The sequence below is a fragment of the Sciurus carolinensis genome, chromosome 5, assembly GCF_902686445.1.
Source record: "Sciurus carolinensis chromosome 5, mSciCar1.2, whole genome shotgun sequence".
NCBI classification, from domain to species: Eukaryota; Metazoa; Chordata; class Mammalia; order Rodentia; family Sciuridae; genus Sciurus; species Sciurus carolinensis.
In genome coordinates, this window is record NC_062217.1 from 138,963,374 (window position 1) to 139,080,261 (window position 116,888).

General features: G+C 38.3%; 1 protein-coding gene across 3 annotated transcripts; it reads right to left on the reverse strand.

The window, feature by feature from the left end:
• Positions 1 to 13,513: 13,513 nt before the first annotated feature.
• Htr7 (5-hydroxytryptamine receptor 7) lies at positions 13,514 to 109,270 on the reverse strand. 3 transcript variants are annotated; one of them, XM_047553490.1, is made up of 4 exons: positions 108,416 to 109,270; positions 23,306 to 24,061; positions 17,675 to 17,771; positions 13,514 to 15,083 (listed from the first exon to the last, which is right to left on the reverse strand). In XM_047553490.1, exons 1-4 carry the CDS (start codon positions 108,961 to 108,963, stop codon positions 15,072 to 15,074), a joined length of 1,413 nt encoding a protein of 470 aa, XP_047409446.1. In that variant the 5' UTR covers positions 108,964 to 109,270; the 3' UTR covers positions 13,514 to 15,071. The 3 variants fall into 3 exon arrangements, with proteins under 3 accessions (XP_047409446.1, XP_047409444.1, XP_047409445.1); XM_047553488.1 differs by lacking the exon at positions 17,675 to 17,771; XM_047553489.1 differs by lacking the exon at positions 17,675 to 17,771 and having other exon boundaries at positions 23,301 to 24,061.
• Positions 109,271 to 116,888: the final 7,618 nt, after the last annotated feature.

Genomic DNA, 116,888 nt, shown 5'->3' on the forward strand with positions numbered 1-116,888 from the left:
CAACAATAGTCCTCAAATGCAAACAACCCCATCATCCTTCAACAATAAATTGGATATATTATAGTATGCCGATACACTGGAATATAGAATTTTTTTGGAAAAAAAAAACCATACCTAGTGCTACAAACAGCAACGTGGGTGAATCTCATAAATAGAACCCTGAGTGAAATAAAACAGAGAGAAAAAATCACACATTACATCATTCCATTTATGTGAAGTCAAAGTTAACCTATGGTAATCAAGGTCAAAATATGGTCACCTTTAGGGGTTTGGAGTGATGGAGGTATAAGTGATCTGTTGGAAAATGCTGAATAATGAAGGGAGTGGCTGTCTTGTGGGTATGTACATACGGAAAACTTTGAGCTTTCTGAAAGATGTATGCACTTTATTTAATATAAAATATCCCTCACTAAAAAGTTTTTAAAAGAAAAGGTACCTGAAGGAAAGAGAGGGTGGGGGAGTAAGAGAGGGAATATCTATTCTTGTTAAGGAATTGTCTTCTGACCATAAATGCACTAGTCCAAAGAAAGAATATCTGCCCAATGGAAAAAATAAAAATTTCCTCAGAAGCAACATTTAATGTATCTTGCTTTAAAAATATCTGACTTTGTATGCTTAATAAATGTTTGAAATTTCATGTATTTTACTTTTTCACTTCATAATTTGATTTCCTCCTTATACTTTGATTTGAATGTCATTATTGAAGTTTTTAGTCTGTATTTTTATTATCAGTTTTTACTTCTGGCTCTTATTTTCTTACATGTTTACTTATTCATTGGGTGCAGCTCATTTTCCTTGAAAAAATACTAATGGGAATCCTTTGAAGACTAGACTTAACATGTCTTTCTCCAGAGAGGATTTGCGTGTGATATTTCTAGGGCCCTGGAAGCATTATCAACTCACACTGAACCACCTTAAACCAAATTAAAATTAAACACCTAGACAATGTGAACCAGGGTTCCAAATCTGCATTAGGAACAGCCACAGCCCTAACTTTTCAGGAAAGTTTCTCCCATTATCTCACCTACCACCAGCTCATGGCAACCTTATCTGAAGACACATAGTGGTGGGAATGGGAACTGAGGTAGGGCTGAGGTTGAAAATAACGTGGATTTAATTATAGTTCTGAGGATATCTTAGCCCTTTGAAAGGTCTGAGTTTAAAGTGGGGACGTCTCCTATTAGACTCCCCATCTTGGGAGATCACCTAATTTCTGAACCTTTGATCCAAGAGAATTGAACTCCAGGTCTGCCCTAAGGCAATTCCCTCAATTCCCCCTAAGAGCTTTGGGCTCTTCCTGTTTCTCTATCCAGTTAAATGCTCTCAATATGTTTTTGTATTTAATTTTATCCAGCTATTTCATTTCTTGTTACTAGACAAGTCAATCTGAAAAACACAGACTGCAAGTAATACTTAAATCTTTCATTTATTATCAACTTTGGTATTTTCAGGATATGGAAAGAATTTCCAAAATTAGAACACATTTTATAATGTTATAAAATATAAGGATACTCCTTACTATGACAGGAAGAATATAACCTCTCCTATTATCATAGAATTTCGGAATAAATTCCCAAACCTATGACAAGACATGATTATTGTCTCTAGTCTGAAGAGAGGAACTGTGGATCCCACCAGACACCTTCCTTCCAGCCATGGTAAGAAGGGACAACTGGTCCTTTGATCCTCCAACCCTCTCCACCCCTACCCTTCCCTAGTTCTTTTAGGCAAAAGACTGGAGTTGGTTGAGAGACTTCATGATCTTAGGGGAGAGGATTTTGGATTTTGACCTCTTTATGCATGGAGAGAAAAAAAAAGTACTCCCACTCCAGACCAAAACAACAGAGGCTCCAAAAAGTCTCACAGAAACTGAAGGTTTCCAATAAGGTTCCCCAGCTAGATGATAGTGAGCTGCGGAAACCTGGGATGGATCCAACTAGAGTGTGAGAGTACTTGAGAGACTTACATGAGTCCCCTGGAGTTAGGGGATCTATTATAGAGACTAAAGCTTGCCTCTAGGTCTGGGTTTCTCAAATGTTAATGTGCACATGAATCATTTGATGATCATTGTAGAAAGCTGATTCCAATTCTGTTGGTCAGGAGTGGAGCCTGGGGTTCTACATTTCTCACCAGGTCTACCTGGTCCCTGAACCACACTTTGAGGAACCAGGTTCTAAAGAATTCTAAAGGTAGAAATCTAGCTAGAACAAACCTCCATGGCATGGCAAGAGGAAAAAACAATTGTGTTGGGTGAGGAACCCACACTACTGACATGTGACGTTGCTGAGATATATGAGATTGTTCTTGAATGAAGTAGAAGTAGCTGGGCTTGGGCTGGCTTAAAAGCAACACCAGGACTGTCTGCTAGAACCAGAGGAATACAACAGCAAGAGGCTGTGGAGCAGCCCCTAGGAGAGAACCAAAGGGGGTCTTGGAAAAAGTTCTCTAGAGAGCACAGAACACATTTCAAGATGGATTTGCATCCAAAGAATCTGTAACATGAGACACAAAACAGCCATTTCATTTCAGAGAATCTCAAATAACACCAGAAAAGTCAAAAGACTTGTGTCCCTTTCCCTCATGTCTTCCTTCCTGTTCCTCTAATCCTCCTTCCTTTTCCAACCAGGAAAAGAGAAATAGTTGAATGTGAGGGATGAGAGACCCACCTTCTTTCCCATAGAAGATCTCTGAGTTGCAAACATCAGGTTAGGACGGAGCTAGGGACACTAAAATTGGCTTTGGTGATCCAGTTTTCATCTACATATTCCAGTTTTCATCTGGATCACCTTGGTTTTTCTAATACTCTGAAGTGAACCTTAATCACTGAAAGGAAATTTTACTATGTCTGAAAGCAACTAAAAAGTCGTGGTTTTACCCACATTGGTATGTTTAGGTCAGGAAGGAAGATCCAGCAATTAAAGTCAGCAGAGTAATGGAGGAAAATTGGGGCCATTTTTGGTATCCTTCGAGATGTCCATCCATTCCCCATAAGCCAGTTCTATTTCAATGGTTCAGTTTATGACCACTGTCCATTTTGCTGCATTGTATAGGTCATTTTGGTCAATTCACTCATAACTCAGGGGTTGCCTGTATTTCAAATAGTTACCGAATAGCTCAAGAGGGAACCTTCCTTCTAAACAGTTTCAGGTTTAAAAGAATTAAATCTTATTAAACTATTCAACATGACCCAAGGTTTTTTAGTAAGGCAACAAGCTGCTTTTATTTTTTATTCATTTGTATCAAGTTACCCATATCAAGCCATGTAAAAATATGTAGTTCTTACCACACAGTGAGAAGTGTCCAAATGGTTTGGTGCCTTACATGGAAATGAAAATCAACAGTTAATCTGGATAGGAGAAACCCTCTGGGAACAGATCAAAAATAAGAATACTTTGTTAAGGGAAATATTTTTGGCTGATCAAGGACTAGATTAAGAATTAGGAAAGTAAAAAAAAAAAAAAATTAAAAATAATTAAAGATGTTTTCCCCAAAGAAGTTGCAAAAGTCAATATGCTATAAAAACTAAGTTCCCTACATTACAAATATCTATATTAATCAAATGAAAAATGGACAAAGATATGAGTAGGCAAGGAAATTCAAATGGTGAATGAACATGTGAAATGTTCAACCTCACTAGTAACCAGGAAAATTACAAACTTAAAACCACATAATGACAGTATTTTACAGCCTGCAGAATGGTGAAAATGTGAAATTTGATAATACAAAAGGTTTGAGAAAATGTGAAAATAAGAGAACTCATATACTTCTGCAGGAATGTAAAATGGAATAATTGTTTGGAATTTGGCAAGATCTAGTTAAAGACACCCTCCTGTACCACAATTCTACTTTCAGCCTACTATGGAACTGTTGAACATCTGAATTATTGAACACATATTTGGTAAAATAATTTTGGAAACTATGCAGCCACTTCTAATTTTTTAAATAAATATGAAATTTTTAATCATAAATTTAAATATTTGAAAAATATGTAATTTTGAATTGTTACAAATGTAGTCACTATATTACAAACATAGTCACATTCTTCATAGAACTAGAAAAAGCAATCATGAAATTCAGTTGGAAAAATAAGAGACCCAGAATAGCCAAAGCAATCCTTGGCAAGAAGAGTAAGCAGAAAGCATGGCAATACCATAACTTACACTATACTTCAGAGCAATAGTAACAAAAAGACATGGTACTGGTGCCAATTAGACATATAGACCAATGATACAGAATAGAAGACACAGAGACAAACCCACATAAATACAGTTATCTCATACTAGACAAAGGTGCCAAAAACATATATTGGAGAAAAGATAGCTTTTTCAACAAATGGTGCTGGGAAAACTGGAAATCCACATGTAGCAAAATGAAATTAAACCTCTATCTTTCACCCTGCACAAAACTCAACTCAAGGTAAATAAAGGACTTAGGCACTAGAACAGAGACTCTGCACCTAATAGAAGAAAATGTTGGCCCAAATCTTCATCATGCCAGCTTAGGACTTCCTTAAAAAGACTTCCTTAATAAGACTCCTAAAGCTCAAGAAATAAAATCAAGAATCAATAAATGGGATGGAATTAAACTAAAATGCTTCTTCTCAGTAAAGGAAGTATTCAATAACGTGAAGGGAGAGCCTACAGAATGGGAGAAAATGCACCTCAGACAGAGCATTAACCTCAAGGATATATAAAGAACTCAAAAAACTTGATACCAAAAAAAAAATGACAATCAATAAATGGGAATTGAACAGACACTTCACAGAAGAATACGATCCATCAATGAATGTATGAAAAAATGTTCAACATCTCTAGCAATTACAGAAATGTAAATAAAAACTACTCTTAAGATTTCATCTCACTCCAGTCAAAATGGCAGTTATCAAGAATACTAGTAATAGCAAGTGTTGGCAAGGATATGGGGGAAAAGGTACACTCATACATTGCTGTTGGGACTGCAAATTCATGCAACCACTCTGGAAAGCAGTATGGAGATTCCTCAGAAAATTCGGAATGGAACCACCATTTGACCCAGCTATCCCACTCCTTGGTTTATACCCAAAGGATTTAAAATAAGCATACTACAGTTACACAGCCACATCAATGTTTATAGCAACTCAATTCACAATAGCTAAACTAGGGAACCAACCTAGGTACCCTTCAACAGATGAATGGATAAAGAAATTGTGGTATATATACACAATGGAATATTACTCAGTCTTAAGAATGAAATTATAGCTTTGCAAGTAAATGGATGGAGCTGGAGAATATTATGCTAAGCAAAATAAGTCAAATCCAAAAAACCAAAATCTGACTGTTTTCCCTTATAAGCGGGTGTTGATCCATAATGGGGGCTGGGAGTGGGGGCAGATAGGGAAAAATGGACAACCTTTAGATTGTGCAGAGGGGAGTGAGGGGAAGGTAAGTGTGGTAGTGGGAAGGATGGTAGAATGAGACAGATATTATTACCCTATATGCGTGTCACCATGTACAGTTAGAGGAATGAGAAGTTGTACTCCATTTGTGTACAATATGCCAAAATGGATTGACTGTCATGTATAACTCATTAGAACAAATTAAAAATAAATAAATGCTTATAATATAAAATTTTTTTTTCATGTAAATATCACAAAATAATATGAGATGAATGGGCTTTATTACACTTCATTCTTTTCTGTTTGTTTGAAATATCAAATTTAAAAGCTCTGCTTTATTCTTTCAAAGGTTCAAATTTATCTAATAAGGTCATTCTAAAATTCTGGTTATGGTCTCTTTTAAAGAAAGCATGTCTTTTCCTGAGCTGTCTTTACCAATGGTAGATAAATTAAATACATTAGCATCCTTCTGTATATATATTTGCTATGATGAAATGAAAATAAAAACATTTTATCTAAGTCTTTACTAGACAATTTTGCTATAAATGCCATGCCTCACTAGAATTCACATTATATTTTAAAAACAGTTTTCATCCAAAAATCTGTGCTTTGAATTATCCAAATGGATGAATGGGAATTAGACCAAATTTTGCTTTAATTGATTTAATTAGGTAAAGCAGTTATTTCTTTGCAGAGAAGTTAAAAGCCAATTTTTAATAGCTTGCTGCAATTCAATTCTGAAGAACCAAGAGAAAAAGCAGCCATCTCTGATTCGTGCACCCAGAAATAGTTTCAGGTATTAATTTTATCTCCACTTCCAAAATAGAGTGTCAGATTTCAAACAAACCAGTGATGAGGAAGTTGATGAAAAATTGCGACGAGTCTAAGCATGCTTCTCTGGAACTAGTCCCTTGGACTAGGCTCACAGAAGCAGATGTCCACAAAGACCAGGAGCTGGGGGCAACTGGCCAAATTGCCCTGACAAATTTCAGCTGTTACCTAATTGCCCTCATTCATTTATGCTTTAAAAAGCTAGGGAACTCCCTCAGTTCTCTGCTGTAATGTTGGCAAGACACAGACCTGGTCCTTCGATTGGTTTGCATAACAGCATGCTTTTACTTTTAGAGACCCTTGGGAGGTCTACAAGTAATTAAACAACTAGAAGACTCACAGAATCCTGGTCAATGAAGGAAGCACACACAGTATGAGTCTAGTTACTGTCTCCACCACCAACACATCACACTGTCTGAAATTTCCATCAACATTTGTGGGGGGTTGAGACATAAATCCAGAAAACTGCTTGCCTTAATGTAACCATGTGCCTTGTAAGAAGGGGATATGGATCCTGAATTAGTGTATTTTTTCCAGTGATAAATGGAACACAGGACACATCAGTTTTAATGAGAAAAATACAGAAAGGTACACATTATAACAGGGCAGTGTATTAGAGTTCTCCAGAGAAACAGAACAATAGGAGAAGGATCTACTAGTAGTGCCGCAGGCAGAGAGAGAGAGAGAGAGAGAGAGAGAGAGAGAGAAAGGGACAAGAGAGAAGACAGAGGCAATGGAGAGACTTATAAGGAATTAACTCACAGGATTATGGAGGCTGAAAAGTCCCATGATCTCCTATCTGCAACCCATAGACCCAGGAAAGCTGGTGGTGTATTTCAGTAGAAGTCTAAAAGCCTAAAATCTAGAGGACTGATGCTTCCAGTTCAAGAGAAAAGGCTGATGTCCTAGTACAAGCAGTCAGGCAAAAAGTGAATTCTCTCTTCCTCTACCTTCATTGTATTCAGCCTCTGAAGGCACTGGCTGCTGCCACCCACGTGTCCCTTTACCTGGAAACAATACCTAGAAACATCCTTACAGACACACCCAGAAATAATGCTTAAGCCAAATCCCTGGGTGCTCTATGATCCACTCAAGTTGACACATAAAATTAACCACCACAAGCAGGCTGCAATAGAAATACACAATCCAGAGAAAGCATCAGAAACCAGGTACCTGGAGATGGAGAAGTCAAGATGAGGATAGAGAAGTTGTAATCAAAACTATTGCTCCCTTCACGGTTATCTGTGATTTCACCTCAAACTTAGGAGCTCTGCAGTACTTAGTGTGAGAAGAGATTTGGAGGCCTAAAGTGGGTCCCCTCGGATTTCAGTTGCAAATTTCCAGGTTCACAAAATCAGTCGGGAACTATTAAGATGCATTTTGTGGAATGGAAGGGAGGATGCAATGAAAAGTATATCAGCTGAGAAGTCAAATTTTTTAACCTACAAGCTGAAGGCATTCAACTCCCTTGGTTTCAGGTCTCTCACCCAAAAAATGGAGATAACAATAACATTTTAGGGTCGTTGTGAAGATTACCAGAATAACTGATGAGTAATAAACAATAAATGTGAGCCACTATTAATCATCACCCATAAAATATCCAAACAAATTATATACGTATATATGTATATACAAATGATGCTGAAAATGTGACCTTGGCCAATGTTAACACCTCATACTCAATGACGAACCTTGACTAATATTCAACATATATCATACAAAGATCTAATCTTTGTTTTGATGACAAACATAGGGTCATCTGCTTTGCCATGGGAACAGAAATGTGGTACATGGATTTTCATGTGACCCCATGATAGTGCCAATATTAATTAATGTGAAGAATCACTCAATAATGTGGGAATTTTCCAGTTCTGCATTTGTTGTAAATCCGTTTAATATAGTTGCTGCCCTGACATCCATTTTTAGAACTGACATGAGTTATCTGAAACTCAAATGCACCACATCACCTTTATCCTAGTTAAAACTTCCCCTTTCTATGTGGTTATTTGGGATCTATTAAACCACTTGTTCCTCATCTCACTGACCCCTGACCCAACACATTCCACAGCTGCTGGCCACATCAATCCAAGGGTCAACACGAGAGTCAGGTAAGTCAGTCCCTCTCCCCTTCACATGTTTTCTTCAAACCAGCCTATCCACAACCACCTTGAGATAGCCAAAGAGATCACTCCTACAGACATTAACAAGGCATATCCCCACAAGTCCTCTCTGTCTAGCTCCCCACCTAGTGGTTGAGCTCCCTGTTACCTCCAGGCTGCTCACTGTCCCCTGTCAGTTCTCCTAACCTCTCTGGGACCTGTGAATAATAATTTTTGTAGTTTAACGTATTTTGTTTTCACTTCCTCGTCGGCTCTCATCTGACAGATACACCTGAATATGACATCCTGCCCCCGCCTCAGGGTTTTCCTAGACAGTGGTTAACTTGGCTATCTCTCGACAGACAGATCTCAAGATCTCAAGTTAGAAACCATAACAGTAGAAATCACTTAAATATAATTGTATATATGCCTTTAAATATCATATTTATAAACTACCCAAGGAGATCTGTGGATTATTTTCTTCCACAAACTTGCTGGATTTGGGGTACCAAGAGTTAGAACTGAGTACTAATCTAAGAGAGCTTGTGGGAGACTGTGTATTTCTTTGGCAAAGATTCAGTAACCATATAAAAATGATTTGCATATTCTTTCCTACTGATCACGCTTTTCCACACTGAGAGCACACACAATTGGCCACATAATTCAAGTTTTCATGATGTTTGGAAACAGCAATTCTCAACATTTGGAATGCAGAAACCAGCTACACCAGAATCACGGATAGGCTAGTTAGAAGCCCTCTGTACTCCACATCCCACCCCAGGACATAGCACAACAGAATCTCTTGAAATGGGGCCCAGAAATCCTCACCTTTAACAAGTGCCCTATATAATTCTTACTCAGAGTGAAGTTTGGAAAACACTGGGCTTAAATACAAGATCTGGTGGTTACTTGCTAGTTACCTTTCTAATAACACCCTCTTTTGCCTTCAAAATCGGTAGGTGACACTGTTAAAAATTTAGTCTTTCTTTGCCTTAGCACTTCAATTAAAATATTCATTCTAAAAATTAAAGACTTTCCAGTGCTTTCAGGTCAGCATTGTGGATTCAGTTTAACTGTAGATAACCAAAAAGGAAAAGCACAGTTTTTTGTAGGCTGATTCATGACTTTCAGAGCTCAGGCTAAAGTAGGTAGCTTCTCTGGTACAGAGAACTACTCTGGTAGTTCTCAGAGATGAGCTAGTCCTTCCAGGTCCTAGCCCTTCCAGTTAGGATGCCCTTCCCCTTGTCACAGCCTGCTAGAGAAGAGCCTTGAAAACTTGGGTATTCTGTACAGTCAATGATTATACCAGTAATCTCTTCCCAGAATAACTGAGATTTCTCCTAATTCAGCAATTGCTCATTTTCAGTGAACAATGATCAAGTTTTTTAATTTTTTAAAAATTTTAACCATGTTACATTTGCTCAGATCATATTTATTGAAATGTAATTTTGTCTGAACTTAAGAAAAAACAAGATTTCTATTTTATATGTTTTCGTACTTCATTTTTCTTGTATTTTTCAAATGCACAGCTGTAATGGTTAATTTGAATTGTCAGCTTGATCGGATTAAGAGATGCCGATGATTAACAGGCTTCTGGGTGTGTCAATGAGGGCATGTCTAGGAACAATTCGAATGTGGGATAATGAACTGAAGTGGAGACCCTCCCTCAGTGTGGGTGGCACCGCCCAATAGGATGGGAGAAAAGTTGGAAGAACAAGGAAGCAGATGCAGATGCAAGCTCAGCTCTTCTTGAACTGGCACTTGATTGCTGCTTCAATCATCTGAGGATATCGGACTCTTGTTTCTTCACTATCCCAAAGCGGACTCTGCCAGTGATTCTCCAGGTAGTTTCCAGAAGCCTTGGTCTCAGACTAAGATAGCACTGTTTATCCTTCTTGTCCTGGGGCTTCTGCATCTTGGACTGCATAGCTGCTGGTTCTTCCAGCTCTCCAGTTCCTCTCCAGACGGCCATTGTGGACTATCCAGCTTTTGGTAGTGTAAGCCAATCTAATAAATTCCCTTTTTATACTCATACTTCCTGTTGATTCTGTTCCTCTAGAGAACCCTGACGAAGACAATAGCTATGTGAAAGATTTAAAAAATTGATTACTTCATAAAAGATATTTTGCAAAGTAATGCTGTATATAATTGTCTTTTAAACGAGTTCAGAAAAATATCACAGCTCCACTTGAGTATTTTCTCACCTGCAAAACAGTAGAGGGTCAGACTGAATCATCCATGAGATTCTCCAGTTCTGTGATGCTCTGTGGACAGAGTTCTATCTCATTTTCCTACAAGTGTGCTATTCATTTTGTGAATGATCCATGACAAACTTCTATATCTACAGGTGACTTTCTACTGCCTTTCTTTGTAGCTCTGAACCACTTCTCCCACTGTGAGACTGCATGGCTTTAAAGAATAAAGAGTATTTTATTGTGATTATAATAGCCTAATCACAATGTAATTAAGAAAGGTAATTTGGTACCAAAAATATTACATAATACACATCAAAGATAAACTCCTTATTTCTTGCCATCTGCTGCTTCAGACTACCACTCGTGCCTTCCACTAATATGGGTATAATCCTTCACTTTGCTTTTTATAAAGTGAGGAAAACTCAACGTGACTGATGTGCAAATCTTTTTCTGCTACTTGTCAACTTCTCTCACCATCTCTTTCACATTAGCCATTGTACATTTTGCTTTTACATTTTTATTGATGATCACATCATATCTCTGTTAACTTGTACAACATGAGCTGCTTTTAGTGCAGTGGGATCTTAAAAAGAAGCAAAGTATGTTAAGAAATTATTTTTCTTCTCCAGAGAAAGTGTAGACAATGCAAGTTTGAAGATCCAACCAATTAAATAAATTTCTGTCTCTGGGAACTAGATCTTCTGAGCTGGTTCTCAAAGTCCACACATTTACACATGATATCTAACAAGGTGTTCCTCATGAATGCTTAGAATAAGTAATGACATCACAATATGCATTCCAGTTGGTGTTTTCAAAATGTGCTGACCCTATGAAAGTCTCCAAATGGCTTCTTTGTATAGTGTTAAGGACCATCTGGCTAGCTGAAGATAAACAAGTTTCAACATATGGACCATAGCACATACACAACTCTGCTCCACTAGTGCAGAAAATTAAGAAAAGGTCACTCTCTTGATATGAGTAACTTGTGCAAAAGAAGCAATTCCATGTAGTGGACGGCCTGCCCTAAGGTGCGCATGGAAGAGCTCAATTACAGTTCCTGCTCTACCACTCACTGGGAATGCCACCTGATCATGCCAAGTCTCTGCAGTTCCTCATATGAAAATGAAAAACAATGCCAAGTCACCTCCTCTCCTTCCTTCCTTTCTTCTTTGCTTCCTTCCCTCTCTCCCTCCTTCCTTTTCTTTCTTACCATTAAAAAACCCTTATACATGCCTACCCTATATATGTCCCCAGCAAGGTGCTACATAAATGGGCATATTGCTAAGGAAAACAGACAGGGTACCTGCCCTTGAAGAATTCCTAAACAATGAAGAACGTTGGGCACGGTGGCCATGGCTGTAATCCCAGAGGTTTGGGAGGCTGATAGGAGGATCACAAGTTCAAGGCCAGTCTCAGCAACAGCGAAGAGCTAAGCAACTCATTGAGACTCTGTCTCTAAATAAAATACAAAATAGGGCTGGGGATGTGGCTCAATGGTCAAAGTGCCTCTGAGTTCAATCCCTGGTATCCCCCACCAATAAAAAAAAACAGTGAAGAAGACACATATCAAATAAGTAATTGAGAGCAGAAAGAATATCCCAGACAGAGGGGGAAAGCATGTGTGAAGGTCCTGAGATGGGAAGGAGCATGGATTGCTTAAAATAATTTAAGATTTGTAAACATTTATATCCATTAAATTGAGAACTCAGTTGGTAATTAAAATGCTGAAAGGAAATTTTGCACCATCTCCAGATGGCAATTCAGACAATTATTAGATTAGCATAAACTATTTGAAAAATAGCCTGCATCTTTAATTCATATTGTTGATTTCATGCCTGCAATCAATGAACCTAATAAAACTGTATAAAAATATAGCCACCAAATACATATACAAGCATCTCAAGCAAAGGGTACCACAAATGCTTAGAGAGTTTTGAAACAGTTTAGAGAAAACCCAGGAACTCTGAGGGCACCTGTTTTGTATTTACAGAATAAAACTAAACAGTAAGGCAACAGCGATTCAGTTACTTTTATAATAAAGTACTTCACTTCCCAAGCATTGCTTGCCAGTACGCAGTCTTGCCAGAAGATGACAGCTGACACCCTAGGGTGAGAAGAGATATTAGTCATAACAGTCATTCTTGCTTCAACAGTCACAAAAATATATATATAAAATGTTTACTTCAATGATTTCTTTCGATGCCTAGTTAAAATGAAAGTTGCACCTCTGGCCCAGCCAAGTGATGCCATATGCAAAGTCGTATTAATTACTGGATATTTTTCTCATTCCCTTTTAATCGTTACCTTTTCCTTTCATTACATGCTGCCGTGCACTTAAAGCGCAGTGTTCACATGAAGTCCAGCTCCTGTTGCCAGAATGAAGCAGAGAGTTCAATACTTGGAAATTCAAGTTAGGCTGAACTCAAGTTTGACTACTTAAGGTTCTAATAAAATATTAGAGAAACACATTTATTCACCTAAATCAATCCAACTAACTGTAGACTCCGTCTTATACTATAGGGAAGAAATATGTCCCTCCCTGCAACCTGCTATAGCACTTACTCTGCTGTTTCGTGACAACTTGAGATGTGTCTGTTTTCCACCTGATGGCAAATTCATTAAAACGACTATGCTGTAGCCATCTTTGTTATCTTGATGCTTTACAGTGTTGAATGTAGCAGGAGCCCAAGAAATAAACGCTCACTAATCAAACCAAGAAATGAACAGTCATAGTTTAAAAACAAAATTTCATTAAATGGATGTAGCCCCGTGTTGAAATGTAATTTAGTACAGAACTGTCAGTCACCTGTTAGGATTTTAGCTATCCTTCATATTGCAACATGTACGACATCAGACCTTTTATTAAAAACCATTACTTAAATTGCTTTATTTCAGCTATAAATAACCTTTATTTGATGTAATGTAATAAAACATTTTCAACTTTAACAACATGTATCTGACCATAATTAATCATTTAAATTATGAATATAAGTATATATGGTCACTGTAGCAAATCTGCGGTTCAGGAATTTGTACAAGTTTTGTCTGAAAGGACAGTGCCCATTTCCCCTTGCAAAAAAGGCAGCCCTTCCCTGCCCCTGTTAAGAAGCAATGTCAATGACAATCAAAAAAAGTCCATAATCCACACCAGAATTCCACTTTATCCTTGTGAAAGGACAGCTTCCTTTATTGTAGGAAAATAATATTCTCTTCTAGTTCTCTTTTATCAAATGAAGGTCTGCATTCTTTGTGTTTTTTTTTCTCCTTATAGTTATAGGTGCTCTTCTTCTCTTACCTGCCTGCCTTCCTGTTTCCTTAGCTCAGACTTACTACATAGTACCATTTCTTATAAAAATACTATCCACAAAGGGACCATTTCTGTTTTCTTACCTGCCCTTAATAACCACCACTTTTTATTTGGGGGAGGGGAGTTAGTGGACAGAATTACCCAGGCACACATTTGATTTAAGATACAGAGAACAAAGAAACAAACTCTCTAGATGGAACAGAATGGTGTTCTGGAGCATTTCTCAACAGAGGTACAGGTGACCTCCAATTCACACAACTCAGTTGAATGAACATGTTTACATTCCATCTCCAGAAGCACCACCACCATCGTTGGAAACCCAACTTTTGCCTACTTCTTCCTTATAACATACAGTATGGGGATCAGCCCCATGGGCTCATTGCACCCTTGTATAAAATGATAGTAAACAACATGCCAATAATCATGTTAATATACAATGCAGTTAGGTAGCCCTCACTCTTCATTCAGGTAAAAATCCTCACTAAAGGAATCCCCTCACCTCTCAGGATCCCTCAAATGTGTGAGTGCAAGAAAAGCTTTATTCAGATTTTATGCTTCTCTCTTTCCATCCTGAGATCTGTTCCTGAGTTATACCATAACATTAAGGAAGTTAACAAAGAAAGTACATAGGTGAGAAATCACAGGGACCCTGCAGAAAAGCCAAACTATTTGACAGAAGCTTGAAACAAACACTGCTCTGGGAAATCGTTTGTATTAGCTGATGACTGGATTGTTTTCTAACATGGACATGCAACATACTCAACACTATGCTTACCGCAGTTTGCTTAGAAAGACACCCTTCTGTCATACAACAAAATACATTCTGTCTCATGAATGACTCCTGAATATTCACCACAATGCCTAGACTCGGAAGCATGGGAGGTGTGTATTGGAACCTGCTTCCGCTTGCATGGATATGGACATATGCAAAGCACCAGAAACTGCTTCCTTCTGGAACTCAGTTCTGTTAGTGTGCTCACGGCTGAGATGATCCGGCTGTCTTACACTGAGAACTATTTTCATTTGCACACAATAGCACTGATCCACAGAAAAAAAGAGAGGTCACCATCTCCCCTGTAATAGACTTTGTACAACAGATCACCCTGTTGGTCACACTTTAGCCAGTCCAAGAAAGGACAGAAGCCGCATTCCATTTTGCAGTCTTGGCAAATGATTTCATTCTGTTTCCGCCTGTTTTGCCTTGTTTATTTCATCTCCATTATTCCACTTTGGATCATGAATCATGACCTTTTTTTCTACAGTAGTCAGAGTTTTGTCTATAAAAGAAAGAGAGAGAGAGAAGAAAATGTTTTAGCAGAGCCGTAAATGTGAGTTTTCATTTTGTGGTGGGTGGATTTAATGTTTTACAGCAGTGAGTAATTTGAATCATTTGTGGCTTATAAGGGTTTATGAACATCTCCAAAGGGAAAGAAAAAGTGCCGTGCCTCTTTTCATAAATTTCATAACTTCCACAAGTTGCCAAGCCCTTAATATATCTGCAAATCAACTGCAAATAATCCATTTAGGAATTGTCTTTGACAATACAGCTGTTGCCAAAAATGGCTTTGCTCTAAAAAATCTTTAAAAAGTACTGTAGCATTTGCCCTACCTGAAAAAAATAATGACTACTAATAAGAAGCGTCCTCTCCTCCAGAATGTGAAGGTGTGTTATTGTAATCTTTATGTGCAAAACTGGAAACTTCTTCCCTTACTTCCTTTCACCCACACAGAAATGGCATGGGTCATAGAGAATGTCAGCCAATGGCAGAGAAAGAGTCCCTTTCTCCTGGTGTAGAGCCACGCTCCCCTAACTCCGCACCTTTATGGAACTCAACTTACCACACTATATCTTGTGCTTAGGAGCTGGGTCTAGGATGTACCAGGCTGGGGCTCTGCTCCCAGCCACATCCTCCCTACTCCCCTGAAAGTAACCCCCATCTTGGCTACTACGCCTTCTGTCCTGCTCCCCCATCTCATACCCATCCCAGCCCCACATTCAGATGGGTGACGCTATGGATGGATTTTCCTGATCACAAGGTCTATTTCTCCATAGAACAGGGTCTCCGGCTTTGCTCCTCAGTCTCGCACAATGATGCCTGAGGACAAATGCTACATGAGCCCAGACCCAGCTCTGCAGGCTCCTCGCTATCTGAGAGTGGGGACTGGAAACAGGCTGTGCCTCCAACCATGCTCCACAGACTCATACTCCTGGCGGGGTCTTTGCCTCTTCCTCAGCTTGAGGACAGACCACACCCATGCTTCCTCAGCTGCTCAGTGTGCGCTCACACCAGTCCATGACCTCTACTGAATTACATCTACAATGGTAACCCGCCCCCACTAGTCACAGGGTCTAGAGATTCCACCTCCCAAATAGCTCAGACACCTGTGGCCTCTTTTCCAGTCTCAATACCAGCCTCCTGGTGCAGCCCTTCCTAACAGGAGACCCCACTCTCACATTAGTCTGCTAACTCATCTCCCTTCTGTTGTGACCCTGCCTCCCCAGCTCCATGAAGCTGACTGCAGCCTGGTCCTACTCCTGCTCAAAAGTCTTCACCTCCTTCTTCCAATCCCTACCCACCTGGCCTTCTAGGCTGACCCAAATGTCCCCAGCTTCCCAATATTGCTGAAGATATGTCCCAGATTCCTCAGCCACCTCCACCCACAGCAGTACCTCTCTGACCATGCTGTCAATCTGCTTTGAATAGCCCCTACCGCCACCTCCACTCCTACCACCCTTTCTTGTTAGACTCCTACTCTTTCTTTAAGACCCATCTCGAGTATCACTTCTTTCATGATTTCCTCCATGGACAATTTCTTCTTAATTATGCCCCTCAATGCTTATTTTTCTTATGCACCCCTCTGTACTGCTTGATTTTACATTGGGCTATATGTATTTATTATCTAGTAGGAAAAACAAAACAATAAATAAATAAAGTAAAAGAGGGTAGGACTGGTGATGTAGCACAGTGGAGAAATGGGTGCTTAGCATGTGTCAGGCCCCTGGATTTAATCTTCAGCATTTAAAAAGAGAGAGGGAAAGGAAGAGGCAGAGGGAGAGAGAGAGAAAAGGAGGGCAATTACCTGTTTTTCCTGCTTTAAGGAGACATGCAAAGTTAAAATGTAGGCAATTGCAAATCACAAAGCAAATAAGCTATTATTAATACTAGTTGATGACTTAATAAAAATAAAATGCTGAATTTCAGCTAGTTAATGATGAAGAAAATACCACTGAAGAGGTATTGAAATAACAATTTTTGTTTGTTTGTTTCTGTCTTTAAGGCAACAATCCATCACAGACACCCAGGGTTTCAGGAGCTGTGATGTTTCTTTCTAGTTTCCTCTGGGATCCATTTCATTTCATTTTATTTTGTACATCACTGGTTTCCATAAAGAAAGGATAGAATCACCCTAACTTCCAAAGTTCCAGCACAAACCCTGGAGCATATTATTGACAGAATTCATGGCAACAACCCAAGGTTATTCTGCTAACAGTCACTGCTTAGAACCACTGCAATTGACAGGGATTATAAGAGGCTCTTTGAAGAGAAAAACAATACAATTGCCAAGGAGAAAAGGGAAGAGGGAAAGAAAGAGCTAGTCAAAACAATTTCATGACATTCTTTTATATGGAAGTATTATAGAAACTGCTTTCAGTATTGTTCATAAATTGTATCCAAGACAGTCATTGGAATGATACTTAAAAGTGATTTATGGCAATTCAAATCTGTAAGTAACATCATCCAATTTAAAATAAAAAAAAGAATCACTGTTTCTATCACATTATCATATTTGGTTGGGTATTATCAGTATTTGAATACTTGTGAAAATATGAAAAAGAGTAAAATTGATAGTATTGAATTAAAATTACCAGTGCAAAGGTATTCACGTTTTTTTTCCCACTATTCACGCCGTTACCCCAAGGAAAATTCTCGAGTGCCTGCTGGATTCCTGAGGCTCTGGTTATGCTGATCAAGAAAATGGGAAGAAATGGATAAATATTTGGAAGTACTAACACACAATCTGGTAGTTTGTTCACAAAGGAAAGGAAGAAATTTGGGAGGAAAAAACAGAGCCAGGAAGGCAGAGAAGCAAAAGTAATAGGGACTAGAACCCAAGCAGTCAGATGGGGAAAAAGGGCTGGAAAAATTAAAGGAAGGAGCCAGAGTCCTCTGGGTGGCCAGCAGATGCATGAGAACCAGAGGTAGGTGGGAGGATTAGACGGTTTGCAGTGAGATATAAAATGGATGCCCTTTGTCATTCTTCCAGAGACAGGTTATGTCATTCAGACCTGGTGGACATTCTGAGCTATTTTGGGTAATCTAACTAGTGTTTACATGAAAGCAACTGTGCAGAGCGGACCTTGTGGGTTCTTATTCTGGTTATAAGTCTTTACAACACCACAGCCAGCCAGCTCACTGGACTTCCAGAAGCAAGTACTATCACTATTCAACTTTCTACCTCCCCCATCATGCCTGGCACCATGTCTTATACCCCATAGGCCTCAAATGTTCCTGGAAAAAACAAGCCAACAAAGAGACTCTTTATCTCTAGCCTTTACCATCTGATCCAACCCACACAGAGCCACTGAATAGGTTATCACTACTTTGATGACTACTTGTCTGGTTACAGAGGTTCATGGATAGAATACTACTGTCCACACCAAGGTTTCGCAACTTTGGCAATATGGGCTGGGTAATTCTTAGTTGTTGGGGGGGCTGATCTCTGTATCACAAGATCTATCTTTAGCAGCTCCCTTGACCTTTCTGTCAATAGAACCCTCCCCCTATACTCCACTTGTAACAACCCAAAACATCTCCAAACATTACCAAATGTCTTCAAGGGAGGAGGCAAATTTACTCTTGAATGAGAACCACTTGTTTACACTAAAAGCTCGTTCTTGGAGCTAGCATAGAAGATCCTTCATAATTATATCTTGACTACCTTTCTATTTGATCTCCAACTATTCCCTCCTCCAATGCTTAACCTCAGCCAGACTATCCTTTGCATGAACTCCCACCGTGGTGCCTCTATGTAAAATGTCCCCTTCACCTGGGACAACACTTCTATTCATCTTTAGCTATCCTTTGATCACCTCACAAATATACCAGAGCCCATATCCTTCAGGAAGGCTCCTCTGATCAATCTAGTGTAAACTCTGAGTTACTTTCCTCTTCTTTGAATTCATAGTTTTTCCTCTCTCCACCTTTCCTTGCTTCAAAAAGGCTGAGTGCATATGTCTTGGTCCGTCTGGGCTTCTATAAAAAAATACCATAAACTCTGTAGCTTATAAACATCAGAAATTCATTTGTAGAGGCTGGGAAATCCACCTACATCTACATACCACCAAACTTGGTGTCTGATGAGAGCTTACTCGAGATGGTGCCTTCTCGTTGTATCCTCACATGGTGGAAGGAACACACGAGTTCCTTCAGGCAACCACCTCCTAAATGACCCACCTTTTAACACTACTGCATTGGAGACTGGATTTCAACATATGAATTTAGGGGAACACAAATGTTCAAACCATGGCATATATGTGTGTCTCTATGTGGTCTTTCCAATAGAAACATTCACAAAAAAAGGAAAGGTGTCACATATTTTCTGTATCCACCTCAGTACATGACAGTTGAACAAAAAGAACTAAAAAATAAATATTCCAACATTGGTACTGACTAGAACCCTGTGCTAGGCATAGAATGAGAAAAATAATGGCTATGACAACTCTGTAGAATAGCTCTATCACTAGAAATTTTCTAAAGTTGATTAGTATTTTGAGGCCAATCATCCTAAATGATGTGAATGTCCCATAATTCAAAATGAGAGAGTGGTAATGAAGGAAGAGTAATTCTCTTAAGTCAAGAGGCAGCAGACTATAGCCTGTGGGCTGAATGCAAATAAAGTTTTAATGATACATAGTAACATTCATTGTTTACTTCGGTGGATGACAAAGGGAGAGACAAATAGTTTCCATAGACACCATGTGGTTAGCAAAGGTTAAAATATTTACTATTTGGCCCTTGGTAAAATTTTGCTGACCCTTGTCTTAGACTTGCAGGAAAACACTGAAGTCTCCATACTAACTAAAGATACAAAAGCAAATGCCCTTTATTTTTATAAAAGTAGCACAGAAACTATAAAGCACCTTTCAACACAGACTTCCTGGGCTCAGATTCAGATCTGTCACTCTCATCTGTATGACTGTGGGAAAATTGTTTGATCTTTTCAAGTCCTTGTTGTGTCATCATAGAACGGAGATGAAAAAAAACTAACCTGTCATAAAGTTTTGAGCATTAAATGATAGAATTCTCATAGAGTCTGATCATAGTGCCTGAAAATGAATCCTCAGTATATGTGGGTTATTATTATTTTAAATTGGAAAACCTGTTTGTGTTATAGCTTTAAAAATATCATTTTGTTACCTAACGCATCTGTGAACTATTAGGTAAAAAATAATAAGATTATTCTCAAGTTCTTTGGCTGTAAAGGACACACACCAACACAGTGGTGTTTTCTGGTTCAGGACATTATCCATTTTCTCCAAGTTTGCAAGCCGGCTGCCTCGCTGGACCCCCTACCATGAGTCTCACTCTTTTTTTCTGCTCTTCTCACCAAACCAGACTTTCCTCAGACACATCCCTCATCAAACTTCTCCAGAGAACTGAAACAAAATGCTTTCCTTTTCCCATGCTGAATAATCCTAGGACCAGGCAAAATAACCTAGCTTCTTGAAAGAGCTGCTTCTGGGAGATAAGACTGCGCACCAACAAAAGTAGCTTACTTATCAACACTAATAGTTCTCTCATTAAAAACTGCTTCAAAGTCTTTACCTTACTCACCAATCCAAAGCCAATAGGTCATAAAATCCTCATTACCTTTCCACCTTAAAAATCACGCAGGCTAAGCCCCATAACTCTACCAATATCCTCATCTTATTTTCTCTCTCTGAAAAACTATGAAGACTCTGTCTAGGAGGTGTCCTCCTACTGTGCAGCAAGTCAAATGAACCTAACTTACTTAGAGTAGCAGGTCATTTTAGTTGTCTTCTTAAGCAGAAGTGACTACAAGCCCTCGTTCAAAAATATTCAGCAGCTCTTTATCTCCAGACTGAAATCATTTGACAAGTAATTTGCTTACCTGTAAAAAGCACTTGTGTTAGGGTGATTCATATCACATCTATGTGGTCTTAGATCAGTTATTTTATACCCCTGAGTTTTAAGTTATGCTGAAAACTAGGGATGCTAGAAGCACCTACTCTTTAGGTAGCAATGGTATATAGAATGTAGTAGTTGCTCAATAATTGTTAGCAATTACTATGTTTTATCATCTACTATATATCAGGCACTATACATAATTCTGCAAAGAGAAATCTAAGTCTTAGTTCCTTCCTTTAAGATATTCAAAATCTGATGGGCAAATTCTAGTGGTAAATTCAGTAGAATCTTATACCCCTAGAGAAAGCTCTGAAGTTGTTCATAGTACATGTCCTAGAACCTAAAATTGTACTTTATTAGAATGTTATTTTTTATATTGTGAACAATACAGGGTATTAATAGAAATAAAAATGAAGCCTGAGTGCGCTGCAGCCTGGTGTGAGCAGTGCTGCTGTAGTCCTGGGAAAAATGGTGTTTAGCTTAACCACAGAGGAGAAAGTCCCCTTTACATTTGGTCTGATGGACCTTGCTATGCGGTGATGTTATATTATATGGTGCAGAGCTGGAGAGTGCTCACTGGGGACTCAGTAGCCATCCTGAGCCTAACCTTCAGCTTCACCAAATTCAGCACAAAGGAAAGGACTATTGCTTTTCAAGTATTCCTGTGGAGACTTCCCTCCTGCTGGTGCTGAACTGAAAGCCTCAGGGCTCCAGCAGCCAGGCTGCTGCCACAGGGGCCTCCCAACCACAATGTGAATGACCTCGCCTGACTTACATGCTGAAGAGGGAGTGGAGGCCAGGAGATATGCTCAAGGCACTCCGCCACTGGACTGGCCACATCCAATGACTCAAGGACTTCGGGGAGGGAGTATTTTAAATGAAGACTTCCCTTTCTCCTGCCCAGTAAGATATTTTGTGTCTCCTTTTTTACTCCCATCATGTTCCAGCTCTTTTCAGGGCCACGTAGTCCCATGGTATATCTCTCCTGCCTTTTTGACTGCTGTTTTTAAAAAAGAGCTCAGAATTGGTAGAAGTATTGGGATCTCGACAGAGTTCCCAGGCTTCCTATTTTTTTCTCCATTCTGAGTCTAATACATATATATCAGTTCAGTATTTATTGGTAAGGGGAGGGGTGTTTAACTTTGTAATGGCTTGAATTTTGAGCACTTTTTTAAAGATATAAGTTCTTCCCCTAACTTGGGACTGGAACAGAATTAAACTTGTTTGGAAAAAAAAAATGAAACCTGAGAAGCTGTGCCCAGCTAGAGAATTAGTATAGCTACACTCTAACAATGTTCAGTTGTTAAATAAAGGCAGTCTAGCACATGGAAAATGTGTACAGGGTGTGGGATCTTGACTTAGTTGGGACACTGGCTGAGTATGGGATACCTCACTCTTTAAACCCCAGTCACCTCTTCTGTCAAGTGATGACATGATGACCAGGAAAATCCCTCTCAGCAAGAGTCCCTGCTTTCTGGTCTATTCCTTCCTTCCAGGTTCGTGCTGCACCTCCTCCTCTCTCATGCCCATTTTCTCTTTCCAAGTTCCTTTTCCCTCAGCTATCAAACATGAAGATATCTCCTCTACCTAAACTTGAAGAATATCTCCTTTTGACCTACTGATGACTCTACTAACCTGTCTCCATCCTTCTATACAACCCAAACTTGTCAATACATGGATGACATGTATTGTGAAACCTCATTTCCTTATCACAATCACCCCTTTGTGGTCCTTTTCCAAATCTCTACATGCTTTTGCAGTATCTCCCTAGAAAGTCACTAAGGCTTCCCAGAAAAATTCAACAACTCTATCAGTTCCTAGCTACCAAGATGGTGGACAGCACTTCCTAAAAGCTCTCAAGGCTTTTAAGACTTTGCCCCTGGCATATCCTAGCATATCCTGTGTGAACAGAGGTACATACTGGAAAGATCATTTTGCTTCCTTCCTCAAAAGAAGAATTTATCAAGTGAAGTATGAGATGAACAAAAAAATTTTACCAGAGATTTAACTGCAATTAAATTTAACTGCAATTAAAATGATAATGTCACAGGAATCAGATATAAGGACATAATTCAGACATGATTTATGGAGAAAGAATGGAAAATATGACCTTCCTGGTCATCAATCACTCCACTGCAATTCATCAGTAAATCAATCTCCTCTTCCAATCCAACTATCTTTTTTGGCTATTAAAATTTCATTGGGTGGAGAACTATTCTGAATTCAAATCTGGTAGATTTGGTAAAAAATAAGCTAGTTATTGATTTAGGAAGCTTTCTGTAACATGCTTCAAGAAGTTGCATAAAAGGGCTGGGGGATAAAGGGAAAATAGTGATAAATGACCTTACAGCATGATTTCGGGTCTCTCAGGCCTCTCTGCAAGCTTCAGAGCCTCATGCATGCCTGCAGCTGAGAGCTTCCGATTGATATTCCGGTACTGGCACTGGAGCAGGCTGCGGTAGGTGGTCCTCAGGTCCCGGTTGAAGAAGGCATATATAAAAGGGTTAATGAGAGAGTTTGCATAGCCTAGCCACAGACATGTCCTCTCCACCCACAGTGGGATGCAGCTGCAGGCCGTGCCACAGATGAAGGGCCTGGCTGTTGAGAGAAGGAAAAATGGTAGCCAGCACACAGTAAAGGCCCCGACAATGATCCCCAAGGTGGTGGCTGCTTTCTGTTCTCTCTTAAAGATAGAGATGTTTTTCCTTTCATGTTTGAGGAGTCTTGAAAGGTTTGCACACTCTTCCACCTCCTTCTGGAGCTTCACCATGCCATTCAAGGAGATGACGCTGTCCGGCTGCACACGTGGGAAGCCAGGGAACTTGTGTTTGGCAGCACTCTTCCTGGCAGCCTTGTAAATCTGGTAGTACATGAACAGCATGACAGACATGGGGATATAAAACGCCACTGCGGTGGAGTAAATCGTGTAGCCAAAATCCTGGCTGATCAAGCACACTTTGTCATCATTCACGTTCTGAGCCCATCCGAAGAGTGGGGGTAAGGTGATGGAGGCAGACAGAAGCCAGACAGAGAGGATCATTTTTGCCATGCATTTCCCATTCTGCCTCACAGGGTATGTGAGTGGCCTGGTAATCCCAAGGTACCTGGGAGAGAAATGGAAAGATGACAGGTAAATACTGGGACAGGTGTAAGTGGACCACTGAGAAAGCACTACCAGTCAGACACTAGTGCCAATCCTTGCCACATCTCATTTCGGTAGGCATCATTATTCCCATTTTGCAGAAAGAGAAATTGAAAAGTTACTTCTTATTACTCCAGGTTCTACAGTAAGAATTCAAACTGAGAGTCCTCTGACCCTAAAGTTATCCATGCTTTTTTCATACCTTACAGTTTCTGATGATCCACGTAGTCAAACAACTAAAGGTTAAATACCTGCCCCTTTCCCCATGACCACAGACACCAGAACTAGCCAATAGCAAGACATCAAGTCGGATGTGGGATACTGTATCAGTTTCTCAGAAATCAAAGTCTACCACACTCTGATAATGATACTCTCATGGATCACCTCTGCTGTCTTAATTCAAGCAACTGTTAATGCATCTTACTTCCCCTTTATAGTGTAGTAAAAGCATTTTCTTCCAACCACAGAGATTGGTGAGATATTTTGGGACTCCAGGTTGGGGAATGGCAAGTAGGCAGTGACCATTTCTTCTACCCCAGAAAATTCTTACACAGCAGCAATGTCTGAGGAACATTCTTTAAAATAAAAAGTTTGTCTCACTACTCCAGTTCTGAGGTGGATCACAAGAAAGGTACAACTCTGAAAAATGTTAGGCAGATCCAACATTTTCTCTGTGCTTGGTTCTATATAGAGAATAAACATTTCTTCATTTCTGTTATTAAGGATCTTTACACAAAAGACATTCATCAAACAGAGAAAACATGTACAGTAAGCTGTTTGGTCAAATGCTTAATATTTTTCAGCTTTTCAAAAAAACTTTTCCTCTATGTTTAATAGTCTTGACTTTCATTTTGGGAAAGATGCACAAAGCACTTGAGAAACAAAGACAGATAAATGTTGGTCATTTTGTTTGTTTTTTACTTCCTCTATGTATATAAAAAATACATTCCTGAAACATGAAAAGGAAGGTAGAGACAGTCCCTAGTTTGCCAACAGATTATTTTCTAAAAGTCAGTCAATTGGCAAGTTAGAACATAAGGATATTCTACTAGAAATACACTTGATACTTACATTTTCCCACAAAAAGTCCAAAATCCTGCTTTCACAGTGAAAATGAGTGTCACTGTAACACTTGAAATGCAAAATTGAAATACAGTAAAAATAAATAAGCCAAATTGGCTTATTCATCAAGGATATCTCTTAATTCCTTCAACAAATACAGACATCCTTGGGTATTCACAGGGAACTGGTTCCAGGACACAATCCCTACTACCACCATGGAATCCTAAATCTCTGGATTTTCAAGTTTCTTGTACAAAATTGCATAGTGCTTACACATAACCTACATACATGCTCCCATATACTTCAAATCACATTAAGATTACTTATAACACCTAATACATTGTAAATACTAGGTGCATGGTTGTTGCACTGTATTGTTTAGGGAAGAGTAGCAAAAAAAAAAAGTCTTTACATGTTCAGTACAGTCACAACCATAGTAGGCCTAATTATACAGCATACCATCAGCAGTTGGTTGAATTTGCAAATAAGAGCACATACAGACACAGAGAACTGACTGTATTAATGGAGTTCCTTCTAAATGCCAGGCACTATTTTAAATGTCAGGGATACAGCAGTAAATAAAAGAGACAAAAATTTTGAAAGCAGGAGAAAGGGGAAAACATGTGGAATGAAGGGAAGGACTGAGCCCACAGTAATGCTGAAGGGGATTTCTGATCCCTTCCAAGAACTCAGGTGTTCATAGCACTGAGTCTTCATTTCATAATCTCTTCCCTTCCTTTTCCTTGCTAAAGTTGACCCACAAGAACTATCCTTAGGTCTATCAACTGAAGTTAGGATTATGTTTTGGCTCCCAAATAGAATGGAGAAGAAAAAGAAGAATTTTTTTTCCTGAGAATGAAAGAATAAGAACTGAAAAGAAAGAGAAGAGAGAAAAGGAATTAGGGAGAGAGAAATTAAAGGAAAATATTAAGTTGGGTTTGCTTTGTGGAATTATTTGAGTTGCAAGCTATGGAAACAAAATTTTTGGAAAAACAATTTAAAATACACAAGGGAACCCCTGAAGAAAGATGTTGGTACTGACTGGAGGCCCACAATTAAGCTAATCCTTGCCCAAGGCTGATCCTTGCTTTGCTTCAAGAATTCCATGTGTTTCCTGAAGGAAGTCCCTTACAGATCTCTCTTCTTAGATCTAGCCCTTGCTCTTTACCAATCTCTGTGGAAGTAGGATTTGGGGCTCCTGTCTTGTTTTCCAGTTCTCCCATGTAGCCTTTTCCAGGACTTGGACTTTGATTTTCCTTCTCTGCTTGTCTATAGCCCAGAAATAAACTACCTGCTCCCAACACTAGATCTGGCATCCAAGATACCAGCCCAAGCTGAAGCCACAGGATCACCAGAGACTGGAAATCCATCAGGAAGAGAAGTTAGTTCACAGGGTTCCCCAGGTGGCTACCAGATGGCACCTTATACCTACTTACTGAGGTGAGGGGGTTTGTGATGGTAGACTATTAGAGCAAAAGACATATGCTGAAAGGAAGAAGTAGGATTACTGAGGACAATGTTATTTTATTTATTTATGATATTTATTTGTGGGGTTATAAAATATAGTTATCAAGCCCAAAATTCACAAGCAGCTGAACACCTAGTCTTGAGGAAGTCCAGTTTTCCCTTCTATTTCTTTACATTTTCCTTACTGGACCAATGACTACACTTTCAATTTAATTAAAAATCAAGGCCTTTTCTTGCCTACAGAAATAATACAGAATCACAGAGTTAACTCCAAAAGATTAGTTATTGGAGTACTAAAGCATACCACAGAATATTGATCCCATAATAGCAACATGTTTACTCATTCAGCTATATTTAATCTAACACATTATAATTCAGTTTTGGAGATTTGACCATAGTCAATCTGCCCTGAATGTATAAATTATGTTCCATAAACACTGTCGTATTTTGGCTTCATTATGAGTGTTTCAAGTCGTATCCTACAGTAAGGTAGTATATTTACTCCTTTAGTCTCTTGGGTTCTTACCACTTGGTAAGAATTTTAGAACTAAAGGATTGCCAGACAAAAAAAGGGAGTGTTCACCAAAGTGGCTGGACATAAAATAAACAAACAAAAGTCAATATTTTATGTTTAACATTACCAACGAAAAAGGGAGGAATGATTCTTTTAACAAGTCAAAAACTTTAAATATCTAGGAAAAAGTTTTTTAAATGGACAGAACATATATAGAGAAAACATAAAATGCTACTGAGGTACATAAAAGAAAAATTTAAATCTATGGGAGAAAAACTTTAATAAGAAAATTTAGTATTATAAAAGTGCCAATTTTTAAGGCTATTAATAGTATACAATCCCAACTGAATATCCTACTCCAACTTAATCTCCTACCAGGGCCTTTTTTAGTTTGACCAAATGGTTTTTAGTTTGACCAAATGGTTTTAAAGTTCACCAAGTCAATTCATAAAACTGGACAGATAATCTGAAAATAAAAATGAAGTGATACCCAATAAAAATAGTATAAAGTCAAATAAATAAAAATAAAATTCCAAAAATAATTATTCAAAAATAGAACAGGGCCCATAAATGGATTCAAATGTATAAATAATATAAAAGAAGTAGTCATTTTAAATTAGTAGTAAAAAAAATTGGATCTTTGTGAATTCTAACAACTAGTTAGCAATTGGGGTAAAAATAATATTGACTTCTTATCTTTCAACTTATTAAAAATAAACCCCACATGGATGAAAGATTACCATGTAAAAGTTAAATCCTAAGACTACTTTGAAAAAGTGTAGGTATTTCTTCCATCCTGAGATGACAAAGATTATTCTTAACTAGGACAGAAGAGCTTGAAACTACAAAATGATACACTGACAAGGGTTTTGACAAATTTTTATAAACAAAAAATTAAATGAATGACATTTAGTTTAAATTAAAAAACACATAAACAGAATTAAAAGTCAAATAACAAACTTAGAGTCTAAATGATAATACTTATTCACTTATCTCTTATTCACTTATCTCTGACCAGGTCAATAAAACATACAACCATTGCAATAAAAATATTGAAGCAAATGACCAAAGAAGAAATGGCTGATAAGCACTCACAAATATGCAGAACTTCATAAGTAATCAGAGATATGCAATTTCAAAACAATGACATATATTTTGAGCATTGGTCAATTTTAAGAAAGACTAAATCTGATACTGGAAAACCATGACAAAACAGGCACTCCACTACTTTGCTAGTAGAAGAGTCAACTGAGATAGAAGTTTCAGAGGACAGCATGGCAATGGGTATACATCAGCATTTACTTTTTGGCTCAGCAACAGACTCTGGAATTTGTTTTAAGAAGATAAGTATGCAAATGCAAAATGGTTAATATACAAAGATGTTATCTAAACATGTAATAGAGGTACAAAATATAGTCTAAATATCTATCAATGGGATTAGACAGCCAAGTCATGGTGTGTATCACACATATCATAATGTGTACATATGTATGCATACAGTGATTAAAACTGAAAAAATACATATGTAATTATTGACATGGAAACAACAGAGGAGAACATAGAAAATAACATCTAGTCCTCAAATATAAGTAATAGAGTATCATATAATGTATTAACTTTTTATGTAAAATTAGGTGTATGTTTATGTCTGTGGGTTTGTATGTTCATTGTGTGTTTGTGCGTGTGTATGTACTGAGATGTCCAAATATCCACCAAAATATCAACAGCAGTTTTACTGGTGTTGTAGAGATTTTAGTCATTTTAACTTTTGCTTTATATTTTATAATGCTTGGTTTATTTTTCAATGAACATGTAAAAAAATATTGTTTTAATTTTAAGAGCAAAATAAAAGAAGATTCTGTAATTCCTAAATTACCCGATTCTAGCAATATGATCTGGGTCATAAAATACCTAAATAGCTAATAATTAAATCTTATGTTGTCTTATTTGATTAGTTTGTCAAAAGTGTTTTTTTTACATTCATAAATTTGTACAAAAGAAATGGAACTCACTGTCAGTTAAAATTCTATAATTAACTGTATAAAGTAATATTGGTATTCAGGGAAGTGTTTGTTCAAATTATATAATCAGCCTCCCAACTTTGTATATGATAAATCTTATTTTCAAGGGAGAAACAGCAAAAAAGAAGAACCTAGAATGATTGTGAATATTCATTAATACATGGCTTTAATATTTATCACACTAACAATTTATGCTCACTGTTAATTAGAAAGCGGGGTGCTTATAAAGTCTTCAGAATTTAACTTTAAAATGCATACAAATGTTAAAATACAGTAAATCTCAGAGACAAAGGCACTGAAGTATTATATAATTGAGTAATGCATGCAACTCACACTAGGGGTTCTATTGAAGTAGGAGTTAGGAGAAAAAGAGGATTAGGGAGCTATAATCTGCATAGAGAAGGATTGGAAGCAAATTAACTCTGCTGCCTGTCTTCATTCTAACTGTATAGAAATAGTAGATAATGGTTCTTTAATTAAATGGCTTCTCCTGAGTTTCATTGCTATGGAATAATAATTTAAGGGGTAAGAGAAACTGGGTGGAATTATTCTGAAATACAGTGACTTCTAGAGTGTTTAGTTTTAAAAAATATTCACACATTTAGAAAACCTCTTCCAGACTTAATGGAAATAAATATACATTAGACACTCTGGCCCATAGTAATGATTCCCAAAACTGTGAAATTATCAGAATCACTGAGAAGCTTTTGAAACATTCAGATCACCAAACTACCCTTCTCTTTGGGGAAGGCCTGGAAACCAGGAACTTGTTTTTAGGATTGACTTCTCTGGGTCTTTATTCCACATATTACTTCTAAGTAGCCCTCTCTCATTCATTTACCAGGACTTTATGCCTATCATATGAAGGGTTTTACCTTTATTTTATGTATTTCATCTTAATGACCTGCTTCCAGCTTCACCTGACAAAATCATCCTGCATAATGTTTCCATTATCTTAGTTGTAAGTTGTATATCCTGATTCAGAGCTAAATGAAGTAGTATGATTTTTATGTCTTAATCAAGTTGCAGATTTTATTTTTAAAAGTCTAAAATATAACATGAATTTGTAAACCTTTTGGACCACAGCTCACTGTAAAATATATATGTGTGTAAAACACACACACACACATATATATATGTTTGTATATGTGGGTATCTATAAATATGAAATGGTAACAAAAGTTTCACAAAGCCATACTAAATATTATAACCATTATTTACTCTCTTCTATGCTATTCTATTTCAGAGTTTTTAAATGCTAGTCTTAATGCAAAAAATTGATTTTATAACCCAATAATGGATCGTGGCACAAACCTAGGAAATTATCAGCCTTCAGTAAACATGTACAAACGTGTTCAGAATCATGAGTCATAAGGGAAATGCAAATCAAAAGCATAGTGAGATATCCCAGCCATCAGGACAGTTAAAATTAAAAATAATGGTGATGATGATAAAAACTGTAATGCCAACTGTTTTGTGAAGATACGGAGCAACCATAATTCTCAACACTCCTTGTGGGAGTGTAAATTGGTGCAATAACTTTGGGAAGCCCTTTTTTAGAATGTACTAAAGCTGAATAATATACATTCTATAATTCAGCAATTCTTCTAGGCATATAAACAATATTATCTCAAATACCAAAATACATGTATGAGAATGTTTACAGCAGTACAACTGGCAATAGCCCAAATGAAACCAATGCTTTCTACAAGGTGGAAATGAGCACAATTCTATAGTAGTCGAATGGGTATATAAATGGTATATTTATATGATGGAATTCTATGGAACAATGAGAATAAATGTGTTTGTTGGATGATTCTCAACAAACACATTTCTGAGTTAGAGAAGCCAAAAACAAAAGAGAACATACTGTTCAAAAGCAGGCAAAACTAATCTGTGGTGATAGAAGCCAGAATAAGGGTTACTTGGAGGAAAAGTGGGCTCTGATAAGTAAGAAGGCATGAGGAAAATTCTGGAAAAAAAAAAAAAAGAAATTCTAAAAATGTTTATTTCTTTATCTGGGTGTGTTACATAGGTAAGTTCTCTTTCGAAAAATTAAATAAGCTCTTCAATTATGACATGTGCAGTGTTATGGATGACTGTAAGTTTCTTATTTAATTAAAAGCGAATTTTCAAAAACAAACCAGACTTAACACTTGCCATTTACCTAGATGTTGCTCTGTTCTCTAAAACCATTACTACCATCATGCTCCACCAGTCCTATAAGATCACGTTCATGAATGTTTCCAAGTTGCAGTTATAAGACCAGTAAACAATCTAAAGTCCTCATTCCGACTCCAACATTGAAGGAGAGAAATGGGCAGAAGAGAAAAAATAACTAGCCATAAAATTCAACCAAGTTTGAAAACAGAGTAACAAAGGCCTTCTCTTGGAGAAAATATTATAAAATAAGAAATGAGTATTTCCCTTTAGAGACAGAATTAGACTTAATTAAAATAAAGCAAATCATTTAAATCTAAAAATACTTTACAATTCATATTTGGTACTGTTTACTGTTGCTGATAACTAATTACTATAACTTAGTTGTTAAAACAACACCAACTTATTATCTCATAGTTCTGTAAAACAAGAGTCCAGACAGCTCAACTGGATCCTCTACTCAGGGTCTTACCAGGCTGAATTAAGATGTTGGCCAGGCCTGAGGTGCTATGAGGTTCAGATTCCTCTTCCAGGTACACATGGTTGTTGGTAGAAGTCCTTTCTTTGTAGTTGTAGAACTCAGGAAGATCATGTCTTCAAGACTACAGGACAGCATCTGCCGCAGCTCTGAATCTCTGACCTTTAGATTCTCCTTGAAAAGGGCTCACCTGATTAGATCAGGCCCACCAACATTCAAGGGGAAGGAATTATACCAGGTATGCAGACCAGGAAAGAGAACCTTGGGGGCTATCTTGAAATTCTGCCTGTCACAGGTCCTATGTAGTAACAGAAGCTAGGAACACACTTTTCTACCAAGGTGGTTAAACAGAGACCTACTTACTACCTACTCAAGTTGACACAAATATTCCAAAATTAATCTTATCTGCACCCTATCATAGGGCAGTTATTTTTTGTTGTATTTTTGTTGTATTTTTTTTTCTGTCCTTCAATATTTCTCTGTAAACTTGGATTTTTGGGTCTAATATGTAATACTATAAAATTTTTTTTGATAATTACAGGGAGTCATGAAAATGAATAGTATAGAAGTTTAATACTGACCCCTGAATTATTTAATCTTAATCACTTCAGCTGTATGTGTACTTAAAATAAGCTGCATTTTCCCACCAAAGAATTTGGCCTTTTATTCCTCAGAGAAAAAAGAAATGGAGAGGCAAAGAAAGATCTAAAAAATCACTACCAATGGTAAAACAAAGGAATAGCACAAAAACATTAATAACAAAAAATGTTAGAGGAAGGAAAAAAATGAGAAAATATTCTTTTTCATGATGGCACTGAGTGGCTTTCAACCCCACCTCACTCCAAATGCAGCACTAAAAAAATAAAGTGTGTGAGTAAAATTCTTACGATTCTGATTAATATCCTCATATCTAGGGAGAAGTAAAATAAGGGGTGAGAAGTCGGTTCAGGGAAAAGAATCAGCAGCATAAGCCCCAACATACCAGGATCAAGAAAAGTCACCAGAATGTGGCATTTTTCAGGACACTGAAGTGAACGGGCGGTGGGGGGTACATAGTTTCAGAAGATGGGAAAAAGCTTAGCTGAGTGGAATGTGAGCCAGTCCAGGACATTTAAGGATAGCTAAGGACTAAACTCAACTGCAGTGGATCTACTCCCATCCCTCCCCCTCCAGCCGATTCAGGCTACAAGAAAGCAGACATGACAAATACTTGCCCAAGGGACAGAAATTGCTGATATTAGATAAGGCAGAGTATGAAGGAGAATTCATATCCACTGTGAGAATAAACATTAAGACAGGAACAGCCATGTTATGAAGATGGGGAAAAAAATCTACAGCAACGGTTTTCAACACCTGCTGCAATAACAGCAACAACGAAAGACAGAAGAAACAACACAACTGCTGAAGAACCAAAGCAAGAAGAAAATAATTCTCAGAAGTCACTTTCTTACATGTTCTTTTCACTGTGAGAGACCTTGACCAGTGTATGTAATCACTAAAGCAGAGGCTCAAAGATGTTAAACTAGTAGAATGCTCTAGAAAAAGAGACCGTTGGGTTATAGAAACAAATTGAGTCAAAACACTAGTGCAGATCTAATAGATGGGTTAGAAACAGGTGGAAATAGGAAAGCTAAAAAACAAACCCAATGGCATGAAGTAAAGGCTTGCCGTAATCATAAACAACATGCATGGAAAATTTTATTCAATAATCATGGAGATGATAGATAAGGATAACACACAAAGATAAGACAGCACACAGAGAGCTGATATTCCTGAAGAAAAGACAGAACCTAACAAATGGAACAAAGGACATGTAGGTAAGTAGAGGTGGCAATATGTAAAAAGTGTACAGATACTAATAAAGGACATTATAGAGATGGGGACATCTGAATCTAAAGGGACATGTAACATGATATATAATGATTATCCACAAGACTAATCCTGGTAAAGTTATTGAACTGTAAGACTTCTACAAGGCATTGGTATGAAAAAACAAATCAAGAAATATACAAGGTAGGAAAAACTTAGGCCAAATCTCAATAGCATCATTTCATGCCAGAAAAAACAAAAAATTTTCTAGAAAGATCTGAGAGTGTAAAAATGTGAACTATGTTATGCCTGTTATCTAAGATTTCAAAATTAATAAGCAGGTATTCTCAAATGTGAAATATTTTGAGAAATATCATATCCATAAAACCTTTGGGGAGGGGTGAATAAAATCCATCCAACCAAAAGATGAATCAAAATGAAGAATTTAGAACTACAGAAACTACGGTTATTATTGAACTTGTTTAAATGTTGAAGTAACATGTGTGGGAATTACATTAGCAACACAGAATGAAAATTTTACAAAGTAAAAATAACATAAGCCACGAGAATGAGGAAGTGGGAGAGTGATGTAGGTTGTAGTGCTAGAACACCAGCCTCCTGGACTTCCACAGTACAGATCAACTGCTGCTGCCTCAAATTTAACAGTTTAAATGACCCTAACTGCTTCGTGACTTTAATATTTTCCCCACAATCTTCACACCATCTTTGAGGAACAAAGGACTTTTAATCTTAAACTTCTTACTTCTTCAGTTTCACTTTGTTTTTTTCTTTTAAATGTAAGTAAACTTAGTTTTAATATTTTGAATAGAATGTATGGTTTGATCTCATTCCTATACTTTGTTACCTACTGATTTTTTTATCTACCTAAGTCAAACCAACCAGTCAGCTAGTCCAAGTGGAAATAAGCATAAAGAAACACCTAAATGATATTCACCAAAGTTTGATGGAAATTCAGCAGATTTCTTCTGCATAGAAATTAGATGGTTTTTTTTTTTGCTTCTTTTTTTGTAACATTTATAATTGCCTCAATTTTTGTAATGAGTACATGTAATTCTTAAAAATTAAATTATTACTCAAAATAGTATAGTTTTCTTTTTAATTTATTGAATTTTGGTCCGTTTCTACTTTATTGCCTTTTCCTTTATAAATACATGCATATATTGTAAATATACTGTGAAATGATTACCATGATCAAGGTAGTTAACACATGCAGCACCTCAGGTAGTTAGCATGTGTGTGTGATGAGAACATAAAAGGTTTCCTCTTAGGGAATTTCAAGCTTACAATACAGCGTTGCTTCAATGCTAAGCAGCAGGAAATGCATCACATGTCCATGCTTAATCAATCATGGGTAGGAGTACACACAACCCCAAGTGGTTGAGTGAGACATGAACACATGAAAAAGAGAGACCACAGGACAAAATGAGATTCTTTAAAGAAGGAGGAAAAGGGTATGTGCTCTTAGGTAGAAAACATGAAAATTTCTTATTATTCAGAAATAGATCTTATTTATATTTTGGTACCTATCTTTCCAATCTTTTTTCTTTTATGGTTGCCTCACTTGAAATTGGAGCATTTGTTCATTCTTTTGCATAGGGAGAGTTTACAGTGTTCCATTACAGATCCAGGCGGTGAAGACATGATGGTAATAAAGGACACAAGTCATCATCTAAATTATTTCAAGCAATGCTCCCTGCCATATAGAGGAAGGTAGGGTAGAAATCTAGGAGGGAACATGAAGCAAGTCCAGAGGGGGCATATCAGGGCAGAATGCTGAAGAAGGGTGAGAGTGAGCCACGTGAAGATGCAAGGAATAGGAATCCTGTGTGCAAAGGCCCTCGAAGAGCAACACGTGGCCATGATTCAAAGGCAGCAGAAGGGCAGTGTGGCTAGCACAGAATGGGCAAGAAGGAGAGATGTAAGTGGTAAGTTCCGAAGTGGTCAAGAACCAAGCCTGACATGCTGCAGCAGGCCACTGTAAGGCATTCAGTTTTATTCTAAGAATGATGAGATGCCCTTGGGAGGCCATACTTGGGCCTCACTGGGATTTTCTAACTTGCACACAGTCTGCTCTGCAGAGAGCTCAGTGGAGACAAACTTCTAGGAAGCAGGTGTTTCAAGAATCTCTCACAATTCTTTCAATTCATTTTTTATCTCATTTATAAGAATAATGCTTCCTATTCACTGACTCACTCTTATATCTCTGACAGTCTGTTTCAAGTGCTTGGTTTAAAGTTGTCCAAGAGAAAAATAATATGATCACATATATATTTTAAAACTTCTAATTTAAAAAAGATAAAAAATAAATAGGTGAAATTAATTTCAGTAGCATTTTATTAAACCCAATATATTCTAAATAGTCCATATAAAATCAATATAAAATTATTAATGAGGGATTTCACATTATTTTCCTTGCATAAAAGATTTTAAATCTGCTGTGTATTTTGCACTTGTAGCACATCACAACTCTTACAAGACATTTTCTAGCCCTTAATAGCCATGTGCATTTTTTCAGAGCAGGGCAGGGCAGTTAGAGTCTTCCCCAGGTAGCCCTGCTCCCTCTGGCAGCGGGCTCCTTCCACACAGCCAGCTTCTCGGAGCAGGCCCCCCAGTGAGAGCTTTTCTGCACAGAACCAGCTCCAAGTCCTGAAGCCAGCGGCAAGCTCCGGCCTGCAGGCAGCTTCTGGGACCAGGACAGGGCAGACAGGGACTTCCCCAAGCAGCCCTGAACCCTCAGCGGCAGGCTCCTTTCACGGTCAGCTTCTCGGAGCAGACCGCCCAGTGACAGCCTTTCTGCACAGAGCCAGCTCCAAGCCCTGGAACCAGTAGCGGGCTAGGGGCAGCTTTCTTCGGAAGCACTGCATTATCAAGTTCCTCCAAGACTTCAGGCTACTGAAAGCTGGGAGGTGATATACTGGAAATCTACAGGGACACTGTAAGCCAATAGAGGAAATCTGCAATATCTCAGAGTCCCACTGACATCTGACCAATATGAGAAAACAAGGGAAGAAAATGTCCCAAACAAACCTAGATACTATATCAATAAAACCCAATGAGAGCACAGCAGAAAAATGTCAGAAAGGGAGTTCAGAATGTACATAATTAAAACAATCAGGGAAGCAAACGAGGAGATGAAAGAGAAAATGCAGGCATTGAAGGAGGAGATGAAAGAGCAAATGCAGGCATTAAATGATCGCACCAATCAACAGTTAAAAGAGCAAATACGGGAAGCAAGAGATCATTTCAATAAAGAGTTAGAGATACTGAAAAAAAAAACAAACAGAAATCCTTGAAATGAAGGAAACAATAAACCAAGTTAAAAACTCCATAGAAAGCATAACCAATAGGATAGAACACCAGGAACACAGAACCTCAGACATTGAAGACAAAATATTTAATCTTGAAAACAAAGTTGACCAAACAGAGAAGATGGTAAGAAATCATGAACAGAATCTACAAGAATTATGGGATATCACGAAAAGGCAAAATTTAAGAATTATTGGGATTGAGGAAGGCTTAGAGAAACAAACCAAAGGAATGAACAATCTATTCAATGAAATAATATCAGAAAATTTCCCAAATCTGAAGAATGAAATGGAAAACCAAGTACAAGAGGCTTATAGAACTCCAAATATACAAAATTACAACAGACCCACACCAAGGCACATTATTATCAAAATACCTAACATACAAAATAAAGACAGAATTTTAAAGGCCACGAGAGAAAAGAACTAAATTACATTCAGGAGGAAACCAATACAGATATCAGCAGATTTTTCAATCCAGACCCTAAAAGCTAGAAGGGCTGGAACAACATTTACCAAGCCCTGAAAGAAAACGGATGCCAACCAAGAATCTTATACCCAGCAAAATTTACTTTCAAATTTGACGATAAAATAAGATCCTTCCATGATAAACAAAAGATAAAGGAATTTACAAAAAGAAAGTCAGCATTACAGAACATTCTCAGCAAAATATACCATGAGGAAGAGATGAAAAACAACGATGCAAATCAGCAATGGGAGAAACTAGCCTAAAGGAATAGCCAAATAAAGGAGAAACCAAATCATGTCAAAAAACAAAAATGCGTCAAATGACTGGGAACACAAATCATATCACAATAATAACCCTGAATGTTAATGGCCTGAACTCATCAATCAAAAGACACAGACTGGCAGACTGGATTAAAAAGAAAAGTTCAACAATATGCTGCCTGCAAGAGACTCATCTCATAGAAAGAGATACCCATAGACTAAAGGTGAAAGGATTGGAAAAAACATACCATGTACACGGACACAGCAAAAAAGCTGGAGTATCCATCCTCATTTCAGATAATGTGGACTTCAAACCAAAACTAGTCAGAAGGGATAAAGAAGGACATTACATACTGCTTAAGGGAAGCATAAATCAGCAAGACATAACAATCATAAATATCAATGCCCCGAACACTGGCTCATCCATGTACGTCAAACAAATCCTTCTTAACTCCAGAAATCAAATAGACCACAACACAATAATACTAGGCAATTTTAACACACCTCTCTCACTACTGGATAGATCATCTAAACAAAAATTGAATAAAGAAACCATAGATCTCAATAACACAATCAACAATTTAGACTTAACCGACATATACAGAATATACCATTCAACAAAGAATGAATACACTTTCTTCTAAGCAGCACATGGATCCTTCTCTAAAATAGACCATATTTTATGCCACAAAGCTACTGTTAGCAAATACAAGAAGAGATACTACCTTGTACTCTATCAGATCATAATGGATTGAAATTAGAAATAAATGACAGAATAAAAAACAGAAAATTTTCCAATACCTGGAGATTAAATAATACGTTATTATATGATGAATGGATAACACAAGACATCAGGAGGGAAATAAAAAAATTCTTAGAAGTAAACGAGAACAAAGACACATCATATCAAAATCTCTGGGACACTATGAAAGCAGTACTTAGAGGAAGATTTATTTCATGGGGCGCATTCAACAAAAGAAGTAGAAATCAACAAATAAACGACTTAACACTACAGCTCAAAGCCCTAGAAAAAGAAGAGCAGACCAATACCAAAAGTAGTAGAAGACAGGAAATAGTTAAAATCAGAGCCGAAATCAACGAAATTGAAACAAAAGAAATAATTGGAAAAATTAGCAAAATAAAGAGTTGGTTCTTTGAAAAAAATAAACAAAATTGATAAACCCTTAGCCACACTAACAAAGAGAAAGAGGGAGAAAACTCAAATTACTAAAATTCGGAATGAACAAGGAAATATCACAACAGACACAACTGAAATACAAAACATAATTAGAAGTTATTTTGAAAATCTATACTCCAACAAAACAGAAAACCTCGAAGACATCAACAAGTTTCTAGAGACATATGAATTGCCTAAACTGAATGAGGAGGACATACACAATTTAAATAAATCAATTTCAAGCAATGAAATAGAAGAGGTCATCAAAAGCCTACCAACAAAGAAAAGTCCAGGACCAGATGGGTTCTCAGCCGAGTTCTACAAAACCTTTAAAGAAGAGCTCATTCCAATACTCCTCTAAGTATTCCATGAAATAGAAGAGGAGGGAATCCTCCCAAACTCATTCTATGAAGCCAATATCACCCTGATACCTAAACCAGACAGAGACACATCGAGGAAAGAAAATTTCAGACCAATATCCTTAATGAATATCGACGCAAAAATTCTCAACAAAATTTTAGCAAATCGCATACAAAAATATATTAAAAAGATAGTGCACCACGATCAAGTGGGTTTTATCCCAGGGATGCAAGGTTGGTTCAACATCCGAAAATCAATAAATGTCATTCACCATATCAATAGACTTAAAGTTAAGAATCACATGATTATTTCGATAGATGCAGAAAAAGCATTCGATAAAATACAGCATCCCTTCATGCTCAAAACACTAGAAAAATTGGGGTAGCGGGAACATTCCTTAACATTGTAAAGGCCATCTACACTAAGCCAATGGCCAATATCATTCAAAATGGTGAAAAACTGAAAGCATTCCCCCTAAAAACGGGAACAAGGCAGGGATGCCCTCTTTCACCACTTCTATTCAACATCGTCCTTGAGACTCTAGCCAGAGCAATTAGACAAACCAAAGAAATTAAAGGGATATGAATTAGAAAAGAAGAACTCAAACTATCCCTGTTCACTGATGACATGATTATATATTTAGAGGAACCTGGAAATTCCTCCAGAAAACTTTTAGTACTCATAAGTGAATTCAGTAAAGTAGCAGGTTACAAGATCAGTGCTCATAACTCCAATGCATTTTTATACATAAGTGATGAATCTTCAGAAAGAGAAGTTAGGAAAACTACCCCATTTACAATAGCCTCGAAAAAAAATAAAATACTTGGGAATCAATCTCACAAAAGAGGTGAAAGACCTCTACAATGAGAACTACAGAACACTAAAGAAAGAAATTCAAGAAAACCTTAGAAGATGGAAAGATCTCCTATGTTCTTGGATAGGAAGAATTAATATTGTCAAAATGGCCATACTACCTAAAGTGCTACACAGATTCAATGCAATTCCATTTAAAATCCCAATGATGTACCTTACAGAAATAGAGCAAGCAATCATGAAATTCACCTGGAAGAATAAAAAACCCAGAATAGCTAAAGCAATCCTCAGTAGAAAGAGTGAAGCAGGGGGTATCGCAATACCAGATCTTCAACTCTACTACAAAGCATAGTAACAAAAACGGCATGGTATTGGTACCAAAATAGACAGGTAGATCAATGGTACAGAATAGAGGACGTGGACACAAACCCAAATAAATACAATTTTCTCATACTAGACAAAGGTTCCAAAAATATGCAATGGAGAAAAGATAGCCTCTTCAACAAATGGTGCTGGGAAAACTGGAAAACCATATGCAACAGAATGAAATTAAACCCCTATCTCTCACCCTGCACAAAAATCAACTCAAAGTAGATCAAGGACCTTGGAATCAGACCAGAGACCCTGCATCTTATAGAAGAAAAAGTAGGTCCAAATCTTCAACTTGTTGGTTTAGGATCAGACTTCCTTAACAGGACTCCCATAGCACAAGAAATAAAAGCAAGAATCAACAACTGGGATAGATTCAAACTAAAAAGCTTTCTCTCAGGAAAGGAAACTATCAGAAATGTGAAGAGAGAGCCTACAGAGTGGGAGAATATCTTTGCCACTCATACTTCAGATAGCGTACTAATTTCCAGAATATATAATGAACTCAAAAAACTACAACAAGAATACAAATAATCCAACACACAAATGGGCTAAGGAAATGAACAGACACTTCACAGAAGATGTACAAGCAATCAACAGATATATGAAAAAATGTTCAACATCTCTAGTAATAAGAGAAATGCAAGTCAAAACTACCCTAATATTCCGTCTCACCCCAATTAGAATGGCGATTATCAAGAACACAAGCAACAATAGGTGTTGGCGAGGATGTGGGGAAAAAGGTACACTCATACATTGCTGGTGGGGTTGCAAATTAGTGCAGCCACTCTGGAAAGCGGTATGGAGATTCCTCAGAAAGCTTGGAATGGAACCACCATTTGACCCAGCTATCCCACTCCTTGGCCTATACCCAAAGGACTTATAATCAACATACTACAGAGATACAGCCACATCAATGTTCATTGCTGCTCAATTCACCATAGCCAGATTGTGGAACCATCCTAAATGTCCTTCAACTGATGAATGGATAAAGAAACTGTGGCATATATATACAATGGAATATTACTCTGCCATAAAGAATGATAAAATTATGGCATTTGTAGGCAAATGGATGAAATTGGAGAATATCATGCTAAGTGAGATAAGCCAATCTCAAAAAACTAAAGGACAAATGATCTCGCTGATAAGCAGATGAGGACATATAATGGGGGGTGGGAGGGGTTAGCGTTAGGGTTAGGGTTAGGTTTAGGGTTAGGGTTAAGGAGGGTGGCAAGAATGGAGGAAGGAAGGACTGTATAGAGGGAAAAGAGGGGTGGGAGGGGTGGGGGGGAAGGAAAAAAATAACAGAATGAATCAAACAACATTACCCTATGTAAATTTATGATTACACAAATGGTATGCCTTGACTCCATGTACAAACAGAGAAACAACATGTATCCCATTTATTTACAATAAAAAAAATAGCCATATGCAGCTACTGGCTACCATGTTGGTCATGGCAGGTTTGGACAATAGTTTCTAGTTGTTCCTCATTCCTTCTAATATAGTTTGAGTGCTATTTCATGCTTGTAGTATTTGCTACTTAACCTCATAAAGTATTTTAATTATTAAAGGAATGACTAATTTTAATAATCAATATCACTCAGATCTGTTGGATGGACAGTCTCATTCATTTTTTGTCGTATCTAATTTTTCATTTTCAAATGCATAAATTCAAATAGACACATATTTATATGCTGACCCACTCTAGTTCAGACATATTAATGTGAACATGCATAAAGCAGTACACTTTATGTAGTAATCTTAAGCAGAATGTAGTAACAAGTGGATAAATTCTATTAACCTACACAAGATGTGAAGCTTAATTTTTTTCTCTTTCTATTAAGTTTATGACTTAAATTTGATTTATTCTTATAGGTAACTTCCTCAACTTCATACCTCACACTTCACATTGAAACAAACTTGAGTTGTGTTTTTGTTTCTTAAACCAACATTTAAGCAGAGTGAAATACCTGATGTGAAAATGTTGACTAACCAGAATACTTAGGGAATAAGATAGTTTTGTTAATTGAATTCTAAAGTTAATGTTTTGTTCCTTAGTGTGAAAAATCTTTTTAAAATATACTAGGCAGATTTCCACAATGTAGTCTACTGACTATGAAAGAATTTTATTTGATGATTTCAGGGGCTTCACAGTCTCAGTATTATTATTTGCTAATAGGCATGCATGTACAGAAACGCAAAAGAAAACAAATCTAATTAACTGAAGATCTTAGTTTAGTTAGCTGAGGTCAGGCAAGACTGCTATGGCACGGCAAACCACAGTGAGTATTTTGTAGACTAAGTGAAGGTTCATCAGTCAGGGATGGTCTTGACTGAATTTAATACCCTCACCAAGTGGCCTAAACAAATAGGGGCTTATTTTCCTCTGCAGGTCAGCAAGCCAGAACAGGTATGGCAACTCTACAGTGCCATCAGGGACTCAAGATCTTTCCAAATTCTCATTTAAAAAGATTTACATCACCCATGTTCCAGGCAGGAAGACAGACAAAAGGCCAAAGGACAAGAGAAAGCAAATCAAGTCTGTCCAATTTTAAGGACACTTCCAGGAGCCACCCCTAAAACTCTCATTTCAGTTCAATTGACCAGGACTGAGCAAACCTAATCATCATGGTACCAAGAGAAGCCGGGAGGCAAGTAGTTCAACTGGGATACTGCCATCTGAAGCAAAACCAGTATTCTGCTAATAAGAAAAATGAAAAGAATAGATTTGGAGAAGGCAATCAGAAGTGGCACATAAGGGGTCAGAGCTCAACTGAGGGAAATGGGAAGTTGGTGCCTTAATTCCTGTGTCTCATGACAGATGATGGGAAGTAATAGGTAAGATCAGTAGAAGAACACGATTTGGGTCTGTAAAACCAGAAAAATGAATTGTGTACAATGAATCAAAATGCATTCTGCTGTCATGTATAACTAAATAGAACAAACTATTAAAAAGAGTAAAAAAAAAAAAAAAGAAAGAAATGAAATAATGTGATCTTGTCACCCAGCAACCCAAATCATGCATGCCTCTTCATTTCTTCCTTAATGTTGAAAATCCCTCCATACACTTGCAAGGGTAAATTTCCTACAATTCTTTCCTTTTCCATTTCCCCTAAAGTTGATTCTATCTAGCTGAACCATGGATCCCAAAGGCAGGGATGATGACATTACTCCACTGACCCCATTTCAGCATAGCACAGTGGACTCCTGGACATAATGAGGCTCTTTTTTAATCCTCCTAAAACAGAGAATAATAACCTGAAGGAGAAGTTTCACTACTTCCACTGCTCAAACATAGCTGCTTTAAATAAACTGGGGTTTCCACAGAAACATACACTGGGTACTCACCCTCCACCTCTGCAATTAATCCAGGCTTCTTCCCACTGTCCCATACTCACCATTTCTCAGACTGGACTTTCCCATCTCTTCCACTGTCTCAACAGGGCTCCATACCTGGACACCTTTTCCCCTGCAGTCCTCTTTCATCTGCTTCTCCCAGCTCAAGTCAGAACTTGATGTTTTAGCTTTGACTCCACAACCCTCCAAATGAGGCTTCAAAACATTGTTCCTCCAGCCTCAGGTACCCTGACCTTAGCCTTGCTCCTGCATGATCCATGAACTCTTATGCCCCCCATATTAGTTGGGAATATCAGGCACCCCTAACAGTGTACTAGGTTGTGGCATCAAGCACCCGAAGGGAGAAGACTGCTACCTAATCCTAGCTGAAGACACAGGTAAAGTGCCAGAAAAGAGAGAAGATATCAAATATGTCACTTCATGATATTATTTTCCTGCAGAGTCCCAAGAACAATCCCTAAGAAAATGTGTGTGCCTCTTCGAGATCTGTTTAAAGAATAGACCAAGCCCAAAAAACCAAAGGCCAAATGTTTCCTCTGATAAGTGGATGACAATATATAACCAGGGGATGTGGCGGTGGGTGGGGAGGGGACAGAAGAATGAAGGAAAAAAAAAAAAAAGAATTTTACAACTCTTCCTCTTTTGGAGCAGAGAATGCTGGAACAGAGAAGTTAGCCAAGAAAGAAAGAGGGACCAACATCATCAGGAATGACAAAATGAAACTTTACAATTCTAAATCTGCTAAGAAAAAAAATCTGATGTGATTGTGGGAAGTGGCCAGTGTTGAGTCCCAGGGAGGAAACAGCAAAAGACAGAGAAGGCCCTTCCTAATCTGGTGCCTGCCTTTTGCTGCAACTTCTCTGTAGACCACAGTCTTTCTCTGCGATACATCTCCATGTCAGGGGAAGAGTGCTTTGGAGACTCCCACAACCACAGTTAAATGATCCCACTCAGAAAAAGCACTTGTCCTTTCCCCTGGTATTCTGTTGCTTTAAGCATATTCTACAGACTTGACTAATCAAAGGAGACAGGGAAATGCAATTCTTTGTGTGTTCAGAAAGAGAACAATGGAAATACTGGAGAGTGACATTAATACTTGCCACATAGTTCGTGTTATTTTTCACTCCATACTTCAGGGCAGTGTGAAGCCCTCTGCTTGAATGCCCCACTCTCCCACATGTTCCTTGATTAACTTATCCCTGTCAGTAATTGTCCCCACTCCAGCCCTGCTCCCAGGCTAGAATTCTGTCCGTAAAATGGCATTGATCACGTCACCTTATTATATGTCTCTCTCATTCATAAAGCTACAAGATTCTAAAGGTGTATTATTAGTCTTTTTAAAGTTCAAGTATGGAGCTCAGTATGTGTCACATGCTAAGGGGTTCATAAATGTGTGATAAATTATTAAATGATGAACACACAGAAGCCCAGGCAGTACCAAGGAACGGTGAAAGGACACGGGGCAATGGAACAGACCACATCCAGTACAAAGGTCAAGCAACATCAGGAATGACAAAATCAAACTTTCTGCGTTCGTGAATCTGCTAAGAAGTAAAATCCAATGGGATTATAAAATGTACTGTTTTTTGGTTGTTTTTATTTTGTTTTGTTTTTGCAAGAGATAAACATTCCAGTGCCTGTAACATTGTAGCATTCCATATTCTTCCTAAGGATTTAGTTTAGGTATTTAGTTTCCTACCCTTCTAAGAGTTCTATTGGTTTGAAAGAGAAAACACAGGCAAACAAAACTCCTTTGCAAGGAATAAATGTTTACATCTATGGCATGAAACTTTAAATGTTGAGGAAAATCTCATGTAAAACAGAATGGCATGAACCCTAAACTTCCAACATGGCTCTCAGAAGTAATCACTGTTAACAGTGGAGGATTCCAGAAATTCTCTGTGCATGTTGTGTTCACATATGCTGGTATATAATCTTTTCCTAGAAATGAGATCATACTGTACAACTTGCTCTTTTCTCTTCACAGTATATATTCAACATCTCCCTATCAGTATATATAAATACATCTCATTCATTTTATTTTTTCATATATATGCATTTTAATGAGTAGTTTCCATTTAAGCTTAGAAATTGTTATAAGACACTAAATTAACTATTTTGGCTTTACATCCTCTCTCCCTCTTCTGGAGCCATCCAAAGTGGGTAGTAGGTGAATGGGTGGGAAGAACTGGAATTCATAAAAAATGAAATTATTTTACTAGTGATCTTGAATGTCTAGATGCAAGTTAATTTTTCCAAGATATAGCATTCTGTGTAAATAATAAGAATGATGATGATAATAAAGTTATAATAGTATGTGTATTAGTTCAAATTCTCCAGTGGAATAGAACCAATAAAATATACGAAATTATGAGGGTTTTTGTTAGATTGGCTCACATGATCAGAGAATGAATAATCCCACAAATGACCATCTGCAGGCTGGAGAGTCAGGGAAACTAGGAGTTGCTCAGTTTAAGAAGTTGGAAGAACAAGAGGGACCAATGGTGCAACCCCAGTCCAGGCTGAGGATCTAGAAACTCTCTGAAGAATGGCTGGTGAGAGTCCACATCCAAAGGCTGAAAAATCTAGAGTCTGTGGTTCACGGGTGATGGCACCAGCAAAAACACACCTGTCTGAGAAGAAGCGAGCATGCACAGCACAAGCTCCCCACTTCTTCCACTTTTTTGTCCCATCTGGGCCTCCAACCTACTGAACGATGCCACCTACATTCAGGATAGATCTTCCCCACTCAGTTCACTGACTCACATGCCAATTGTTTCTGGAACACCCTCACACCACAGCCTGATGTATACTGTAACAATTTTCTCAGTGTCTCTCAATCCAGTCAAGCTAACAATCAAGATTAACCATCACAGTATAATACTATTTATGTGGTAAAAAAAGGAAAGTGATTCTTACATTTGGCTATATTAATATATTATTTATTTCAAACTTATAAGCATGGACTTTGTAATTTATAGTATAGGAATTAGTAATAGTACATAATTCATAAGTTTGTTGTGAGGATTAAGAGATCATCTATATCATCTATTTTTCATTTTTTATTAACATGCATTAATTATACCTATTAATGGGGCTTAGTACAATTTACAATTCATGCATATGGCATGCACTAATCAAATCCTGCCTCTCTTTATTCATCTTCTCTCCTTTCCAACTTCTGGTAATCACTATTGTATTCAGATTGACATCTTTTCTTAACTTCCACATATGAAGGACAACACATGGTACGGGTCTTTCTGTGTCTAGATAACGTCATTTAACATAATGTCCTAAGTCTCATTTATTTTGTTGTAAGGGACAGGATTTCATTCTCCTTTGAATAATATTCTATTATATACATATACCACCTTTATGAAATTTACTCATCCACTGATGGGCACCTAGATTTGTTCTGTATCTTGACTATTGTTAACAGTGCTGCAGTGAACATGGGTGTACAGTATCTCTTTGGTTTTCTAGTTTCATTTTCTTTGGATAGATACCCAGAAGTAGGATAGCTGGATCATATAGAATATCTGTTTTCAGTTTTTTGAAGAACCTCTATACTGTTATCCATAATGGCTGTACTAATTTACATGTCCACTTACAGTGTATGGATCTTTCTCATTTATTCACATGAACGTTGAATAGTAAGAATAAGGAATTTAAACCAAACCCTTAACAAATGACTAACAACTTTTTGGGGTTTTAAATATCCTCTTCACAGAAAAAAAGAGTTTTTAAGGGATCTTCCCTTGGAAAAAAAATGAGAAAACATATTTCCTATTCTACAGAATATCCAGAAGCCATCAGAATAGTAATATACGATCAACACAAAGCTACTATTTATCTTTTACTTTACAATAAAAATATGAGAAAGAAAATGCTTTCCCTAGAAAATAGTGTATACAAAGGGGGAAATGATTTTGAATGTCCTTACTTCAAATATTTTTGCTTTGTTATGTAACAAGATGTCTTCCTTTATTTCTCACAAGCAGAGAAACAGAATTGAAGTCCCTCATCCATCAATTTAAAGAAACACCCATGCTTCAGGTTTTCTCCATCAAAATTTTAATCTGGATTTAGCCAGTAAAAGCCTTCTCTTCGCCTACAAGTTAGTTTTGGCATAATTTTGCCTGTGGCTGCTGTGAGTACAGGCAGCAGTCAAGCTACCATCTGCACCTGACTCAAAACTGCCCCAGCCCTGGCCCCATCTTCCTGGTCTTGGGCACTTTCTCCAGACCTTGGCTCTGCCTGGGTTGTATAAGGTTGGCTCCAGGACCAGCATTGACCTCCGCCTCATTCTCTGGACCCCCTTAGGAGACCCATTTCTATCATTAATGAGACACACAAATATAGGAAAGTGATGTTCCACCCTGTCTCATAGAGAGGCTCCTGGATACCACTCTTGCTGGTTGGTCTATGGCTCCTGTGATTCCATAACTATGGCCAAGAAACATGGCACCCAACACACTATACTCCTTCTCTGGATACCACACAGGAAGTTTTGATTCTCAGAGAGGGTACTGAGCAGCTTCCAGAGACAGCAGAGTTCTGGAGTGTGAGCTCAAAGTTAAACCTGACTTTAACTCCTAAGCTAGAGCAAGACATTTAATCTAAGTCTTCATTACTGCCTTTTAAAATATAGATTTAAAAACAGTACACATAACAAGATTACAACAAAGTTAAATAAAGTAAAATAATCCACATTATGTGCTCAGTGTAATGCAGACACAGGATGTGTTTAATAAATGTAAATGGAGATGTCAGCTGCTATACTTTAAGGCCTAAGCATTAAAGGTTTGGTACCTACTGAAAGGTAATAGAAACTTTAAGAAGTAGAACCTACTGGGAGGTTTTAGTGCCCTTAAAGGGAATGGTGGGACCACTAGCTCTTCCTCTTCTGTATCCTGGGCAGGAGGTGAATGGCTTTGCTATGCCACATGCTCCTGCCGTGATGAGCCCACCCCCACCAGAGCCCTAAAAGCAATGGGTCCCCCAAAACTGTGAACCAAAATAAGCCTTTTTCTCATTACAAGTTGATTATTTCAGATATTTGTTATAGTATCAGCATGCAGACCAAAACAGTGGCAATTATAAAGCTAAATCTCTCTAGAATGCCTTCAGAATTTCTGACTTCTTCACCAATCATCCCCTAGACTCATACCCCACCACCTTCCCCAGTCTCAAGGAGTGAGCCTCCAAAGCAGAATCCTCCAAAAGAAGGCAAACCCCAGCCCCAGGGAGGTGCTACTGAGGTTCCCCATGTGTTCATTTGAGGCTTGCACAATTGTCTAACAGTACCCATACCTCAGTCTTTTTTGTTACTCTTTTCCATAAATCCACCTGCTAGTATTTGAATCCTTTTGTTCTCCTTGCTCATACTTTTGATTCCATCTTTTATTTATTGAACACAATAGGCAAGGGTGTTTTACATTCAGTATTTGGTAATTCTAGTATCTATGGTCTACAGATCCAGTTGTGCTGTGTGTGGTTTTGCTAGCAGTGCCTTGCTTCCTGGTTAAGTTTTGTGGTTGGTGATTATGAGTCAAGCTTACTGGAACAGTCATGCTTACTGGGAAATACTCTGAGGTGGGCAGGCAAGGTCTCTTTCCACAGTGACAATGTGCATCCAGCCAGGCTGGGCTATGCTGTTAACCCAGTACCCATTTAAACTAAATTTCAATTTGAGGGTTTTTGTTTGTTTTTCCTGGACTGCAGAAGAAGTATGAACTCAACCCCAAACCCTATGAGTACCTAACAAGGTTACATATTCTTAAGTAAAACTTGCCACTACCCAGTGCCAGGGTTGAATCTCTCTCCCCACTGTGTAAAAGTCCTGTGCTTATTTCTTGCCTCTGCAGTACAGCCTTTATATTTGAGGGTCTATGTCACCAGAAATCAGCAGCTGTCCCCAACAGAGGCCACCAACTACCACACTGGTTTACCTCTGTGGGATGCTTGCTTTCTCTCCATTTCAGGCCTCTAGGGATTCCTCTTGCTTTCTTGCCAGTTCAGAGATGCAATTAAAGTTAAAAATGTTTTTTAAAATTTCACCCAGAATTTTCAGCATTTTATATTGTTGGGCTTTTTAGAATATCCACTCCATCCATAATACTATCAGAAACAGCCTGGATTTTAGTTTAACAGTAAAGTATACTCAGCATTTAACTTACCCATCATTTGGAAGGTTGATGTTTTCCTCTCCTTGTCTTCAATTATGGTGGTGTTCCTGCTATGCTTTGGAGACCTTGCTGACTAAAAACAATTCACCTCTGTTGAATTTTCTCTTCTCACACTCTGTCATGCTAAGGCTTTTCATATGAATCTTTCCAACTACGTATGCCCATAGGAAAAAGGTTATTATATAATTATCATTTTTATTCTGTGACTTCAATCAAGATTTCTAGGTTTCTCTCTCTCTCTCTCTTTCTTTTTCTCAGTACTAGGGACTGAACCCAGGGGTACTTTATCATTAAATGACATCCCCAGTTCTTCTTTTTTTATTTTTTTTTTAATTTTGAGACAGGGTCTCACTAAATTGCTGAGGCTGGCCTTGAACTTGCAGTCCTCCTGCCTCAACCCCTTGAGTTGCTGGTATTACAGGCAGGTGATATCATGCACAACAAAAATTTAGTTCTTGACAGGTACAATAAAATTACACAAAGAAAAATGAGGACTAATTATGTTCTTGTAAGGGAAGTCACATTGAATAGATGATGTGGAATAGTATAGCATTTTATATATTATCTGTCATAAAATACACCACATACAAAACTCTAATTAGGATGCTAGCCATTTCAGGAGACAACCATTTACCTCTCTGAAATCCTTTCGCTGTCTTAAAATTAATCACAAATTAATCTGAAAAGATCCATTAATAATTCCTCCATCCCATGCATAAATAAATGTTGCTCTTCCTCTATGGGTGAAGCTTTGAGGTTCTATGCCTAACCTCTATGATTAACACAGCTTGGGTTTGAATCCTTGCTCTAATTCTAACTAGGTGAGAAGCCAAGAGCAGGTAGGTCACTGCAACTCTCAGAGCCTCTGGTCTTCCTCTGCTCAAGCAAAGAAAAAGCCCCCCTTTTACAGGACTATGTTAGGATTTAAATAAGAATGTTTTTAAAACTCCAGGTATAGTGCCTGACATGTAGGCTACTTTCAATAAGTGCAAATGTAAGAACAAATTCTTCTTCTATCTAGTATTTTTTAAAAGAAATTACCTAACTCTATCATAAATGGAATCACATATATAATAAATAAGCCACTATCAACAAAGTGTCAGGAAGTCAAAGGAATGGGGATTCATGAATGATAACTTGACCATCTTCTTTCACTTGGTCCTCTGTGGAGTCAACCCATTCTCCAAGAGGATTAGTCAAGAGAAAGACTGATGATGCTCACCTTGATCTAGGACAACATGTAATAGCTGACCATATGACCTAGCATCATCAGAAGCAATCCATGCAGTGCTATATTACTTCCCAGTCCACTCATCAACCATCCCTTCTATCAATCACTCTGGAAAGAATCCGGCTCCAATCATTGCACAGGCAGTTTATCTGACTGGAACACTCCATAGTCTTCTTCCGACTAAGACCTACTAATTCCTTAGATATCAACTTAAATGCTGCTTTTCCATAAAGAACCTCCAGCTTCCCATGAGTACCCTGCTCTGCATTCTGAAGGCAGCTCTTCCTCATCAAATGTACTGTATTCCTGGTACCCACTTATTTGTCTGGATCCTCAGTAATGTAAGGTGCATTAGGACAGGAACCATGCTTTCCCTTGCTCAGCCCTGAATCAAAATCTTAGTGCAATGGTTGATATACATAGGCATTAAATAACATATCAGTTGAAGAAAGGAAGAAAGGAAGGGAACATGCAGAGAACCACGGCACAAGACTTCTTTGTCCCATAGACATCACTCAAAGGCGATAAGAAACATCAAAAGTGTTTGATCACTCAGGCAAACTTAATTATCTAAATGACAAAAATCAAAGAAGTAATAGAGACTTTGAACTCCATTTTCTCAGTAAAAGTCAAGTACAGTCTAGGAGATTTTAAAATCCTAGATGCAGATTCCTTTGTTGCCTTTGCAATGTCACCCATTTATCAATCCCACCCCCACCAACCAAAACACACACACACACACAGCATACACACATATGATATGCACACATGCATGCACACATTTCTCCATGTAACACATGACTCAGTACCTGATAGACTAGAACTAAATAAATATGTTCTGAATAACTGAACAGCACCCCTGTACTTTCCCCATCAATCTTAACAGGGCCTGGGGTAACAGCATTTTAGCCAAGAAACAGCATTGAATTTGCACCAATTCACCTTAAGCCTCCACTCTGTGATACATTAAATTACTCTGTGGTTCGTTCTTATTCTTTACTTCATCCTTAAAACTCTGTTGATTTTCTCCCCAAGATTTCCTGCTGCTCCTCAGCACCGTTAACACCTGATGCCAAGAATGCCACGACCCACAAAGCCCTGCAGCAGCCCTCAGGGCCACTTCTCCCACTTGGGAGAGCAAGAAAGCGGTCACTGAGCTGCCTGCTGAGCAACACGGGGCTGCTTCCACCCTGGAGTGTGCTTCCTCACCTAATTCACGTGCCCACAGGGAGGTGGCCTTTCGGCAAGGTGCTTTCACACCACCTGGTTTCCATCTTAAATACTGCTCATTCCAGACATTTCTGGGGAGGGAACTTCCTCAGCACACATGCCCAGGTTTCTCTCTGACCTGAACCAATCCATGTTTTCATTAAACACACATAATTTAGAAGAGCAGGCTGGTTAACACCTGGTCTGTACTCAGCATGACAAACCCTGCACATCCCAACAAGCAGGACAACCACAGGGGGCCTCTAACACTCTGAATGCCAAGTGGCCAAGGGCAGGACTCAGCTAAGGACAAGGGTTCATTCACCTCAGTGGCAGGAAAATGCTGTGGTACTTGCCTGCTGCTACATGTTTGTTCATGTTTCTCTATGCAGGTCAGTGATTTGTCTTTTTAACCGAGCGCATTCTCTTGCAAATTTGAAGCTAATGAGGAACCCAGATGTGGTGCCTTAGCTAAGGTTCCCATGTTCATTTTTTTTTTCTTCCTGCTGTCTGTATACCTAAGGTAGAAACGGGCTACGAAATGCATCAACAGATGGAAAAGTGACGAGACCTGGAAAGAGTGAGAAAACCTGACAGTTTAACTTCCCTTATTCTTGGTTATTACCTGAACTTTTATTTTTAAACTACAAAGCCTTGAAATTCATGAATAATACAGGAAATCTGTAAAATGCCACTTTTCTGGAATAAGCAGGACATTAAAATGCAAATTGCAGTTCCACACACAGCTGTACTCAATGTGACAAATTAAGCTTTTCTTATTCCTCGTCTTGACATTTGCCTTCAAGATGTTTGTTCAATGTAGAAAGGAAGTGCCTGGGAGAAGCAGACAGAGAAGTGGAGACAGCCCCAGAGAGGCCAGCCACCCCAGAAGAGGTCCCAGGTAGAAAGTACCAGCAGAATACACAGATAAACCCTCCTCTGCATTACTACATTTTCTCAGGAAGACCGTCTTAAGAAAAGGGCATTCTGTAAAGAGAAGAGGCCTCTTTAGAATGAGCAGGACAGAAGTCTAGAGGAAGCTGAGAAAATGAGAGAGCTTCTGAGACCTTTTTAGGTCCAAACTTCCATACCTCACACACTCAGCCAGATTCACAGAGCCACCCTCCAACCCTCCTTTATTCATGCAACACATTTACTGCAGAGGAGTGCCTGCTCCAGGCCAGGCCCCTCTGAGATCCACTAGTAAATAATACTGACAAAGCTCTCTGGGGACAGGGGGTGAACACCAGCACATGCTAGCTGGAGTGCTAAGTTGCCTTATGTGTTTAACTCTTGAGCTGCCACACAAGGGAGGTACTGTCATCATTCTCATCATACGAATGAAGAAACTGAGGCTCAGAGAAATTAAGTCATCTAGCTAGTAAACTAGTCCGTGGAGAAGTCAGGATGTGAACCCAGGCGCCCTGGCTCCAGAGTCGGCATGCTTCACTCCTTCATTCGACTGCCTCTCTCTCATGGCCTTTTCTAGTTGTTCCCTTGTTGGTTGTGTATGACGATAAGAGTATAACTTCCCAAGGGCAGGATCTGCACCCTAGTTATCTTTGTCACTCACTGTTCACAACCCTAGAGGGTCTGGTTCATGAGCGTTCAGTAAATATTTATTGAATACTAGATTCATCATTATTGCTAAATTACCCTTACCCTGGACTGGAGCTGGAACAGCAAGTATTAGCACCATCTAGTGGAGAGAGGCCTGGCACAGGAAAGACAACCATTAAGGAGTAGTTGATTGCACTGCTGGAGGCGACAGCAATTATCTGGATAATTCGGGTCAACGTGTACATGTAGGTGTTTTGCCATCATCCTGCAGACCTCTGACAGTTGATTGCAGAACCCTTTCAGGTTTACCAGAAACTAGTTTCTTAATATATAAAGTAAATAATATTTCAAACCCAGAATAAATCAAGCATTTAAATTTTTAAAGCATCAAGGAAACAAAACATTTCAAACAGAGTTCTTGTGGGAAATCCATAATTATGGTCCCAATACGATATAGAAGAGACTTCAAATTCTTATAGGAAAGACCTCCACACTTAATGTCTACAAACAACTGTAGTGAACTCATAAAACAAATAAAGCCAGTCATTTGGAGACCAAGAATTAGACTGGATCTAGACATAAAAACCTCAAAAAAATATTGTTTCCAATCTCTGTTTCTACAGGAACTCAACTCTGCATACTTGTACTAAATAATAGCCAACTGATACTGATGCATTCCTATAAGGTTAAATGAAGGCTCCATCTAAACTTTGTTTAGAGTAAAACAAAAAAAAAAAATGACTGTAACTCTTTTCTTAAGGCCTCTTATTAAAAATAATAGGTTTGGCTTATTTTGCTTAGCATGATATTCTCCAACTCCATCCATTTACCAACAAATGCCATAATTTCATTCTTCTTTAAAGCTGAGTAATATTCCATTATGTATATATGCCACATTTTCTTTATCCATTCATCTGTTGAAGGACACCTAGATTGGCTCCATAATTTAGCTATTATGAATTGAGCTACCATAAACATTGATGTGGTCAAGTCATTGTAGTATGCTGATTTTAAGTCCTTTGGGTATAAACCAAGGAGTGAATGGTTCCATTCCAAGTTTTCTGAGGAATCTCCATACTACTTACCATAATGGTTGTACCATTTTGCATTCCCACTAGCAATGTATGAGTATACCTTTTCCCCGACAATTTCACTAATGTTTATTGTCGTCAGTATTCTTGATAATAAGTCAAACCCAAAAAACCAAAGGCCAAATATTTTCTCCGATATGCAGATGCTAATTCACAATAGGGTGGGAGGGGATAGGGAAAAATAGAGTTACTGTATATTAGGTAGAGGGGAGTGAAGGGAGGGGAAGGGGTATGGGGGCAGGAAGGATAGTAGAGTGAAATAGACATCATTACCTCATGTACATACATGACTGCATGACCGACGTGATCCTATAATATGTATAATCAGAAAAATGAAAAATTACACTCCATTTATGTATGATCTATCAAAATGTATAAATGCATTCTACTGTCATGTATAATTAATTAGAATAATTTAAAAATTTTTTTAAATAATAGGAAAAACTTATAAAGCATTTTATTTCAATTAGTCATTTTCAGTTGCTTTTTCCCCTTGATGTTAAAGCAAAGATAGAGAAGCAGTAGATGAAAAATGCAGAGAAACACAGGAATAGGCCAAAGAGACAAAGTCAGGAAGAGTCTGCACTTCTAGTCCCAACCTGGCAAACTCCTATTCACCCTTCAAGACCTTGCTCAAGAATCACCCCCATTGTGAAGTTCTTCCTGTCTGCATTCCACCCCTAGCTATTTACTTCTATTATTGAGATCCTATAGCACTTGGTACATAGTACTATCATACAATAGAGCATTATGTTATAATGGTGCACTGACTCATCCTTCTTCCCCAGAGACTGTGAGTTCTTTCTTGAGTTTCTCAGCACATCTGCCAGCTAAATGACTGCTGAGACCAGAAGTAAATAACGATCATTTGAAACAAATACCATTTCCTTTTTCCTACACTATACTTTATATTGTTATACAACAAAAAGCTCTTGAAAGTATAAAAAAGACCCAGCAATTTTCAAGACCTTTGCTTTGACTCTTCTTTTTGTGATTTTTTTTCCCTATAGGGTCATTAAGACTAGTCTTCCCAAGCCACGAAATCAGCAATCATTGAAATGTAAAGCAGAAAAAAATAAAATAACCAACAGCTTTGATTTTAAATGCTATTTTCTTCTCTTCTGTCCATGATAATACTGTGTCAGGAGGGAGGCCCCGCATGCATCAGTGCATCTGTCTGAACTGAAAAGAATGTGAAAAGCTTGCTGGGAACATAAGACGCCCTTCATCAGTCCAAATGCCCAGACACGATCTGTTTCTTTAAATGCTGCTGGCAAACATTCTGCTCAAGGTTAAGAGACAATTAAGAACCACCGTATTTCCATGGAAATGATAAACGAAACAGAAAGATCAGCCTGGCATGCTTACATAAAATCAGCTACAATTAAACAAAAATAAATCACTACAGGAAGCACTGTACTTGCTAAATGCATTTTGTTGGTGTAGTGTGGTGGTTAGACATTTGGACTCAAGGACACTGAAGAGCCAGAATTCAAATCCATGCTCTGCAATGTATGCATATGCTGCACAATCTTGAACTCATTACATAATCTCTGAATGCCCCAACTGTCTTATCTTTAAAATGTGAATAATATTAGTACAATGCTGGGTTTGCAATAAGCACTTAACATGTTGTGTCTGGCAGACATGAGACATTCAGTAAAGATTGTTGTTGAGGCTGGGGTTGTAGCTCAGTGGTAGAGTATTTGCCTAGCAAGTGTGAGGCATTGGGTTCGATCCTCAACACCACATAAAAATAAACAAGCAAAGTTATTGTATCCATCTACAAACTAAAAACACTTTTAAAAAAAGATTGTTGTTTATCTTTTCTGATTTACTTATTCATTACTTCAAGAAAATATACATTTAGTAAATACACATTTGATAATGTTCTAGAGATTTTCACATACATTACTGCAGTTCCAATCTGGAAAAAATGGAAGGGTCGACTCAAGAACCTGTCCTATGCCAACACTCTTTTCTTCTAGTCACATGGTATTTGAACAGCTCCCAGGCTTCTGTAAACACTGGATTCAAACTTCATTGCTAAAACATATAATAATTTCTAAAAGTGTGATAAAAAGCATTACCCTTATGTTCCCTTATCAACTCGTAACTGAGGGAGATCCCTAATGCCTTCGTTTGTGCTGCTCAGCTAACTCTGCTTTTTTCTGGGGCCCTCAAGACAAGGTTTCCATGAAGATATATTTGAACTGCTTGAAAATATGATCCTGATTAAGAAAATCACTGGTCTTGTTTACTTTTTCTCTTTTTAAAATTCAGACCTACACACATCTAAATTCACATAAAAATGTATAAGCAAATACAATCCTATGACATTTGTGTGTTCCACTCAAATAAATGACAAGATACTTTTATAAGTATCTTGTCATTTTCATTTGTTTCTGCCAAACAGTAACAAATTAAACTGGCTGAGTAATTCATTAATTGACTCTAAACTGAACACTTAACAATTAATACTGCATGCACTTGTTACTTGCTGAGATTTTAATTTTAAACAAGCATTTCCTACTCTTCTGAGTTACTACATCAGTTAAATTAGAGAGCAAGCTATTTAAAATACTGTAATTTGCAATAACTCATCTGTGGGAATCCAGATTTTTTGACATCATGCAAAAGGACGTAGAAGACAGGTCTGAAGGGAGAGAGAGAGAGTAAGGGAAGGAGAAAATTAAATTGGATAGTTAGACTAATGGGGCTGCAACTGCCGTCCATAAACATAAATTGCTTTGGAAGTTTATTAAACCAGCTTCACTGCTCTTTTGGATAATTAAAAGAATCAAATGTCAGAAATTTTACCTAATAAATTTATACTAATAAAAGCTCCCCTTAATCTCTTTTATATATTTTAATTTTTCTTATATCATATTTCATTTAAAGGGGATGTGCAGAAAGCTTTGCTCCAAGCCCTCTCCTTTTGTGACTACTTACCATGGGCCAGTAACTGTTATGGTTCCTAGGTGGGACACAAAGAAAAATAAATATCACCAAGTGCCTGTCCATAAGAAGGTTTAAACTTAAAGCAGACAGAAACATGCATATTTAGAGTAAGACAATAATTAGGAAGTGCCATCAAAGCATGCGTATATATACACACATAGTATATTATTTACTATACAATATATAACAACTTAAGGAGTGAAGAGGAGATAGATTGTAGGATGCTTAATTTCAACTGGGAAGTTAAAGGAAGGTTATACAGATAATCTTTAAGTTAGTATTAACTTAGTATTTAAGTTGTACATTGAACACTGATTAGAATTCACTAAGAGGATTAAGTAGAAAATGCCAAGGAAATATTCAGAAGTAAATAATTGATAAAATGCTCAATTATCAGTGATCTAGACTGTGTGAACATTGTGGTTCATGAAGAGATCATAATAGTGAAGTCATAATTTTATGTTGTCTCCGCCACCCTTTGAAATCTAAGTTGGACTATCTCATACCAGAAGTTGGTCATTCTTGACATAGTTACTAGTTCTAGAACCCTCGCAGTTCTTCATTGTGGTCAACCTTTATTGTGGTCAATACCACCTTATAAAACAGCTCCCTTGTGGCCACTTCCCTATAGGACAGCGAGATGCAGCCTGCTTGACAGATTCCGCTGCCATTCACACCTCACATTAACTGCACAGAAACACCATGGGAGACCAACTCTCAGTCCCAGCAGGACCTCCCAGAACTTGTGCCTGCCTGCTTTAAATCTACCAAATAAAACTCCTGATTAGAAACCTGTTTGGATAATACTCTGGATCCAATAAAGGCATTGGCCCACAGGTCCCTTTCTCTCTCTCTTTCTATATGTACTCCATGACCTCCATATGTGTGACCTACAAGCATGCCAAGCACCCACCAGGACCTGTAAGTAATAAAATCGTCCATCTTTCATCTTTCCTAATCACTGCAGGGATACTCTACATATTAAAGATTGTAACCTAAAACAGCAGTACAAGGAGAGATAAGCCTAGCCTAAATTAAAATACATAATAGTCCCCCAAACTGTATCTAGAATTGTACTTACATCTAATGTCCCCAAAGAGAAGAATTTTTTCCAGTTAACTCAGCTGATGTTTCCTCTTAGTTATTTCATTTATTCAAGATACAATTATAATTTCTACTAAGTCGAAGACTATTGAAGTTCAGTAGTCCTCTCTTGAACTTTCTTAGCAATTTCTCACCAATAGAATTGTTTCAATATTTGATGAGAGTTTTGGTTCCTCAAATCAAATATGGATCACAATTGTTTCTTATAGTTCTTTATTGTTTACCTAGGAAATCTCCAAATCTGTTTTAAGTACAAAAAGGTACATAAAATTAAAGAACTTCGGGAGGCTGAGGCAGGAGGATCGTGAGTTCAAAGCCAGCCTCAGCAACAGTGAGGCACTAAGCAACTCAGTGAGACCCTGTCTCTAAATAAAACAAAACAGGGCTGGGGATGTGGCTCAGTGGTTGAGTACCCCTGAGTTCAATTCCTGGTACCCCCCCCAAAAATGAAAGAAATTAACTTGGAAAACAGAAGAAACCATATATCACAGAGCTCAAACTCCTCATTTTCAGAAGCATCTAACTCTCAGAAATATTGGGTGATTCTCTTAAAAAGGATGAAATAAAGTAGAATATTAAACTTTCATAAAAACACTAGATTTTGTTTGAAGTGGTCCAAGTTCTTCATGTATGTACTCAGTGACTGGAACATAATCTTGATTCCATTATTCAGATTTTCAAAACTGTTGGTTTCCACTACAAGACAGAGTACTGTGGGGATTATAAATAAGATAACACCAAGTCCCTGATTCCAAGATATCAGTGTCTAATTAAGAAAATAAAAGAGAAATTCTAAAAATAGAGATTTTTGTTTGTATGTCTATTTGTGGGGATTTTGTTGTTCATTTTGTTTTTTGGCTATAGTTATACAAGAGGGAATTAATCATAAATCTTAATATTTAACACATATCAACATTGGTCCATGAATGACTCTATTTTTCATTTACTTTTATTTATTTCATTTTTTAAAAAAATAATAAAATGATGGGCTAGAGTTATAGCTAAGAGGTAGAGCACTTGCCTAGTATGTGGGAGGACTGGGATTTAAACTCCAGTCCTGCAAAAATAATAATAATAATAATAATAATAATAATAATAATAATAATAATAGTATGAACATCATGAATGTACCATATACCTCAAGAGCTAGAATCTAAATAACCATTTGCCTGCCTTGTCTCTTCTTTCCCTCACAGGGGAAAAGAGTCCACTTCCTGATGACTCAATGGAACTGGTCAAATTTGAGCCAAGGATGACCAACAGGATGTGCCTAGAATATCCATATGTGAATAAAAGCTAGTGCAAAGTTCAAACATAAAAAACTATAAGGAAGATTGAGAGGGGAGGAGGAAACAAAACTGAATTAAACTGGGACTTTAATCTGTGTAAGGGCTTCATGGGAAACAAGAGAAGATAAACTCATTGGTCAAGAATGCTAAATGCCACTGAAGGTGCCTGAAATTTATTCTTAAGACAATAGGGAGATGGTGAAGATCATTAAGCAAGGAAATAATTGATCAAAGTAATATTCTGAGGAAAATCAACAGGGTGGAAACAGAATAGATTTAAAGGAGAGAAATCAAAATCAAAAAGTTCCATTCGGTTTTATATAAGAAAATGTCAGTGGAAATGACATCTGGCTCACATTGTAATAGTAGCCACTTCCAGATTCACACAAAAGTGAAAACCAAAGACAGAAAAGTCATAAAATTCACTTAAATTATTTTTAAGTGATTTTTAAGTGATTAATAAAAATATCCTCAAATTTCCTTTATAAATGTTCAATAAGACACAGCTTAAAATAAAAACAAATATAAGAATCATAAAATGTTGAGGAGAGTATTGGGGGTGAAGCTCAGTAAAAAGAGTACTTGCCTAGCATATGCAAGGTCCTGGGTTTGATTCCCAGGAACTTCCCTGACCCATAAGAGTTGAAGAACAAAGATTTATCAGGAAAACACTAATAAAAGAAAGAAAACACAGGCAACCATATTAACTTAAGGTAGGGTATGTAACTGAGCTAACCTTAAATATTTGTGGGAAAATATAAATTTTCCCAAAGAAGTAGACAATGTAAATAGATCAAAAAATAATAAAGAAACTAAAAGATTTTTTATAAATTTCAGAATCGGATGGTGTCCTTATTTTTAAAACACACCAAAAACAAAGATACCTCAAAAAAGAAAACTACAAGCCATATCTCTCATGAATACTGATGCAAATGACCCTCAACAAATTACAAGCCATATCTACAAGCCATACCTCTCATGAATACTGATGCAAATGACCCTCAACAAATTACTAGCAAACCAAGTTCAATATAATATTTAAAAGATTATACACTGTGATTAAGCAGGATTTATTCCTGGAATGCAGGGACAGTTTAACACAAGAAAAACAATCAATGTAATATACCACATTAGAGCTGGGCACGGTGGCACACGCCTGTAATCCCAGCTACTCTCGAGGCTGAGGCAGGAGGATCACAAGATTTGGTCAGCCTGGGCAACAGAGCGAGATCCTGTCTCAAAAGAAAAAAAAAAAAAAATGCACCACATTAACAGAATGAAGGACAAAAGACACAAGATCATCTCACTTGATGCATCGAAAGCTTTTGACAAAATTCAATACCCTTTCATGATAAAAGCACTCAACAAACTACAAATAGAAGAAAGTCATCTCAACATAATAAACACCATAAGTGAAAAGCCCAAAATCCAAAATTAATAGCACAATCAATAATGAAAAACTGAAAATTTTCCCTCTAAGTTCAGAAACAAGGCATGGATGCCTGTTCTTGCCATTTCTGTTGACCATGGTATGTGCTAGATGATATGACCAAAGTGGTAGACAAATATTTTTAAAAGCATTCAAACTGGAAATGAAGAATAACAATAACATGATCTAATAGAGAGAGACTCTAAATATCCCTTCATAACATTTACAACTAAGAAACAAATATAGCAGAACTGCAGGATACATAATCACCATGCAAAAATATCAGCTCCATGTTTTATACACTGAAAATGGACAATCTGAAAGGAAATTTTAAAAACCATTCCATTAAGTTGGCATTGAAAAGAAAACAATACTTCGGAATAAACTTAACCAAGAAATCAAAGACTTCCACACATAGAGCTATAAAACATTGTTCAAAGAAATTTAAAAAGAAAAAATTAAACGAATCCCCCCCACATTCATGGAATGAAAGAATAAATATCGTTTAAGTGTCTGTACTATCAAAAGTGATTAATGGATTCAATGCAATCACCACCAAAATCCCAATGACATGTTTTAAAAATAGAAAAATTCATCATAAAACTCACATGGAATCTCATATAGAATAGTCAAAATAATTTTGAAAAAGAACAAAGTTGGAAGACTAATACTTCCTAATTTCAAACATTATTACAAAATTATGGTCATCAAAACAATGTAGTATTAGCATAAAGAAAGATTTACAGATGAGTACAATAGAATAGCAAGCCCCCAAATAAACTGTTGTGTTTATGGTCAAATGATCTTTGACAAAGGTATCAAGACCACACAATGGGGAAAAATAGTCTCTTCAACAACCAGTACTAAGAAAACTGATATCTACATACAAAGGAATAAAGCTGGATCCTTATCTTACACCACATGTAAAAAATCAACTCCACATGCCCTTCAGATAGAGTACTAATCTCCAAAATTTATAAAGTACTTAAAAAACTTTACACCATTTTCACCACATCCTCGCCAACACCTATTGTTGCTTGTGTTCTTGATAATCGCCATTCTAATTGGGGTGAGATGAAATCTTAGGGTAGTTTTGATTTGCATTTCCCTTATTACTAGGGATGTTGAACATTTTTTCATATATCTGTTGATTGCTTGTACATCTTCTTCTGTGAAGTGTCTGTTCATTTCCTTAGCCCATTTGTTGATTGGATTATTTAAGGACTTAAAATCAGCATACTACAGAGATACAGCCTCATCAATGTTCATTGCTGCTCAATTCACCATAGCCAGATTGTGGAACCAACCTAGATGCCCTTCAGTTGATGAATGGATAAAGAAACTGTGGCATATATATACAATGGAACATTACTCCGCAATGAAGAATGATAAAATTATGGCATTTGTAGGCAAATGGATGAAATTGGAGAATATCATGCTAAGTGAGATAAGCCAATCTCAAAAAACTAAAGGACGAATGATCTCGCTGATAAGCGGGTGAGGACATATAATGGGGGGTGGGAGGGGTTAGCATTAGGTTTAGGGTTAGGTTTAGGGTTAGGGATAAGGAGAGCGGTAAGAATGAAGGAAAGAAGGACTGTATAGAGGGGAAAGAGGGTTGGGAGGGGCGGGGGGGAAGGAAAAAAAAATCAAACATCATTGCCCTATGTAAACGTATGATTACACAAATGGTATGCCTTGACTCTATGTACAAATAGAGAAACAACATGTATCCCATTTGTATACAATAATAAAAAAATAAATAAATAAATTAAAAAAAAAAAAAACTTTACACCAAAAATACAAAGAACCCAGTCAATAAATGGGCCAAGGAACTGGACAGACACTTTACAGAAGAAGATATACAGGTGATTAATAAATATATGAAAAAGTATTCAACATCTCTAGTAACTAGAGAAATGCAAATTAAAATCACCCTAAGATTTCATCTCACTCCAATTAGAATGGCTATTATCAAAAACACAATAATAGATGTTAGCGTGGATGTGGGGAAAAGGCACACTTTTACATTGCTGGTGGAGCCACAAAGTGGTACAGCCACTCTGGAAAGTAGTGTGGAGACTCCTCAGAAAACTTGGAATGGAACCACCTTTTGACCCAGTTATCCCACACCTCGGTTTATACCCAAAGGACTTAAAATCAGCATTCTACAGTGATGCAGCCACATTAATGTTCATAGCAGCTCAATTCACAATAGCTAGATTGTGGAACCAACCTACATGCCCTCCAACAGATGAATGGATAAAGAAATTGTGGAATATATACACAATGGAATATTATTCAGTCATAAAGAATATTATAGCATTTGCAGAGAAATGGATGAAATTGGAGAATATCATGCTAAGTGAAATAAACCAATCCCCAAAAAACCAAAGGCCAAATGTTTTCCCTGATAAGTGGATGATGATATATAAGGGGGTGGGGGTGGGGGTGAGAGAAGAATGGAGGAACTTTAGATTAAGTAGAGGGAAATGAGAGGGAGGAGGGGGCAGGGGTATGAAAGATAGTGGAATGAGACAGACATCATTACCCTATGTACGTGTATGATTATAAGAATGGTATGAATCTACATTGTGCACAACCAAAGAAATGAAAATTTGTACCCCTTTTGTATATAATGAATCAAAATGCAGTCTATAAAAATAAAAAATAATAATAAAAGAATAAAGACTTAAATATAGGACCCAAAACCAAAACTTCTAGAAGAAAACATAGAAGGAAAATTTATAATATTGGATTTAGCAATGATCTCCCATGTGACACCAAAAATACAAGACCACAAAAGCAAAACTTTGAACTCCAGAAAACTTAAAAACTTCTATGCTTCAAAGGAAGCATTCAAGAGAGTGAAAAGGTAAAACCATGCACAAATCACATATTTGATAAGGAGTTAATATCCAGAATATATAAAAATAACTCCTACAACAAGAATAAAAAAATAAACACAATTTTAAGATGGTCAAAGAACTTAGACATTTCTTCAAAGAAAACATACAAATGCCCAATAAGCATATGAAAAGATTTCCATATCATTAATCATTAGAGAAATGCAAATCAAAATCATAATGAGATATCATCTCACACCTATTAGGACAACCACTGTTGGGGGAAAAAAAGAAAAGAAAAATAGAAGAAGAACAAGTATTGGAGAGGAAATGGAGAAATTAGAACTCCTGTGTCCTGCTAGCAGGAATGCATAATGGCTTAAAGGTTATAGAAAACACTATGGAGGTTAATAAAAAACATTAAAATTAGTATTACAGTATGTTCACCAATTCCACTTCTAAGTATCCAAAGGAAATGAAAAGGAGGATCTTTAAGAGGTATTTGCACAACTGTGTTCATTTGAACATTAATCACAATAGCTAAGAGGTGAAAGCAATCTAAATGTTCAACAGCAAAGAAATGATTAAAGAAAAACATGAAATATACTAAAATGTAATATTATTCATCCAAAAAATGAAGGAAATTCTGTCACATGCTGCAACATGAATACACCTTGTGGATTTTATGCTAACTAAAATAATCCAAACATAAGAAGAACAAATAACGTGTGATTTCACTTTTATGAGTGAAATACACTCAAATACACTCATTCATAGAATAGTGGTTCGCAGTGGCTGGGAGGGTAAGAGGAAGTGGGATATTATAAATAAGTGCACAGTTCCCATTTTTTAAGTTGAAAAACCTCTAAAGCTCTTTTGTTCAACAAAATGCATGTACTTCACTCTAGTGTAATGGTGTGGATCTGGGATATCCCCCAAAGTTTCATGTGTTCAGAGGTGGGGCCTCTGAGAAGTGCTAGATCGTGAGGGCTCTGACCTCACCAGTAGATTAGTCCTCTGCGGTTGAATGGACTACTGGGAAGTGGGACCCAGTTGGAGGAAGTAAGTTACCAGGGGCCCACTCTAGAAAGATTCATCTTCTCTCCAGCCCACTTCTCTCTGCTTCCGGGCTGCCATGTGCTGAGCACTTCCATCCACCACACCCTTCCACCATGAAGTTTCTGCCTTGGAGCCAGCCAACCATGGACTGAATCCTCTGACAATCCTGAGCCAAAATAAATCTGTCCTCCTCTAAGTTATTCTGTAGGGTGTTAGTCACAGCAACAAAAAGCTGATTAACACAACTAGCCAGCTGTACGCTTAGCATGATTAAAATAATAAATTTTACATTATGATTTTATCACAATTTAAAAATTAATTTTTTTTCAATTCCTAGGCTAGATAAAAAAAAAGATGAAAAGCTGTGCAATTCATTTTTAAAGCTAAGTTCAACATCAAAACAAAAGTAGCACCAAACAAGGACCAATGGCCAATAAGCTATGGACCAGCCCCACAGCTTTGATGTCTACAGGCCTTATACAGGCCCTCTATAGCCAGGCCCTCTTCTAGCACACACAAGAAAAAATATGATCTCTGTCCTTGGGGAATTTTAAGCCTAGTCATTAAACAAGTAACTATGATATGGTAAGTGCTATGGTCTGCATAAATGTCCCCCAAAGACCCATGTATTAAAGGTTTGGTCCCCAGTCCATCCTGCTCTTCGGAGATGGTGGAATCTTTAAGGTGGGGAGGTCTAGTGCAGTCTTCTAATCACTGGAGACTGAGGGGGTTATGAGAAGTGAAACCCCTTCCTCCTTTTCTCTTTCATTTCTGGCTATGAGGTGAGAGCTTCCTCTGCCACTTACTCTCACCATGATGTGCTACCCCATCACTATCCATGGACTGAAATTCCCAAAACATAGAGCCAAAGCAACCCTTTTCTTCTTTTTAGGTTGATTGTTTAAGGTATTTTGTTACAGTAACAGAAAGCTGACTACAAAAGGATAGAGAAGTAAAAATATATAATAACATACTGACAGAACTTAAAATAAGCTAAAAGAACCACTAATAATGACAACTGAATAGATTAATCTAAGGAATGCAAGAAAAATTTGTTAGGAAATCACTTGTGTAATAGAGGCATATGCCAATATGTTTAACAAAAAATATTCACTGCACAGTGAAAATAAATTTAATAATAATAACCAATTAAAAAAAAAGCTCTTATGAACAGTAATAAGATCAGCTTGGAACAATAGGCCATTGTATAATGTGCTTCTACACCTGTATACCAATTCCTTGATGTGTGAAGAGAGTTGTTTTAATTCATAACAGTAATAGAAAGCTAGAACAGACCAAAAATCACAAGGAATTCCTTAAAGACCAACAGAAGACTGAATCTGATTGAAAAAGGAACATAGCCAAAATGCTCAGAGAAAATGATTGCTAAAGACCAGGGAGATCTCTAGGGGTGCTCTAAGCTTGCAGCTGGTGGATCCAGGAGGGTGCCCCAGGAAACCAACAGAGTGATGTGGATGAGGACAGGCAGTTCCGCCACTCTCCACTCTTCCCTATCCGAAAAGCACTAACAAAATGCCCTCTGGAAATGCATCTTACCCTCCCTCATAGTCACTGGAGCTGTTGCTTAAGGAAAACCCCATGAACAGAAATGAGATGAGACCCGACCATATAACAAAACCAGCATCACCGAAATGAAATAGAAAATGCAACAGCAAGAACACACACCAGAGAAAGAAGGATGATTAGAGCAAATAGGGAGAGACTTTACCATCAGTTTAGTTTTAAGAAATATAATTAGCATCTTCAGATAAACCATACAGGCTATTGCATTCATTAAAAAGTGAAAGTGGATAGAAAAAAATCTATTGAAATCAGTAGGGTATTTGTTTACTTAGAATGAATCAAATGATTCCTAAATTTATCTGGAAAAATATTTAGATGACATTATCCAAGAAATTTTGAAAAGGATATGATAATGGTCTTATCAGATATTAAAGAAATTAAAAGAGGTCGAAGCGGGCCCGCTAGTGAGAGCCTTTCTGACCAGAACAAGCTCCAAGTCCTGGAGCCAGCGCAGCGTACTCCCAGCGTACTCAGGCACGCAAGCAGCTTCAGGGACCAGGATAGGGCAGCCAGAGAATTCCCCAAGTAGCCTGGACCCCTGCGGTGGGAGGTGCCTTTCAAGGCTAGCTTCTCAGACCAGACCGCCCAGTGAGAGGTTTTCTACATAGAACCAGCCCACAAGTCCCCAAACCAACGGAGAGCTTCGATCCGCAAGCAGCCTCTGGGATCAGGGCAGGGCAGCCAGAGACCTCTTCAGGTGGCTCTGCCCACTCCGGTGGCAGGCTCTCTTCACGGGGCGATCCAAGATGGCAGCCTAGAGGGTGACTGCACCCCCAGTCGCTCCAGAACCCAGGAGTTAAGAAGGGGAGGCATTGAGAGACTCGGACTGAAATACAGCCACAGGTGAGTCTGCCCACTGGGTAAAGCTCGGCCCGGGTGGCGGGCCCAGATAGAGGTGGCTTATCAGAGCCGGGCAGGGCAGCTAGAGTCTTCCCAAGGTAGCCTTCCACACTCCGGCAGTGGGCTCCTCCCACACGGCCAGCTGCACGGTGCAGGCCCACAGTGAGAGCCTTTCCACACAGAGCCAGCTCAAAACCGTGGAACCAGTAGGGTGCTAGGGGCAGTTTTTTTCGGAGGCACTGCATTATCAGATCCCTCCAAGACATCAGGCTACTGAAGACTGGGAGGTGATACACTGGAAATCTACCGGGACACTATAAGCCAATAGCGGAAAACTGCAATATCTCAGGGTCCCACTGACAGCTGACCAATATGAGAAAACAAGGGAAGAAAATGTCCCAAACAAACCTAGATACTACATCAATAAAACCCAATGACAGCACAGCAGAAGAAATGTCAGAAAGGAAATTCAGAATGTACGTAATTAAAACGATCAGGGAAGCTAACGAGGAGATGAAAGAGCAAATGCAGGCATTGAAGGAGGAGATGAAAGAGCAAATGCAGGCATTAAATGATCGCACCAATCAACAGTTAAAAGAGCAAATATGGGAAGCAAGAGATCATTTCAATAAAGAGTTAGAGATACTGAAAAAAAAACAAACTGAAATACTTGAAATGAAGGAAACAATAAACCAAGTTAAAAACTCCATAGAAAGCATAACCAATAGGATAGAACACCTGGAAGACAGAACCTCAGACATTGAAGACAAATTATTTAATCTTGAAAACAAAGTTGGCCAAACAGAAAAGATGGTAAGAAATCATGAACAGAATCTACAAGAATTATGGGATATCATGAAAAGGCAAAATTTAAGAATTATTGGGATTGAGGAAGGCTTAGAGAAACAAACCAAAGGAATGAACAATCTATTCAATGAAATAATATCAGAAAATTTCCCAAATCTGAAGAATGAAATGGAAAACCAAGTACAAGAGGTTTATATGACTCCAAATATACAAAATTACAACAGACCCACACAAAGGCACATTATTATCAAAATACCTAACATACAAAATAAAGACAAAATTTTAAAGGCCACGAGAGAAAAGAATCAAATTATATTCAGAGGGAAACAAGTAAGAATATCAGCAGATTTTTCAATCCAGACCCTAAAAGCTAGAAGGGCCTGGAACAACATATACCAAGCCCTGAAAGAAAACGGATGCCAACCAAGAATCTTATACCCAGCAAAACTTACCTTCAAATTTGACGATGAAATAAGATCCTTCCATGATAAACTAAAGCTAAAGGAATTTACAAAAGAAAGTCAGCATTACAGAACATTCTCAGCAAAATATTCCATGAGGAAGAGATGAAAAACAACGATGCAAATCAGCAACAGGAGGCGCTAGCCTAAAGGAATAGCCAAATAAAGGAGAAACCAAATCATGTCAAAAACAAATATGAGTCAATTGACTGGGAATACAAATCATATCACAATAATAACCCTGAATGTTAATGGCCTGAATTCATCAATCAAAAGACATAGACTGGCACATTGGATTAAAAAGAAAAATCCAACAATATGCTGCCTGCAAGAGACTCATCTCACAGAAAGAGACACCCAGAGACTAAAGGTGAAAGGATGGGGAAAAACATACCATGCACATGGACACAGCAAAAAAGCTGGAGTATCCATCCTCATTTCAGATAATGTGGACTTCAAACCAAAACTAGTCAGAAGGGATAAAGAAGGACATTACATGCTGCTTAAGGGAAGCATAAATCAGCAAGACATAACAATCATAAATATCTATGCCCCGAACATTGGCTCATCCACGTACATCAAACAAATCCTTCTCAATTCCAGAAATCAAATAGCTCACAACACAATAATACTAGGCGATTTTAACACACCTCTCTCACTACTGGATAGATCGTCCAAACAAAAATTGAATAAAGAAACTATAGATCTCAACAACACAATCAACAATTTAGACTTAACGGACATATATAGAATATACCATCCAACAAAGAACGAATACACTTTCTTCTCAGCAGCACATGGATCCTTCTCTAAAATAGACCATATTTTATGCCACAAAGCTACTGTTAGCAAATACAAGAAGACAGAGATACTACCTTGTACTCTATCGGATCATAATGGATTGAAATTAGAAATAAATGACAGAATAAAAAACAGAAACTTCTCCAATACCTGGAGATTAAATAATACACTATTATATGATGAATGGATAACAGAAGACATCAGGAGGGAAATAAAAAAATTCTTAGAAGTAAACGAGAACAAAGACACATCATATCAAAATCTCTGGGACACTATGAAAGCAGTACTTAGAGGAAGATTTATTTCATGGGGCGCATTCAACAAAAGAAGTAGAAATCAACAAATAAACGACTTAACACTACAGCTCAAAGCCCTAGAAAAAGAAGAGCAGACCAACACCAAAAGTAGTAGAAGACAGGAAATAGTTAAAATCAGAGCCGAAATCAACGAAATCGAAACAAAAGAAACAATTGGAAAAATTAACAAAATAAATAGTTGGTTCTTTGAAAACATAAATAAAATTGATAAACCCTTAGCCACACTAACAAAGAGAAAGAGGGAGAAAACTCAAATTACTAAAATTCGGAATGAACAAGGAAACATCACAACAGACACGAGTGAAATACAAAACATAATTAGAAGCTATTTCGAAAATCTATACTCCAACAAAACAGAAAACCTTGAAGACATCAACAAATTTCCAGAGACATATGAATTACCTAAACTGAACGAGGAGGACATACACAACTTAAATAAACCAATTTCAAGCAATGAAATAGAAGAGGTCATCAAAAGCCTACCAACAAAGAAAAGTCCACAACCAGATGGGTTCTCAGCCGAGTTCTACAAAACCTTTAAAGAAGAGCTCATTCCAATACTCCTCAAACTATTCCATGAAATACAAGAGGAGGGAACCCTCCCAAACTCATTCTATGAAGCCAATATCACCCTGATACCTAAACCAGACAGAGACACATCGAGCAAAGAAAATTTCAGACCAATATCCTTAATGAACATGGACGCAAAAATTCTCAACAAAATTTTAGCAAATCGCATACAAATATATATTAAAAAGATAGTGCACCACGATCAAGTGGGTTTTATCCCAGGGATGCAAGGTTGGTTCAACACTCGGAAATCAATAAATGTCATTCACCATATCAACAGACTTAAAGTTAAGAATCACATGATTATTTCAATAGATGCAGAAAAAGCATTCGATAAAATACAGCATCCCTTCATGCTCAAAACACTAGAAAAAATTGGGGTAGTGGGAACATTCCTTAACATTGTAAAGGCCATCTACACTAAGCCAATGGCCAATATCATTCAAAATGGTGAAAAACTGAAAGCATTCCCCCTAAAAACTGGAACAAGGCAGGGATGCCCTCTTTCACCACTTCTATTCAACATTGTCCTTGAGACTCTAGCCAGAGCAATTAGACAAACCAAAGAAATTAAAGGGATATGAATTGGAAAAGTAGAACTCAAACTATCCCTGTTCGCTGATGACATGATTATATATTTAGAGGAACCTGGAAATTCCTCCAGAAAACTTTTAGAACTCATAAGTGAATTCAGTAAAGTATCAGGTTACAAGATCAATGCTCATAAATCCAATGCATTTTTATACATAAGTGATGAATCTTCAGAAAGAGAAATTAGGAAAACTACCCCATTCACAATAGCATCGAAAAAAATAAAATACTTGGGAATCAATCTCACAAAAGAGGTGAAAGACCTCTACAATGAGAACTACAGAACACTAAAGAAAGAAATTAAAAAAAACCTTAGAAGATGGAAAGATCTCCCATGTTCCTGGATAGGCAGAATTAATATTGTCAAAATGGCTATACTACCTAAAGTGCTATACAGATTCAATGCAATTCCAATTAAAATCCCAATGATGTACCTTGCAGAAATAGAGCAAGCAATTATGAAATTCATCTGGAAGAATAAAAAACCTTGAATAGCTAAAGCAATCCTCAGTAGCAAGAGCGAAGCAGGGGGTATCACAATACCAGATCTTCAACTTTACTACAAAGCAATAGTAACAAAAATGGCATGGTATTGGTACCAAAATAGACAGGTAGATCAATGGTACAGAATAGAGGACATGGACACAAACCCAAATAAATACAATTTTCTCATACTAGACAAAGGTTACAAAAATATGCAATGAAGAAAAGATAGCCTCTTCAACAAATGGTGCTGGGAAAACTGGAAAACCATATGCAATAAAATGAAATTAAACCCCTATCTCTCACCCTACACAAAACTCAACTCAAAAGGGATCAAGGACCTCGGAATCAGACCAGAGACCCTGCATCTTATAGAAGAAAAAGTAGGTCCAAATCTTCAACTTGTCGGCTTAGGATCAGACTTCCTTAACAGGACTCCCATAGCACAAGAAATAAAAGCAAGAATCAACAACTGGGATAGATTCAAACTAAAAAGTTTTCTCTCAGCAAAGGAAACTATCAGAAATGTGAAGAGAGAGCCTACAGAGTGGGAGAATATCTTTGCCAACCATACCTCAGATAGAGCGCTAATTTCCAGAATCTATAAAGAACTCAAAAAACTCTACACCAAGAATACAAATAATCCAATCAACAAATGGGCTAAGGAAATGTACAGACACTTCACAGAAGAAGATGTACAAGTAATCAACAGATATATGAAAAAATGTTCAACATCCCTAGTAATAAGGGAAATGCAAATCAAAACTACCCTAAGATTTCATCTCACCCCAATTAGAATGGCGATTATCAAGAATACAAGCAACAATAGGTGTTGGTGAGGATGTGGTGAAAAAGGAACACTCATACATTGCTGGTGGGGTTGCAAATTAGTACATCCACTCTGGAAAGCAGTGTGGAGATTCCTCAGAAAACTTGGAATGGAAACACTATTTGACCCAGCTATCCCACTCCTTGGCCTATACCCAAAGGACTTAAAATCAGCATACTACAGAGATACAGCCACATCAATGTTCATTGCTGCTCAATTCACCATAGCCAGATTGTGGAACCAACCTAGATGCCCTTCAGTTGATGAATGGATAAAGAAACTGTGGCATATATATACATTGGAATATTACTCCACAATGAAGAATGATAAAATTATGGCATTTGTAGGCAAATGGATGAAATTGGAGAATATCATGCTAAGTGAGATAAGCCAATCTCAAAAACTAAAGGACGAATGATCTCGCTGATAAGCGGATGAGGACATATAATGGGGGGTGGGAGGGGTTAGCATTAGGTTTAGGGTTAGGTTTAGGGTTAGCGATATGGAGAGTGGTAAGAATGAAGGAAAAAAGGACTGTATAGAGGGAAAAGAGGGGTGAGAGGGTTGGGGGGGAAGGAAAAAAAATAAACATCATTGCCCTATGTAAACATATGATTACAGAAATGGTATGCCTTGACTCTATGTACAAATAGAGAAACAACCTGTATCCCATTTGTATACAATAAAAAATTTAAAAAATAAAAATAAAAAAAATAAAGAAATTAAAAGAGCAAGGTATTGGCATAAGAATTAATAGAATAAATGATAACTAATCACATAGAATAATAGTCCAGAAACAAATCTTAGTATATAGTAAACCTAATTACAATACGACAACAAAAATCACTAAAGAACCAAATATAAAAAAAATCCATGAAATATCTAAAGCAAATCACAAACAATGATATTGTCAAAGGATGAATAAGAACATATTAAGTAAAAAGAAAAAGCCATTTCAGCAATAATAAAAGAAGATAGATTTGCCTATATTAAAAATACTACACAAAATTAATTAAAAATCAAAGGAAAATCAGAAAAAAGTATCTGCAACATATATGACAAAAAAAGGATTATCCTCCAAACATAGATGCTCTGAGAAGTTAATTTTAACTAATATGAGATACAATTATGCACACATTCACCAATTTAATGGCATGCATTTCTAAGTAGTAAAATTGAGAGTTTAATTTTCCTTATACTTTTTTGTACATCCCACGTTTCCTATAATGAATATAGTCTTTTTTATCCAGAAACAAGTTATTTCTAAATCAGTCAAATGAAGATGAACACCCAAATTTAAACACAGGAAAAGAAAATTCACAAAATAAATATAAGGATAGTCAAAATGTGGTAAAAGTTAGACACTGCTAATCCAAAATACAAACCAAAGTAATCTATAATTCTTGCATCTTAAATTAGCAAAAGATTTTTTTTCATTTCTTAATAATATCATTTGGTGCTGGGCATGATGGCTCATGCCTGTAATCCCAGCAGCTCAGGAGGCTGAGGCAGGAGGATCGAGAGCTCAAAGCCAGCCTCAGCAACATAGCAAGGTCCTAAGCAACTCAGCAAGACCCTGTCTCTAAATAAAATACAAAAAAGGGCTGGGGATATGACTCAGTGGTTAAGTGTCCCTGGGTTCAATCCCTGGTACCAAAAACTAATACCACTGGACATTGGCAAGAATGCAATGAAACAAATACTCTCACATGCCCTTGGTGGACTAACAGAAATTGGTATCCTCTTTCTGGAGAATGTAACATGTCATAAGCACAGGCCCAATGACATTTTGGTCAAAGACAGGCCACATATACAACGGACCACATATATGACAATGGTCCCATAAGATTGAAATGAATGTGAGAAATTCGTATGATCTAGTGAAACTGGGGCCATCCTAATGTCCTGCTGTAATATATCACTCACACCATTGTGTTGACACTGATGTAAACAAACCTACTCTGCTGCCAGGTGTATAAAAGGATAGCACAGACAATTCTACATAGCACGTGATTCTTGATAATGATAATAAACAACTATGTATAAGTGTTTCCTAAACTTTTTATTATTATTTTCAAAAGTCCTCCTCCTACTTACTAAAAACACTCACTATAAAGCAGAATGCCATGTTACACAAGCAGCAACCTAATACTTAACTTGCTTATGTCCCTTGATTTTTATCCACGAAGAGTCCTTGCCCTGTAACATCTAGGTTTGTGCAAGTGCACGTACCATGATGCTCACACAATGATGAAATTTCCTAAGGACACATTTCTCAGATCACATCCCCATTAAGTGATGCATGTCTGCATTAGAAATATACAAAACTTCATAATACCACTTACAGAAGATTATCCCCAGGGAATAATCAAAGCAGCAAACAAGTATTTTCATCATAATCTTAACAATAGTCAAAAACTAGAAAAAATCTGAATATTCAAATAAGGCAAACCATTAACTATGGTAGATCAAAAGTCACAATTTTTAAAAATTATGTAATGACATGCCATTTTCTCCTAATATAAGTTTCTAGCTTTGTTGAGATAGAATTGACAAATAAAATTGTGTATTTTCAAGGTCAGCAATGGGGATGGCTTAATAGATATATATGTATAACATATGTATATACTGTAATATACAATATACAACATGCCATATATATTTATTGTAAAATGATTACTACAATCAAATTAACTTACACATCCATCATCTCAGTAGATGACGAATCCACCCTCTTAGCAGATTTTAAGTATACAATGCAATATTACTGACTACAGTCACCATGCTATACATTAGATTCCCAGAACTTACTCAACTTTTAACTGAAAATTTGTACCCTTTAGCTAACATCTCCCCATTTCTCACTGCCCTCTCCCAACCCTAGGCAACCAACATTCTACTCTGAATTTCTATGAGATGGACATTTCTAGATTACACAGATAAGTGAAACTGTGAAGGATTTGTCTTTCCCTGTCTGGTTTATAATCCCCTCCAGATTCATCCTTGTTGTCTCAAATGGCAGGATTTCCTTTTTATGGCTGAATAACATTCCACTATAGACAGTCCCCGATTTTCAATAGTTCTACTTATTATGCTCTGACTTTACAATGTTGTGAAAGCAATATGCAGTCAATAGAAACTACACTTCGATTTTCCATTTTGATCTCTTCCCAGCTGATACTCTTTTGCAATGCTGGACAAAAGCAGCAAGTCACAGCTCCCAGTCAGCTGTGCAATCACACAGGAAAACAACCAATATTCTATGGTGCACTGTGTTGCTAAGATAAGATGTTTGGTAGGCTAGGTTTATTAGATGAATTTTTTTAACTTATATTTTCAATGTATGATGGGATTATTGAGATAAGGAGTATCTGTATATGCATTTTCATTTTCTTCAGCTATTTATCTGTCATCAGATCCTTGGGTTGCTGCTGTGTGGGGACAATTGTGAATGCTGCAATGAACTTGGGAGTGCAGAAGTTGCTTCAATATATTTATTTTTTTCCTTTAACTGTATGCTCAGGTGTGGGATTCCTGGATCATAGCATATTTTTAATAGTTTGAGGAACTGCTGTAGTGTTTTCCATAATGAATACACAAATTTACATTCCCATGATTGATACCCTTTTCTCCTAAATGGAAAAACAGTATGATATAAATCCTCACACTCATACAGCATGAGTCCACATTTGAAAGACCTTCACATGTAGGAAGGAATAAGTGTCTTCGTCTATCACATCCACCACCATCTTCTATGGAGAGTAATGGCAAGGACACACAAGTTGAGAGACTCTCTGAATAATAAATGGTAAAGAAGATAATCACAGTCTGGGAAAGAACTAGGAATAAGAAGGCAGGAGCCAGCAAGATGGAAATCCACAAAAGAAAGAGGAGAATTTAAAAAGAAATCTAAAACTCCATTCCCAAAGGAAATGTACAGTTTATTATAAATTGCCTACAAATACTTTCATGCAAGTGGATTCTGCTGGCGAGGCCAGAGAGAAGGCTGAGCAGCTGCTGACACCTGGGTTATACATATAGATACCTAAGAAAAGAGAATAGAAAGGTAAACCCTAAAATGTCAATCATGGCCATTTCTGAATATTGGGATTCTCAGTGATCTTCTTCTCCTTTTCATCTTTATCCATTTATGTGTTTTTCAAAGTTTTTACAATGAGTATGTGGTTATGTGTTTGGGTTGTTTGTTTCTGTCTTATTGGTTGGTTTGTAGTGTTTTCTAATGGTCATCTTAGATTACAGCAAAATAAAAATTTTAAAAACAGGGTAATGGTGTTGGGAACGGAAAGGCAAGTAAGAGGCATTACCTTGAGAAAGACAAATCTACAGGATTTAGAAACAGGACAGGGGAGAAGCTTCATTCTTTGGCAGTTCATTCATTCACACACATTTATGGAGACTCAACAGAAACCAAAATGAAGCCAACTCAGTCCTTTCCCTCAAGGAACCTGACTATAACAGATCCATTATCAGCTAACCATAAAACCATGTGAAAAGACTATACTAGAGCTGGGTTCAAGTCTGGCACTAAAGATACATTATAAGAAGAACTGGAAATCTTGACAATGTAGTAACTAAGTCTAGGGTGAAAAGATGCTTTGAGTTAGTATAAAGCAATACAAAGCTGCAAGATACTATCACAACTATCAGAATTGTTTTGTCAAGGAATGAAAAACTAAAAAACCAAGGAAGAATGTATCAAGGAAACAATCTTTTGAAGTAAATTTTCCAATCAGTGGATGTTTAAGCGTCAAAAATTTTGATAAGCATTTTTGAGTGAAATCATCCAAAAGTAATTTCTGTGCTTTCTTGCATTCTGAAGCAGCTTCTACAAAACAAAACCCCATCTTTCCTGATGACTCAGTGTCATTATCACAAACACCAGATATTGCACTATGATACAGTTATGCCTTTAGGAACAGCAATCTAGGATTATTTACCCCACACGGGGTCCAGATTTCTAGGTTTTTTTTTTTTTTCATTCCTATGTGTTCTTCTCCAGCTTTTTATAGCTTTTTATCTTAAACACACTGAATTTTTAGAACTGGAAGGGACCTCAGAGATTAACCTGTTCAACCCATTCATTTTAGAAAGAAGGAAACTATCTTCCTCTTCTGCTGTGAAGCTCCAACTTTTTGCTGTTTTAATGTGCCTGCCATGAGTAACTCACATTCCTTTTCTAATTTTCTGCTTCTAATCTGCCAACTGGGAAGCCAGATAAGCAACCTTGTTAGAACTGTACCAAAAATAACCATAATCTAAATGAAAAACTATGCTAAGAACACAAAGTAGGAATTTTCTTGTTCTTTGAGGTCATACATTGTGGTAACTTGGAATCTTCTCCTCTACTCTTCCTGCTTTGAAAACGTGTTTACAACACTAAAGGTTTCCACAAGAACAATTTTGACACAAAGAGTGCCAATGCTCTGAGAACAAGGAACTCTTCCCCTTATGTGTAAGAACTCTGAGCCTCAGTTTTTCTACCTGTAAAAAAGGAATGAATTCTACCTGAGAAGATAGTTGATGAATTAAATGAGGACAAAAGCTTTAAACAATGCTCAAAAAATAAGTTGTTTTCTCTCTACTTTTGCTCAAGCAACAGAAACCATGTTTGCAAAGGTTATAATAATATCTTCATTGTGTGGGGATGATTCAGAGTTGGGTACAATTCCTACTAAAAGCAACAAAGGATTCTCCCCAGGGGTTCTCAAATGTTGGTGTCATCAGAATCACCTGAAGACTTTTTGTACTCTACTTGCATATTTCCCACCTAGAGATAGTCTGATTTAATTACTCTGGACTGGAATCCACCAATAGGTATTTTTTAGATCTTCATGCGACTTTCATAGGAGCCTGGGCTGGAATCGATGCTCCAGAGAAAAACTCTGAACCATGCTGAGTCTCAAAACCATGCCTGCGTGCTCAAAACCCTTAACAACCCCAGCTGCCCACTGGTGAGACTCTAGGTTGCTTTCTTCTTTTTGTTTTCACACTGACACTTCTGGGACTCTTGCCTGACACAACTCCTATATCCCTCAAATTGCTTGAAAATATCTGATGTGACTCTGATCTCATACCAGGTTCACACACTATTATGATGGTACCAGTTGGCAAAATCTGGTACTTCCTTATTACTTCCCTATTAACTGGTTGGCAAAGAGCTACAGCTCCAAGCTCCCTGAGGGATCTTCCCTCCTTCATCCAGCCTTATGACCCACCATTCATTCTGATTGGTCAGGAGTAATAGTTAAATACTTTGAATATTATCTCTGGTCTTTTATGATCTAGGGTTTGCCCCCTCAACAGTGAAATTTAGAGGATGAAAATATCTTAAGTAATTATCTTTAATGATTACAAATAGGAGTAAATACAACAAATCCCATAAGTTCTTATATGATTTTTCATTAAGTCCTTTATCTGGTAAAGGATTTGTATCCAGAATATATAAAATTCAATAATAAAACAACAAGCAATTCAATTATAAGGTGGGGATCAATTTTGAACAAGTATTTCACCAGTGAAGATACACAATTGACTAAGATACTCAACATCATTAGATAATAGGAAATGCAAACTTAAATTATAATAAAATACTACTACACACCCACTAGAGTGGATATAATTGGAAAATCTGGCAATATCAAGGGTTAGTGTGAGTGTGAAAAATCAGTCCCCAAACGCTGGTGTCAGGAATGTACAACCACCATGGAAAAGAGTTTGGCAGTTTCCTAGAAAGTTAAAACATTAAGAATTCTACCCATGAGCATCTACCAAAGAAATATAAAAACATTGTTCACACAAAAATGTATATAAAAATATTCATAAAAGAACCCCTTAGCTAAAATGCTTGGGAACAGAAGTGCTTGTGATTTGGGATTTTTTCAGATTTTAGAATATTTACATATCCATAATGAGATATCTTGGGGATGGGACCCTAGTCCAAATATGGAATTCATTTGATTCATGTACACCTTACACATATAGCTTCAAAGTCATTTTATAGGATATTTTTACACCTGTTCTCCCACTACAACTTGTCACATGAAGTCAGGTGTGGAATTTTCCACTTGTGGCCTCATGTCAGAGTTCCAAATAATTGGATTTTGGAGGATCTTAGATTTTCAATTTTTAGATTATATATGCTTGATTTGTATTCATAACAGCCAAAAAGTGGAAACATTCCAAATGTCTTTTAAATTAGGTATCAGACAGCCTTGGAGGGGCCAACTTGGGGTTCTAACACTAAATTACCAATGAATGAATGAATATTTAGAAGTTAAGGGAGAATGGAGTACCCTGTTCAAACAAAAGACCTCAAGCCCAACCTAGCTTTAAATATCTCTGCTGGCCATAGACAGATAAACTGTGGCAAATCAACACAATATAATCTATTCAGAACTGAACCTACTGAACTACGATATTGATGAACCTCAAAAATATTGGGCCAATGAAAAAAGTCATGCACAAAAGATTACATCTTGTATCTATTTATGTAAAACTTCAAGAAAAAGCAAATCTACAGAGGCAGAAAGCAAATGAGTGGTTGCCTACATCTGGGGGAAAAGGAGACAAGACTGTCAAAAAGTAACTGGGAACTTTTAGAGGTATTTTGTAACTGGACTGTACTGATAAATCCACAATGCTATAAATTCACTCAAAATCATCAGCCTATATACTGACGAGTTAATTTTATTGTACATAAATTATAGCTCACTAAAACAACAACAGAAATAAGATGGAAAAATATTGTGGAAATGTTAGTCTTCATTTCCACTCCTTCCCAAAAAACCTTCCCTGCTTCCTTTTCTCTAAGCTGCTTCCATTTACTATGGCCAGCAGAGACATTTAAAGCTCGGTTGGGCTTGGAGTCTTTTGTTTGAACAGGGTACTCCATTCTCCCTTAACTTCTAAATATTCATTCATTCATTGGTAATTTAGTGTTAGAACCCCAAATTGGCCCCTCAAAGGCTGTCTGATACCTGCTTTCTACTTCTGGGACACCCAATCCTAACTGTCCTCTTGGTTCCTGAGCTGGCTGCAATTCAGTCTTATTCCTACAAGCACAACCCAGACACAAAACCCCAGTACCAGACTACAGGCCAAGAACCTCATTTAGAATGGCACCAACTGGCTTCCTGCTAACACTGAAGAAGGGCAGAATTCCAGCAGCATTGATCATAAGTTAAAACATTTATCCCAGGGATTTCCATTCTTTTTAAAAATGAGGACCCCTTTCAAATGTCAAAACATTTTTCAAACCCACACTTAGTAGTAATTATACTTTTAGTATCAGTTGATTGAAAAAATACAGAATGACAAAAAGCTACTATGATAGCTTAAATGTTCTTAAGTAAATCTGCATTTTATTAATCATAATCACATTGACATTTATCAGGAAGAAAAATCTATTTTTAAAAAAGAAGAAATACTTGCAAGCTGCTTCTGCATTCTGGGAAAGAACAAAATTCACCTCAGAATAAGTCATTCTTTTGTTTGGGAAGACACAACTCTTAGGCTGTGAAAGAGAAGGTTCCAGGCTAGTCTAATGAGAGGGTCAGGCTGAAAGGAAATACATTGTTTTGCACAATGAAAGATCTTTATAAGTTATCCCCTGGCAGTTTAAGAAAATAATGAATTGGGGGGTTTGTTTTTACTTTCTCTTGTTGTTTGGAGGTGACGTTTGGAAGAGGAAGGACCTGAAGTCACAGAAAGATGTGGTGGTGAATTTTGATAAGATGGGCTGTTCATCGTGGATCCTGACTACCAGTGCTGCTTGGTGTGAAGGCCTGGAGGCCACATGATGGGGACAGCTGCTATAAGACATGTAGCTTCTGATCATTTTCTTGAGTTCTCCCTTTAGAATCATAAGAACTACAAGTGAGCTTTATACTGGAAGATCCCAAGCAGCCCAACTAGTACTGAGCCTAAATTAAAATGTCAACAGAGTCCTTTGGGACCATCCCACCAAGTCTTGTCAATTCAAAAGCCCAATGTAATATCCTAACACTACAGTAAAAGCAAGCTTCTCTTTACAACTTACAAGAAGGCTCTCTTGCATATATTTTTAAAAACATAACCATCAAGAAACCATAAAAGAGAAAGATATGACCAACCTCGCTTTACAATGTGGGAACTGAGGTTCACTAAGAATTAGATGTTGTTTTACAGCTAGCAAGGAAGTTTCAGAATCAGAACTAAAATCAGAGCCCTCACACTCCAAATGCAGTGTGCCTCTACTTATCACAGGTATGGAAAATAAATGGGAAAACAAATCAAGGCATCAACCAAATTTTAACTTAATTTCATCAGGTTTCAACAGCCAACAGAAAACACCTCAGAAGTCAATGAAGTAAATACTGCTCTCCACTGATTATGTTCTACCTCTAACTTTAAACTACTATTCCCCACTAGTAAACAACATGAATATTCATTCAATCATTTGACAAATATTTATTGGTTGTTTATCTTGTGCCAGGACATCAGCAACAGCCAACCTCAGTAATCCAAATTTGATAATCACTATTATCAATAGTGTGTTGATATTCTTCCCTTAGAATGACCAAGCAATAAGAGCCTGATTTACTACCATTTTGGTTTATGGGTGTTATTAACTGATGAATACCTTCCACCACTTTTTGGGTTTTTTTTTTTTTTTGGTACCAGGGCATTTAACTACTGCACCACCACAACCCCAACTCTTTTTGTTGTTGTCGTTTTTATTGTGAGAGAGGGTCTTACTAAGTTGCTGAGGTTGGCTTTGAGCTTGCCATCCTCCTGCCTAAGCCTTCTGAGCACCACCTGGCTACCTTGCACTTCTAAAAGAACAAAAACTATGTACTCTGTAAGGCATTAATTATACTTACACACAAACCGTTTGCCTAAACTGCTTTTAAATTTGTAGCAAGATAAACACAAAAGCTCGTTTGTGGAATTTTTTTATTCTGGCGCACCCAAGCTAAGGCAAAAGTTAGTTGAGAAGTTGCCCAAATACAGTTGAGCTATGACTTGGGTAAAAGTAAGATTTGGCCAAGTGAAGATACTCCACACTAAAGTAGGTGGCAGGAGATAAAAAGGATATCCACCCACACATTCACTGGTCTTTCCTCAATGGGGTATGCAGGAAGCTCCTGGATAAGAAGTCAAACTGTAGTGCCTTCCCAGGTCCAGCTGTGCAACTCAAAACCTGCTTCTCTGTGCTTTGGTTTTCTCTGCACAGAATGTGAAGGTTGGTCTATACAATCTCAAAAATTATCAATCAGGGTTCCAGGAAGAAACAGATTGCACATGCAAATTGGATTAATTCAGGGAACCCATTCATGGAGATTTGGGAAGTCACAAAGGAGAGAATGCAGCAACAAGGAAACATCCAAGGTCCATTGCGAAGAGGGAACGGGGAAGATACAAGGCCCAGAAGGAAGGAGTAATGCCACAAGGGCACCACCATGAGACAGCAGTGACTTCAGTCAAGGGGCACAACAAGTGCAAGGTAACCCTACAGGCAGGCAGTTGGACCTTTCCGTCACCCTCAGTTTTCCTTCCCTGGCTCAGTTACCCTCATCCATTGGCTGAATTCAACCAGAAGTCCAAGAGCATGCTGGTTTTCCAGGGAAGGACTAGGATGGAGAAGAATAGTGAATAGACACAGTTGAAGGGACAACCTGACCTCAGGCATGGAACTTCTAAACAAGTATGAATATGTACGGACTCACATGTACACCAAGGTCAGTCCCTCCCCTCTCACTCTAAAGGATATTTCAAGCAAAGAGAGATGAAGATAGTCCCGACCCTAAGGACCTCATGTCTCTAGGTGGTACTACTCCATAGCTAGAAAACTTATTTGATTTTCATCTTAAAGAGGATATATGATTTACCATGTCCTTCTCTGTAAAGGTTAAGGGATAAGACATCATCTCTGAAACATTCAGGTTTGATTCAAGGTTGTAGGTTCCCCTGGTAACTGAGTAAATTCTTTAAGCCTTTCTTCATTTGTAAGATAGGGACATGGATATGACGGACCTTAACCCTTGGGGTTGTTAGGAAGATTAAAAAAGATGTTCAGCATGTAGCTCAAGGTTTGCGTAATAAACAGTAATTTATTATTAATCCCTCATTGGGCATTTATTTGACAAGCTATTCTTGGAGATCTACCAATGGCTTTACCTCAGTTACCTTTCTTTTTCTTCATTTTGTCCCTGGGAAGCTCCTTTACATGATTTCCTGGGATTCCCCAAATGCCACTAATCCATCAGCAATTTTTACTGAAGCAACACATTAAATGAATATGTTAGAAGAGTTATCACCCTAGACAAGATAAAATTAATAGCTTTCAGTGAAAAAAATTTTTCCTTTAGAAAACAGGAGTCTTTTGCATGGAAAATCAAATCTAAATAAAATAAAAATCAATCATCACTTAATGTCATTTGAAAAAAGAAATTTAGAAAAAGGAAATTTGGATTCTTGTCAAAAGACTTTATTTTGGCTGGTGTCTTTTATGACTATATGGTCCTATTTTTAAAAAAATGCAGGGGACTTAACTATTATCTATGGGTACACTAAGAAATTATACAGGTGGGTAAAAGGTACCATAACTGAAAGAGAATGTGCAATTCTCAACATTTCAAGATTGAAGCCAACATCAGTTTTTGTATACCTAACTAGAAAGTGTGGAAGAAATAAGTAAAGGGGCTGTTGGTGACACAGAAGCCAAGATTCAAGACATCCCAATTGAGCTGCACACGTTCATATGGATCCCTCACATTTCCAGAGAGCATTTTAGTGCCTGGCACTGGGCTAAGGCTTCAGTGGGAAAATCCTATTAGTCCTCCAGACACTGCAACTGCCCTTGAAGTATCCAAGACCTATTGGGAGGCAGACTCATAAACACCTGTCCAGAAAGCATGTTGGACACTGTGCTGTGATATGAACAAATCATTATGAAAACATGAATTCTGACGAAGGAGGATTCACTAAAGGCTTGCTAATAATTAGATTTGGCTATGTAACAAACCATTCTAAAAACTTGTGATTAACAACCATTTATTCAACCTGCTATTCTGTGAGCCAGTTTGGCTGTTCTGGTCCAAGCAGATCCAGTTCATCTCAGATAGGTTTTCTTATGTTTCTGTGGTCAAGTGGTAGATCAGTTGGTGTCATTTAGGAAACCCTCGTTCACATGACTGACAACTGGCAATCAAGGAAAGAGGATGACTAGGCCAATGGTCTCTCATTATCCAGCCTGAGCTTTTTCCCAAGACAGCTAGCAGTCACAGAGTACACAAAAGCAGCAAAGAAAAAAAAAAAAGGCAAATTCCAGTGTACATCCCTTTTCAGCCTCCCTTCACATTATGTCTGCCAAAATCCCATTAGTCAGAACAGGTTATAAGGTCGAGCCTAGAGTCCATGTGGGAAAGGTAACAAAGTCACACTTCAAAGGGCTGTGCATATAAGAATGGGGAGAATTTGGGGTCATCTGCACAGTGTAGCAAGGCTGCATGCAAGTGATACTTGAGGAGAATGCAGCAGTCTCCTAGGAAGTTGCAAGACAGGAGCCAGTGTAGAAGTATAAAATTACCTCTGATCAGCCAAAGTATGGCAGTGAACACTGTGTATTTTACTGTGGAAGGTTCTGGAGATAAGGTTGGAGTTCATCACATGATTTCCCAAGTTGTACAGGTATATTTGAAATATCTGCAGACACAGTGGATCTCATCACACTATTTCTACTATCTAGTCTTGCCTCTGGGGCTGAAGCTAACCCAATAAGGCTTCTGGTAATGTTCATGTAACAAGCTATGCAAGCAAAACCCCATTATACTACCACCCTTACAGGAAGACCTGAACAACAGAACATCCTGGGAAGAGAATCGGCAATGTCTTCATAAATCATATGACGCAGAGCTGTGCCTTCAAAGTTGCAGAACAAATACTGCTGGCAGCTCCAGTGAGGTCTCCACTCATAGGGGAAGCAAACAAGTCCACCAAGGCAGAACTGGGTCATCAGTGGTGTGGCTTCTGTGTCCTCTTTCACTTTCCCCTGACTACGTGTTTCATACCCAAGACCTAATTAAATAGGTGATTGCTGCTTGCTTGCTGATTTTGTTCATTCATTCATTTATTCATTCATTCTTCTACAATATACATTGAGTACACACACCAATAGCAGCTGGGAGGAAACAGAGATGAAAAATTTCCCCCAGACCCTAAGGACCTCAGTATTTGGTGGGGGTGAGGGACACAAATATAAACAATTAAAATGTAGTATGATGATGATGGAGAAGGAGAGCCTGGGAGGGGCACTCACCCAAAGACCATGAACGTTCAGGAAACAGGTAGACATGGGAAGGGCATTCAGGCAGAGGAAACATTTGTACTGGGGCATGAAAGCGAGGGAGTACACAGTGACACGTAGGAAGTACACAGAGAACAGACAAAAGTCAGAGACTAGGATGCATCCTGAGGTGTGATGATGTATCAGCAACCCTCCCTTCTACATCGGCTAAAATTTTAACTGAAGATACCAACAGTCATGCTTCCTGACTACACCCAATGATTGTACCTCAGCGTCAATAAATTCAGGTTACAACATCTGAATGATGGTGGACTAGACTTGGGTCCCCATTTCTGAAATCAACAAAAAAGGTAGGGTGGTTCTAGGGACAGGATGAAGCCTCATTAGGACCCCTATAGGCCTTTCTTAAAGTTAAGCATGATTTACTTATTTCTTTTAGAATGAAAGAGAGTCAAAAAGGACTTCATGAGTTCTCCATTCAAACCACTCTTTAATCCCAGTTGCCCAGACTGACTGGTAGAATCTAAACCCCTAGTGCAGCTCAGTACTGAATATTATTAACAGTAGTGTTAATAACAATGCTATCAATCAGCAGGTACTTTATATGATTAGGACTACGATGAAACTCCTTAAGTATATAATCTCATTAAATCGTCACATTAATTTTATTTATTTATCTATCGTAACAGGGACTGAACCTAGTGGTGCTTAGTCACTGGCTCATATCTGCAGGCCTTTTTTTTTTTTTTTTTTTTGAGACAGGGTCTCACTAAGTTGTTTAAGGCCTCACTAGATTGTTGAGGCTGGCTTTGCACTTGCAATCTGCCCAGGCCACTGGGATTACAGGTGTGCGCCACTGCACCCATCTCACATCAATTTTAAAGAGACATTTTTTCCTAACATTATTAGAAATGAGGTTTATACTAAGTGATAGTGACTTATGTAAAGTCAGAGTTAGGGAATCAGAGATAAATATAGAAGGGACTATATCCTATCTCCTGGTTTCCACCTCAACAAAGCTCTCTATGCCCTGGGATGTGAGTCCTAGATCTTCCCAATGCTATGAGAACCTTGGTCTAAGCAGCTCCCACCTCTGATCTTTCCTAGCCCAACCTTCCCTAATTTACCTCCAAGTTTATCAAACTCATTTATTCATTCAGGAATAGTTTGCATCTCATTTAGTGTGCATGAGCTGTAGAAGGTATCAAATATGGTCTCAAGTCTAAAGTGTTTCTACTCTTATAGGATATTCATTAATCCATCCACCCATGCTTTCAGCTAAAATGAGTAAGCACCTATTAAGTGCCAGGAACTTTGTATTAGGAAATTGAAGTAAATAATGAAGTCGATGTTCTTGCCTATTCTAATGAAATTCAAGACACATATCTAAGCAATGCGCAGCCGATGTAGGGTTGGAGTTAGATCCTCTAACTTCTAGGAGGGTGTCTATTAGCAGAAGTTATTGGAAGAGTTTTTTTCTAGTTACTTTCTCTACTTCTTTCCTATCATTTTCTTTTCACCTCACTCTACCTGGGCTTCTACCACACAGCTTCAATGACAAAATTTGTGTTTTAAGTCCTCACTTTTCTCTGGAATTCTAGATTCTTATAGCCAAATATCTATTGATATTAAACTTACCATTCAAGATAGCTTGATTTTTTTTAGCACAAATTCTACGTATCTCACTTCTCAGTAAACAGAACCATCATCTACTGAGTTGCTTAAGCCAAAAGTACATGAGCTACAACCCCCACATCCAGTCCACCAACAAGTTCTGCCAATGCACTTCAAAGACAAATCTGGAATACTTCCACTTGTCTCCATCCCCACTACTCCCAACTCAGTCCAACCTGTAATTACCTCTTGTCTTGACTAGTTCAGAAGACTTCTAACTGGTCTCCCAGTTTTCATTCTCACCTCCTTCCATTTCATTCTCCACAAAGTACCCACAATGAACCATTATAATAATACATCAGACCATGCCATTGAGGCTTCCAACTGTCCAACGGCCTTACTAAGAACAAAACACACACTCTTCACCTGGCCCAAACCAGATGACTACTTCTCTAATCTCATCTCACAGGCTTTCCTTTGCCCTCTCTGCTCTAACCACACTGACCCCCAGCCTTCACCCAACCACTGCCTTTGCCTAGCAGGTTCTTCCTCCTGACCTTCATATGCCCAAGTCCTTCGTTTGATTTACGTCTCTGTTTATAGGTCATGTCCTCAGAAGGGCCTTCGATGATCAACCACTCTAATACACTACTCTGTTTTAATTCTCTGTGTGGTACTTAGTGCTAATGAATTAGTGTGTGGGAGTGTGTGTTTAAATTATCTATTTCTTGACTGTTTATTCTTAGTAAAATATAAGACCCAAAAGAACAAAGAGCTTATTTGCCTTGTTTAGGATATGGAAGAATCACCAATACAGACTGGGTAACCCATAAATATTAAAGGAGTAAATGGATGAGTCCTCTGTGACTCCCATAATACGATAAGGTGACAAGCTGTTAAGGAGTGGATAATAAAAGGCTATCACTTTATGACCTGGAAAGGAAACCAGAATGATAGGGGCCCACAATACCCAGAAAACTATAAAGAAAGAAACCTCAAAGGAAACCATTTATTAGCATGGGAGAATTTTCAAAGACTTTTATTGAGAATAACAGAGACTCTCAATCCACACATACAGAATATACATTTCTCAAAATAAAATTCTGAAACACTCATGCAGCTCTACCAGACTAGTCTGGATGGGGGCATGCCCTTTAAGTTCCCATGCTTCACCATGAACACCAATAGTCCCCTTTAGGTAGATGGTTCTACCTGATGTTCCAGACAAAAGAACTATTCTGAAGGAAGAAAGCTATCCAGCTGCCTCTCTTTGACAGTGGAAAACACCCAGAAATACAAAATGCTTTGGAATTTGAATCAGAACAGAGACTATGATGAAAGTGATAATGCAAATGACTAAAGGGGCAAAAATAAAGCTCCCCAAATAGGGTATTTCCCTAAGGCCCACAGCCGCTCAGCCCCAGAGGTCAGCATCCTTTACTTCAACACACATCAGAAGAGTTAGCACTTTGTCTGACCCAGTGGCCGTCGTTTTGCAGTAATCCTTAAGAACTCTCCAGGCACAGAAAGGCTGTTTGAAAACAGACCACAGAGCACCTCAGTTTTTATTGATGGAAGAGCTAAAACACCCCAATTGTTAACAAACAGAAGCTAAGTGAGTCATAACTCTTTCAAGAAAGGTCAAATCACACAGGAACTAACCGTAAAGCAGTATCTATAGATATAGGCTCTATTGTGTGAATAAAATAATCCTAATTTATCCTCAACTAGATAACACATTGAAGACTTGAAGATGGTCCTGTGTCTATATTCACCTTTGCATCTCACAGCACTTAAACACCTAGTAGGCAAACAAAAAGGATTTGTTTATTAATCTCAGCCCTAGAATACTCATGCATATAATCCTCTCTCCTTATTTCCTTCCCTGCCCTCTATTGTTGTCTGTCTCTCTCTCTCCCTCTCTCTCTCTCTCTCTCACACACACACACACACAAACACACACACACACACACACACACACACACACACACACACAATTAGAGACTATTAGATCTCACTTCTCACACTGCACCATGAATGGATCTGATAGTCCATAATCATCTCATTTTAATCCTAACCCAAAATCTAACTGATGCTCTGGAGTGGGGCAGATGATCAAATTTCCCCCCACCTCCTGCTTCTACCCTGCAGAAAACCTGGGGTAAAGTATCCCGAAAGTCCAACACTTATAACAGCCACTAGAACAAAGAGAAGGTTGTCCTGGTGACAAAGGCATGGAGTTTATCCTACAATTTTTATCCCATAAGTGTCAACTTATGAGCACTGTTCAGTTTTCTTACAGAGATATGACTCGTCCATGCACAGCATTACATTCCTCACTACATAGAGAAACAGAATAGTAACACAATACTAATAGTTGTGATTGCTGCACTTATTGCCACTCCATTTGAGTCAGGATGCAGTGCAAGACTTCCCAGATGCCATTCTGTTTAACTATCACAAACCTATAAGGAAGGCATTGGTATCACCTATCTTATAGCTGAGCAGCTTGCATCCCAAAGAAGTTATATGGGAGAGGGGGCAGGAGTATAGTTCAGTGGGGCAGTTGTCTCGCCTGTGCAAGGTCCTGGGTTTAATCCCCAGGACTGAAAAGATAAAAAGAGAAAAGAGAAAAAGAGGGAAGGGAAGAAGAGAGGAAGGGAGGGAAGAAGGAAGGAAAGAAAGAAAATGAAAAAAGGAAGGAAGGAAGGAAGGGCGAGGGAGGGAAATGTAGGGATTTCTCCATGATCCCTGAACCATATGTGTCAAATGTGGGGCTTGAACTTGGGTCTATTGGCTCAGGTTTCAGCTGTATTCATCATTAACTTATCCATCCTTATCTCCAGCACCATGTACAGATTCTGGCACTAGTCAAAGATTCAAGCTTCAACACTGGCACCAACGATTGCTCTGAGGCAGTCTAAGACTAAGTGCACAGATTGTGAAGCACAGCAGCAGCTATGGCCTCAAGTCCAAGACTGCCTTTACCAGTTTTGTGACCTTAAGTATGTTTACTAACCTAAGTTGTCTCATGTGTACAAAGGAGATAATTAAAGTGACTTCAACTGTTTAAAAAAATGCCAGCAAGGATGTGAAGAAAACCCCTATATATTGCTGGTGGGAATGTAAAACCATAATGGAAAAGAACACACAGATTCCTCAAAAACCTAAAAATAAAACTGCCAAATCATCCAGATACAACTCTGAGTATATACATGAAGGAAATGAAGCCAGCATACCAAAGAGATACCTGCATACCTATCTTTATTGTGGCATAGTTCACAATAGCCAGGTTATGGAATCAGCCTAGGTGCCCCCTCAACAGATGAATGGATAAAGAAAATGTGGTATACATACACAGTGGAGTATTTTTCAGCTGTAAAAAATAATGAAATCATGTCATTTGCAGAAAAATGAATGGAACTAGAAATCACTATGTGAAATAAAATGAGTTAGACACAGAAAGACAAGTATTACCAGCATCCCATGTTCATATGTGGAAACTAAAAAATCCAAAGTATGACCTGAAATTGGAAGAGAGGAACTATTAGGGAAGGAGAAGGGGATGAAGAGGAAGAGAGAGAAGAGAGAGCAAGAGACGAGAGTAGGTAGGGTGGAAACAATTTAAAAACAATAAATGCAGGTATAAAAATGTCACAGTGAAATCTATTAATTAATATGAATTAATATTTACAATTTTAAAAATTAAAATTAAAATATGACATTTAAAAAAGCGCCTTCACACAGGACCATTGTGTGGATGAAGTGAATTTAGCATACTGCCTAATGCACAGTAAAAGCATTTACAGATTCACAATTCCTCACCCTTAAATCTGAAACCCAAAGAGCTGTGAAATCAGACCTTTTCCTTAAACTGGCTGTATTAGTTTTCTACTGCTACTATAACAAATAACCACAAACTTTGTAGCTAAAAACCACATGAATTTATCATCCTACAGCTCTGTAGATTGGAGGTCTGGCATGGGTCTCCCTGCGCTAACATCAAGATATCAACAGGTTTCCATCCTTTTGGGAGACTTCAGGGAGAACCATTTTTCCCCTGCCTTTTCCAGCTTATCAAGGTTACTCCCACTGGTCTATGACCCCTTCTCTTTTTTAAAGTCAACAATGGTAGATGGGGGTCCCCCTTCCATCACATTCCCCCAACCTCTGCATCACTGTCACATCTCCTTCTCTGATTCTCTTGCCTCCTCTTTCACATTTAAAGACCCTTAATATTACATTGAGTATACCAGATAGCCCAAGATAACATCTCTATCTTAAAGTCAGCTGATTAGTAACCTTAATTCTACCTGCTACCTTCATTCCCCTTTGCCACATAAGGTAACCTATTTATAGGTTTCAGGAATTAGGACCTTGACATATTTAGAGGAGCCATTATTTTGCCTATCAAACTGTGACAAATTTATCTGGTAGCAGAACTCAACTTGAACTCATATGACTATTCATAGTCTTTATTTTTCTCTGATAAATGCAAATATTTACACATATGATTATGAAAGGCAGACCCTAGAGGACGTTTATCTTGGTACATTTGTTCTGCTATAACAAAATACCACAGATTAAGTAATTTACAAGCAATAGAAATTTATTTCTCACAGTTCTGGAGGTCAGAAAGTCTAAGATCAACACGATAAAAGAATTGGCATCTGGTGAGAGATGTTCTCTCTACTAATGGAAGTTGGGTCCGTAGCAATTTTTAAGTCTAATGAGGTTACATAGTCAATTCCAGAAACCTTAAAATTAGTTAAGGAAGCTCATCCTTAAAATTCTATTCCTATAGAACCATTCCTGGTATTCAAATCTGTATTTATCAGTGTTATGGTCTAGATCTGAAGCAATTAGAAAAAAATTCATGTATTAATGCAGGAATGGTCAGAGTTGAAATAACTAGATTATGAGCTATGACCTAATTAGTGGATTAATTCATTTGATAGGTTAATAACTTGAAAGGACTACTGTACTGGGTGGTACCAGGAGTAGGGTGTGACTACAGGAAATAGGTCACTGGGGACACGCCCCTGGGGATTATATATCTTGTCCCTGGCTCCTCACTCTCCCTGATTCCCAGCTGCCATGAAGTGAGCCACACCCATATGCCATGAGGTTCTGCTTTACCTCAGGCCTATAGCAATGCATTTGGCCATCTGTGGACTGAACCACTGAAACTGTGAGCCACAATAAACTATTCCTCCTCTAAGTTGTTTCTGTCATATATTTTGGTCACCACAATGAAACGTTGACTAACACAGTCAAGGTTCTCAAGAGAGACAGAACCATCAGTGGTGGCAGGAGGAAGACAGAAACAGAGTCAGAGTCAGAAACAGAGAGAGGGAATATATTTACCTTGGGAGAGGGAATATATTTACCTTGGGAATTGGCTCACACAATTAGGGAGGCTGAGAAGTGCCACAACAAGTCACCTGGAAGCTGCAGAGTGAGGGAAGCTGGTAATGTAACTAAATCCAAGTCCACAGGCCTCAGAACCAGGAAAGTCAGTGGTATAACTCTTAGCCCAAGGCTAAAGTACTGAGAACTCAGGAGCCGCTGCTGCAAGTGCCAAAGTCTGAAGACCTGAGAACCTGGAGTTTTGTTTGTCCTGGGGCAGAAGAAGAAGGGTGTCTTGCTCAGAAGATAGAAAGACAGCAAATTCATTTTCCTGAGTTCTATCTAAGCCTCAGTCAATTGGATGGTGCTAACCACACTGGGTGAGGACAGAGCTTCCTCACTCCATCCACTGAATCAAATGCCAGACTCTTCCAGAAACTCCCTTGCAGATACACACAGAAAAAGTACTCTACCATCTATCTGGGTATCCCTTAATCTTATCAAGTTGGCACCTAAAATTAACCATCACAGGGTGTTAAATAATATGCTTTCACTGAATTACATTTCTCAAATCCAAAAAGTTCTGAATTCTGAAATACATTTCAAAGGAATGGTTTAGATAACAAACTATGGAATTATACTAATATAATAACAATTTTTATTAATATCATCATCTTTTCTGAAAGACAAGAGAAAATGCTCCATGCTTGACATGGTCTATGGATCATATTCACAAATCCAGTACTATCCTGCACCTCCAAAGATTAGAAGTCAGAGCCCCTGACCCTAACCAAACCTGATTCCACCCCTTTTTTCCTATGTGTTCTGAGGAAGTTATTTAACCTCTACAATACTTCTGGTCCTCATGATGCAGGGCTTTTAGTAGAGGATGAAAACAGAGTGATCAAGGGGACTACATGAGATGAATCACACAAAGCACGGGGCACTGGGCCTGGTCCACAGTACATACTCAAAAAATGGTATCACTACAGACAGTTATTCTGCTCCCCTGCTGGGGTATTACCTTCATACCCAACACCTCTGGCTGTCCTTCTGGGATGCACAGGCTTTGTCGAGAATGTGTTTATTCACTAAAAGAAAAAAGGTTCTGGGATTTTCATAGAATTGTGCCTGCCTTTTCACCCTGCTCCAAGGCGCAGCAATGATGAAAAGAGTCGATTCCTGGCTCCAAGCTGCTAGGTCTTTCACATCACTGGCAACTTTGTTAATGTCAGTGTTCTGCATATGGGTGGAAAGCAGCAAGTGACTCACCAGTTCACAATACCTTGATGGGACCATCCCTTGGGATTATCCCACTGCCAGTACCCTGCTTCTGCTTTCATCAATCTCCTGATCCTAATTTGGTTTCCCAAGTAAATGTCTCTGCTGTCACCAAGAGGGATGTTTGGTAGGAAGCTGAAGAATAAAAAGTCAAGGCCAAATGTGTGGATTCGGGAATCAGAAGCACCACTCCTTACTCCTTCCCTCCTTCCTTTCATAATCAGTCCTCAAAGATACACTGAACACCTGCTGCATGCCAAGTACTCTGCCGGGGGGAGGGGAGAGATGCAACCTTCAACCAGGCAGGCCCTGGGCCTGCCATGTAGATTGTACAGATGATCCCACAAATCATCAATTCATTACAGTTAATTTCACAAGCCATTAATCACAAATTGAGGTGACTACTAGAAAGAAAAAATTGTGAAGTGTTACAAGACTCTTTAAGATAGTCTGGGGATGCCAGGAATGCTTCCATGATACACTAACATCTAATGGAGGACCTGACTGAAAAGTGTAAGAACTAACTAGTCAAAGAGGTAGAAGAGAGTTCCAGAGAGGAAATGAAGAGGTTTGTGAAAGCCAGAATATCAAAATATCAAGGAACTAAAAGCTAAGAGTTACCAATACATAAGTGTTAGTCAATTTTCATTGCTCTGATCAAAACACCTGACAAAAACAACTTAGGGGAGGAAAATTTTATTGTAGCTCACATTTTCAGAGGAACCAGTCCATGGTCAGCTGGCTCCTTTGATTTGGCAAAAGTGCATAGCAGAGGAAAGCTGCTGAGCTTATGGCAGCCAGGAAACAGAGACAGGAAGGGACAGAGAGAGGGAGCAGGAGAGAGAGAAGAGCTGGGGAGAAGATAAACCCTTCCAGGGCACACCCCCAGTGACCGACTTCCTCCAACTAGGCCCCGTCTCCCAGTAGTGTGTTAGGCCTCCAGTGGATTAATCCACTGATGCCATCAGAGACCTCATGATCCAAACACCTCTCAAAGGCCCTATCTTTGAACATATGTGACTGGGGGACATTCCAGATCCAAACCATAATAATAATGAGAGAGTTCAGAGAAGACAGATGATTGCTTAGTTGGTAGGTAGATGTGGGGGTGGGAACTGAATCATAGGTAGAAGTTGGCAATCACCAACAGGGTAAAATCTAGCCCCAGTCTGTTTTTGTACAGGCTCCCAGCCAAGGACTGTTTTCATATTTTCAAATGGTTGAAAAAAATCAAAAGAATACTATTTAATGACATGGCAATGATATGAAATTCAAATTGCAGTATCCACAAATAAAGTTTTATTAGAACATACCTTTGCCCATATATTGACATATTTCCTATGGCTAATTTCATGGTACAATGGGAGAATGGAGGCAATGCAACAGAAACCATGTAGCCCACCAGCCTAAAATACCACTATGTAGTTCTTCATGGAAAAATATTTGCCAGCCCTTGATTCAGTAAAATAGTCAGAAGCTAGATCACACAATCTTTCTGAGTCACATTAAAGTTTAGGATCTTATCCCAAGAGTGGGGAAATCAATTAAAGAGCTCAAAGCAGGAGAAAAGCACAACCCAGTAGTGCCCAAACTCATCTGCATGATCAACTAGGGAGCTTCAAAAAATAGAAATGCATGAGTCCCACCCCAAGAGACTATGAATTAATTGGTCTTGAGTATAGCCAGGCTTTTGGCATTTGGGAGCAATATGCAGATAGGAGAAATGTGGATATAATCACATTTTCATGTTTTGATGATCACTCCAACTCAGGGGTTCCCCTCTGGCTGCACATTCAAATTACCTTGACAATATTTTCAAACAAACTCATACTCAGGCCCACCCAACTAATTAACTGAGGATATCTGCCAAGAAGCCCCAAGTATTGGCATTTTTTTTTAAATTGCCCAGGTGACTCTAATATGTAGACAGGATTGTACATTGTACTAACGGGGACCAAGGACACAGACACAAAGACCCCTGGGAGGCTACTCTGAGGGGTTGAACCAAAAGATGATGTGGACTTGAGTTAAGGTAGGGGAATGTGGAGAGATAATCATCAGAACTTGATAATTTGTTGGTGAGAGTGGAGAGTTGTAGTGAGAAATTTCGAAAGTGAAACTCAAATGTCTAGCAAATCCAGCATGTGCTAACTGATACCATTATTGGGATGGGAACTTTGGAAGAGGGAAAAGTTTTGAGGGTAAGAATATTCATTACAGCAGTGAAAAGGAGGGAGAGTTGGTCAGATCAAAACTATAAGGAACTGGAATCAAATGAAAAAGGGCTTGAATGCTATCCACATTCTCCTCATACAACAGGCAATGGGCATGGCGATGTCTTGGGACACATATGGGCTTTGGATTCAGACACTGTTCCTGCCACATACCAAGTGTACTGAATGGGACTTAGTGTTCACATATGTCTTGTTCACCTTTGGCCAGCAAAAACACTTTATGTCAAATACTCAAAAACTACCCTTTCGAGGAAGTTGTAAAGATTCAACGGGATACCACATGTTAAGAGTCTAAAAACTGAAGTAGCACAAAGGACATTAAAAACAGTAGCATTATCCCTGAAGTGTTTCCAAAAGAGATGATGCAGTGATACCCTTACACTGATGCTTTAAGAAGAGTATGTGGACGTCTGAAGGAAGGGCTAGCAAGTGGGAAAAGAAACTGGTCCTTAGGTTTAGTAGTTGGGGTTGAGTTCAGAAGCATGTGATAAACACAATGGTATCCATTCATCCAGTCAATAAGAAGTCAGGGTTTCAGCAATCCTTCCAGGATCCAGGTGACTAGAGTCTCTAGTTTCTCCCATATCAAGTGGAGTGAACAATGTACACCTCACAACTCCACAGACAGGCTCAAAGGAGATTTCTGCAAGTGGAAGTGGTCTGTGAACAATAAAGCATTAAACATCTATTAGCTGTTACCATATCTCCCCCCTCAGGTGTTACTTCTTGTTAGTTAACATGAGAAGAAAACTGAAGTTGTTTGTGCTATCTCCTGAAAGAACAAGACAGAAAGCCTATTTCTTCTCTTCACTCTCACCTTCTCAAGGCAAAGCTATAAGAGGATGATTCCATCCATTCTTAAAACTACGAGCTGCAAAAAAAAGTTCAGAGATGAGCAAGGATGACTTCCTTCGAAGAGAAAGGCGATCTGGAGAGGCCAGAAATGCGCCCGCACTGCTGATCACAGCAGAATCAAAGCCAACAGAAGAACTCGGATCATCAAAGGGAATGAGTCACAGTACCTGGCGAGGAAGCAAGACTTCAGCCAGACACCAGTCAGAAGAACTAAATATTACAGCTCTTGAAAATAAGCCAGATGAGTTCCTGTAACTGTGAACAACCCAAAAATGACCCCTGCCCTCATACATGAAGCTAAGCACAAACGATTGCTGATAGCATTAAAACAAAAACTGCATCTGCTCAGATTCATCATACATCTGATACAGATCCAAGTATACACTTCACAAGATGTCATCAAATAAATACTTGTGTCTCTTTCATTATAAAACAAAATGCATATGCTGGGAAGTGCCTAAAATATGCATGGATGTGTTAACAAAAATTTTAAAGTAAACCCTCATGTAATTACCATTCTGATCAAGAAACAGAACATTGTACCACCTCAGAACATGCCTCTCTGATCACAATTTCCCTCCCACCTAGAAGTTACTGCTATCCTAGTTCTCAAGGTATAAATTTCCTTCATTTTCTTTATATTACTATTTGGGTACATCCCCAAACAATGCTTTGTTTATTTCAAATTTTATATGAATGGGATCACATGTATGTATTCTTTAGTACTTCGTTTCTTGTGCTCAGCATTATGTTTGTGACCCCAAAATACTGACCGAAAAAATGATGCAACATCTGAAATCTAATCTAAATTAATCATCAACCTGTGTTTTAATAAGCTCACCAGGTAGTTCTCATGCATCCTCAAGTTTGATAAATATTCCTGAGTAGTATTCTATTGGGTGAATATACCACAATTTATCTATCCTTTTAACTACTGACATACATGTGTATTATTTCAGGTTTTAGGGTTTCAAGTTGATTTTTTTTTTTTCATCAAGAACAGAAATTCATTTTCTTTCAGTCCTAGAGACTGGGAAGCCCAAGATCCAGAACTCCGTGGTCCTTGTGAAGGGCACTCACCACCACACTGGTGCCTTGATGCTGCATCCACCAGAAGGGAGGATCCCTGTGTCCCCAACTGGCAGCAGGGACATTTGTGAACTCACTCCATCAAACCATTTTATAAGTGCACAGAATTGCATTCATCAGGGCCCCATCCCCGTGACTTAGCCACCTTCTAAAGGCTCCACTTAGTCCTGTTACATATTACACTGGCAACTGGTTCAACATGAAGTTTGGAGGAGACAAAGCATTCAGAGCATAACATGAAGGAAGGTGGGGAAAGCCAATGGGGGAAAGGAAAGATGGAAGGAAGAATTAGCAGAGTCACCCTGGGCTGCTATGCAGTCAAAGGAGGTTGCGAGAATGTCAAAAACAGGCCTGCCCTGGTAGCCCTGCTCTGTAGTCATTGGCTAAGAGTAGTTCTTCAGAAGTGTGGCCTGGTACAAATACAATGGGAAAAAGTTCTCAGGAGGAAAGAGACCTTATTTTCTCATGAAGCCAGGTAACCCCAAGACCCCATTCCATTCACCTAGCACCTCTGTCCTCCAAACCTTGATCTTTTTTCTGAGACTCTCTTGGGGATACTTGGGTCACATTCAAGTTGTCTGGAGTACTCTGGGTCCTTTCTGCCTTCATGTTATACCCATGAACAAACTGTAATGAAGCAAAGTTATTCCCTTGAGGGTGCCCTCTGGTGTATGGTAAGATAGCACTTCAAGTTGAAGCCATGCACACACTCCGTGCACAAAAAGCACTTTTCAACTAAGTGCCTTCAAGTGTTTTTGTAGAATGACTTGTTGCTAAACATTGGCTCACACTCCTGGAACCCCAAAGAACTTTCTCCTGTGTGTGCCTTCATGTACTATGTGGTTTGAATTACTGGTATAGGGTTTCCCAGAATTACTGGTATAAGGTTTCTCTCTGGAGTGTGTTCTCTGGTGTCTAAGGAGAGTTGTCTTCACACCAAAACTTGGCTCACACTGTCTGCACTCAAAAGGCTTCTCTCCCAAGTGTGTCCTTTGATGCATAAAGACGGATGACTTTCAAATGAAGATTGTCCATACTCCTTACATGCATGGCCTCTTCCCCTGAGTGCCCAGTGGTAGAACATGAGGGTGGGCTTCTGGATAAAGTCTCACCCATACTCTTCACACACAAAAGTCTTCTCTCTAAGTGTGCCCTCTGGTGTCTAAGGAGATTTGCCTTCAAATTAAAACTCTGCTCACACTGCCTGCACACAAAGGGCTTCTCACCTGATTGTGTCCTCTGGTGTGTGACGAGGTGTGATTTGTGCTAAAGGCTCACCGGCACTCCTGGCATCCTAAGTGTGTTCTCTCATGCAAGGTGAAATACGACTTATTGGTGCAGGCTCACCCACACTCCTTACACACCAAGGGCTTCTCCCCAGCATGTGCCTTCAAGTGCTTATTGTAGTGTGACTTATCCCTAAACCTTTAACAATACTCCCGGCGTCTATAAGGCTTCTCTCCTGAGTGTTCTCTCAAGCACAGCAAGGTTTCACCTACTGCTATAGGCTTGCCCACAATCCCTGCACACAAAGAGCTTCTCCCCTGCGTGTGCCATCTGGTGTGCAACAAGGCGTGGTTATTGCCAAAGCCTCGCTCATGCTTGGTGCACACATGGGTCTTTTCTCCTGTGTGATTCCTATGGCACAAGAGTAAAGCTAACTCACGGCTAACACCCTGTGGACACTTCCTGCAAATAAAACATTTCTGCCTGGAGTGTGCTTTCATGTGTGAGCTTAGTCTTCAGGCAGAATTCTTGTGCAAACACCTACAATCCAATGCTCCCCATCTTGAATTTTCTATTCCTTTTAATATCTTCCCTATCTCCACAAGATTTTTCCTATGGATTTGGCTGGACTCTATTTCTGCCACTCTGTTCCTTCTCCTGGAGCTCACGGGTTGTCTTAGAAATGGGCTGGAAAATGCCCTTGGAAGCCTGCCTCTCCCTTCTAAAAGGGCATTTAGAGCCCTCTTTCTCTTGCTTTTGGCTGTTTCACTCTGGTAACTTTGATCAGGAAATTGTTACTGCTGTTGCGTGGGATCCACCAGGCCAGGACCCCTGGGTCACAGGTAACTGTACACATGAGCCTGGAGACATCTGACCAGGACAGTTATATAGCATATGATTGCTAGGGATGTGCTGAATGGAGAAGGTCAGTGGGCAGCAGGGATAGAGATGGATTTCTTCCTCTGATTCTGGACAGATACCTGGTGGATGTCTCTCTTCTTCCCAGGGCTCCTCCCATTGTTCTTGTCTTACTAATTGGGGAACTCCTAGATAGACTAGGTGGCTGTAGTTCTCCAGGTCACTTCCCTTATAGGATCCCCTGAGCAGGGCTCAGCAGTCTACTCCTTCTAAGTGAAATCCATAGTTAAGTCCCCAAAGACCACAAAATCCCCTCTCCTGGCTGTCTGGGTCCCATTGCCGTTTTCTTGCTCCCTATGTAGAAGGGAAACCTGCAGATGGCTGAGGATTCTGGAAGTTGGGAAATCCAAAACTAGGTTAGCCACATCTGGTTGGCTTCTGGTGAGGGCCTTTGTGCTGTGTCATTAAAGCAAATGATGCAAATCCAACAGTGAAATCAGCTGCTGAGAACATTGAGCACCACCCATCAACTACGTTAAAGACCCAGGATCTTCAGAATGGCCCAGGACTAGGGGACCCAGAATCCTAGAGCTCATTCTCCCTCTAAATATTCTAGTAGAAGGCATTTGGTGGACAAGAATGTCTCTGATATATAACTAGCAGTTAAATAAGTATCAACATTACATGACAACACCTAACAATTTTCAGAGTCAGTTCACCAATTCACAAACCCACTATAACTTAAAAGTTCTCTCTGCTCCACATCCTTGCCAGCACTTAGCATTTTTCAGACATTTTAAGATTTGTCATTTTGGAGAGTTAAACATTTTTAAGTTTTCCAACTTGTGATCAAAAAATACATATTAGGGGACAAAACTACATAATTTCACAAACACAGTCATGGTGGCTTAATAACAGGTTTAAGGGATACATTCTGAGAAATCAAAGGAGCTTCTGTCATTGTGTGAACATCACAGAATGTATTTACACAAAATAAGATGGCTATAATATTACAAAATGATATAATCATATGAGACGACCATCAAACATGTGGCACATCATTGACTAAATGTGGTGCAGTACATGACTATACATTAGTTGGTAGATTTTTGTGGAGTGTGTCTAATGCAGGAAAGAATTTGGTATGATGGAGAAACTGAAAAAGTATAATTATGACCTGAGTATGGATAGCAAGACATAATGTAGTGTAAGATGCTAAGGATTAAGGCAGTGACAAATCAAAAAGATGTGCTAAAGGGGTTTAAATTTATTCCAAGTGAAATGAAAAACCACTGAAGGATTTTAAGCAGAAAATTTACATGATGATATTTCTATACTTGTATATATTTAAAATATTTTAGACACTTATCCACTTCTAGCTATAAAGGAGCTGCTTGATGCTTCAGACCAGTGCTCCCACTATAAACAACTAAAAAATTTAGATAATAGCACAAGTACACACACACACACACACACACACACACACACACACACACTCCTGCTTGAAGATATCATGTAAATGTTAAAACAATGGGTCATTTGCCAAAACTGGGTGAGGGGTAAGAGGCTGAGAATCTAGGTAGTCTCAGCTGAGAGTTGTTATTAAGAGGCAAGAACACCAGAAGAGTTTTTGTCAATGTCTTTGGACTAGAGAGACAAAAATTGGATACCTCAGAGACCAAGATCCCAGTGGGAAAAGTGGAGCAAAAACCTTAAGCCCAGCACCAGTCTGGTAATCCCCTGAAGTCATTTCTTCAGTTCTGAAACTGTGGAGAGAAGAAAGCTAAGAAACCATGAAGAAAGCTCCAAAAGAGTTTTCAGTGGGAGTTTGGACAATCTCACAGTTCTGAAGAAATAAAAATGAGAGTTCTGAACTAGGCAGGGGGAGAAGATATTGAGAACACGCCAAGCCCAGTGAATATCCCAAGAAAGCTACATCCTAGAGAGAGGCACATGCCTGTGGCAGAGCTTTATCAAAACCTAAGCATAGTTTATAGCAGCCCAGTCACTAACTGGATTAAAATAATCAGTCCCCCAAAAAGCATGTGCAGCAGCTATTTTCTCTAGAGAAAAATAACCTCATCTATTTTTCATACAAAATTGTTGAACACATAATCAAAATTTACCAGGCATACCAAAGGAAAAACTCAGAGAAAAACAGAACAAATCTCACAAAGAAACTATGGGTGATTCAAATACTGAAGGTAGTAAACAAAGAATCTAAGCATAATTAATATATTTAAAAATATAATGAGGAGAAATTACATGAAAAGGTAGAGAATGTCACCAGAAAATTAGAATTTTAAAAAAGAATCAAGTAGTATTTCTAGAACTATTAAATACAATTACTGAAATGAAGAACTCAGTAGGTAAAGTTGAACAACAGATTATACATGGTAGAAGAATACAGTATGAAATATAAAAGCATAAAAAGTTATAAAATATGTATATTTGAAGACAAAGAAAAGAAAGCGTGTCTGAAGTGATAAGAACAAAATAATTAAAGATAGTAATTCATAAATACAAAAATTAGTAAGAACCCCAAGCAGGGTTAACAGTAAATAAACAAAAAATAATCAACACTTCCAGACTTAGGGACATCACAGAAAACTGAAAAAAACTAAACATCATGAGAAGCCCTAAAAGCAATCAAAGGCAAAAAGGAAGCTGCTTTCAAAATAGTAATAATAATGTTAGCTGATAGCTGATATTTCAACCAAAACTATGGATATCTGAAGACAATGGAACAATGTTTTACGGTACTGGGGAAAAACTACAAATATAGAATTATGTGCTCCCCAAAATACTTTTAAATGAAAGTAAGATCGAGCCATTTTCAGTTGAGTTTTATGCAGAGTGAAAGATAATTTCATCTACTACATATGGATTTCCAGTTTTCCCAGCACCATTTGTTGAAAAGGCTATTTTTTTTTCAAATGTATGTTTTTGGCACCTTTGTCTAGAATGAGATAACTGTATTCATATGGATTTATCTCTCTGTGTCTTTTATTCTATTCCATTGGTCTTCATGTCTGTTTTGGTGCTAATACCATTCTGTTTTGTTACTATAACTCTGTAGCATAATTTAAGGTCTGGTATTGTGATGCCTCCTGCTACCCTTTTCTTGCTAAGGATTGCCTTGGCTACTGTGGGTCTCTCATTTTCCCAAATGAATTTCATGACTCCTTTTTCTATTTCTATGAAGAACATTATTGGAAATTCAACAGGAATTGCATTAAATCTGTATGGTGCTTTTGGTAGTATAGCCATTTTGATGATATTAATTCTGCCTATCCAAGATTATGGGAGATCTTTCCATCTTCTAAGGTCTTCTATTTCTTTCTTTTGAGTTCTGTATTTTCCTTTGTAGAAGTCTTTCACCTCTTTGGTTAGATTGAGTCCCAAGTATTCTATTTTTCCCCCAAAGGTATTTTCAGAAAAGTAAAAACTGAGAAAATTTGTCAGCAGCAAACTGTCACTAAAAATAAATGCTAATGGAAGTCTAATTGGACAGAAGAAAATTATCCCAGATGAAAGCATGGTAACGTAGAAAATTAAAAGGAGTAGGAAAAGTACACATGTTGGTAAATATTAATGAATACTCATTGATTTAATCAACAATAGAAAATAATGTTCAATAGGTTTTTTTTTTAATCTATAGACTTGAATTTCAGTACAACAATAACACAAAAGGTGTGAGTGGGTAGACAGAATTAAAATCCTCAACAGTACCTTATTACTCAGCTTTGTATTTACCTAAAAGAAATTACAGCATGTCCACAAAATTACTTGTACAAAATTACTTGTTCAGAGCAGCATTATAAGTAATAATCAAAAACCAGAAACTCAAATTTCCATTTACAGGTGAACTGATAAATTATAGCATATTCATGCAATGGAATATGAACCACTGACAAGCTAAAAACTATGGATGAATCTCACAAACATTATGTTGAGCAAAAGAAGCCAGATTTTAAAAAGTACAGACTATACAATTTCACTTATATGAAGTTCTGGCCAAGCAAAACTTTACTATGATGGTGAAGGTCAGGACAATCATTATCTTTGGGGTTATTAAAAATTAGAAAGGGAGAGGGGCTTTTGGGAGTTAGCAATGTTCTCTTTCTTGATATGATGTGTTCACAAGGATATGTTCATGTTGTGGAAATTCATCAAGCACCACACTTAGGATTGTACACTTTTATATATATATATGTATGTATATATTTCAAAATAAAGTTGAAAAATGCATTTGACATACATAAAGTAAAACTGTCTCCACCATCAAGATTTTAAAAAACATTACCAATATGATTTACATGAGTACTCTCTCTGATTATATCTTCACCCACCCCACCAGTGATAGCACAGGCCTAAAGGTGATGTCCATCAAACTCCACATTATTTTAGACTTTCACTCCTTATCTAAGCTTCCCTGAACAATATATAAAACTGTTTTTGCATGTTTTTAAACTGTGTATAAAGGTAATTTGATTTCCATTTTTAAAAGATGATTCTAGGAGGAACACAAGAAAACTTTCTAGGATGACAAAATATAATCTATACTTGATAGAATAGAATATTTGTGGACTGAATTGGACATGTAAGATCTGTCCATTTTGTTATATCTGAACTTTGTCTCACTTAAAATTTTCAAAAGAATGGAACAGAAGTGGACCTAGGAAGGACAGTTCAAATACTACAGTAAATGTGGTGAGCATCAAACTCGTCTATTTAAAGAGTAAGGAAAGAAAGACATGTTTAGGCACAGTTCTTTGAGAAGCTTCAATTGTGAAGTTGAGCAGTGACTGGAGAAAGAAGTAAAACCAAATCTTAAAGACAGAAGCCTGAGTTGACCTGGTAAAAATGAGAAGCTGTAGACAGAGATGAGTGATCAATACAGGAACACAGTCCTTGAGAAGGACAGGGGATGCATTATAAAGTTCAGGTGGTTTGGTTTTTGCTAGGACACAATGTTTTCTTGCTTTTTAACTGCAAAGAAACAAAAAGAAGGGATCAGATGCAGGGAAGATTGTTTATTATTAGTGGAAAAATAAGAGAGTTCTCATCTAATGGTTACTACTTCTTCAAAGAACAGGAGTCATTATTTGAAAAGGATGGGGGTGAGAGTTTGGAAGAAAAGCCTGGGAAAGCATCCCACATCTCCTTGTTGACATATGATCTTAGCCAAAAGGTTGAGAAGCATTTTTCCTAGTTTAATTAGACACCCAAAGAAAAATCAGAGACTTCACTTTGGCCAGGTTAAATGCCCAACAGGTAACCAAATTCTCACAATATATTAAAATAAGCTTAAAATCAAGAATATTGTTATTTGTCTCTGTGCTGCACAAAGTACAGCTCAAACTGTATTAGGTACTGAAGAGGGAATGAATAAAGATTAATTTTTTTTCATATTTTCATAGCATACTTTATAACATCTGCCATACATGAGAACTGAAGAAAACATTCTTTACAGAAATAATTCACCTTAGATGTCAAACACATTTTCCTTTTTCTCATGTTTAACATTAAGTTCTTAGAAGAAAATCAATTTGTTTCTTCCACTTTTATCAATTCTTCATTTTATCTAAAGAAATGATACACTAATCTTTAAAAATTAATTTTAAGTGAAATTCACCAATAGGGCAATTCTCATAGGGAAAAAAAAGAGAGATTCTTTATGCCTATGTTATCATAATTTGCAACAATCATAATGAAGAAATTAGAAACTTTTGCCAAGAAGAATTAACCTCTTCTCAGCATTCATGACATTCCTGCTGGTGCTAAAATCACATATGCACAAAGAGTGAAGAATGTCTTTAGTTCATGTACAGGAATCACAGTGTGGTCTCAGCCAAACCCCAATGTGCCCCGAGGAACAGAAGCACTGGCTGTGTCAGCACAAGTTAGCACAACGTGCTATTTATCTATCATTTATCAATTATGAAATGAAAAAAGGGTTATAAATGCATCACTTGCAGTATAAATTATTATTTGTTTTATTACGCTAAAGTCAATTTACAAGGGCTCCATTCATGGAAGAAGCAGTTTTGGCTGGCTGAGTAATCAGATATCTGTGCTTATAATTCATACATACACTTATAATGTATATTGAGTACACTCTCCTAATTTCTGTTGCCACGGCCAGACTGTAAATGCATTATGTTTTTGTCATTCTTAACTACAGTAATTCATAACTTCGGCTGCCAAGTTTGGTGCCAGTATTCTCACATATACATTTCCTGCTCCACTCTTAAAGTAATTCCTTGTTTGCTGTCAGAAGCTCCTGCCGTGATATATAAAATGGCAGGATCAATTTTTTAAAAACCTAAATCACCAAATACAACTACAATGTGTTTCTTTTTTCTTTCTTTCTTTCTTTTTTTACAATATCCCCTTTCTCATCATTCTCTTTATTTACTAATTATAAATCCTGGTCAAGCAGCAAAGTAGAACAGGTCAAATATCAACAAAACACAAATAGTATTTTCAAGAAGGAAAAGACAGAAAATCCCAGTTACACGCGAGACCATCCTGTGAGACACTGTCATTTTAAGTACAGAGGCATCAGTCATTTTTCCTATGTTGAAAGGTCTATATATTTGAAGGTTCTCTGTAACAGAGAAGCAACGTTTCTCTATATCATTGAACACAACAGGATACTAGTCCTGGGATGGTTTCAAAACACCAGCAGACTCCTGAGTGTGAATATAAAGGTTTCATATTTCAGTTTCAAATGAAACCGAATTGTTCTGTGACAGAAAAGCACTGAGATCTTACTTCAAGCAGTCAACTGCATAATATTTCTGGGGCCAAAGATTTCAAAATCCTGTAATCCTGAAATCTGAAGAAACCCTGGGGGTCTCCTAGTCTAATATGATACCCCAAACAGCAATTTTTTTCCCCAGCATCCCTGACAGATGGTCAGCCTCTGTTTCAATGACTCCATTGGGGGAGTTCTCAAGAGAAGGTTCCCAGGGGATATAATGAAAGCCTAGAACGAACCTTTAAGATAAGGAGTAAGGTTCCAGTCAGTGAGCTTGCAGGAAACAGCATTGCCACACACTGAAACCAGACTTGAACAAGATCGAGATTCAGAATTAGCTACCCTAAAAGTGTAGCGTTTGAGACATGTAACCCCCCATTCTGGGACCAGCCAAGGTCCTTCCACTGGCCCAGACAGTAGCTCCCACAATCTGGAAGCTATTGATTTCTTAATGCAAGAAATGACTCTACTGCTCACAGAAAGGGTTTGTCAAGTCAGAAAGCATCAAATTCCTTCCTTCTGAAAACCAAGCCAAGGGACCCCCTGGTGGAGCTGCTAATGCTTAAAATACTCTTTAACTTTGGTTTTAAAATTCTTCGCTACAGTAAACTAGAATATTTCGTGGTTTTCTTTTAAAGATGTATATAGGGTATACCGTTACTGAAGTTGTTTGGTTGGTGTAGGGTTGATGCGTGTGGGGTTGTATTTTAAGCTCATTTTAAGCTCAGCCCTTCATCCCACGGTGAGGTCTGGCTTGAGCCTCCCAGGAAGGGCGAGCGCACCGGGCTGAGCTGCCTGCGCATCAACAGCCGGACCCCGGGACGGGACGGCCCGGCCCTTACCTGTCGATGCTGATCACGCACAGGGTCATGATCGAGGCCGTGCAGCACATGACGTCCATGGCGATGAAGACGTTGCAGAAGAAGTGGCCAAATATCCACTTGCCCCCGATGAGGTCGGTGACGCTAACGAAGGGCATGACCGCCACGGCCACCGAGAGGTCGGCCAGCGCCAGGGACACGATCAGGTAGTTAGAGGGCTGGCGGAGCTTCTTGACAAAGCACACGGAGATCACCACCAGGCAGTTGCCCGCGATCGTCAGGAGCGTGATGAGCGTCAGGATGGAGCCGATCACAACTTTCTCGGCTCTGCCGTAGTTGATCTGCTCCCCGCAGCCTGAGACATTGTCCGGGGGCGCGTCCCAGGTGGGCGCTGGGCTGGCCGTCACCTCAGGGACGCTGCTCAGGAGGTGCGGCGTCCAGGAGCTCGCGACCGGGTCGGCGCCCCCGTCGGGGCTCAGGTCCGGCAGCCCGCGCCCCACCTCCGGCAGGAGGAAAGAGCGGAGGTGCCCGTAGAGGTCCGGGCGGCCGCTGCTGTTAACGTCCATCATCGTGCCGCGGTCTGCCGCTGCCCATGGACCCGGCGCCCCAGCCACGCGCTCCGGCGGTCGGCCCCGGGTTCACCTCGCCGGTTCCGCTCCGCCCGGCCCAGCCATGGGGCCCACGCTGGCCGCTGGGGGGCGCCCGCCTCGGCCTCGCGGCCCCGCACGTCCTAGGCCCCCAGCCGCTGCGGGAAACGCGGGGGCGCGGCGGCGCGGGGACTCCCTGCGGGAGGCGCCGCGGCACCCGACGGACCCGGGGACGCGCGGGCTGGCGGGCCGGGCTCGGCTGGCCGCACCACAGCCCGCAGCGACGCGCGGCTCGCTGGAGAGCGCCGGGCGGCAGCGGCAGAAGTTGCGGAGTGCGCCCCGCCCCTCGCGCCCGCCGCCGCCGCCGCCGCCGCCGCCGCTCCCCTGCGGCAGCCGCGCCGCGTCCCCGCCGCCGCCGCCTCCGACCGCCGCCAGCGCCCCTCGCACTCCGGGACGGGCTTCCCCGCCCGGGCTGGACCGCAGTCGCTCCCGCGCCTCCCCACGGTGCTGCACGCGCCTCCCGGGATCCCGAGCCCGTTCGCCCGGGGAGCTCGCCTTCCGGCAGCGGACTCACACCCCCTCCAACAGACCCCAGCCTCCTCACAGCAGCAAAGGAAAATTTGGTGGGGGCTTTATCTATTTAATTTTATTTTTCTTTTAGGAGGACTAGGGGGTCAGTAGACGTTCGGACTCATTGCGAAGTAAAGAATCTTGTTGGGTAATTTTTCCCCCCTTAATTAAAAAACCTTTTCCAGCACTACACCAAGCAACAAATAGATACTTCCGTTTCCCATTTTGACCACTTATGGGAGAAAGCGAAGATGGAAAAGGAGAAGCTGCCAAATGGGGTAGAAGTAGGAACTCAGACCAAGAGGAAGGAAGAAGTGGGGGGAGGGGAGAGGGAGAGATGCCTTGAGGCCCTTGCACCAAAAGGAGTTGGGGGGTTCTGAACAAGAGTCTCCACGGGGGTTATAACCCTTTATGACTAACCTTCTTGGCATCTAGAGACAGGGCTCAGCCCTGAAAATAGACCCTGGTTGCCTTTATTTTCAGACTTCGAAACCTGATAGATTGAAATGAGGGTTAATTCTCCTACGACAATCTAGAAATCTTGTACACAAGCAAAGAAATGACCAGTTATAATGTTCTGCAGAAGAATCCTGGAGGTGTATGTTGATTTAATACCTATTGCCTAAAATCCCCTTTGGTATTCAAACCCTGTCAGAGTGTCTGATTTTTATTATTTGTGAGACTTGCTTCGTTCCATTTTGTTTAAAGGTTTTATTGGAAGCCAGCAGTGATTTCTTTAGTTTAAGACTCCAAAAATAATCAGATCTGTTTTCTTTTCTAGTTAGGCCCTAGCGGATTATAAATAAGAAGAAAAGGAACAAACATCTCAAAGTGTATTGATCTGAGTACTGAATAATACTCTCATTTGTCAAGGTGGGTAGTAGCCCTATTTTTGCAGATAAAGAAACAGTTGTTATTGCAATCAACTGGCAAGTGATAATTATGTTTCAAACCCAGGCTTATGTGATTAATATGCCTATATTCTTCCCTCTACACATTGAAGAAAAAAATGGGCAGAAAGAAGAACCCAGTATTCACAACTCCTTCACTACTATCATCAATTAAGAGGCTCTTCTTTGCTTGGAATGAGGAAAAGGATCCATTGAGTCAGAGGAAAAGTGGAAGTTAATGTCCAGGCCACAAAGCAATTTGATTTAATATTTAAGGGAATGATGGGGAAGTTTCTTCAACCTTACTTGTATATTTAATCTCAAACAGAAGAAACATAATCTGTATCTGGAAGGCATCATTATTCACCATTCTATACAGGAAAGGAAATAGAGGCAGGGAGAAGTTTAAATTTGTCCAAGACCATGTGATTACATTGAAATGTCTCATTTTTTGCTTCTGACATTTAGAGTTGTCTTCAGGCCTCTTAAAAGTACCTTAAAGTGGTACCTTTCCAAAGGTTCTTTTGACTTTTCTCATTTTAACTTTTTAACTCATTTTAACTTACTTTGACTTTGCTCTTTTTTTTCCTTTGAGTACCCTAATCAGCATAAATATTCAATCCTGGCTCTTTGAAATAATATTCCACATTAATGAATTATACAGTGATTTTGAAAACTAATAGTCTTATTTTTATTTGAATCTATAGTCAATATAATCTTCTATCTACACTCTTACCAATGCTTACCCACTTAAATTTCATAGCAGCTTCCAATTCTTGCTTTTATTTTGATTTAGTCCATTCAGGCTACTGTAACAAAAGACCATAACAACTTTTAAACTATGTGACATGTAAACACACCAAATCATCATAAAATACTATTTCAAAATTACTTTCTCTTCCATTGTCAACATAGCACTGGGTCCAAACTCCCCTTTTATAGAACACTCACTTCTATTCCATTATCCCTAGTGATAGCCAAGTGTATTTCTTAAGAGTTGCTAGATTTTTAATTTATAAGCTGTCACAATGCATAAACATAGTTACTGAAAATATTAGCTTCTACAGCATTACCTTGCTTATTTTGACTTTAAATTTCATCTATCATTGTATTATTCTGATATCCTGACAGAATAATCTGGAATTCTTTCTGTTTCCCTCTAGCCTTCACTAACAAAACATTTGGGTCCTTATAAAAATGCTAAAACCTCATGTATACTTTTCCATGCTTTTTCCACAAAGGAAAACAGATAGAGCCTTGCAAGATATTCATAAAGCATCAAACATCATCTAAATTTGCTGATCCCTTTGCCCTCTTTTCCTGGTGTTTTAAAATCCTTATCAATGTGTTGCTCCCTTCATTCCTTCCCCTGCCTGCCTACTCTTGCACAGTTATGCTGGAGGTAATAAGTGAAGTGTTGGCATCTAAATCAAATCATGACTTTGGTTTTTTTCCCTTTTATTTCTTTCATTAAAAAAAACTACTGCTTTAAAAAGTACAAATCCTCATCTAGATTCTCGTTGCCTGTAACAGCATTTTCATAAAATTGTCAGTGAGGGCACCTGAGAATATAGCTTTCTAATGTTTCCAACTGGCAATCTTCTCCCAAAACTGCTCTGGGGGAGTACAGAAGAGAAGCAGAGTCCTACAACATGAATTATCATCTTTTTATAAGCCCTTCTTCCCTCTAGGTACTCATATAGCTCATCTAAATGCATATGCTTAATCATATCTATGCAAACCCACACATGCCCATCCATGGGATGTAAGCTTAGGATAGTTTATTTGCCCATAAACCAGCACGCTCTGACAATCTAGATTTACTTAAGGAGCTTAAATAAAATAAAGATTCCTATGCCATAGGGTTCATTGGCAACTATCTAGTCAGTCAGGCATGCGGATGTCCTTCCTGTTTGCGGGGGTTCAAATAACTTCCCATGCCCAGAGCAGCTGACTTCCTACAAAGCTATTCTTCACTTCTCAGTCCCTCATTTGTTTACCCCATTCCCTCACTCAACTAATCATCTGGATGTCCTCTGACCGTTCTGATCAAGATGACAAAAGACTAGAAAAACTAAAATGCTGCAAGGCAGGGTGACCCATGCTTATAATTTCAGCTACTTGGGAGGCTGAGGCAGGAGGATTGCAAGTTCAAAGCCAATTGAGGGAAACCCTGTCTCAAAATAACAAGCAAAAGGGCTTAGGATGTAACTCACTGGTAGAGCATTGTTCAGCATATGTGAGGCCCTAGGTTAGATCCCCAGTAATACACATACACAAACACACACACACATACAAATGCTTAGATAGATGTGGTACAGGTTGAGTATCTTTTATCCAAAATACTTGGGACCAGAAGTGTTTCCTATTTCAATTTCAGATTTTTCCAGATTTTGGGATATTTCCATATACATAATGAGAAATTATACTATCCATTCTTTCAGTCATTTAATAAACGTACACCAGATACATATTAAGAGGCACTGTGCTACATGGTAAGGGTGGATAGTACCTCTTTGTATTTCAGACTTTTCCAGATTTGGGGTTATTTGTATATTGATAATGAGATATTTTGTGAATGGAACCCAAGTCTAAATATGAAATCTCTTTCTTTTATATATACCTTGTATACATAACCTGAAAGTGATTTTATACAATGTTTTCATACACCTCATTTTTGACAGCAGTTTGTGGCATTATTTAGACATTCATAAAGTTTCAGATTTTGGAGCATTTCAAATTTCAGATTTTCAAATTAGGGATGCTCAACCAATACAAAGATTATCGTATAAAATAATTCAAGTATGTCCAAATACTACCCTTGGCTATTAATGGGGCTACGTAGCAGTAGCATAGAACAGAACATATATCTTAGAGACAGGGACTTAAATCTGTGAGCAGAGACATTTTCAAGACTCAGTTTGGATAAAAGCAGTTAGTCTGGGACATGAAAATAATGTCCTCTTCTCTGTGACAATCTCCATCACCATAGCTGGTCTCACTTTTCCTAGACTTTTAAAGCACTTTTTACACATATTTCTTGTAGTACTTACTATTGCTTTGTGCTAAATATTTATTTGACTGTCCCCCACCCCCACCCCCGGATGCTGAACTTTTCAAAGGCAGGGATATTTTCTTATTCTTGTCACATGCTAAGTATTTAATAAACATTTTTTGAATGAATTGGGTATGTAATAATGCCTATTACCAAAAAATGTTAATTCATGTTTTAAAATAATGCCTCAACCTACATTGTGAGTTTTGTTTTAATTTAGAATATGCATGTAATCATGCTTTCATTTGTATTGTTCCTTAAACTGACTAAAATTAAAATGTACTTTTTTCTTTATTTCCTTCCACTTAGAAAATTTCCATTCATAAGTGTAACCTTTCAATTTTTTCCTCCAAACAAAATGGAAAATCAGAGAACAGATACATCCGAGAGCACTTATATATTTTATTAACTACTGAATTATTTTCTTACTGTTTTTGAAATATAAGTGATGCCTGCACACCCTCTAGTGGAGAATCTGCTTGGCAATGCAAATTCCACAAAGATATCTTCCACCTAAAGCTTTTGTCAAGAAACAAATTGGACATTGTCAGAATCCACAGTCCAAACCTGAGATGTCTAGTGAAAAGGAAGATTAAGTTTCTCAATTTAAAGAAAAATACATAAAAGTAGCAGTCACTCATTAGTTAAGTCACCATTAATTATTAAATGTCAAATGCAAATCAGGTATTGTTTCAGGAGTTCTTTTTTAAAAGGACAGATTAAATTCAAGATCCTATTATATATTCAAGTGGAGATGTCAGCAAGTACAAGCTTAAGGGAAGTTATCTCAAGAAAAAGAGTAGACAGAGAAGATGTTATGGTTTAGATATGAGCTGTCACCCAAAGCTCATGTGTGAGACAATGCAAGAAAGTTTAGAGGTGAAATAATTGGGTTATGAGAGCTTTAAACTAATCAGTTCATTAATACACCTAAATGGATTAACTAGATGGTAATATAGGCAGGTACTGTATGGCTGGAGGAAGTAGGTCATTGGGAGTGTGGCTTTGGGGTTTATATATTGTCCCTGGTGAGCAAAGCTCTCTCTCCTTCCCAATTGCTTTGTTCTGAGCAGCATTCCTCCTCTATGCTATTCCACCATGATGTTCTGCTTTATCTCAGGCCCAGAAGAATGGAGTCAGCCATCAGTGAACTGAGACCTCTGAAACCGTGAGCCCCAAATAAACTTAAAACCTTTCCTCCTTTGGTCACAGCAGAAAAAAAAAAACTGACTAAACAAAAGAAGACTGAGAATTTAACCCCAGGATGTTCCAATATTCTATGGTCAGAGAGAGGTAAAGAACCAACAAAGAATGAGGAGAGGCGATCTTCAAGAGAAAAGGGATACCTGAAGTCTAGGGAAGAGCATGTTTCAAGGAGGAGAGAAAATGTCAAATAAGCCAAGAGTTATTTCAGGAGAGTGGTAAGGATAAAGGTGATGAAATGGACTCAAGAACTGAAAAGAGAGAAAATGGCAACACAGAGGATAAACAACACTTAGAGTAGTTTCACTCAAAAGGGTAGTCATCAACTGAAACAGAAGCTAAAGGAATGAGTGGTATTATTTGTTTTATTTGTTTTTATTTTTTGGTACCTGGGATTGAATCCAGGGTCACTTAGCCACTGAACCACGTCCCCAGCCCTTTTTTAGATTTTATTTAGGAACAGGGTCTGGCTGAGTTACTTAGTTCTTTGCCAAGTTGCTGAGGCTGACTTTGAACTCTTGATCTTCCTGTCTCAGACTCCCAAACCACTGGAATTACAGGGATGTGTAGTATCTAAAGATTATCAAAGTAAAAGAAAGACTTTGGTTGAAGAATTAGGATGCATCTTTTTCTACATTTTCTAAAGCTTTTTGGATTAGGGGAATCCTTCTGTAGTCTTGAAAATAATATTTGAAATGAAAATTGCCAGGCTAGGTGTAGAGCTCAGTGGTGGAGCATATGCTTACCATGCACAAGGTCCTAAATTCAATCCCCAGCATACACACAAACACACACACACACACAAATTGCCATCATATTTATGCTTCCAATTTGAGGCATAACTATACCTGATTCATTCTTTCAGTCATTGAATAAACATGTGCCAGCTACATATTAATAGGCAGTATGCTAAGTCCTAGGGGTGGATAAATAAGTCATGTTCTCAGCTCTGTAGGTGTTTAATGCCTGGTGAAAGAGATGGAGAAGTAAATAACTACAGTGCAATATGAAAAACCTCTTACAGAAATAAACCAAAGACATACAAGTCCAGAAGAAAGAGGCATTAACTCTGCCTACAACAACCAAAAAATTCACAGAGCTAACATTTCAGCTGAAGCCAAAAGTACTACAGACAAATCGAGGAGAGCATGATGCCATTAAACATGTGGAACTCATCATATCTGTGTAGTGTAAAACGCATTGAAAATGGTAAGAGTAGACCTGCTAGAGTGACTTATAAAAAAAAAATCCGTGTGCCTCGCAAGGTATGAGTTTTACTCTGTGTAGGCAGTGTCATGTTATTTTCTAAAATCAAATTAATTATGACCCTAAACTCCCATCCTGCCTATCTGATGGCAAATTCAACTCCAGTCATTAGTGGGGTTTCCTATGCCCCTACCCAAGCCCCTACACTGCATGATGGACCTGGGGTCTTACCCAAAGCAGAATATTCCAGGAAGATGCCCTGTTCCTCATTGTTGCACAAAGTGACGCAGCCCCACAATGCAGCACTTTGGTTCCTCTGCCCTTCAGACGCATCAGATGCACAGCTGAGACTGCACACTTAGGTTTAAGGCCCTATCTTCCCTAGGTACACGGAGCATCCATTCCCCAATAGGTTTTCCCACCTGCCCGAGGTCCTTACTACCTGAAGAAAGCTAAGCCACATCTTCTCTATAATCAGAATTTTTTTCTTTCCCATTCCATCTGGCTTTCTGAAACATCCCTAAAAAATAAATAAATAAATAAATAAATAAATAAATAAATAAATAAATAAATACACTGCCCCATCAATGACCTCACATGAACACTTTTAATGTTATTGGGTCTGGGATTTTGCCCTCCAAGGCATTTAGAAATGTCCAGAAACATCTTCAGTTGGTACAGTGAGAAGGATACTACTGGTATTTGGTAGGTAGAGGAGAGAGATGCTCCAAAATATTCTACATACACAGAACAAAGCCCTGCAACAAGATTATCTGACCCCAGATGTCAGTAGTGCTATGGAGAGACCATGACGTAGACTACATTTTAAACTGGAGATGCACAACATGGGAAATAAAATATTTAGCTCCTTTTTAAAAAGTAATTCAGCATTTTTTAAATTTAGACTGGAAACTTAATACTTTTTTATCCTGAACCAAAATGAAGTGCAGAGATTGTTGTTTTGTTGTGTTATTGTTATTATT

Coding starts and splice junctions, on each gene's coding strand:
- Htr7 (XM_047553490.1), bottom strand. CDS start 108,963: ATGATGGACGTTAACAGCAGCGGCCGCCCGGACCTCTACGGGCACCTC. Junction 24,062..108,415: donor TGCGTGATCAGCATCGACAG/GTAAGGGCCGGG, acceptor TTTCTCTCCCAG/GTACCTTGGGATTACCAGGC. Junction 17,772..23,305: donor GAGAGACCCGAAATCATGCT/GTAAGGTCATTT, acceptor TTTCTTGATCAG/CATAACCAGAGCCTCAGGAA.